This window comes from Thamnophis sirtalis, unplaced genomic scaffold, assembly GCF_051295495.1.
Source record: "Thamnophis sirtalis isolate CommonGarterSnake01/CBP01778 unplaced genomic scaffold, rThaSir2_p1.2 scaffold_6, whole genome shotgun sequence".
Classification (NCBI taxonomy): domain Eukaryota; kingdom Metazoa; phylum Chordata; class Lepidosauria; order Squamata; family Natricidae; genus Thamnophis; species Thamnophis sirtalis.
In genome coordinates, this window is record NW_028261386.1 from 52,026,525 (window position 1) to 52,170,703 (window position 144,179).

At 39.4% G+C, this 144,179-nt stretch overlaps 2 protein-coding genes across 2 annotated transcripts in view; both read left to right on the forward strand.

Moving 5' to 3' along the window:
- The first annotated feature begins 2,583 nt into the window (after nt 1-2,583).
- CAPN14 (calpain 14) lies at nt 2,584-61,098 on the forward strand. The gene is made up of 22 exons (XM_014053313.2): nt 2,584-2,709; nt 12,270-12,605; nt 14,702-14,771; nt 17,835-17,956; nt 18,659-18,795; nt 19,166-19,340; nt 20,593-20,658; nt 22,630-22,715; nt 24,342-24,416; nt 26,004-26,167; nt 32,912-33,075; nt 33,811-33,822; nt 43,420-43,622; nt 44,783-44,819; nt 46,223-46,279; nt 47,372-47,438; nt 52,032-52,096; nt 53,203-53,271; nt 54,905-54,983; nt 58,908-59,024; nt 60,131-60,186; nt 60,874-61,098. The coding sequence occupies exons 2-22, from the start codon at nt 12,357-12,359 to the stop codon at nt 60,898-60,900; spliced, it is 2,097 nt and encodes a 698-aa protein (XP_013908788.2). The 5' UTR covers nt 2,584-2,709; nt 12,270-12,356; the 3' UTR covers nt 60,901-61,098.
- Nucleotides 61,099-100,875: 39,777 nt separating this feature from the next.
- Nucleotides 100,876-144,179, forward strand: part of GALNT14 (polypeptide N-acetylgalactosaminyltransferase 14) — a 299,110-nt gene continuing 255,806 nt past the window's right edge. Inside the window, exon 1 of the mRNA XM_014053318.2 lies at nt 100,876-101,234. Coding sequence (XP_013908793.1) covers nt 101,106-101,234 — 129 coding nt within the window. The 5' untranslated portion in view covers nt 100,876-101,105. The remainder of the gene's footprint in view (nt 101,235-144,179) is intronic.

The following is a 144,179-nucleotide window of genomic DNA, read 5'->3' on the forward strand; positions in this document are numbered from 1 at the left end:
AAGCTGATCCAAGTAAACCTTTCTTTTGCAATTATTATGATGGTGAATTATTAAAGTGGCCTTTTATGCAATATTAGCCCCCAATATTAGATAAGATTGTTAACCCTAACCCTGCCAGATCAATTCAAGATCCATATTGCCAGAACTACTTATTGTTTTTTTTTAATCCAGAAACTCAGATATCTAGAAACAAATGCAGGCTTACATCGTCCTCTCTTCGCTTTTAAACAAACATCTCTGTTCATTCACACACATATGTGTATATTCTCAATTCATAGTCTAGCTGACCAGATTATATCTACAGTATGTATCCCAAAGTTTCAGGATGGATACCTACGTTTAATATTTGTTTTGTGTTAGGGTTTCCAAGGACTACAGATCCCATACATTTTCATACCTTCCAACAAAGCTTGGCCATCTCATCAAAGCTTGACCAATGCCAACCTTGGCATACTACTTGGTACTTTTCCTCTAGAATGTCATTCAACCATAGGGAGCAATTTGTTGCTTTGAGAACCATCTTTTGTTATGTCTTCTTCAGACTCTTCATTTTAGTACTTTTCCACATGAAGTCTTTTTAGCCTGCATTGAATGAGTTTTCCATATTCAGTTTTTCATTTATGTCCATTCAAATAAATATGTGGAATAAAGCCACCACTATTGTTTTTCCACAGCATTACATAAGGCTGACATTACATGACAATTGCAATGTGCTGGCATTAGTAACTAATACATGGCTCGTTAATTCAGGTGTTCATGCATAATACATTCTAATAGAGTGCTCATGTGCATATATTATACAATATTCAGTCTGGAGATATAGCTATTATGGATGGGGTGGGGGAGAAAGGTTTTAAGCCAGTATCTTTAGGACAATATGGTGTTGCTACGAGTGGAACTGGTGGCAGACTCAGAAAATGAGGAGATTGGGGAGGAACCTGGGCCAGTTCTGGAGACTGGGGAAGGCTCTCATGGATGCTCTATGTCAGACACAGAGATAGAGCCAGGGCCGTCTGAGATTTCCCAGCCACCAGAGAGGCAGCTGTCTTTGGAGTCTGATATGAATGAGGAAGAAGAACAGTGGGAATCTGTTCCAGATACACATAGGGACAAAGCAGTTAGGAGAGGTGAACAACAGAGGACAAGGAGCTGAATGCCCCCTCTCTGGCTGGGGAATAAAAAGAAGGAAAGGGGAGTGGTTGTCGTAGGAGACAACAGTTCGTATTTCTGAAGAAATAATATTTGCTATTGTGTTTTGTGCCCCAAAGACTACTTTCCAGAACTTAATTTGCAGCCTTTTGCTTGGGAGCTCACAGCCTTGCAATTATCACAAAGAACTGATAAGGTCTGTATATTGCAGTTAACTCCTTGGACTATTGCCTCGACTTTTTGGTGGGTGAATGCAATTAATTCACAAGAGGTAAATAAAAAGAGGGTTTTTGTGACAAGGAGTCTGTTTCTTGCTTCTGCTAAGGCTGGGTCAGAACATATGGGGACACAATAGTTGAGCAGTTAAAAGGGGATGAGTTTGTCAATTGGAAAGCTGACAGCCCAGATTCAAGACCCAAGCACTTCATGATGGGGTAAGTTCCTTTACTTGCCCCAGCTCCTGCCAACCTAACAGTTTGAAAGCATGCAACGGTGAGTAGATAAATAACTTTGGTGGGAAGGTAACAACATTTCATGCACTTTGGCATATAGTCATGCTAGCCATATTGCTACAAAAGTGTCTTCTTTGGACAATGCTTGTTAGCTAAGAAACAAAGAGGAGCCTCGGGTTGAATATGATTGGACATGGGAAACTTTTACCTTTACCTTTAGAGCATGGAGTAATTTTAGGGCACTCCACCTGTAGTTGTGAATAACAAAAAAAAATGGATAATCAATAAAAAATGCTTCAAAATTATTCTCTGGCATTTATATAATTAAGCAATAGTTGAGATGGACTTCATACAATTGGTAGATTGCAGTTGGCAGATTGCTCACAGACATTGTCCAATGACTCTACTTAGTACATTTTCTTCAGTTGGTTAATTTCTGGGCACTGAGATATCTCTGGGTGTTCATACTTGTATGTGCAATTGTGCTCATATTTGTATAGAATATTTTTTTTCCATTATGTTGGAAAGAAGTGACGAGAGTCTGCCTCCTTTCTCCCCTGCCCACACCCAAAAAAATCAACATTTATAGCATGTGCTGGATTTCTATTAAAAATACAGACACATTCCGGTGGCATGAGTGTGACCCACAGCGTCATCTGTTTATCCTTCATGATTTGGAAGGGAAAAACAAAACCATAAACAGAGGAGGAAGTAAAAAGAGGAGAATCATGATGTAATTATACCTGCTGTAAAGACTATCAAAAGCCACATTGTATCTTTATTTCCTTTATTATTATTTTTTCTTTTACTTCTTTGCCTTATTTGCATTTTAGCTTTCTTTTTTTCTCCTCTACTTAGTATTAGGTTGTGTTAGTTGTTTACCCTCCTTTTAAAAAGTTTTAATAGAAGTTTTATATATATATATCTATATAAAAACAGAGGAGGAAGTGCCTTTTTGTATGTGTGCAAAGCGTGTGTCATTTTTTGGATGATCTGACAGTTCCTTTCAGGTAAATCACGTGACCAGCAAAACGTCAAAAACCTCTACTATTACAACACCTCCTTCACTTAGAACCCAGCTTTTGAACAGGCATCTTCCCTGAACTTGGTGAGTAGTCTTAGGCTTACATACATAGAAGAATATGGTATATGCATATCATAATTGTTTAAATAAGGTATTGTTCTAGTATCACAAAATTGACCACAAAATTTACAAGGCTTCTCTTCCACGATTTAGTTTGGACAAGATAAGTTATTTGGACAAGGTAAGTCTTTTACGGTATAGACAAAAGTCACCCTGTTAAAATAATAGAGCTTCATTGGTTTTGCCAGCTAAGGTTTTACTATAAAAGGCATTGTGAATTAAATGAAGTGATTTTTAAACTTACAACCAATTTTACTTAATTTTAAAATTTAATTATACTACAGTTAAACTCTACTTTAACTATGAGAATTGAAGTCCCATATTGTGCTATGATGAAGTAGTAGAAATATATATATATTTCCTGTGGCAAGATTGGCTTCATTACTTGTCAAGCCTGGTGACTGCCTCCTTGTCTCACATTTTGTTTTTATAAAATGGTGGAGAATTTTGACTAGATCTTTTATCTCTTTACATTTGGCAAATAACCATGGTCGGCTTATGGATATGATCAGAGTTAGGCAATAGCACTGGAGAAGAAACAACATTTTCTTCCCCGTGAAAAACATTCCTACCAATTCGTGATTGTTTCAAAAAATATAGATTTACAGGTTGCATGAAACCACTTTTTCTAAAATAGGAAAATAGGTTTAGAAGGGAGAGTGACTTTTCAGTAAAAATATATCTGGAATTCTGAGATCTGGTAATGGATAATGTCTTTCATACATTGTTCATTAGGCCAATAAATTAGTACATTGCTAGGAATCCTGAATTTTGAAACACCAAGCACTAGTAAGGAAAATTATATTATTCGTCGTATTTCACTGGCCTCTTTTTAGCTGATTTTATTCTCAAAATAACTTCTAAGAATGTATGCCCATGTAACCTATTCCTTCCAAAATACTACATGCTCTTATGAATGTTCCTATTAAGAGAGTTTTGGTGTTTTTGTTACTGTTTATGTTTATTTTTGAAAGACATCTGATTATTTTTACAAGTGACATGATTTATTATTTATTTATTTTATTTATTTAAAACTTTTATATGCCGCCCAATCCCAAAGGACTCCAGGCGGCTTACAAATGAAATACAAAAAACATAAAAAACAATACAATTTAAAACAACAATCATCCATCAAATTAATTCTAGTCGGGGCCAGACCTCAATAGTGAGGTCAACAGCCCCAGGCCTGCAGGAACAGCCAGGTTTTTACGGCTTTTCTGAAGGCCATCAGAGTGGGTATGGTCCGGATTTCCGGGGGGAGCTGGTTCCAAAGAGTCGGAGCAGCCACCGAGAAGGCTCTCCTCCAAGGGCCTGCCAACTGACATTGTATGGCCGACAGCACCCGAAGGAGGCCCAATCTATGGGATCTTACTGGTCGCTGGGAGGTATGCGTCAGCAGGCGGTCTCGAAGGTATCCTGGCCCTAAGCCATGTAGGGCTTTAAAGGTGATAACCAACACCTTGAATTGAGTCCGGAGACCAATAGGCAGCCAGTGCAGCTCACGGAGAATAGGTGTAATGTGGGTGTACCTCGGTGCACCCACTATCACCCACGCGGCCGCATTCTGAACTAACTGCAGTCTCCGAACGCTTTTCAAGGGTAGCCCCATGTAGAGCGTGTTACAATAATCCAGCCTCGAGGTGACAAGGGCATGAGTGACCGTTAGAAGCGCATCCCGATCCAAATAGGGCCGCAATTGGTACACTAGGCGAACTTGGGCAAAAGCCCCCCTGGTCAGAGCCGACAGATGATGTTCCAATTTCAGCTGAGAATCCAGGAGAACTCCCAAATTGCGAGCCCTCTCTGATAGGCATAAATTTTCTCCCCCCCAGGGTTAAGGATGGACTGTCCAAACAGTCCTTCGGGGACAACATCGAAAGCCACTCAGTTTTATCGGGATTGAGCACAAGTTTGTTTGCCCCCACCCAGACCCTAACGGTCTCCAGACATCGGCACATCATGTCCACCGCTTCACTGAGCTGGCAAGGGGCAGAAAGATATAATTGAGTATCATCAGCATATTGATGATACTTTACCCCATGCTGTCGCATGATCTCACCCAGCGGCTTCATGTAGATGTTAAATAGGAGGGGGGACAGGACCAAACCCTGTGGCACACCACACTCAAGGGGCCTAGGGGTCGACCTCTGCCCCCTGACCAACACTGACTGTGACCTGTCAGAGAGGTAAGAGGAGAACCACGGTAATACGGTCTCTCTCACTCCCACCTCTCCCAGATGTCGCAGAAGGATACCATGGTCGATGGTATCGAAAGCCGCTGAGAGGTCAAGAAGCACCAGGATAGAGGAATGTCCTCTATCCCTAGCCCGCCAGAGATCATTGGTCAGGGTGACCAAAGCAGTTTCCGTGCTGTATCCAGGCCTGAAACCAGACTGACAGGAGTCTAGATAATCCATTTCTTTCAAGGTCTGTCTGAGTTGAAGCGCCACCACCTTCTCAACAACCTTCCCTAAAAAAGGAAGGTTGGAGACGGGACAATAGTTTTTCAAAACAGCTGGGTCCAGGGAAGGCTTCTTGAGGAGGGGTCTCACCACTGCTTCCTTTAATGGTTGCGGGAAAAACCCTTCCTGCAAAGATGCGTTGATAATCGTCTGGAGCCAGCCTCATGTCACCTCTCTGCTGGTTGAAATCAGCTAATCTAATAAACAGGTGGAGGCACTCATTGCTCCCATGGCCTTGTCCACTTCCTCTGTGGTGACAAATTCACTCATCCCAAAAAATCTGATTAAGACTAGCCCTCGGCATCTCGGCTGGCATTGCCCAAACGGAGTCCAGGTCTGTCCGAATCTGAGTGATTTTATCCAACAGAAACTGAACAAATTCCTCAGCTCTTCCCTGCAAGGGTTCCCCCACCTCCTCACCTTTCAGGAGGGAGCTGGTCACCCTAAACAGGATGGCTGGGCGAGATTCCGTGGACGCAATAAGAGCGGAAAAATGCGCACATTTTGCTGCCATATCACCACTAGATAAGTCCTAATAAAGAGTCTTAGTAGTGATCGGTCAGACTCAGAGTTACTAGCCCTCCAACATCACTCTAGGCGCCTCTTTTGGCGCTTCATCTCCCGGAGTTCCTCGGTAAACCAAGGTGCCCTCCTGGAGCCGCTGCCGCGGAGAGGCCTCAAAGGCGCAATCCAATCCAATGCTCCAGCCGCCGCGCTATTCCAGGCAGTGACCAAAGACTCGGCCGGATTGCGGACAAGGGAGTCAGGTATCTCTCCAAGCTTTCTCTGAAACCCCTCAGGGTCCATCAGGCACCTGGGGCGGAACCACTTAGTCGGCTCTGCCTCCCTGCAGTGTGGGGGAGGGGGGGTAGTGTCCTGAAGTCAAGCTTCAGCAAGGAGTGATCTGACCATGACAAGGGCAAGGTCTCTGTTCCCCTTAAATCAAGATCACATCTCCACTGCCCCGAGAGAAATACAAGGTCAAGCGTGTGTCCCACCCTATGAGTTGGACCCTGAACTACCTGGGTCAGGTCCATGGTTGTCATGGAAGCCATGAACTCCTGTGCCCCATCAGAGCATTCACAGAGAGACGGCAGATTAAAGTCCCCAATACCATAAGTCTGGGGAACTCCACCGCCAACCCGGCTACTGCCACTCGTAGCACAGGCAGGGCTGTCATGACGCAGCTGGGAGGCAGGTACATCAACAGCAAGCCCAATTGAACCCTTAGGTCCAACTTCAAGAGGAGAGACTCACACCCCACAATCTCTGGGGCAGGGATCCTGCAAGGAACTAATGACATTCGGATGATAACTGCTACTCCCCCACCCCTTTACTGGTGTCGTGGTTGGTGGAACACCTGAAACCCATCTGGGCACATTTCTGAGAGGGGAACACCTCCCTCTTGGCCCAGCCAGGTTTCGGTTATACATGCCAGGTCTGCCTCCTCGTCCAGATTAAATCTTGGATGAGGGGAGCTTTGTTCACAACTGACCTGGCATTTAGCAACAACAACCTGAGACCGGGGCCCTGAACTCCTTTGACACCAGATCCTTGAGTTGAGCCTGAAGGGCTGGAGCAAGCAATCGCTGTAATGTAGCGAGTCCTTGTTCCCCGATAATGGCTAGCCCAACAGCTCCCACCATATCTGCCCCTCCCAGTCATGACCGGGATGCTCCGACTTCCCCCTATCCCCGTAGACCCCTCCCCCTCTCTCATGGCCCCCTTTCTTCCCGGCAGGTCATATATTCCATTCACACCTGGCCGGAAGGTGGGTCTGGTCAGATTTTAACTACAAAATCTAATGTGCATAATTTTGTTGGTTTAAAACCAAAGCAACCATTTGATTTGTATGCTTTCCCTTCATTAATTCTGATTTAATTAATAATTCCTGACAATTAAGACATAATGCAATGTTCTTTTCTCCATTCTGTTCCATCATTTTTCTAATATGCCATTGTAGACAATGAGTTTTATAATTTATAAATTAAAGTGATGACTGTACCCAAAGCAAGTTTTCGACTACATGTTTAAGAGGATTTTTCACATTGCTTTGGATTTATAGCAAAAGGTCCAGGTCATCCTTTTCTCTTCTTGGGTGGCCAGTCAGTACTTGTTCAAGAGGAATTTTGTTAGTTCACTGCATTTTGTAGACAGTGATATCTTAATACAGTTAACAATAATCTTCCACTGACAAAGAAATATTTCCATATTAATATTATAATTTATGGATGATATTGGGTATCATTCTAATATCTATTTTGTTGTCATTTCTCTGGCAGAACCTAACATGCTCTCTTTTCTTTAAATGACACAGTAATTCGAGTGGCTTTAATGAAATATTCTATTGATTCAGTAGAGTTTGAAAGTTCTAGCTTACGCAGGGTGAAGCAGCAGTTTATTTTGATTAGTGGCTATATCCAGCAAATGCAAATATTCTCAGCTCATTCATCCATCTAGCTCTCTAGTAATGTAATTTATAGTTATCTTGTTTTTACAAATAAGGGATACAATTTCTTTTAAAAAACCATTTGGTTTTATTCATTAGACATATTGAAAACTTAATGCAAATCTATCCTACAGAATGTAACTGAGATTTATGTGAATACATATACTTGGAGCAGTCAACAAAGTGGGTCTAATTTTACGAGGCCTTCAGAAGTCCCCTGGGAGTAGATTTCTGTCAAGAAAGTGATGTGCCCTTCTGGCACTTCTATAAGCATGGAGGAAGAAGAAGAGAAAAAGAAAATCAGGTGTAATGCTTATAAGAGTTGAAAATACTTTGGAATAGATACTTCTAGGCTCAGTGTGAACTGAGCAAAACTTCAGCACTTGAGTGCAGGACAAGAAACAATGGAAGGAAACTAATCAAGGAGAGAAGCAAGATAGAATTAAGGATATATTTTCTTATAGTTAGAACAATTAACCAGTGGAACGACTAGCCTTCAGAGGATGTGGGTGCTCCAATACTGAAGATTTTAAAGAAGAGATTGGACGCCACTTGTCTGAAATGGCATAGGGTTTCCTGCTTGCGCAGGAGGTTGGATTAGAAGACCTCCAAAGTCCCTTCCAATTCTGCTATTCGGAATTAGAAGTTTCTGTTTGCTTCCAACACTGTTGGAACATTTTAAGATGAAAAATGAGAAATAAATCCATACAACTTTTCTTACTGCACATGTTTGTAACTATACCTAGAGAAAAAGAGAATTGTATCATGCCACACCACCAGCAACTTAGAATATTGGATACACAGGTGACTTAACTAATATGCATTACTGTCAGTGTTGTGACCTATTTCAGTCTTTGGCCAAATAGCTCAATTGTGGCACTTTGCACAGATTCATCTTGCATGCTGGTTACACCCTTTCCAGGAACAGGAGTAGTTGCTCATTGTCACTCATGTCCTGGACACTTCCTGGCTAGATTACTGCAACAGAGTATATATGAGCTGCACTTGAAGACCATCTAAACCTTACTATTAGTCCACAATGCAGCAGTACACCAGTATTTCTGGGCGCTCCATAGTCTGCTCCTATTATACTGTTGCTGAACGAGCTGTAATAGCTTTCGCTTTCTTTCCAGGTGCAATTCAAAATGCTGATTATTACCTTTAAAGCCCTGAATGGCCAGGTTATATGAGGGATGGGCTCTGCTTTTGGATATTTGCCCATGCCACAAGGTCAGATAGGATAGTCAAGCCTTAGGTATCTTCTCTGTTGCTTGCTCTGTGGAACACCTTTCCTCTTGCAAGCTGGCAATCTGGCAATCTGGCAGGCACCTTTTCATGGTCTGGAATGCCTTGAAGAGTTGGTTATGCACCCTCTAGCTTCACCCTCTCCAAACACTGGAAGGGGTGAGGCTAGAGCCCAGTCAATCGAATGGGGATGTATTGGAAGGGAGGGTTAGGATCAGGGACGTGCAGTCAGGGGAGGCAGGGCCTCACCGCTGTCATCACCTATCCTCCGCGAGCTGCGCTGGCTACCTGTTGATCTCCGGGTGCGCTTCAAGGTGCTACTTACCACCCATAAAGCCCTCCATGGTAGTGGATCTGAGTACTTGAGAGACCGCCTCCTGCCAATTACCTCCCTACGACCTATTAGATCACACAGATTAGGCCTCCTCCGAGTTCCATCCGCCAGTCAGTGTCGAATGGCAACTACGCGGAGGAGAGCCTTTTCAGTAGTAGCTCCGACCCTTTGGAACGACCCTCACCACCGTCCAGACCTTCCGCATAGCTCTCAAGGCCTGACTATCCCATCAGGCCTGGGGATAAAGATTCTAATCCGTCCCCACCCGAATGATGAATGAATGTTGTGTTCTATTTTTACTTATGTATTGTCTCATGTCTTGTCTTGTATTCCCCTCCCCACAAATTGTAAGCCGCCCTGAGTCCCCTCAGGGAAAAGGGCGGCCTATAAATAATAAACAAACAAAGAAACAAACATCATGAAAAGAAAAAAATGTAAAAGGAAAAAGGCTGAGGTAGTTGCTGCCAGAGTCACAGTGGATGACTCTGCTTAGTGCTTAACTATTTAAAAAAGCCTATAAAAAAATTACAGGAGGAGGCAGGAGAACCACGTGCCTCATTTAGTCTATCTTTATGATCACTCAAGCAGAGTTAAGCAAGGGTTAAAAGCCGAAAAATTCCTTATGTAGATGCGGCACGTGGTTCTCTCGCCTCTTCCTGTAGGGGGCACTTTTTTGAGGCTTTTTAAAATAGTTAAGCAGAGTCATCCATTGGAGACTCTGGCAGCAGCTAACCCAGCCTGACCTCAGCAGCTCTTGCCTTTTTCCTTTTACATTTTTACATTTTCATCATGGCAGACAAGAGCAGAGTTGAAATCCTCTGTGAAACAGCTGGAAAAGGTATGTGGGTCGGAGGGAGGAGGAAGAATTCAAAATTAAGGTAATTTGTAAGTAATTGTATTATTGTAAGTAATTTGTGTGTGTGTGTGTGTGTGTGTGTGTGTTTTACCTGCCTCTGCTGGCACGCAGGCTGGCACTTTTTAAAAATATTTCGGCAACCCAAAACTGTTAAAGCGAGGAGGCTGACCATTCAGCAGGCATGTTTATAATCATTTTCCGTTTCCTGTCTAAGGGGAACCACTTTAAGTGTGGGATGTCTTCATTAATATAATCTGCCCCTTTCTCCTTCTGATGCTGTTTTGTAGGAGAGGGGAGAAAGATGGGTTCTCCCTTGGTATGGTAGAGCCCTTCCAAAGCCCCGGCGCTGTGTCCGACATAGGGCGGCTTTTGCCTGCTTGCCTCACCAGCCATAAACCTCACTGCACGGCACTGGTTAGGATGCTTACTTTGGGGGAACTGGGAGATTTTGTAATATTTTTTATTTATTTTGCATGATGTTTTTATTCTTGTTTTGTGATCCTGCCCAGGATCATAACATATAAAGGAGAATATTTGCAGCTCAGGTTTGAAATGAGGGGTCCTTGCTGCCATCTGAGCTTGGTTATTTTCTTGCAGATGTTTCATTGCCCAAATCAGGTAACATCATCAACTGGTCTGAACCGTAGGAACCCACCTCTGCTCTGCACATTATGCCAAGCATGCAGTCAGCCAAGAACAGGATTGGCAAATGGTCAAGCAGAGAAATCTAACATCTTGGCATGCAATCTCACTCCTCCTTGTTCTTTGCACAAAGTAGGGACAATCATGCAAATTGCTGACGTAAAAATCTAGTGAATTACTGGATGAATTGAAATTGTACGTGTCCTTCCTTAGTCAGAAAGCAACAATTTTTCTCTTATTCTGCCAAGCTTAGGGAGGATATTATGCAATGATCACATCTACCTAATTCTTGATATATTTTTGTCACCTTTAAATCAATCTTAATACATTGACTGCCTGGACTTGTCCCTGAGGTTTTCTTGGCAAGACTTTCAGAAACCTTCTTCGTTGAAACAGAGAGAATGACTGGCCAAAAGTCACCCAGCTGGCTTCATCCCTAAGGCGGTGGTAGAACTCACCATCTTCTGGTTTCTAGCCTTGTGCCTTAACCACTTCACAAAACGGCTCTCAATTATATCTATACCTAAGCACAGTCTTGAGAGACTGGCCATTTTATCTAGCAATTTTCTAAGTGCTCTAAGTGCTCATTTAGTGAGGATATGGCTGTCAAACTCAGAATCACTTCCCACCCCCCACCCCCCCCGGTTACAAACACTCCAAATGAAATCTTCACATACAAAAAAAGTTTAATCTTGGAAGGAAGAGCTCACTGGGGATTTTCAAAGTAAGAATTAGGATATCTAATAAGAAGGATAAAGTGGAATTTTTGATTGACCATGTGAAAGTACATTTTATGATTCTGAAGAATGTTCTGAAGACTTTTCTTAAAACAATCAAATGACTCTTAAGCACACTATTATCTGTGCAAAATATTCTGTGAATACACTTTCTAGAGATGGGGAATGTTTGGTTTTAAAACTGCTAAGATTAGTATGGTCAGGAATCTAGCTGCAAAATACAAAGCTGTTAAAACTATTTTTTCCTTTCTGTTTTAAATAAGAATAAACTATATTTTTGTTTAATAAACTTGTAATTTCTGTGGCTTATTATATGCTCAACTTGTTTCCTTCCTTTTACTCAGTAAAAGTTGATTCTGAAATCTACATGACCTACATGAACATATGCCAGCTTAGATAATTTTTTACTGGTTTCAGAATAATTCTGGTGTGGTTTCAAAGAAGAGTTAATAATAATATGCACCATTTTTCAAAGCATGACATGATCTACACCAGTCAGGCATTCTTTAGAAATCCAGATTAAAATGACTGTTTCTGCAGTTTTTCATGTGCTTTGTATGCTATCTCTTTTCTCTTTGGAATTGTACTTTCCCTCCCAGAAACTTAGGGTGGGGTACGTGATTTGTCGCTTGCTTTTTAAAATGTGACATTGAAAAATTAACCCAGTTTTTTTCCTTAATATGACACATCCCACAATGTTTTAATAGCCTGGGAAGTGCCATAGAGCAAGTGAATGAGTGAACTTGCTTGCTTGTTTACTTATTTACTTGTTCACTTTTTATGGTATCTTTCCAAACAGGTCAAATTTGGATTGAAGAACATCTAGCTTTGGAAAAGGGAGTTAGAACCACTACGCAGATTCAGAACAACACTGTGTGACATAGTTATGCCTTTTCGGCAGCTACTTTGCATGCACCAACAGAAGAGGAAGCGACAGCAATGGCGACCCTTGAAGACAAAAAGCTTTGCAGAGCCCAATAAGCTTAGCCGACAGAACTATCACAGTTTGCTGGCAGAGTGCTTGAAGAAAGGGTGTTTATTTGAAGACCTGTCCTTCCCAGCAGATGTGAGATCCATAGGCACAGGACCATTGCTCCAGAAACTGCCCCAAAAGATACAGTGGAAGAGGCCACATGTAAGTGATGCAATTTGTATTACAGGAACATTTTATTAAAAGAAAGAAAAGAAAATGGTTTTCTGAAATCTTAGTATGGAGGACTTGTTTTACAAAGATCATTTTTGCTTAATGACCGGTCATTTAGTGACCATTTAAAGTTATGAAGGATTCTGAAAAAGACAATTATGACCTGGATTTGAAGTTCCAATACCCACCCATGGTCACATGATTGTATTTTGGGAGCTCACCAAGCAACCTGCATTTAAGGCTGTATGCAACATCTCATGTCTTGTGACTGTGAGTCACAATTTAAATTGTGGAAACCAATGTTTATTTTCAGTTTCCAGTAAAAACCACCCATTGTGAACAATAGGCTTGCTTAACAACCATGCCATTCACTTAATGATTGCCATAAAAAAAGTTGTAAAATTGTGTTGGTCATGTGATGACCTGCTTAAAGACTGGCACAATATACTTACTCTGCTCAATTATGATGATAAGTTGAAGACTACCTGTGGAAGTATAACACATGCTTTGCAATTCAAGGCCACATAATTTAGCTTTAAAAAAGACCAGATAATGAGAAAGTTATTAACTGCATACTTCAGAGAACCACAGTCAGGGTAGATCTGTACTTTCTACTCAACCCCTTGCTTGTACCAGAGGCTCAGTTTTCTGAATGCAGAAATGGAGGTTACATTGTGCCTGTTATTCCCGGCCCATTGCAAATATATCCTACTCTTGTGTTTTCTAGTGTCAATTCAAAAGTGCTATTTTTTAATGTGAAACTTCTTAAGTCCTTAAGAGAGGATGAACTCTGGCACTTTATTCTGTTCTTAAGCCTGCTCTAACTGAACTTCTCTTTTCCAGTGGCTGACTGTTGCAGACTAGCGGTGCCTTTGCCCTCATTTTTTCTTTTAATTTTTTTGCTGTTGATTCATTAATGGGTTGTTAACTAAACAAACTATCCTTATCTCTAGAAGTTCAGATTCCATTTAGCCATTACAACCTCCAGTGGCTATTCTTTTTTTCTTTTTTTTAAAGTTTCGGCTTAGGCTAGGTTAAAGTAGCTTGCCTTTGCTTGTTTGCCCTTTGTGAACAATGCAGCTTCCAGTCCCTTTATTATTGCTTTTCTTTCAATATTGTGAAGTTGCAATTAGTGATGTTTGATAATATTATCTTTGATAATGGTTCTCTCCTTGGTAGTTTGATTAAGACATTATTTTTCTTTGTTTTTCTGATGTTAATCCCTCCTTATCTGGTTGTAGGTGGTAGTGAGGATGTTTTTTTGCTCTTTGTATTTCCTTCTTAGCTTTTTTATCATCTCTTTTGAATGATGTATACATGTGGCTTATGTCTACAATCTATATCCATTGATGGTTGATTTGTCTGAATGTCAAGCTTCCATGAAATGCCTGATATTTTTGGTTTTATTTAACTTTGGATTTTGGCTTGATATTTCCTTGTTGGTAGATGTATTATTCTTGGGCATATAAATGCGGTTTTGAGTGATCATCATTTTTCCTCACAAGAATAATACTAGTTTCAGTAGTGCCAGGGAAACTAAGAATGCAATTATCTGATTATGAAAGCTCGGGGGATAAGCACTGTATCAACAAAAGATGAATTATGTTACAATATATCCACTTTATCTTTGAAAGAATGAACAGGCTGAAAATTTATGTTTATATGACAAACATGTTCTGTTAACATTGATTCCTAAGAATAGTTTGCTCATCACATTTCTAGGCCTTCTTTTGATTCTCATTTAAATATTCATCACTACCAAATGCCACTGTATTTATGTTTTGACTTATTCAATTCAGAAATGAAAACAGTCACTTGGTCAGAACTATTCTGATTTCTTGGGACTGGTCTTAAATCAGATATTATAATGTTGGCAGGAAACACTTATTTAATTTTAGGCTGATCCTTGGTTATATGCTAGATTACAAACTCTCCATGTTACACTTCTTTCTTGAGTTGCAACATGTTTCATACTACAGCAAAACAAAACCCCTTATAATATTATAAATGTATTTATACAATAAGGCATTGTATAAACATAGTCTTGTATGGGTTTAAAGTGGCTTATATATACCTATATATTGCAGGAGCTGCATAAGAATCCAATCTTTTATTCTACCAACAAAAAAAGGCTTGCACTATGTCAAGGACCGATAGGTAAGAAATATTTCAAGAGAGAATGTCTTTTGTGTGAATATTTAGAATGTGTCAAGTTTAGCTTAGTCTACCAGATCTATTTCAAGAATAGTAGCTCTGGGAAAAGCCCATTCTAACTTGGAATGGTCTGGCAGAAACAGTGACGTGAAGCCGGCTGGTGAGGCAAAAAGAAAAAAAGCGGCTTGACAGCGGGCAAAAAGAGATTTAAAGGAGGAGAAGCTACTGGGAGGGGAAGGGCTGGTGCGGGGAGAAGGACCAGTAGACGATGTGGCACTGGGCAGAGGGGAAAGTGGCGGCAGTGGAGGAAGCGGCAGCGGCGGCCGATGAAGTTCCCGTGAGGCAAAGTGCCCGAGTGGCAGCATCGGTGGCAGCGTGAATGTCGGCCTTGGCAGCGGCGGGGTGCTTTGCATCACGGGAGCCGCCAAGCGCCTTTGCTGCAGACCCGGGTATGGTGCTGGCCTGCAGCCAGCCCAGCACCATACCTGGGTCTGCAGCAAAGGCACTTGGCGGCTCCCGTGATGCAAAGTGCCCCGCCACAGCCGAGGCCACCGCCCGCCCGCTGCCCCGGCCTGCAGCCAGCCCAGCAGTTAAGTCTGTGGGCTTTACTTCTCAGTAGCCTCATATTCGCTTACCATGTTTGTTGGCCATAAACTCCCAAGTGGCTTCCATATGCAGATTGCTTTAATTTCCCATGTCGGGGATGATAATAACAATAATGTCTTAATGCACACTTAATCATTCTTAAGGGAGAGTTTTTGAAATAAGACACCTCTAAGTCTTCTGACTATAGATGGTTCTGCTCTTGGAGGCTCCCGTGATGCAAAGTGGAGAGTTGAACTTGCTCAGAGCATGAACTTTTCCAACCCAGGCGCATTTTACAAGCAAGGCTCCTGCTGCTAGATTGCGCAGTCGCTCAATTGCAAGGCATGATTCGCTGCTCCCAGATCAGGAGGCGGGAGAATCACGTGCCTCCTTTGCATACGAAATTTTTTGCTTTTTAATCCTTGCTTAACTCTTAAAAGGCGAAAAATTCCTTATGCAAAGGAGGCCCATAGTTCTCTAGCCTCCTCCTACAGTTGTGCTCAAGTCGGTGTTAGTGGGGGGGCAGAGATCGTCCCCTAGGCCCCTAACATATGGGGTGCCTCAGGGCTCGGTCTTATCCCCCCTACTATTCAACATCTACATGAAACCGCTGGGAGAGATCATCCGCAGGCACGGGATCAGATACCACCAATATGCGGACGATACTCAATTGTATCTGTCCGCCCCGTGCCAACTCAATGAAGCGGCAGACGTGATGAACCGAGGCCTGGAGGCTGTTATGGACTGGATGAGGGTTAACAAGCTTGTGCTCAACCCAGAAAAGACCGAGTGGCTGTTGTGTTTCCCTCCCAAAGATTCCACCAATATTCCATCTCTCAGGCTGGGGGGTCAAATTCTATACCCCTCAGAGAGGGTTCGCAACTTGGGAGTCCTCCTAGATCCACAGCTATCGTTTGACCATCACTTGACGGCTGTGGCTAGGGGGGCATTCGCCCAGGTTCGCCTGGTGCGCCAGTTGCGACCCTACCTGAATCGGGAGGCACTCACAACAGTCACTCGGGCCCTTGTGACCTCTAGGCTGGAATACTGCAATGTGCTCTACATGGGGCTGCCCTTGAAGAGCATCCGGCGTCTTCAGCTGGTACAGAACGCGGCCGCGCGAGCGATTGTGGGTGCACCGCGGTTCACCCACATTACACCTATCCTCCGCGAGCTGCGCTGGCTACCTGTCGATTTCCGGATGCGCTTCAAGGTGCTATTAGTCACCCATAAAGCCCTGCATGGTAGTGGATCTGGATACTTGAGAGACCGCCTTCTGCCAATTACCTCCCTGAGACCAATTAGATCACACAGATTGGGCCTCCTCCGTATTCCATCGGCCAGCCAGTGTCGGCTGGCAACCACAAGGAGGAGGGCCTTCTCAGTAGTAGCCCCGACCCTTTGGAACGAACTCCCCGTGGAGATTCGTACCCTCACCACCGTCCAGGCCTTCCGCACAGCCTTGAAGAACTGGCTAGCCCGTCAGGCCTGGGGATAAAGATAGTTGCCCCTCCCGAATGATGAATGCATGTTGCCTATTGTTTTTATTATATGTGTCTATGTTACTGTTTGTATTTCCCCTTCCCTTGATTTTATGTGAGCCGCCCTGAGTCCCCTCAGGGAAAAGGGCGGCCTACAAATTTCAATAAAATCAAATAAAAAAAATATCAAATCAAACACTAAGCAGACTCAAAGTCACTGTGACTTGGAGTCTGGAAGCAACTACTTTGGCCTTTTTAATTATTATTCTTTAAAAAAAATTCCTTTTCCTCATGACTGGTGAGGCCACGCCTCCCCTGCCTCTAGTGACTGCACGTCCCTGGGCAGAAAATAGGCTGCTCCAAATTGAGCTATGTAGCCTATATTTGGAATTATTAGAATTCTGCCTCTACTTATTTGGTATATGTGCAGTATAAGCTTAAATGGCTATACATTTTTTAGATGAAATTTTCGGAAAAGTTAGCCTATGAAAAATAATTAAATTTCATGGAAGGTTCTGACTTGAAATAAGGCAGATTAAAACCAATTGCTCCAATTTAAGTAAAGGACATTTTGCTGCCCATTTGGGATTTCTCCAGCAATAAAAAATATAAAAATAAAAATATAAAGTCAACCACACAACCATAAATATATGCAAATGGAACAAACATGCAATTTTAAAAGAAATTTTTTGTAAGTTAATTGTGTGAGCTGTCCAGATATGAAATGGGCAGTTATACAAATTGAATAACCAAATAAAATTTCACTAGAAGTATAAAAGGTCTGCTTTCTAACCTAAGCTTCAGTTACAAATTTACTACTGAAGATGAAATGCATTCTACAGAATATGGCACTAAGCTACATTTGGCCTCTATTAGTCAGTTCCTGGTTAATTATACAAGTAATAAATACCTAAATGTATACTGCCTTCTATTTAGTGCCTGAAATAAGGTGAACAAACAGTTTTTAGGTCACCGTCTGTTTTCCTTAATTTTGGCACAGAGAACTGCTGGTTTTTGGCTGCAGTGGAAGCATTAACATTTCATGAAGACATTTTATTTAATGTGGTACCACGAAACCAGAGCTTTGAGAGGAAGAAATATGCTGGAATATTTCATTTCAAGGTGAGCATAATTCTCGGTACAGCTATCTGATGAAACATCCTAACAGTAAAAATGTCAGATTTCTGTAAATGTAATCAATAATTCAGGCAGTTCTGTCAATATATGAATTAGCCTTCATCAACGTAGTTCTCTTTAGAGGTTTAGGATAGGAATTGCCATTGATATGGGCCTTTGCACAAGGGAATAATAAAATAGAGGGAAAATATGTGTCATGATGTCATTGTGTGAATGACACGACTTATGTACCATGCTATATTAGTCATGTGAAATAGTAGGTGCAGATTACATAATACATATCTCATTTGCACAATGATGCATGTGAGATTATTGTGATAAGGATTATTATTGCAAGGAGGAAAATGACCATATTATCCCATGAAACAAATCAAAAACATTATGTAGTCTGGATACTTAACTTTTTCAAGCAAGAAAAATCTTTTCATCTGAAGTGCTTTAATTCTATCAAATGCATGCTTCTCCTTATCACTTCAGATCCTGGAGATCCATCTGACTTTCATATAACCCGAACTCATCTCTTCAAACATTATTGTTTTGATCATTATCCTATTACTGTTGCAAAAAGTTCACTTATACTTTCCAGCAGTTATGGTTTGATCACCAATGAGCAGGATTAGATAATGCCCTTTCTCTGTCTTTGAAATAGGAGCATGATCATTGTGTTTTCCCTTCCCTTTTTTTCAGTTCTGGCATTTTGGAGAATGGATTGATGTTGTAGTAGATGATCGACTACCAGTAAATGAAGCTGGTCAGCTTGTTTTTCTTTCTTCTGCTAATAAGAACCTATTCTGGGGAGCTCTTCTGGAAAAAGCTTATGCCAAGTATGTGATTTCCCTAGCATTCTATTATGGATCTTATTCAGTCTATTTAAAATCTATTGTTATAATAGTCCAGGGGTTGGCAACTTGTGGCTCTGGAGCCACATATGGCTCTTTCATCCCTCTGCTGAGGCTCCCTGTCATTGGTCGGCTCCACAATTGATAGGGCTTTTGGTTTGGATAGATAGAAGAAAAAGGATGCCATGCTAGGAGGAGACTCTATGGTGGGAGAACTGGACTTCCAATCAGCTCCAGAATTGAACGGGGGGCTTCCGGTTGCGACCTTTGTGGCTCCTTGAGGGTTTAAGGTTGATGAGCCCTGTTATAGTCTAACATCCATTTTTTAAAATACCTGGCAAAATTCTCTTGGCAGGCTGTGTGGTTCTTATGAAGATCTACAGATTGGGCAAGTGTCGGAAGCGCTGGTAGATTTCACAGGGGGAGTTAATATGACAATAAAGTTGGCTGATGCATCACCTGATCTCTGGGACATCTTGATAAGAGCAACCTACAGCAGCTCGCTCATGGGGTGCCAGACTCATGCAGGGGTAAGAGCTTTCTTTCTTTTCTCTCACATTATTATTTTAAAAAAATTCTCCTGTAGTTCCCTATATGTCATTTATTGAAGTAAGTGAGACATTTCCTCTATTAGCTGCCCAGCAAAGAACATTATGTGATAAAAGAGATTATTCTAATAAAGGAGATGAAAAACAAGATTTTTGGTGCCTTCTTTTAAGAGCACAAATGTCCCCTAAAAAATAGTATTAAAAAAGAATAAGATGAATATGAATCACTTTATAAGAACTTTGGGAGAAAAAAAGCCTAAAACACTTGCATTAATGAAAGACATAAATTATTTCTCATTTAAGAGTATCTTTTCTATAGCCCCATCTGTCTTAGAAACATTTTGGAAGGAGTTATATAAATTGTATTGTATTCTATATCAGTGATGGCTCACCTTTTTTTCCTCGCGTGCTGAAAGCGTGCACGCTTGACAACATGCCCACACACGCCCACACCCATAATGCAATGTGTGTGCGACACCCCCTGCATGCCATGCCCCCCTGTGCATGCACCCGCAACACCCTCCCATGCTCTCCTTCCACATATGCACGTGTGACACTCCCTGTGCCCCATTCTGGGTCTAGAAGGCCTCCCTGAAGCCTCCTGTGATCAAAAATGGGACATGGGGGGCACCACACCCCCTGATCCCATGCATGCATGCAGGACCCCCCATCCCGTGCATGCATTTGTGTCTCCTGCATGTGCACATGACCCCTGCACCCTCTGTGCATGTCCATGTATCTCCCGCATGAGCAGCAAAGACTCAAAAATCAGCTGGCTGGCAGGAGGCACGCATGCATGCATGTGGAGTTGAGCTGGGCTACAGTTTGCATGCCCACAGAAAGGGCTCCACATGCCACCAGTGGCACACGTGCCATAGGTTTCCTATCACAGTTCTATACAAATACGTAATTTATTTAAAATCATATTTTGATGATTTCATATGTGGAGATAAAAGATATTGCTGCTATTTTCCTTTTACTGCACTATGCTGCAGCTCAGCAATTTTTAAATTTTTTTTCTAAGATGAACATTTTTTATCCAGCAACTGAATCATCCCCATAATTTCACAATAGTTTGCAGAAAGTTTAGTGGGGAGTTTAGCTCAAGCTACTTACAAATATTCAGAATGGACCAACTACCTGTTGTTTTCTCTTAAAACTGTATTGGTTCCACTAGGCAGGAAGAAAATAGTTCACAGCATGGTGAAATATGTTGATTTTGTTTTTCCTACAGCCAACAAGGGTCCTAGCGAATGGCTTAGTGGCTGGTCACGCCTATGCTGTGACTGGCATTCGAAAGGTAAGCGCACGCTTGCTTTGATAATTCCAAACATGGTTTCCTTAATGGGTTTATATTCTTACCTTCTGTCTTAACATGACAAGGAAGAAATTTAGAAATAAGCTGTGTATTTAGCATTTTTAAGCAGTGAATGAAGCCAACAGTTCATCATTTTGAAAATATGGCATATCTTTATTGACTCACACCTGACTATTTGATTTTCTGGCTTTCATTTTGTATTTCTGGTTATCTGTTGTTGTTTAGCTTGCTATACCTACAACCTTTTGGTGACTGAAGGCCAGATTTAATATTTTTTGTACGCCAAAGGACACTGTAGTAGGGGCACTAATGCAAGTGGGAAGGCAATGTTGAGATGGGTGGTATGAAAACTTTTCATACCATCCAGGTAGTATGAAAACTTAAGACTTTTCTTAAGCTTCAAGGAAGAGTTTAGTGGAGCTTTTTAAAAACAATAGTATGATGCCAGTTTAAGAACTTATACTTTGATGATCTTGGTGTACATTTTCTACCTCAAAATGAAGAACAATTCTGAAGCTGATGTTCAGCAGCAAAAGACAAAAAAGATTCTTAGAGAATATTCTTTAAGGAATATGTTTGGGCCTGCACCTGGAGCAGGGAAAGGACTAGAGCAAAGCAGAAAACACTAGACAAAAACCTGCATTTTTCTTAGACCAACCGCAACCGATTTATTTATAAGCTGAATCCCCCCTTCCTCTTACCTTAGCTAGACTTAGAATCACTAACTTCAATTTTAACTGACTGAAAATTCACAGTAATGAGGAAGGGGCTGGGGAAGCACAAAAACCTTTGTAGGGCTGTCACATAGAGACCAAAGCTATGAATGATATTTTGCAAAACCTGTGAAGGCACAGAGGCAGCTGCGGTGCTGCTTTACCATATTCCCTTTAATGGCATGAATAAAAGATAGAAGAGTAATAGCTAGCCTCTTGTGTACATCAAAAGCAGTAACTATTCATGAGCTCTGCTGACAGTAGCTAAGCTAAGCTGAGGAAATTTGATCTTGCTAAAATGAGGACAGTGGGAAATAGAGGGGGTCTAGTGTTTTCTTTTAAAAATCACATGGCCAAAATACTGAGCGCATGCACTATATCAGAGGTGGTATTCACCCAGTTCTGACAGGTTCTGGAGAACTGGTAGTGGAAATTTTGAGTAGTTCGGAGAACTGGCAAATAGGCTGGCCCCGCCCCTTTGCCTCCCAGCTGATCTCCTAAACAGGAGAACAGAGCTGGAAAGCATGTTAGTGTGGTGGGGAGGGAATGGGGATTTTGCAGTAACCTTCTCCTGCCATGCCCACAAAGCCACACACGCAAAGCCACACCACACCCACAAAGCCATGGCCACAGAACCGGTAGTAAACATGTTTTGAATCCCACCACTGCACTATATCTAGTTTCCACTTTGCATACTGAATGCAAGCCACCCAACCACATTTTAACCTAGCATGGCATGTGAAATCAGCCAGGTGGTTAGTATGCTGAATAATAGATACTACAAATATATCTCACTGTGGTAAAGAAGACTAGAATTAGATTATTTCTGTGTACAGTCTATAGTTCCAATGTTGAATATTGATGGGCAACTTCAGATTCCTCATAGCTCTCTCTATGGTTCTTTATCTTTGTATTTTAGACGGGGCACCCCTTCTAATGTAGATTATCCTCTTTAAAGTCAGAACCATAGCCTTCTTCCCAGTTCTCTAGTACGTCGCCTGTACATTTGGCTTCTTTTGGTAAATGGCAAACTATTTATTAATGGATCAAAACCTGGCAGAAGACAAAATTGGACTTATGGAACCTGAATGCCCTTGCAAATATTGAGGCAACAAGTTACTCAGTATTTACTAAACCCATACTGATATCTTGTATCTTACTTAGAACGTTATAGTTACCCAAAGCAATGAAAAGTTGAAGAATAATTCTTACTGTACCAATCTCTTATTGTTTCCCAAAGGTGACATGCAAACATGGACCTGAAAATTTAGTAAGGCTAAGAAATCCCTGGGGAAAAGTTGAGTGGAAAGGGGATTGGAGTGACAGGTGAGTCCTTACAGCAAAATGAAGTGACACTTCAGATGGATGCAACCTCAATGCCACCCGCAGGCAGAGATTAACACAGACAAGGTCATCAGTTAGAACACAACACTGAGCTGTTTTGAAAGATCAGACAGCACTAGTGGAACTGAACTTGGGTGAACCTTAAACACATTACACCAAAGACCAGAAAATAAAACATGGTGGTGCAGCTGTATGAAAAAGAAACTTTATAACTTTCCTTGGTTTCACCCAAGATAGATTAAAATCTCAGGACTGCCATTTATTTAGGAGGAACTTCAATAGCCCAAATTAATTGGAGACTTTTAAATATGTCTTGATCAAAAGTGAGAATACCAGCAACTTCTATAAGCAGTTATGATGGGGGCTGAGAAAATCCATAGGAAGTGAATCTTTTTCGGATAAAGTTTTCCTTGATAGCACTGATTTTTAGTTGTGATAGTAGTATTTATTTGTTGATTTAAAGATATAGAATTAATAATAGCAAAGCAATAAATTTATCTGTACTTTAACAGAATGTTAATGCACTAACTATGTAAAAATGATCCTGTATATTAACAATAATATATGTGAGAAATCCATAGAAAGTAAATTTACATAGTAAATCAGCTGACTTCTCTTTAAAACATTATTTAAGGTTTCTTCTTTATATGCAAAAACATTTTGAGGATTAACTAAGATAAAAGAAGAGGGAAAACATTGAATTTTATAAGTTATGTATTTTTTCACGTTTAAATTTAAATTGCATTTTTACATTTAAATTTAAATTGTACTGTTTAACATCCACTCATTCAGCAACTGTATGAAGTACTGAATGAGTCATCATAGTTGTGGATGTCCTTGAGGTCAAATGATTGAGATTCAGGTGGTCAGTGATTGGCTCACAATTATGACATCAGAGTGTCCCAGGGTCACATAAGTGGTGGGTTGCTAATATTTTTACTATTGGTTCGGGCGCTCTCCCGCGCAACACTTCTGTGCATGCACAGAAATGTCTGAGGGGGTAGGCGGAGCCTCCCACCGCCGCTACTACTGGTTCGCCCGATCTGGGCTGCACCGGGAACAACCCAGCTCTTGGTCACATGATCACTATTTGTGACTTTCAGTGCTGACTTCTAACAAGCAAAGTCAATAGGGAAGTTGGCGGGAGATCGCAAATGGCAATCACATGTATTTGCCTAAGAAGAGCAACTGGGGCTGATAAAATTGCTGTTGTAAATTGGCATGGTTGCCTGACCTCATGCCTTATAACCACAATATTTAGTAATAGAGTAGCTGGTCCCAAGTACCATAGGTAAATGGGGATTCCCAGTAAAAAATCAGCCAAATTTCAGGTATTATCTGAAAATTCAATATCCTCTGAATTTTGTAATGCAATTTTCCACCTAAACATTATATATCAGGCAAATAAACATGCCCCATTAATTTAGGGCTGGAGAAATGAGAATAGGTAAATTTTGGGTGTCCAGAGAAAGCTGTAATTCAGCAGAAGCTCTTTCTGAACTGAATGTGTTTCCTGAGAGTTCAGACCTTCACTGAACCTATAATTCTTAATGCATCAAAACTGAGTGAGCTCTGTTTTACGAACATCTTTTTTTCATTTTACTTTAGCTCTGGAAAATGGGAGCTGCTCAGCCCCAAAGAGAAGATTTTGCTACGAAGAAATTCCGATGATGGAGAATTCTGGTACTTTCATGAAATAATAAATGGCTATGTCTTTCAATCTATTCTTTTCCCAGATGCTTTTGCTCAGTACCGGTATTATTTTGAACAATCTTCTTCATTTAAGTTTGTGCCTCTGAATAGAAGTGGTGGGGCTGAAACAGGGAAAGATGAAAAAGGGAAAATGGGTATCAGACTGCAGGTCTGTTGCCCCATCCCTCATGGGGTGAATATCACAAACTTTCTCCAGTGACGTGCTTCATTTGAATCACTTTCCAGTTGAACTGCTTCATCTAACCTTTTCACAGCCACAATAGGTTTACTCAATCCAGGATACCCTAAGTTCTAGCAATCAGAAATCAGGGGTGGTATTCAGCTGGTTTGCACCAGTTTGGGCAAACTGGTAGGGGAAATTTGGCCTAATTTGCTGAACTGGTAATGACCTCTGGTTGGCCCTGCTCCCCTGCCCAGTTGCCTGGTTGTCACTCGCTCGCCGTGCTCTCTCGACTCACCTGCCCGCTCACCCTGCCAGCCTCACCTGCCTCCTCGCTGCTTGCTTGCCCCACCTGCCTGCCCACTCACTGCCTGATCACCACTTGCTCGCCCTGCATGCCTCCCCGCCTGCTACATCTGTCTCCAAGAGCTTCTCTATTTTTCTTTTAGGGAAATACAATATTATGCCTTTTAATATTTCCTAAAATATTTAATTCTTCTGGGAGGGTGTGGCTTCCCACATGTGTTCGCAAAATAAAGCATTAAGATAGCAATAGAACTTATTCTTATATACCACTTCAAAAAGCTTTATTGCAGCTATCTTGAAACTGCCAAAGAGTTATGCAAAAGATGAAGCTAACTTGTTTTCCATTACTCCAGAATGGAGGCTTAAAATTAATGGTAAGAAACTGCAGAGATACAGATTCCTCATTAAATATTAGAAGCACTTCCCAACTATAAGAGTTGGTGTAGTCTCAGAAAGTGGTGGACTAGTTACTGTTATTGCTGCATTTCCTATATGGAGTTTGGATGAGATAAGATGAGATTTGAATCTAAAATCTTTTATAAAATCAGACACATCTTATTCCAACCTATATCAATGAAATTTTTGCAAGTAGTTTATGTTTGGTTTAAAAAGGGCCATTTATGAAAGCACAAAGCTTGTCACAAGTTTCCATATACATTCATACTTGTCACCACATATGTAATCACATGCATACATTTCACACAAGCATTTAATATGCACAATGGTTTTATGCATATGCACAAATGTTCACACATGCTCCATAACTATAGTGTCAGAAAGCTATTTGTTCCATGGTTTCATGCTATAAGATTTTACCACTAGGTGGCAATATCAACATAGATTTTAATGCTATGCTTTTTAACAAATAACATTCCCCAGGTAAATTTTGTGGCTCTTGCCTTTTCACTCTTGCACTCATATTCATGCTTCAGCACTAATGATATGTCAGGCATTTTACTCAAATCTGCATTACCTATCCGCTTTGTCAATGCTAATTAGACAAGGTGACAGGTGATTAAAAAAAGAGTAAGTTCCTGATTTACCTATCTGGTCATAAAACAAGGTGGGGCCTTTTATTTCTTTAATCATAGGATGTCACTGGAAGATTTGAAAATTCATTTTGTGGATCTGATGATCTGTAAATTGACTCCTGATCTCATGAGTCCGGAAGATGGGAAGAAGTGGATGTGCTCCATGCAGTTTGGCAAATGGATCAAAGGAAGCACAGCAGGTGGCAAATGGAAGAACTTCAGAGGTGAGACTTTCTGGGGAGATGAGGTTTGAAAAATAATCCCTTGGTTTAAGGAGCTGTGCCTATGTTCCCTTATAATAATGTCATCTGAGCAACTTGAAGACAATTATATAATATTGAATGACAGGATATCAAAATGCTCAGTTAACTCTAGCTGAAGAATTCTTCTTAAGCTATTTCTGTTGAATAATGATGTGCTTCAGAATGCACATCAGCTTAACATAAGACTGATCCCCAAAAAGTGATTCCCCCCCCTTTGCAGAGTTGGTGGGCAGTTTTCCCACAAGCAGGAACTGATAGGAATATGAACTGCCTTCAACAGACAAATTGCAGGTAGTCCATGCTTAACAATGGTAATAGGGACCCGAATGCCCATTGCTAAGGGATGTGATCATAAAGTATGATGTTATGTGACTGCATTTGCTTAGCAACAACAATCCTGTTGTGAATGTTAAGTGAGGAGTACAGGACCTCACTAAGCAAGTGACTAGGACTCTTGACTTCCTGCCCATCTCCTTATTTACTTTGCTTGTGGGAAACAGGCAGAGAAGTTCACATGTGGCGAGCACATAATCTCAGGGACACTGCAACAATGGCAACTTTGTTGAGGATGAAATGTAAGTCATCTTTATTCAGTGCCTTCAATTGTAGCTTCAAAGGAATGGTTACTAAATGAGGACTATATCATTTGTTTAGAGCAGTGGTTCAGTCTATAGCTGTCTTGGTGCTACAAACTGATCCTCGGTGCCCCCCACCCAGTGGTGGAATTCAAATTTTTTACTGCCAGTTCTGTGGGCATGGCTTGGAGGGCGTGGCTGGGAAGGTCATGTGACTGGGCGGTTTGCACGACGGAAGGAAGATAGTAACAGTAAAATTCAACAGTAACAATTAATTGCACATTTATTCAAAATCCAATTTAAAAACCTTTTTAGTTAATGTTAATTCAACAAAATTTTTGAACATGATCCAGTGATACCAGGTTTTCAAAGTCTGATAGTCATTTTTCAAGAACCTTAGTAACTAGTAACTTAGTAAACTCAGTAAAATTTAGTAACTACTTGACTGTTCAGTAAATTCTGTGTAATATAGTACATGCCTAATCATTCACACACACACTGCTGCCTTCTGTTTTTTCTTCTTCAAAATAACAGGGTGGGGTGGGGGTAGAGAAGGAAAAGACTTTGTTCTGTGGTATCTGCCATTTCAGAAATGCTCATTAGACTGCCCCACGTGATCAGTCTTTCCGTATTCCTCAATACATTGGTGCCCAGCAGCTGGTCAAAATCCTAGTAGTATTTATGGAGCTGTAGATGATACTATGGCAAAATACAAGCCTTGCAGCTCATGTATACTCACACAACTTAAGAGTGATGCCATTATCCAGGTTTATCTGTGACAAAGGTCTCACTGTGATAAATATCAAGATAGGAAGGACACTTTATTAAAACAAACTGTGCAGTGTTTTGACTCCATTTGGTTATAAAACATATTGTTTGGCATATTAGGAATATTTGGACAGCATTTTCTTCTAATATGGGACGTTGTTCTATCAGAATTTTGTTTTGCTTTGTTTTTTCCTGTATGTGACAATATCCAACTTTGGACAGTAACTAGACCACTTTTTATTTACTTTTTTAAAAACAGTATATGTTGGAAATGCTTATCCCTTTTCCACAATCTCCCCTATGTTTCAGCCTTCAATGACATTACTTTGCAACTCAAAGTTTGTGAAACCACCCCAAGTGCCCTTCCTCCAACTCCTCCTCGCTTTTTAAGGCCACCTCTACGAATGGAGCAAGGAGGCAGAGGGGGGCTAGCCTCTCTTCCCTCCCACCACATGTTTACTTGTGTTGCATTTCTAAGGTGGGAGGGGTAGAGGCAGTTGAGAGCGTCCGTGTGGAGCAGGTGCAAGAGGGATTGGGGGGGGTGGCTCCGTTGTGAGCTGCAGTGCAATCCTTGTGGAGGCGGCTCGTAGCATAGTCCCAGAAAGGGAGTCAGAAGTAAAGCCATTTCTAAAAGCGCAAAAGAGGCAGGCAGGCGAGTGCAGTGACATTGGACTCGCTGTCTAATGCAGCACCAATTCCCAATCCCTAAAATGCAGGCCAAAGGACAGCCCCGTTCAGTCCCGCACCTCTTCTCCACACACAGCACACACAGAGTAGGATCAGAGGAGAAATGCAGGGAAAAGGCTCTTCTCTTCTTTCTCTGCTCCCCTTTGCCCCCCCCCCCGGCCAGACATGCTTGTATGTCTCCTGAGCGAACGAGCAAGCGAGTGGGCGAAAAACCCTTCCAGTCTTTGGGATGTTAGACTGAATTTCACCCCTTCTGGAAGTGCTCAGATGACTGGCGGCCAACAGAGCCCCAGGCAGAATTGCACCCTGCGAGGGGGCCATCTCCAACACTCCTCTGCCACCTCCTTTGCCTCTTAGCACCCCCCCTGCCACCCTCTTGCCTCTTAGCGCCCCCCTAAGTCATCCCATTGCCCCCCAGGGGGTGGTACCGCCCACTTTGGGAACCACTGGTTTAGAGGCTCTTAAAGGAGAAGGTCAAGGGATGCGGTGGCTCAGTGGCTAAGACTTTCTGAACTTGTCGCTCAGAAAGGTTGGCAGTTCGGTGGTTCGAATCTCTAGCATCGCGTAACGGAGTGAGCTCCCATTACCTGTCCCAGCTTCTGCCAACCTAGCAGTTCAAAAGAATGTAAAAATGGAGGTAGAAAAATAGGGACCACTTTGGTGGGAAGGTAACAGTGTTCTGGGAGCCTTCGGCATTTAGTCATGCCAGCCACATGACCACAGAGACATCTTTGGACAGCACTAGAGAGGAACACCTCCCCCTAGAGCCGGGAACGACTAGCACATATATACGAGGGGAACCTTTACCTTTACCTAAAGGGGAAGGTGGCTTGAAAATGCCACAGGTTCTCTTTTACCGCAGTTACTCAACCATCCCAGTGTAGCCCCAAATAACTTTGCTCTGTTTTGAGTTCTGCAGATTGTTCTAAGTTTATATAGTTACCCTCCACAATAACCCAGACAAAGGAACTGAGTGATGCTGACAAGAGTTTTCATTATTTCCTCCTCCACTTAAACACAAAGTGCCAGGCTTTTTATTGGGCTTTTAGTGTGGGATGGCAAAGCAGCTACTTTATGCTTTTTTTGTTCCAAAACCAGGACTCCAAATCCAACTCGCCTTATCTTGATGGGTATTGTTATTGTTGTTATTATTCAGTTTGATGCCATTTGATTCCAAGCAGCTTTGGGCAAACCAAAAAATACCATACAATATAAAAAAATAATAAAAAACAATAAATAATCTAACAGAGGGGGCTCTAGCCATTGAAACCCCCCCCCCCCAGTCTTGGAGAACAACCAGGTGTTTATGGTCCCCAGAATGTCAACAGGATTGGAGCCTTCTGACCCTCAATGGGAACCTCATTGCAGAGAACAGCCACTCTGGCAGAGAAGGAGAGCTTCTTGGGTACTGATAGATGACATGGTTTAATTGAAAGACCCCCAAATTTGCCAGCACGGAAACTGCTTTGGTCGCGGTGATCAATGATCTCTGGCGAGCCAGGGATAGGGGTCACTTCTCTATCCTAGTGCTTCTTGACCTCTCAGCAGCCTTCGATACCATCGACCATGGTATCCTTCTGCGACAGTTGCGGGAGATGGGAGTGGAGGCACCGTTCATTGGTGGTTCTCCTCCTACCTCTCGGACAGGTCACAGTCGGTGTTGGTCGGAGGGCAGAGATCAACCCCTAGGCCCCTTCAATTATGGGGTGCCGCAGGGTTCGGTCCTGTCCCCCCTCCTATTTAACATCTACATGAAGCCTCTGGGTGAGATCATACGCCGGCACGGGATTAAATATCATCAATATGCGGACGATACACAATTGTATCTGTCCGCCCCATGCCAACTCAGTGAAGCGGTAGAAGTGATGTGCCAGTGCCTGGAGGTTGTCAGGGTCTGAATGGGAACGAACAAGCTTGCACTCAATCCCGATAAGACTGAGTGGCTATTGATGCTCCCTCCCAAGGATGGGCCAGCTATTCCATCTCTTAGCCTGGGGGGTGAAATTATACACCCCTCAGAGAGGGCTCACAATTTGGGAGTCCTCCTGGATCCGCAGCTGACACTAGAACATCACCTGTCAGCTGTGATCAGGGGGGCCTTTGCCCAGGTTCACCTGGTGCACCAATTGCGACCCTATCTGGACTGGGAGGCCCTTCAGATAGTCACTCATGCCCTTGTCACCTCAAGACTGGATTACTGTAACACACTCTACATGGGACTGCCCCTGAAGAGTGTTCGAAGACTTCAGCTAGTCCAGAATGCAGCTGCGTGAGCGATTGTGGGTGCACCTAGGTACACCCACGTTACACCTATCCTCTGCGAGCTGCACTGGCTTCCTATCGGTCTCCGGACACACTTCAAGGTGCTAGTCATTACTTTTAAAGCCCTACATGGTATCGGACCTGGCTACCTGAGAGACCGCCTCCTGCCAGTTACCTCCCAGAGACCTATTAGATCGTACACACTAGGTCTCCTCCGGATTCCATCTGCCAGTCAATGTCGGCTGGCGATCCTCCGGGGGAGGGCCTTCTCTGTAGCTGCTCCGGCCCTATGGAATGATCTCCCCGTTGAGATCCGGACCCTTACTACCCTTCCGGCCTTCCGCAAAGCGACCAAGACCTGGCTGTTCCGGCAGTCCTGGGGCTGTTGATTTATCCAGCCCCATCCTAAGTTATGAATGCTGTGGAATTTTTAATTGTTTTTTTTTAGTTTTTATATCCCCTTTCCCTTTTATTTGTAAGCCACCCTGAGTCTTCCGAGAGTGAGCAGCATACAAACTAATTAATTAATTAATTAATTAATTAATTAATTAAATAAAATAACCTAAATCTTAAATTAGCTGGGCAGATGCCACCTCGAATAGAATAGAATTAGAATAGAATAACAGAGTTGGAAGGAACCTTGGAGGTCTTCTAGTCCAACCCCCTGCTCAGGCAGGAAACCCTATATTATTTCAGATAAATGGCTGTCCAACATTTTCTTAAAAACTTCCAGTGTTGGGTCATTCACAACTTCTGGAGGCAAGTTGTCCACTGATTAATTGTTCTGTCAGGAAATTTCTTCTCGGTTCTAAGTTGCTTCTCTGCTTGTTTAGTTTCTACCCATTACTTCTTGTTCTACCCTCTGGTGCTTTGGAGAATAGTTTGACTCCCTCTTCTTTGTGGCAACCCCTGAGATGTTGGAACACTAAATAACTAAGGTTTATGCTATATAGGGCTTTATACATCATAACCAGTACATTGAATCACACCCAATGCAGGTTTGCAGAGAAAAGATGTCATATATGCCATGCCATTGAATTCTGAACCAGTTGAAATTTCTGAGTGGTATTCAGTAGCAGTCTCCTATAGACCACAATGTAATATTCAAGCTGTGAAGTATTTAGGGCATGAATGTCTGTCTGAATACCTTCCTATCTGAGGAAAGGGTGCAACTTGCACATCACAGATGCCACGTGTCCATCAAGCAGGAGCTGTGAATCCATGAAAGCTCCAAGTTGAGCACTACTTTTGAATGGGGACATGCAATTCTCCCCCAACGCTAAAAATACAATGCCTCCCTAAACTAAGTTTCCCCAATAACTGTATCTACCCAGTCTTGCTGGAACTTAATCAAAAACGTCCACCACATTTAGATCCACTCAGCTTTGAGGAACTGGGCCAGGATTGTCTTACTTGATTGGACTGGGGCTGAATGATCTAATTGGGTACCATCTGTTTATGGATGATACTAAATCCCAAACTGGTGGATAAGCTCATGCAGCAATTTCACATACAGTACATGTTGAATAAAAGTTGAAGAAAATCAAACCTTTGTGGCACCCCGCAAAGGAGTAGTTGGGAACAGGAGTAACTTTTCCATCTAACACCTACTAAAACCAGCCCTGAAGGAACAAAGAGAAGCACCATAAAATGTCCCCTCCCTCATTCCCAATCCTTTGAGCCCATCCAGAAAATCAAAATTATTATACACTACTTTAAAAAAAAGGATTTGTAGGAATGGTAACAATTATTTAATTTCTTTTGTTTTATATCAGCTGTGTGCTTGACATGTTGCTGTAGGACTTATAGTAGATGGTGGAGGGCATTGAATGGGTAAAAGGTTTTGCATTCTCCTATTAGTAAGAGAAAGATTTCATAGTATTCACTATTTGCTGTGTGTTCCAATTTTTGTAACGCTGAAGATGATCAAAGATAAAGTTTCAAAAAGGATGTAGAGCAATTGGAAAGTATAAATGAAGCCATATGGAAATGGCCACCATCTTCCTCAAAGTGTTTTGATCCTTCCAAGTATTTTAGCCTGCAGCTTTTTTTATTCATGATTTGGCTGTGTTCGTTAAGGCAAATGGGAGTTGCAGTCCAAAATATTTTGTGAACACCAGATGGGTAACATTATCTATTATTGAATCTCATAACTGCTAAGGAAGACATTTAGTTCTTTTAATGTATACAGTCTTACCTTGGAAAATATTTTTCTTGCTTGCTTATTTTAAACCAGACCAGCTAGATCAATAAAATAGTTTATGGTCTATGTGACATTTTTCTTAATGTTAACTCTATTCCATTTTTGTGGATTTTTGTTGTGGTTAGCAGTCTCTTCACATAAATGTTACAACCAGGCACAGGATGACATTCTGGGGACTGAGGTCTGCATTTTTGCCCTTTCCTCCCTCAGGTTCTTTTTGGATGAATCCCCAATACTTGTTGAAAGTTTTGCCAGGCAACGGAAGCAAAAGATCTTTATACTTCTGCAACGTGTTGGTGTCTCTGATCCAAAAACATAGTGGCAAACATCGGAATCGGGTCCCTCATTTGCACATAGGATTATCACTTTATAAGGTAAAGAGAATTATGCTTAAATGGGAGTTAGAATTGCTCAAGATGAAGAGAAGGAAGCTCGTTGGCTTTGCCAAGTAAATACTATAAACATCAACTTCTTTTCCAATACGGGTCTATGATCTTAACCAACAGAGATGTCCCAGTTCCATAAAATAGGCACTGGATATTTAGTATTTTTTTTCTTTGCTTGAATCTTTTACTCTTTTTCTTTCTAGTTTGTATTTAATTTTTCTTGTTCGAACTTATAATAACATATCAAAACTATTTAGCCTTATAAAGATTGTTATTAAATTAAGATAAAGAGATTATAAACTACAAGCAGAAAAAAGAAGAAGGGTCAGGATTACAAGAATATCATGTAAATAAAATATAGATAAGATTCTACACCCAAGTTTTGCATAGCAATCAAAACCTTTCCTGATTTTATTATTATTATTATTTAATAAATGTATATGCCGCCCAATCCCATAGGACTCCGGGATAATTCTCTAGTAAACACACCAACATTTTCTACTATATTTAGCACAATTTCTTGTACACTTTAAAAAAGGTGAAAAGGGTTTTAAAGACAATGTAGGCCTAAACAACTCTGCAAAAGACTAATCAACAAGGGTAGAGGGTCTAGTTGATGAGTTTAGTGCTTTCATGTTCTGATTAGGTCTATTACTTAACAATTCTCACTTTTAAAAGACTTGGTGTTTACTTGTTGACACATGTCCTTTCTCTTCTTTCTAGGTCGACCAGGAGGTATGTAGAACATTTGTGTGTGGGGGGGGGGCACAGTTTGGTACAATAGATCTTATACATTACTTTGCTTTTTTACCGAATTAAGGTTAAGCAGAAAATGTGCAACTAACCTAAATGAGTGCAACAAAACTGACTTTCTGTTGTATTAATTTCTGCTGTAAATATGATTTTCATTTATTCAGGGTCTGAATGTTGGAGACATGATGTTGAAGGTAGACAATCTGAAGTGCAATAGACTTAAATTAGTAATGAAGAACATGTCTCAGTGATTGCAATGGATTTATTTTAAGTATCATACATCATAAAATACACAGGTCTTTATGTGAAAATGTTGAAATATATTGCTTTCATAGGGTGAAATATTCAGACTGAAATCTTAATATTTTTTGTTGGAAGTTATTATTGAAATTGTTCACAATTTCAGGTTTGTTTGTTTTTTGCTTTTCCAGATCTGAACACTGTCCAATGTGAGTGTTTAGATATGGCATTCAAGTGTTCCTTGTTCTTATTTTAGATAAGCTTCTTAAGGAAATTAGAAAAAAAAAAGACTGTTAATGCCAAAGTGATTGAATACATTTCAAGATAATGCACTTTTATGGCTTAATTAAGGATTAATGGCACTGTTCCTGGGATATGCCCAGAAGTAGTAGACAAGGTTGAGTGAGAAATGGTTTTATTACATTTTCCCCCCTTTTCCCCTTTCTTTTCTGGCTCTAATAATTATCAATTCCTGGGAGATGTTCAACTACCATTTTGGCTGATTTGTGGAAATTACTTGTAGATGCCACTAAATCGATATAAACATTTTTCTCCACTGCATATAGCTAGCCTTAAATAATAGTTCTGAGCTACTTCAACTCAAATATGTTGACTTTTTCAAATTTAATAATTTAAGCTGCATTCAGGAGATTAGATACCATTGTTCAGTAGAACAGCTTTTCCAAACATGAACATTCTCTAACATTTGGTTTCTATCACTCTGAATTCTTAGTTAAGTCCCTGTAGTTTGGGAACTTTTGGGAGAGCAGAAGCCTAATATTCTAATTGTTTTTCATGTTTTCATTTTTATTCAGGAATTGTAATTTTTCTTTATTCGTTTTTTCCTTTTCTTTTAGCTCCAGTTTTCCTCAGTATCATTTTTATATATGTACTATCAAAAAACTGATCTGACCACATTCAGATTACAGCCAATTTATAGTGTCTGTATTTTTGTCAAACACTTTGTTTTACAAATTGATGTGTTAATGTAAATGTATAGACATTTTCATTGATAATTCAAGTCAGAGGTGGTATTCAGCAGGTTCTGACCAGTTCTGGAGAACCGGTAGTGGAAATTTTGAGTAGTTCAGAGAACTGGTAAATACCATCTCTGACTGGACTCTCTCCCATCTATTCTCTGCCTCCCAAGTCCCCAGTAACCTTCCCCTGGAGTGGGGAAGGAATGGAGATTTTACAGTATCCTTCCCCTGACACGCCCACCATGCCATGCCCATCAAGCCACACTCACAGAACTGGTAGTAAATATTTTTGAATCCCACCACTGATTCAAGTGCACTTTCATGTGGCTACATGTGCTTTGACAATGATTTGGAAAAGTATCATCTTATCACAAGAATATGTGAGAATGTGAGCACAGTACCTCTGTTTAGCAGCCCAAGACCCTTGGAGAGGCAAAGCTGGCCAAGACCTGTGGAGACCTAGTGGGGCAGGAAGATGGGGGGAGATAGCTAGGAGTGGGCACTACAGCATCCCAGCAGTTGATCATATGGGCAAATGACTGCAGGGGCACTGCAGTGGCCCTAATTTCAAAACTGAATCATAAGTAGCCTTTGGTGTGTGTGTGTGTGTGTCATAACATTGAACAGTCACTAAGTGACTGGTCATAAGTTGAGGACTGCCATGTTTCCATAAGAAAGGGTCTTTTTTTCTTTTGACCACCGAAATAAGCACTTGGCATTATTTTCAGGGTCTTATTATTTTTGAGGTGCAGGAGGCGGGGAGCGTGGTCACCTCATGGCTGCTGCTGTGTTGCAATATTTTCGGGGAGGGTTTATTTTGGGGGGAGGGTTTATTTGGACACATGTGCTCCAAAGCCCAATTGGACTTATTATCCAGGGAGATCTTATTTTCAGGGAACCAGGGTACTTGTATGGCTCCAGGCTAATGATGCATGAATGAATAATATGCTCTGGACAATTTTGCTTTAATGGACAAGATTTTTTCCCCCAAAAGTTTTGTTTTCTGAAGAACTTTTGGTAATTAAGATAGACTCCTTCAAATGGAATGCAAATATAATTTCAGCATGACTGAATCACACAGGAATCTTGAGAAATATGACATTAACTTTTAATGACTACAATATATTTAATTGCATTACGTTTCTGATGTACTGCATGAGGTCAAGAAGGCTAAGTGTTTTGCTGCTGATTTTTGTTTGTACTCAGTGTCTGATGTATCTTGCTGCTATGTGAACAACTGTTATGCAGCCCTGACTCCAGTTGCCGTGATACTGTTTTTCCATTGTGGCAATATGCTGGTGAAAACTTTCACCATGTCTGTCTAGACTAGAAATGAATCTTTGGTGACAAATTGCACTTCATGGTCTTGTGTGCTGTAAGAAGTTTGTCAATCAGCTGATTAGTTTGGTGCTCTGTAGCTGCCAAGAAAAAGCTCAACATTTTTTAATGCTTTCCAGGTGATTTTCTCTAGCCCTACTAACAGATCTTCAAACCAGGAGTGAAATCCTCCTAGTTTGGCTGAACCGGTAGGAACAATTGTCCCTGGTTCTGCGAACCGGTAGTAAAAAAAAGCTTCCAAGAATTGTGCAGCTCAGCTGTGAACCACACAATTGTCAGAAACTTCCACCCGCTTTTTAAAGCATTTTTTCCTGCCTATTCACCCAAACCAGCAGGAAAATAATGCTTTAAAAAGTGTGGGGCGGAAAGCTTCCGATGATCTTGTGGCTCACAGCTGAGCTGCGAGATTGTTAGAAGCCCCCCCCCTCTTTTAAACCTTTTTTTCCTGCCGGTTCGGGTGAATAGGTAGGAAAAAAATGCTTTAAAAAGTGAAAAAAAATTGGCCATGCCCATCCAGTCACATGACCCTCCCTTCCACCAAGCCACGCCCACAGAACTGGTAGGTAAAAATTTTAGATTTCACACCGCTTCAAACCACTTGTCATTGATAATGTATCTGGTCTGTGGACTAACAAATTTGCCTTTCTTAATCTTGGCATCAGTTATTCTCTGAAACATCTGTCTCAAATAATGAAAACCTTCACTTTCCGTGTCCATTGAATTTTTCATTAGTTCAGATTTTATGTGAAGTGGAGGCAAAAATATCTTTATTGGGCAACAAGTGGTTCATGCACCTTTTTTTTTTTTTTGGCCTGGAACCAAAATTCTTTCAAAGTGACACTTTGCTTTTAATACAATGCAACTCTCTTGCACAGTGTCCCATTCACGTATGTAACAACAGTACTTAGTGTACTCAGACTGCATTCCAAGCAGTGAAGTCACTACTTTTAGATATCCACAAATATTCCAGCTGTATCTGGTGTACTGAATGTGCTTCAACATCAGTTCCATGTTTTTGTTCTTTCATGTATGCAGCATAACTAACAGATACTGAAAGGTGTCCATTGCCATTGTGTAAGAAGACTATAAAACAGCATGTAATAGGTTACATCACAGGTTATTTGTGTGATTAGCAGCCCAAAATCTATAAAATAAGCCCAAGAGTGTTGAGGAAGCAAAATCTTTGTTGTCCAATCTAATAACATCAAACTTTATTTAGAACAATACCAATAGGATAACATAATCAATATAAAGTCAACAGTCACCATCAAATCAGAACCATAAATGGCATAAAACTGTTACTAACGTAGCCTGAGAATAGTCTGTAAACATAAAAAAAGAGAGTGCATTAGTGCCAAGATAAAATCCATATCACAAATCTATATGCCATTGAAACTCTCCTTGTGCATTTGTAACCTTCAGTTGAATGAAATGGTGAATCAACATATCAACATATTTCAGATAGGCTAGCTTAAAGAATGTACCCCAAATATGGAAACCATGGGACTGAGATTTGGCAGAATTGTGGTAGTTTCAGCACCACCATGCTATAGTACTTCTGCATTGTCAAGGTCAGCTGGGGACATATAATAATTTCTAACATTCTTTGCCAGCTTCCTGGCAGAAAGAAAGGTCAATGAGGAAGTCAGCAGGAAGTCAAAGATCACTCCCACTCCTAATGCTTTTTTGCCTGACTGTGGTCATTCTGTTTGTCTAGTTTGGCAAAGAACTATCTCTCAAATGGTGAGCCAATGGGTTATGAACCGTCTAATAAGTAACTAAAGATCCTGGATATATTATATTTCCATTTGGCAATGAAAAACTACAATTAGGTGTCATATGACGTTCTCTAATGAATGTGTTCCATTGGAATAAGAACTACTAAGATTGATGTCAGCCTAACAAGATAAATCAGAGTAAAAACTGTTGCCATATAGATAAGGGCTACTTTTATGTTGAGCTAAAGTAATCACAAAATCTTGCAATCTGCCCTCTGCCTCACTTTATCTTAGTGTGTGCTAGGGAGGGTCTGTTTGAGATGTTTACTCAAACTAATTGTTAGGCCCAGGCTCATGCTTCTCTTATCTCACCGCTGACTTAGTTGTGGCTCTTTCTACTGTCCTTCAAAGTCATTACCTATTCCTCTACATTTTTGCCTGATTTATTTATTTATTTATTTATTTATTTATTTATTTATTTATTTATTTATTTATTTATTTATTTATTTATTATATGACTCTGTGTGTGTGTGTGCGTGCGTGCGTGCGTGCGTGCGTACGTACGTACATACATACATACATACATACATACATACATACATACATACATACATATATATATATATATATATATATATATATATATATATATATATATAGTCATACATACATACATCATTCTAGATAATGTATGTGAGATGATGTAGGATTGACTATCAACAGTTAGGGAATCAGTAATCATGAAATATGATGTAAATCAGCACTTAGTAGGACAACAATGAAGACATGGAAAAGATAAAATGACAAGTCACTAACTATAAAGAACGAAATTGTCCAGACAATAGTTTTCCCTGGGGTACTCTGTGGAATTAGGGAAAATTGGATTTTGAAGATGCAAATGGAAGGAGCAATGACACTTTTGAAGTTTTGTGATAGAGGAGACTCTTGGGAATACTATGGGTAACAATAAAAATCAATGAATGGATCATAGAGCAAGACAATCAGAGTCCTTACTGAAGACATTAATGACAAGGCTCAAACTATCATATTTGGCATACATTGTGTCCAGGTTTTCAGCTTCTTGAAGGCCATAACAGTAGGAAAATGGAAAGGTATAGAACAACTTGCAGCAAGTTGGATAGACTTTTTAAATTAAATTCAGTTTACTGCATACAGCGTCCCTTAAATGAGCTTGCATGTAATGACTGACGCAACTCAAATCCCAAAGAGAGTGTGCAACTTGTCAAAAGCACTCAGGTTTTATTAAGGTTGGAGAGTAGTACACAAATTCAAATTGTGACAACCCTCCAAATGTTCTGAATTTTTACTTCAGATTTAATGAGAATATTCTGTTCCTGAGTGAACCCACCAGGCTTTTGTGCTTTAAAAGCTAAACTCTACATGTTGCTTTGCTGTAAAACCTGTCAGGTTGTCATTGCTTTCCATAGGGAGCTCTTAAGGCTATAGGGGATGGCTAGCTATATTATCCGGCTAGAGCAGGGAAACTAAATCTATTTGTCTTTCATGTGGCACTTTGGACCAATTGGGAGACAACACTTTGCCATTTAAGCTTATTGAAGCTTGGAACTGGAGACTGCTAAGAGGTAATTTCAGACATGTATTGAGCATCAAGATTAATATAGTGAAGTACAAAACCAAGAGCAGTTTTAAAATTGGAAATACAATGAATCACAGCATTGACCAAAGCATAAATGCTTTGCATTTAATATATGATGCATTCTAAGGGGCAACTCCACCCTCTTAGCAGATGATAAATTGCTCCATTAGCAAGAAAGAAATACAACGAGAGTGAGGGAGAGGGCAAAAGTTGTTCTGCAAATGCTCTTGTGGTAACAAAGTCCATTGGAGAGTAAAATGTCAGAGTCATTGTGAGGTATGGCTGGCTCCAGGAGGCTCCGTTTTTCTTAGCCAATGTAATTATTGATAGCCTTTCTATGCGGAGTATTCTCTGTGATAGAAATACCTAGTCAAAGGGCATGTTTTTCTTCATGATCATATGCAGTGCTCAAACTGCATATCTACAGTTGTAATTCTAAACATGCTTACACAGAAGTAAGACTGGTTAAGCTTAATGCAGCTTTTATGGAACAAACAAGAACAGGAACACTGTGAAGAACATAGACTTGGTATTCTCGGGTTACATACAAAAATGGAGCTAAATACAATTTGAAAACATTTGGATCACCCTATTATTGCACTTTTTTTAGTTCTTGTGTTCACTTGTGTCTTATTCTCAGAGTGCCTGGACAAGTCCTTGCAGTTTTGTTGGCAGGTTTTTACAAAAGTCATTTGCTATTGCCTCCTTCCTAGGGCTGAGAGAGAGTAACTGGCCCAAGGCCGGTCTCCTGGCTTTGTGCCTATAGTGGGAGTAGAACTCACAGTCTCTGTTTCTAGTTTGATGCCTTAATCACTATACCAAACTGTCTCTTGCGTGCTCTTGACATAGTATTGAATCATCGACAGGTTTCTTTATGGTGCTCCAATTGCAGTCAGGCATGGTGCATGATGTGCAATCAAGAATAATATGCAAACTAAATGTGATACAAAATGCAGCAGCTTCAGCAATGATGCATATATCCTGATACAGTTAGGTGAACTTACTTTGTGAATAACTTACTCAACTTTGTGAACTGCATTGGCTGCCATTTGGCTTCTAGATGCAATTCAATATGCCAGTTGACCCAGAGGTGGGTTGGTCCCGGTTTGGCCCAGTTTGGGCAAACCGGTAGTGGCGGTGGCAGGAGGTTCCACCCACCTGCCTGGATGCTTCTGTGCATGTGCAGAAGTGTTGTGCGCGTGAGCGAACACAAGCAAACTGGTAGCCCCGGATTTGCAAACCACCTCTGAGTTATCTCCTTCAAAGACCTACACAACTCCAGACCAGATCTGATAGATCACCTTCTCTTATATTTATCTGCCAGTACAGCCAGTTCAAATAGATTCAACCTTCTCCAAGTTCTGCCCCCATTAGGTCTTGGAGAATCTCTTAGAAACTGTTCTGAGCTGATTATTCAGAGGGCTTAAAACTGTACCCAAAGAAAGCATAGGGAAAAAGGGAAGGAAGTGAAACTGAGGAAAGACTAACATGGGGAGATGAGTGAAATGTCTCAAATATTTGTTGGGTTCAGCCGTAAAGTTTAATTTCTATTAAAACATACCATATGCATTTTAGAATATTATTGGTGTGGAGGCTGGGTTGACTAATATTCTAGTCATAGGGAGTAAAAACTGTCAGGAGAAGACAGAAACACTGACCATTCCCAGTGAAAATCTGCCACATCTGCACTTAATATTAATATGTTTAAACATTCCAGAATGGTTTTTAGTGTTGCATTTCATCTAGAAATATATAGAAATGATCTCCAGCATCTGTTTTTAATACAGGAACAGGATGGTATGCAGGGGTGGGATTCAAAAATTTTAGGAGCTGGTTCTCTGCCTGGTTGTTGGGTGGGCGTAACCATGGGGGGCATGGCCTACTCAAGCTCCTGCACCATGAAGGGGGGGCTTATCACCCTCCCCAGGCTCCAGAGGCTTTGTGTGAGCTTCCAGGAGAGTGAAAGCAGCCTCCCCATGCTCCAGAGATTCAGATTCAGATTCAGATTTAGTTTATTTGTATGCCGCCCTTCTCCGGGAGGGACTCAAGGGGACTCCGAAGGGGAAAAGGGGACACAGACACAATACACATAATTAAAATACACAAAAGTCATACAGCCATACAAGTCGAGAGGGGAGGGGAACTCATCAACCCCAGGCCTGCCGGCACAGCCAGGTTTTGACAGCTTTCCGAAAGGCCTGGAGAGAGGTGAGGGTCCGAATCTCCGCGGGGAGCTCATTCCAAAGGGCCGGAGCTGCTACAGAGAAGGCCCTCTCTCAGGTAGCCAGATGGCATTGGCTGGTGGACAGAGCCCGGAGGAGGCCGACCCTGTGCGATCTAACGGGTCTATGGGAGGTAATTGGCAGCAGGCGGTCTCTCAAGTACCCAGGTCCAATACCATGAAGGGCTTTATAAGTTACGACTAGCACTTTGAAGCATATCCGGAGACCGATCGGTAGCCAGTGCAGCTCGCGGAGGACAGGTGTAACATGGGTGTACCGAGGTACACCCACAATCGCTCGCGCGGCTGCATTCTGGATGAGTTGAAGTCTCCGAATACTCTTCAAAGGCTGCCCCATGTAGAGCGCATTGCAGTAGTCCAGTCTTGAGGTCACGAGGGCGTGAGTGACTGTTGCGAGTGCCTCCCGGTTCAGGTAGGGGTGCAACTGGTGCACCAGGCGAGCCTGGGCAAATGCCCCCCTGGTCACAGCCGACTGGTGATGTTCTAAGGTCAGCTGTGGGTCCAGGAGGACTCCCAAGTTGTGCGCCCTGTCTGAGGGGCATAAATTTTCACCCCCCAGCCTGAGCGATGGAATACTGGCCAAATTCTTGGGAGGGAAACACAACAGCCACTCGGTCTTGTCTGGATTGAGTACAAGCTTGTTAACTCCCATGCAGACCCTGACAGCCTCCAGGCACTGGCACATTGTGTCAACCACTTCACTGAGTTGCCACGGGGCAGACAGATACAACTGAGTGTCGTCCGCATACTGATGGTATTTTATCCCGTGCCGTCGAATGATCTCACCCAGTGGCTTCATGTAGATATTGAACAGAAGGGGGGACAGGACTGAACCCTGAGGAACCCCATATTTCAGGGGCCTAGGGGTCGACCTCTTTCCCCCAACTAACACTGACTGCGACCTGTCCGAGAGGTAGGAGGAGAACCACCGAAGGACGGTGCCGCCCACTCCCACCTCTCGTAACCGTCGCAGAAGGATACCATGGTCGATGGTATCGAAGGCCGCTGAGAGGCCAAGGAGCACTAGGATGAAGGAATGACCTCCATCCCTGGCTCTCCAGAGATCATCAGTCAGTGCGACCAAAGGCCCTCTGGAGGCTGGAAATGGGCCCGTTTCCAGACTTCTGGAACTTCCGGGAGGCCCATTTTTCTCCCTCCCAGAGCACCCGCCAAAATAGGCTTCATGAAGACTCCTGGGAGGGGTGGGGTGGGCAGGGCCAGCCTGTCCTTGCAACTACCAGTTAGGCGAACAAGATGTAACTGAACCAATCCGAACTGGCTGAATTCCACCCCTGATGATATGTATATTTGTTCCCAGGGCCTGAGCCAACATTGTGAACAGCATGAACATGTAAACATTCATTTCCCTTCCATTATTTTTTTTTTAAATTCTCAGTCACCATGGTAAATGCCCTTGATTTATTTTCCTGTTTTATTTTTTAGTCCTGCGATAATAATAAAAAGCTGCCTCATTCTTTCTTCATCTGGAACAAACCTTTGGGTCAGTCGCTCTTTGTGAATGATAGGGAAGTGACTCAGGATTTCCGCCTCCCTCCTGGGACTTACGTGGTGGTTCCCTCTACTTTTGAACCTCATCAGGAGTCAGAGTTCATCTTGAGAATCTTCTCCAGAAAGCACAGCCTGCAGTAAGAAATTCTTTTTTAGTTTGCAAAGAACATCCCTACACCCAGACTTCTTGTTTTCAATTCCTCCTGTGTGTTTCCAGCAAAACGTCTGTGCTCCTCAGTTCTGCTTTCTTTTATCTCCTTTTTCACCACATTCATAGTTTCATTTCTTCAAACATCATAGCATGCTGTGAAGTGCCACTGAGCTTGGTATTTGGGTAACCAGTAGATCCATGGGTGGGCTTCAAAAATTTCAGCAACAGGTTCTCTGCCCAGTTGCTGGGTGGGCATGGCCATGGTTGGCATGGCCTAGTCAGCCTCCTGCATCATGGTGGTGGAGGGCATTTTCACCTTCCCCAGGCTCTGGAGGCTTTCTTCAAACCTCTGGGAGGTTAAAAACTGCTTCCTCCAGGCTCCAGAGGGCCCTCTGGAGGGTGGAAACAGGCCTGTTTCCAGATTTCCAGAACTTCTGGGAGACCTGTTTTTCCCCCTCCCTAACCTTCGTGTAGGCTCTGCACTTACCTCTCATCCAAAAGGGACCATGTGGAGACTCCTGGGAGGGGTGGTGTGGGTGGGCAGGGCCAGCCAGGGGTAGGGATTTGGAGGTTCTCCAAACTGGCTATAATTTTAGCTATGGTTCTCCCGAACCCAGGCAAACCTCTAGCAGCCCACCCTTGAGTAGATCTTTCTGTGCAGATTTCAGGCCTGTATGAAGTACTCTGCATTTTATAGAACCCAGAGATTTGCCATTTGGATGTGGATGCCAAAGAAGTAAAAGAGTTCCGAGATGAGAAATTGGTTTAAAATAATAATGGAACTCACAATCCTTCGAGACACAATCCACTGTGCTTCTCTAAAGCTTTCTTAACTTTACTAGGACAATTTGGAGGAGGGTGTCAAAAAGATTTGCTGATATACCACAATCAGGCTTCCGTTACTGCTCATCTGAATCAGCTGCATGAGCAACCTAAACGTTTTTAAAGTTTTTAAAATAATAATTAAATTAAATTACTATTAAATTAAATTTTTATTCAAGTTCAAAAATCTAAAATATACTTTGAAGCAAGATAAAATATCAGATCTCAAGATCAAGATAAAACAACAGATCTCAGTCTAGATAAATCATGATACCCACTTCATCATTCTAATATTCATGGTGGTTTCTTTCTTCTTTTTTAAAGTGAATTGGGTGGAGACTTGAACTGTGTCCTTTCAAAGGTGAGATATGATCAGGAATCATGCCGTATAGCTGCTACTTTGTTTTTGTCTTTTGTTCTTTTCTGCTTAACTGCTCTCAGAGGCATAACCTGAATGGGGATGAGGCCATCAGTGAGCTAAATTTACAAATGGATTCTGATTGTCAGTCGTGACACCTGAATGTCAGAATAAAAATTAAAGAAAAAGTAGGAGTGATTGAGCCATCCTTGCGGTGTGCTTTTAAAGGGTAGCAGAAAGTAAAGGAAACATAACTCATAGTACTTCATAATGTAGAAATGGCAACATAAGATCTCTCCTTCATCACTCATGTGCAGTGAATATTTCTTTTGACTTAAAGCATAATAGCTGATCAAGAAAGAAAATCTTGAGAACTCACTAGCTAAATGCCACAGGGACCCAAAACACATGCACTGTCTCTTACTAAGCTGTGACTAAGATAGAATAGATAAATAGATTGCTATTGAGAATAGTATCATTTAATCTCAGTTTTAAAAGAACAGTGAGGGGCTGCTAGCATGCTTTCTGTCCAAATTTGAAGGGGCAGTGAGGCTGTTTAAATCTCCTAGTGATGTTGACCTTGAGGTTTAAGTCAATGTCTCTAGCTCTGTTCATCTGTTTCAATATTAAAATTTTGTATACATTTTTGGGAGCCAAATGACACATGCTTTTATACCAAGGGGGCGGGGAGGGGGAACCTTTTGAAGCTAAGAGCCTCACCTAAAAAAGAAAATCATCTGCATTTGTTGCCAAAGTTCAAGAAAGGGGATTTTCAAGAGGCTCAAGATATTGTATGGATCAATAAGGCAATTGCTAGCCATGAATTGCAGAATATGGCAAATAAAATGATTCAGGAGATGCTAACATTTTTGATGACCTCTGTGCAACACACAATTTAACAGTTTAGCCGGGAGGCACATAAATGTGCCAATGTTGAAGACTTAGATGGATATCTCATGAGCCTAAACACATTTATAGAGAATCAATAATGTATCTAGGGCAGGATAGTTTTTGATTCTTCCAGATTTTGAGGCTTTACATTGTATACATACATAATTAGAACTGGGAAGTCAGGGTCATATAGTGATTGAACTAGGACCACGGAGACTCAAGTTGAAATCCATCTTTAGTCAGGGAAACTGACTGGTTAACCTGGGACCAACTACCAGCCCAGATTCACACTGTAGTTGTAGGGAAAAATGGAAGAGGGAGTACTATATGTACTGTCTTGAAATCCCAAGGAAAGATTGGCTATACATCTAATAAATAAATATGCTGAGTTACAAGTTGCTGACAGTAACTTGTAGGAAAGGTCCATTCTTAAACAAAGGTGAATAGGAAAAATCCTGAAAAATTGGATAGATTTCCCCCTTTCATCTTTTGCGTTTTTGTTTTATTCTTTGTAGGAAATAGTTGATAAACATGAAGATTGTGAAGAATTCTTCTCTACGTATTTTGAGCAAGTGAGTATCCCTTTCTGGTACATCTAAGGACTTTTTTTTTAACATGCTTGACCAAAAACAGTTTCTCAGAAAAATTATGGGTTTTCCAATTGGCATTTCTCTGTTGGTGTGTAGCTATTGATTAAAGAAATATACTCTAATTGGACTCACATAGCAAGATCATAAAATTGTTTGTGTGGAATTTTACTTCTGTGTAAACCCAGCCCTTATGTTTTAAAAACCATGGATTTGTGGATTTGTTTTGTATGAAACCAGGCAATTTTGGTGAATGTAACCATGATTAATAAACCACGGCTTAGCCTGAAGTATAAACCTCCTCTTTGATGATAATTACATCTTGAAGATTCAATCTTCAATGTCTGATAAGAAAAAAAAATGTCCTTCTCAACATCAAATGTCAGTATCCCTTAGTTGCATGATGCAATCACTGGACCCAAAATGTCATAAATGGACCATCCTGTCTAGTAGCACACAGTGGGAGTTGAAGATGTCTGGTTCAAACTTCAAGTTGGGTATTGTGTGGTGGACCTGAAATCCAGAGAGGCATAGCTAGTTCTTGCTGAAAGTACAGCAACAGTTAGATCAATGGTCTTGCTTGATATACACTATATTGTTGCAAGTATTCGCTCACCCATCCAAATAATCAGAATCAGTTGTGAGCGAATACTTTTGGCAATATAGTGTAAATGAACTAAAAATCTATATGACCAATAGAGGACAGTAACAGTACAGAAATCAGAAGGTTTGGTTTTTATAAGGATCCACTGGGATTTCTGCAGCCCAGACATAGTATGTCCAATATAAGACAGATTGTATATGCTTGAACAGAATAATATTTTTAATATATCATTGTCTAATAGATGGAGAAAAGATGGGATAAAATTAAATTTAATTAAATTGAGAATCATAAACCTTTCTCTTTTATTGCTTTGACATAATTCAAAAATGGATTTTTTTAAAAAAAAACTCAGGTTTCCATATTAAAAAAAAAAGATAACAGGACTATGCCCTATCTTTCCTTCCCCGTTAGTAATTTTAGATGTAAAGATGTTATTCACTGGATTTTCTATAATTTTGTCTTCCTTGCTTTAGTATCCTGAAGTAAACGCAGTGCAGCTGCAAAGGATCCTAAACAGGATGACATGGAGAAGTATATCTGGTATGGGATTCTAAAACTCAGTATGTATTTTATACACATTTTCACACATACCTACATGAAATCTATGAGTGATGCAAACAGTGAACTTTCTATTCATCCATATTTTAGTATTTTAACTACTTTAAGTGCTTTTCAAGTAGGAAAGTAGGCAAAATATTTTAAATCAATAAATATATAGGCTAGTCTCACGGGCTTTTAAAAGAGAATGGGATTTAATTTACCCTTCATCCTTTATAGCACAGGATCTCGTGTTACAGATGCAGATGTCTAAACTGCAACATTTACATGTTCTTAATAAGACTATTGTTTTCAATGCAAATGAACTCATATTCATGTAGTGCAAGTTTAGTGATTATGCTTCTTCATAGGAGAAGGGCTGAAGATTAATGATAGTCCCTGTATGTAAGTGAAAATGCATTCATAGTGTCAGGAAAATCTACTTGTATCTTATCATGTAAATTACAGATGTTCATATAGGGCAGGGGTGTCAAACTCACGGCCTGTGGGCTCTATGCATCATGCGCTGGCCACACCCACACCTGGTTTAGCAAAGGGGGAAAAGTTGTGATACATCATGTGATGCCACCATGATGCCACAAGTTTGACACCCCTGATATAGGGGCTGCCACAAAGAAGAAGGAGTCAAGCTATTCTCCCAAATACCTGAAGGCAGGACAAGAAACAATGTGTGGAAACTAATCAAACAATCTAGAACTAAGAAGAAATTTCCTGACAGTTAGCATAATTAAACAATGGAACAACTTGCTTCCAGAAGTTGTAAATGCTCCAACACTGGAAGTTTTAAAGAAGATGTTGGATAATTATTTGTCTGAAATGGTATGGGGTTTATTGCCTGAACAGGGAGTTGGAGTAGAAGTCCTCCAAGATCCCTTCCAATTCTGTTAGTCTATCCTATATAGGTAGTCCTTGACTTACAACCACAATTGGAACCAGAATTTTCATAAGGAAGCAATGTGGTCATTAATTGTGCCAATTTTGCAACCTTTCCCCCCCTTTTGGTAGTTAAGCAAATCACATGATTGTTAAGTGAATCTGACTTTGTTGGAAGCCAATGGACTCAAATGCATTTTGTGTGCATGGTAATTTATTTATTTAAATTTATATCTCATTCTTCTTCAAGGAGTACAGCGCAGCGTGCCAAATATTTCCTTCTATTTTTTCCTCTAGCATCAAATCTGTGAAGTAAATTGGGCAGAATCAGAAAGACAAGCCAGTAAAACTATTATTTCTGTTGGGACTGGAGGTAGACTTGAGATTTCAGGCCCTAGTTTAAGATCTTAATTATTATCTGTCTGTCTCTTCTCTTTTCTTACCCTGTTACATGCCTTACATTCTTTTTAAATTTATGGCAGCAAAATCCTTATATTAGTTTTCCCAACGTTCATAACTTCTCAATGTGTGGTCTTCAGTACTCAGGATTCCCTACCCAAGCATGGCCATTGTTGAGAATTCTAAGAGTTGAAGTCTACATATTTGAAAGTTGGCAAGGGTGCAAAAATCCAAAGACATTTGGGTTTCTGCTGTAATTTTTAATATGATTGCTTCTCTTCATTATATTGCAAATGTTTGTGCATTTCATATGCTAGTATTTTATGTTTATTATATATAAAAAGCCTCCCTCAAGTCAGACCTGCTTCTATAAACTATAACAAAAATATATCCAACAGTATATTTGATTAAACAAAAGAAAACGTGATGTATAAAAAATAAGTCTCTTCAGCATATCAATGAAAACTCATCTTATTTTCTTTTTGTCGACAACAATAAAAAATAATCTATAAAGCAACTGCCAATGAATAATCTATTCTTTCTGCATCTAACACAAACAGCATCCTAATATACTGTTTATAAATTTAGTGTTCATGCCACCAAACAGGCAACAATTGATAAGATAGTATTCCATACCCTCAATTTGAATGTGTAGATATTTTGGCCAAATCTACTTTCCAGAAAACTTTAGAATAGTCCCATTATCCATTATAAGGGAAAATGAATGTTTTGGAAGATTGTCCAAATGTAGTACTTTATTATGAACCTCTTTAAAACAGGACAGGAGTCAAGAATGCAGCACTTATGGGCATCAGGGTATCTTTTAGTAAGATGCTAAAACTTGCAAGATCTCAAAAGCCTACAAGATTTTGGTAGTGTGGCATGAAGCTGCATAATTTCACATATGATTATGAAATATTTGTGAAATTCCACTTGAGAATCCCCAAAACTTTCAGCCATATAATTTTTCCCCTCTGGTCCTCTCCAAGATCACATGATGACACCCAGAGCCAAACCTTAAAATAAAGAAACATTTTGCAATTTTTGAAGTTTGACTAATTTTAATAGTTTAGAAGGAATTCTAAGAAATTAACTCCTGAAGGATGTTTTGCTCATATATTACAATTTATTTGATTCCTTCATGACACAAATCTTTAAAAGCCTCTGATAAATTGAGCCTGTTTATTCACTGGTCGAATACAATTAAATAGATTCTCTTCTCACATCATTTTGTTGAACTTTAATAAGCAACAATAAATCATTGCAGTAATAGAAGGGTAGTACATAACAGAACTGTTGGGAGTCCTAAGGAAAAACAAACATTGATTTAAAAAATAATTCAGAATTTTTCTATATCTAGTACAAAACTCTTTAAAGATTCCAGAGGACCATCTTTTCTGCAGGAACTAAATCAATTGCTAGTTTTCTATTAACCAGTTTATATTTTAAGTTCTAATTGCATTTGGAAAACCTGTAGGTAATCTAGCTAGTAGTAGCAGTAGGCTGCAAGTTGGCTAAAATCTTCTTTTTCTCTCTCTCTCCTGTTTTATTTTTTACTGGAACATGAAGTTTACACAACATTTGGTGAATATAACAGATAAATAGGATGGAAAAATTTTGATTGGATAAGAACGGAAACCATTGAGGAAGTTAATGAGATAAAAGCTTTTGTAGCATCAGTTCAGAGCCAAAGTAAGGATGGAGAAGCAAAACCTTCATCTCCTCAGGACATGCCAGTCTTTCTAGCTTCCCCAAGAGTGAGAGTAGACAGCTATTTGATCGCTCTTAAACATCTTTCCAAAGTAACCCATCAGGCATGGGGAAATCTATAACAAAACTAACCAGGCTGTGCAGCTCATCTTTTATTCTTCATAGACAATCAATTTTAAAGCTTTCATTTCCAAACTTTACAGTGCATGATTCATATTTAATAAACAGGGCAATAATGAGATTAAAACATCATTGGTTTCAGTAGAGAAGGGATCAGTGAGTTATGAGCCTGGCGCCTGCTCGGTAAAAGTCTGCAGGCAATCTATAATCATGATTTGCAACAAGATTAGATGCTCTTTCTGTTTCATTTCTTGTCATTCGTGTATCACTAGGACTGCTTGGGTCTAGCTTTTAACTTGCCTATTTATTCTGTCTGAGCGAGGCAGAGAGAAAGAGGGCAGGAGGGAGGAAGAACGCAAAACTGTCAGTATTTATCCATGTTCCTGTTCTATTTCAGCTGGTGTAGTTAGACAAGGGACAAATCAAGCAGAAAAAAAGGAGACCAGTGACTTCTCCCAAGGTCATTCAGACATTCTGCAAAGCAGACTTCCTTAGAACTAGAAATGAACAGCAGCAACATTTTACCAAGATGCCCAAATAAAAAAGCCTAAGATGCATTATCATTATTATTATTTTGGCAATTGATCTAATATCATCTCCAAGATGGAACCCTTAGGATAAATTGAATGAATTAGAGAGAATTAGACATACCAATGAAGGCTTGTTCACTCAGTAGGTAATTATATTTAAGATAACTTTGGGTTACAATAGGTAGCCTTCTGTTGACAAGTAACTGCTGCAGGAGCAAGAGCACCACAAAGTTATTGCTTCTTTGGTGTAAAGATTTGGTATGACCCACAGTGGAGGAATGATGGTGATGATGGAACTTAGCTGGCTATATTGACTTCTTTGATTAGACAAAAGACAAGATGTACATTTTTTGCTGACTGGAAATCCCTTAAGGACTTTTTTGCATGGAACAGAAAAAATAAGCTTATGATTTGTGGTTTTGATTATTAGGCAGGAGAGATTATAGAAAGAAGAGAGTTATGTGAAAGCATAAAGTAAACAGTAAATCTGTACATGTACTTACAACTGATATAAAGATCAGAAGCTACTTTTGTGTTTTTTTCTTTCTCTTTCCCCCTTTTCTTGGATTTTATGCTTTGATTTTTTTTCTTTTTGTTTTCTTTGCCTTGTTTTTCTTACTTTATGTTAGTTTTTCTTAAATTACTTAAAAATACATTTGTATATGTGTGTGAGTCTATGTGTCTCTTTCTTTATTCGAGAGACCTCTCAGAAGTAACTGATGGACTAGTGTGAAGAACAGGATAGTTTGTCATTTTGTGTGAACTTGGGAAATGATGATTTATTCACAAATCAGGGTTAAATGACCTGGGTTAGCATTTTGTGGCAGCTCATTCATTTTTTATGTTCACATTGAAGATACATTGGCTCAGGTCCCTACTCCTCTATGGAGAATATGGTTGCATTATGATTATACCTTTTCATTTCTTTCTTTTCCCCCTCTAGATCATCAAAATTATGGGATGAGATTTAGCCTGGATGCCTGCCGTAGTATCTTGGCCCTCCTAGATGTATCCTACTTTTGGTTCTTAGTTGTGTCATCTATTTTGCTAGCTTGACTGATTGAAGAATGCAATTCTTGCGTTATTCTGTAATAATTACTTAATATCTACTGACATGTTTATAGTTCTTCTGAACAAAAGGAAAAAGGATAACAAAAGGAGAGTGGAACATATGTGAGTATCAGAAGTGGGTTGCTATGGGTACCGCCATACTGGTAGTGGCCGGGAGCAGCTGAGGGAGTACCGGTATGGTGGCTTGTTTGGCCCACCCACCCGCCTGTGCTCTATAGCTGGTTTTATGGCAAACGGAAAAGTACGCATGCACAGCGTGCAGTGCCTGCGCAAACCCCAACAAGTAGCTGATTGTCACAGCGGTGGTGGATTGCGCACATGTGTGCAGTGCAAGTCAGGCACATGCATAAACAGAACGCATCAGTGCATGATCAGCATGCCAGTAGCGACAATAAAAGCAACCCACCACAAGCGTAAATGGTTTCCTACATGTTGCTCCTGACTCTCATCACTGTTTTGTGCTACTCTCACTTATCTCTGTTTCATATTCACATTTCCTTCCCTTAAGTATTACCCTAAAGATTGAGATTCTCACAAGCAGGTCAAGTCCAACAACCTTGCCATGAGGGCTGCATAATAATATCACGACAGTGAGAAAGAATGAAAGGAAGAAGCATCTTCCAGTGGGTATGAATCTCTTTGCATGTAAAACAGGCCAGAGTACTTGGCTTAAGCCTTAGGAAGGACTGCAGGATTTAGATGCATCTGTATCAACAGTCCAGCCTTATAAATTATTCATCTGAGCTAACAGGGGGTTATTTTTCCTCTTATGTCTACTCAGCCTGACGTCTGGCTTTGCAATCTTGGAAATTAATGGTGAAGAGATTCTTTTAGGAATTGGTACAATGTTCTCTAGGGCATAATTCAAAGACTTTCAAAATCAAGACCTAGTTTTGACTTGGAGTATGTTAGACAGAAGGCAGGCTTTGCTGAAATAAATTCCTAGCCTCCTTTTTGCCAAGCTAACTTGGTTTCCAGTTTTGCTATCTCTTCCCAGCCCCAACCTTGTCTGTCATATTGTATGCCTTAACATCATATTTCAGCTTAATAGTACTGGAACCTTGAGCATTCAAGAATTCAGATTGCTCTGGAAAAAGCTGCTCCTTTACCAGGTAAGCAACAATGTGGTATGTATGTGTGAGAGAGAGGGGGGAGGGAGGGGGAGAGAGGGGAAAGAGAGAACAATAAATCACCAATAGGAGTGGGAGAAGAGCCCTTATAGTTTTCCTATTTTTGCTCCCATTTTTGATTTAGATAGTATCCACAATGGAGCTGATAGCGAATCATTATGCACAATTGCTTCTATACTCTGTCAGCTCCAATGTAGATAGTAAGGAGAAAAACAGCTTTATACCGGGGCAGGTACTAATATCATTCCAAGGTTGCTAAACTTCAATAGCTAGAGCATTTAGGATTATATGCCACCTCATAGCATTTTACATCACTTTCTGGGCAGTTTACAATGAATTTACATATTGCCCCCAACAATCTGGGTGCTCATTTTACTAACCATGAAAGGATGGAAGGCTGAGTCAACTTTGAGATCTATCAGGATTGAACTCTAGGCTGTGGGCAGAGTTTGCATGCAATACTGCACTTTAACCACTGTGCCATCAGGATTCCTGTGGCAATCTCATAGTTTGACTGATATAATGGCATTTAATTGAGAGTGACAAAAACCATGAGCAATATATGTTCCATTCTTCTTATAAGTATTTCAAGACTTCCTGACCTCACATTGAACTTTATGATTAATTGGGGTCTCTCTGCTATAAATATGTGTGCTCGTGGGAAAGTATTTCCAAGAATCTGTGTAGAATCTGGGATTCAACTATTGCTGATATGTATATTTTGTTTTGTTTTGTTTTTGGAGTTCATATATGACTTATTTTTCTAATAAAATAATGTAACATGCATCTGTTGGGTTTCTGCTACCAATGTCCCAGCAAACTTTTAAAGAAGTGATAACAGCTGTTTGAGAAAGGAACAGCTGCTTCCAAGATAAAACATTGAAAATATTTTTTTGAAACAGAAAGAAAAGGGAGTTGTTGGTAGCCACCAAGATCAAGGTTAGGTTTTCCTAAAATATTTTCTAAATTAGTTTCACCCACCATATGCCAAAATACCATGCAACATCGTTAATTTGCAAGAAATGGAGACAAAAACTGGCAATTTCCCCTACAGTTAAGGCAATTCAAATTCTCTGGCAAGAAAAGCTACCATATGTAACCACTACAAATTGTACATGCAGATGTGCATTATGTTGTGCCTATCTTCGCCAATGATTGCCCATCTGCTTAATTTAAGGAAAATGGGGAAAATATAGGTTAAAATATCTTTCTTAATTATTGCCAGTTGTAGAGATTTAGCACACTTATGTTCCAATCTCTACTCCCTTGTGAATTGTGCCTTTTTAAGGAACGTCTGAAAGCTTCCCTGCATTATGGAAGAAAAAGTGCAGCAAACCTAACCATGTTTTGCATAAATTTGGGTGTTTTAGAAAGCTCAGACATCTTTAGCTGAAGGAGCATTTCAGTTTTTCTTAAAATTTTCCATTGAATGAAACATTCCTGTCCTCTCCAAGAGTTCTGCTATTTCTCAGCCTCTCTTTAGCTAAAGCTGGATCTCTTGGGTCACTGAAGAAAAGGAAGACATTAATGGAAGGCTTCACCAGCAGTGAAACTGGCTGCTTAGCATGATTTCATGTTATTAATTTCTCTCTTTCTCTTGAATCTCTCATGGCAGGAAGTTTTCCAGAGAAAAGATACCCATCAATTAGGAGCCTTGGATCAGTTAGAATTTTGTCTTGCTATGCAAGAAACAGGTAAACAAAAATTGAAGTAGCAATAAGATAGTTTTGTATCTAGATGTCATGATTTGTTCTTGACCTCCTAGTCAAGTATAAAATAGCAAACTCCTTTAGCTTTTCCACAAAAATATCCTACAGCTACCAAACCTTATAAATGAGTGAACAGTATAAATGGTAGTGGAAGCAAAAATCCTAGTTTCAGTCTTGGAATTAGCATTTAAAAAGCTTTCAGGTGACAGAGCTGAGGGACCTCAGAAAGAACTTTGCCCCTTACATCCACCCCATCTCTGAAAAGTGAAACAAATATCCATTCCTCATCCTCCAGAAAAATTGGAAGCAATATTTTTTTGCTTTAGGTGTCTATGAAGCTTAAAGTACTGTTTTCTATTTGATCAGCTCAACCATCCCTTTCCCAGAATGCCTTTGTGTGTTTTGGGATGCATGTCTTTCTTTGATGCTCCTTGTATCATACCTGGCACTTAGAATTAACCTCTCATCAGCCGATGATTGGACCAGCCTCCATTTAAAGCAGTTTTGTTCTTGAGAGACCAATTGAATATAATCATCACCAACTCTGCTAATCTACTTTGGTTGACTTACAACACACACACACACACACACACACACACTCCAATATATACACAACACTTTATTTCTCTTTTTAATCTATTCTCAGACTCTTTTATGTGAACAACGTTAACTCAGTTTTTTTTCTTTTTGGTCTAAGGCCAAATAAATAGATAAAATTCCTAAAAAGCAGACTGAAACTTTTCTGGTATTATCATGTAATCAACCATATCCCCTCCAAGGTTGGAAGGCCAAAGTAATAAATTAATTCAGTATGACTCCTGGTTCTTAAAAAATTACCTGCCGTGGCACCCTATGTATGACTGTAATGACATTGCATTCACTTACATACTTACATCTTAGCCCTTATCAAGAATGTTGTGTGTGATGCAATATTTATGAACATTGAAGTAGAACTGAAACATCCTACATTGGAGTTTCTATCCAGCCATGAATTTCAGTGGATAATTTTTGGTCAATCACTGTCTTTCATCCCAATTTGACAGTTTAGGCAGTTTTAAGGATTATCTGTGGAGAAATCCTGAACCATCTCAAGATTCTGACTTTGACTGTCTCAGACTGAAATCAGTCAACTTCATCTGTCTCTGGACAAGTGCAACACATATCCAGAATTCTCTTTTAATATCTGGGTCTCACTTGGAAGGAAAGACAGAGGGTTGCTTCTAAGGAGCACTCAGATCATAGTAATATCAAAATGAAACCCTTCTATATATGCCATCTTGGGTTTTTACATTGTGTTGTTGTTAGTCATGAAGTCCGACCCATTGCGACCCCATGGACAATGTTCATCCAGGCCTTTCTGTCCTCTACCATCCCACAGAGTCCATTTAAGCTCATACCGACTGCTTCAGTGACTCCATCCAGCCACTTCATTTTCTGTCGTCCCCTTTTTCTTTTGCCATCAATTGTTCCCAGCATTAGGCTTTTCTCGAGTGAGTCAGAGAGTTTTTACATAAGAAGCGTCAAATACATGAAACAAAATCATTCTTGCCTGGCCACATAGATGCATTTTTATACATTTTACATAAAACCAGATCAAGTAGTAGTAATGTCTTCACAATAGCCACAATAATAGACAATAGCCATTTAAAAACTTCATTAATCTCCATTATATAGAGTTGAATTATCCTGCTGACTTTTATTGTTGCACTGAAATGAACCAAAATTAATTTTACCTTGTAAAATGTTTTTTAAATGATTTTGATTAAAATAGTTGCAAGGTAAATGATTGTAAGGTGACAATATGGAATACTGTTAAATGAGATTAGTACAGTATTTAATGAATCTGAAATTTTAGCTTAATTATCTTTATTTAGTTTGACATTAACAAATGTAAAGTATGGAAGTTACAGTTAAGATTATGTACAAACCAAAATAAAATTAAAGTTCATCACATTTCACTTGCATTCACATATGGTAGCAATGAACCAATCCTAAATGAAAACATAATGCAATTAAAATACCAGATACGGCATATCGAATTAATGCACTTTGACTGATTAAATTAAACAACTCATTATTAATGGGCAGCAGATTCCAATGCTTCTCCTGTAAAAAGATGTTTACATTTTTGGGACTCTCAGCCCTGTGTTTTCATAGTTTCATAAATGGCAGAAGAAATGATGGCTATAATTTCATAATTGATGAGATACATAGTTCTGTGTGATATTAAAGGAGGTTAAAGATTATTTCCATATTATGGAATTGGGATTAATCATTCTAATTGCTGTTGCCACTCATGATAAGGCCAGTGTGATGTAGCAGGAAAGTTACAATTCCAGCTTTCTACAATCGGAGAACTATCGCTGTACTAAAATCAATGCAGTTCATAAACATATCAATACTTCTCAGCTTGCCTAAACTGGAATAGATAATCAGCTGAGCTACAGGATGCCCCCAAATAGTCATCCTCAGATCAGTACCTTTCAATTTTTTTCAGGCAAGGTTGGTTGGGAAATTGGGCTTTGTATGGCTTTATACTGTTTTTATCTTTGTACCTGGATATTCTGTGATTTCTTTATTTGTGTAAACTGCTGAGTGTCTTTTTGATTGGGAAGCATGGAAATTATTTAATGAATAAATAAGTAATAAACAAATACATTTGAAAAATACTAGGTTGGACAAAGCCTTTACTTCACTCAATGTGAGTTACCTACTCACTAAGGATCAGTCTCTTCGCTCCAACAACTACTTACTTTGTTATCTGGAGGGAAGTCACCAGTGAATTGAGATGGAAACTATCCACTCACCAGATACCAACCATGCAGTTTTGGATTTTGGCTATTGCCATGGGAACATAAGTTGAAACCATTGGAATTTGGAAGATGATTCTTGCATTCCAAAAGGAACTCCTTTTGGTCACAGTCATCTAGTTCTCTTTCTCAGAGAGGCATTATTATGTGATATGAGTGGGGCGGGGGGGGGGGGAAGAGATAAATGCTACAAAATACTTGCAAATAGAATAGAATAGAATGGAATTCTTTATTGACCAAGTGTGATTGGACACACAAGGAATTTGTCTTTGGTACATATTCTGTCAGTGTACATAAAGAAAAACATTCATCAAGAATCATAAGATACAACACTTAGTGATAGTCATAGGTTACTAATAAGCAATCAAATTATACTAAGAAACAAATAAAACAATATAATTTTAAAGATGCAAGCAACATGGTTATGGTAATAAGTGGGAAGAGATAGGTACTAGGAAGGAAGAGACGAATAATAGTAATACAGTCTTAGTAGATAATGCGACAGTGTTGTGGGAATTAGTTGTTTAGCAGAGTGATGGCATTCAGGAAAAGACTGTCCTTGTATCTAGCTGTTCTGGTGTGCAGTGCCCTATAGCGTTGTTTTGAGGGTAGGAATTGAAATAATTTATGTCCAGGATGTGAGGGGTCTTTAGTTATTTTCACAGCCCTCTTTTTGACTTGTGCAGTATACACATAAGTGATGAATTTATAAAATCTCTTGCATATAATAAAGGATATCTTTTCTTTGTCTTATATATGTTAACCACTATAATCCATTATATTCTAAATCCAATGATGTATAATGGATTAAGTATTGAATTTGACCAGGGGCTCTGGGTTCAAATCCCTTGCTCAATACTTAAATCCATTATGATTTACTGTCAGTTATTAATCTCATGGCATGATAAAATATACATCTCCAACAAACTAATCCCTAGTGGAGATGCTACTGAATTTAAAAAATGGTACCTGAATACATAAATCTATAAAGACCTGAGTTAAACTAAATTCTACTTTCCTAAATGGGATTTATTTTTTAAAAATAAATATGATTGATTGCAGTCTAAGCATCTTTGTGAGTACTGTTATGTTTCCAAAGGAATCTCACTTAGCAATGAACTTTGTAAGCTGTTGACAGTCCGGTATGGAAATCCTGATCTAAAAATCACATTTGAGAACTTTGCCTGCTTCATGCTACGTGTGGAACTCATGACGGGTAAGTAGACCTTTCACTAAATTTCTTTCATGGGAATTTATTTCACAGATCATCCTACGCAGAACACAAATGAATGTTTCAATGAGGTCTCTTTAGATCCCTGCAAGAAACATGCAGGGATTTTTAAAAAAGATTTGCAGATATCATTACAAGATAATGAATTGACAGTTTTTTTAAAAAAATAATTCTATATCCCTTTTAAAAAAAACCTCAAAAACTTATTTTTGGACAACTATAATCAGGCAGCTTACAATGAAGCAAAAGGAAAACTCATTAGAGGGAACAAGTTTAAAAAGTATTTAAACTGACTGTACGTAATACAAGCAAATAACCAAACAGCTACAAGCAAAACAACTGAAATGTGATAGAAAAGCAAATGAATTGGGAGACAATGTCTCAGAAAGGAGATAGCTTGTTTTAGTGATTTATTTTATCATCTACTTCATGTCACAACAACCCATGATACATGGCGAAAAATAAAAGTACCCTTCTTCCCCAGGCTTAACCTCCCAGGTTTTAGGGCTTGGTGCTACAGAACCTGTGATGTGTCTTCTACAGTATGTACTTTCTGCTATACTTCAACCAAGGGAGAAGTAAAGGTTTCCCTCCAGTGATTAAAGGATATAAATTGGTTCAGATACCCTATTAAGGATGTGGGAATGGGGATAGGTTGATGATAAGATGCTCAAAAGCAAATATTTCCTGAAGGAGCAACTCTTCCAAATGTGACTCGTGCTTTCATCACCTCACATTTAGATAATATTTGCTTTACAAATGGTTATTATAGAATTACTTGGCAATTTGGAAATACAACAATCTGATTTGTGTACATTTCATAGGGCCATACTTTTGTTGCATTGTTTAATAATAGGCTTCCAGGAACAACTGAAGGTTCCAGTTTTCACCCTTGAAGTCCTACTTGGCTTGATAGATTACAGTTTGTGAGGCATTTAAAAAGGTGATGCTGCCTCTGTCAATTGCTTACACTGAGAGGACATTTTCTTCATCTGATCTGGTTTTTGAGGTGCAAAGATATGAAATAACCTGGGTTGCCTTTTTTCTTTCTGAATATCCCAAAATTTCTCCTCATTTCCTTTCTTTTACAGAAGCCTTTAATAATATGAGTAAAGATGGAAAAGGTATCTACCTTCTAGAGTCTGAGGTAAGGATGAGATTTCTACTATCTTTGGAGTGGGGAGGACCAATATATGTACTATGGTTCTCAAGGATAAGGAAGGTTCTTCAAAGAATGCAATGGCTAATGTCAGCACCCCCTATACTATTCCATGTACCCTATGTAAGTTCCTCTTGTGCTATTCCCAATAAACAGTGGGGAGGGGATATTATCTCAGAACTGCTGTTTGAGGCAACTGCACTGCAGCTGGATCAAGAATTCTGCCACAGGAACGTCAGGTTCTGAGTTATAAATCATAAATGTATTCCAGTAATTCTGAAAGCATTCAAATATTATTAGTATAGCTGGTATCTAGTACATCTGGCTGTGGGTCTACTGATAATCTCCCTGATTTTGCCTTGGCAAGGGAAGAAAGTGAAAGACCTCTCTTGCCACCTCATCTGAAAGCATTTATAGAGCCTGGTACATATAATCATGCTTGCATACACATATATACATATATTCTTTTCTTTAGATAACTGTATTGATAGCTGCAGAATTTTTAAAAATAGCCTCCTCACGTTATTGACAGAAAGAGCTGCTTTAGCCTTGATTTAAGACAAACAACAATCCAAGATTTGTTCTCTCATTGGGACCAGTAACAATGGTTAGATAAAGTATTGCCAGTGAATATGAAATAAATGATTCAGTTTATCTCTCTATATTGTTTTGCAGTGGATGATGATGACACTGTATTCATGAAACAGTAAAAGAGAAGAACTCAGCCGAGCTACATTGGCCCTTCAGACCAGGAAGCCAAAATCATGAATGCTAATGCGACTTTTATTATAAGATTACACTAACAGAATCTTGCAAGTCTGAATGTGCAAGTCAAGTATGAGATGCTTACTCAAATTACATTCCTGTTTGGACTCAGATTTTATTGATCAGACCGTTGTCGAGGCTCAGACCGTTGTCGAGGCGTTGTCGAGCTCTTCCTCCTGTCTCTCAAACTTCTTCTCACAGCACATTTCAAGAGTGAAGGCAACTTCTTATTGAGCGTTTGTGTATGGTGCTTGACATTTTGAGTCAGGCTTATCTTTCTTGTGAAATTCAAAAGTGTTTCATGCATCACGAGTAATTCCACTCGTCTGTTAAGGATTGCTTGTGGGTTTAAAATAGTTTGAAAGTATTACATGACTTTGTTCATGGGGGTTTATGTTTAAAAGTAAATCTGAGTTACACAGCAACTACTTGGGCAGCAGCCTGGATTGACTGTCAGGTTAAGCCATAAATCATTTAAAAACTTTTCTGCAAATCTGCAGTTCGGTCACAATGGCTACACTTATATCTTCATAGTAGCAAGGGGCAAACTAACACAAAGTAACCTAAATAGCCTCAAAGCAATTTTTCTCAAGAACCACCATTATCCAATTTGTTTGACACTTAAGACTTATTTTGATGGGTGTTTCCCCTCTTCTTCCAATTGTACTGCTGGTTTATAGCAAAATTGTAAAATTATCTGCTCTTCAACCCATCGTAGCTTTCCTTAATTTAAGTATTAAGTATTATTTTCATTTTAAATTTACTTTTATATATAATTGTATTTATAATTTCATCATATTTATATTTTGATAATATTTAATACTTTTGTATTTTGTATTTGTTATTTTTAATAGAAAAACATGAAATAATAATAATAATGAGATATTTGACTGTGATTATTAGTATGGTCTGCAAAGTTTGGATAGCTGAATCACTGTGAAATCTTACAGAATGCCATATCTTGCCCTTGCTTTCAGTTGTAGCTTTGAGTGTTAAGGCTCCATTTTGAGGCTAGAATTAAGTAGCTGGACTACTTAAGTATTATACAATTGTTTTATTAATGGCTTTTATAAATTTACAGTTAATTTATGGTTACCTATCAAACGTTTATGAGTCTCTGTGTGATATATAACAGAAATGTAAAAGAATCTATGCAATTTTCAAATTGATGGCAGAGCAGAAAATATGCAGCATTGTTATCCTAAAAAAAAAAGCTCTGTAAATCCATAAATGTCTGATGAAATCAGGGATGGATTGTCATTTGGTTGTAACTGACTGTACTTGTTGCATTTCTCACAGGATCAATTTTAACCTTTTCAGCCTATGTAGTTGTATGCAACTAGATAATGAGAAACCCTTTATAATGATTAAAAAAAAAACTTAAGTGACAGAAATGTTAGCAATTTTGTTATGTTAAACCTTTATACTGCAAGGCAAAATTTTAAGCATATTGTTTACGTTGTAAACATAAACCCATTTGAAAATGGCTGCTACAAATGTAATACAGAATATTGTTCCTGGATTCTTTTATGTGTCAGTTTTTATATGTGTTATATAAATTTAAATCTATCCTTTTATACACGAAGTCTCTTTAACCTATTGTAATTGTGACAATATAATAAAACAATTGATTATGAGATTGCTACATATAATGTATTTTCTCCGTATGTCAATAAGGTTTTTAGCAACATTTAAAACAGCCCTGAGCTGTTGAAACTGTTATATCAGATGTGTAGATAAAACAGTCTGTTTTGTGTGGAACACAATAAAAGTTTTTAGCAAGGTTATACGCTGTTATATAACTGATATACTTATTGTATAACTTTCATGGATAACAAAAGAAGCATTTCTGAAATTCGGACAAGACTCATTTTCAGTGTGTAGTTAAAATAATATAAAATATTTCTGAGAGTTGCATCTACAACATTCTTACAAAGTCATTTCTCTTTTACTGGGGGCCATTGCAACAACAAGCAAGCAAAACAAACTACACAATATTAACCATGGAGCTTATAAAGTCATGGGAAGCATTTGAAATAAAAAGGATATTGATGTGGACAAGCCTTCTTCCAATTTTCCCAGGGTAACATTGCTTTCCCCTAAAATTAATTTATGAAGCAGAAAATGGTTAATATGGAAGTAGGCGAATGACGAATGATTCAGCTACCAGCAACAACATAGAAGAAGATTCTGTATTTCACTAACAGTCCTGGGGTATTCATCGGGTTCAATGCATTTCAGTTTCCTTTACATTCCATCTAATTTTAAATCAGTATCAGTTGACTGTGCACCTCAAGGGCATTATTGTATGTGTTTCTGCTGTAATTTTAGTTCTAGGTTATTTATTGGAAGAACTGCTAAGAACTATATTGAGCAACATAACATAGAGGTGATGAGGATGAGATTTATCCAGTCTTGGATACTGAACAAAGTATGGAACAGTTAGAGGGAGTGGATGTTTTATCAGGGAGGTGAAGAGACAGTGGGAAAATAGTATAAGATAATTGTTTCCAAATATATGAAGGGCTCCATACAGAACTTGGGGCAGAATTGTTTACAGGTTGCTAGAAGATAGTCAAAGAACAAAAATTGCAAGGAAATAGATTTCAGCTGGACCTCATAAAATATCCTAAGAAAAATATCCAATCATGGAAGCTTAGGAAGAAGTGCTGCTGAAAATGGGTGGCCATAACTTTGTGATGTTGGACTAGCCGGTTGACTACTGTACCCATCAATAGTCACCACAATTTATATGCAGTGAGAGCAATCATGGTTTTTAATCTTTCACTTAGGAAAGTGAGTTATTATGGTCCTTGTTATCTGATCAAGATTCTGCAACTCTTAATAAAATTTTGGGAACTTCTTAAATTGCTTGCCCTGACTGAACACAGCCATGATGGAATTTTTCTAGGTTTGGTGAGTTAAAAAAATTGGAAAATGTCTAATTTGATTCTGCTGGCATGGCATCTCTCCCTAACAAAAGAGAAACATTTTTTTACATACTTATTTATCTTTAAAAGGCAGTACAATCATTTGTGGTGCTATGTATTATATAAAGAAACATCAAATAATTACAAAAATGAAATATGAGTAAAGCAAGCTCATTTTTGGAGGGTTCAGAGGCTGTGTCAGAGCATACACTATTCTTTTGTGGCCTCTGAAAATCACATGAGACAAGCTGTCTGGTTTTGGTGAATGCCAGCCAAAATGTCATAGTGTGTCATCTTTGACATAAGCATCATGGGTTTGTCATCATTGGAGTTGAGGAACAGTCCTGTCTGTTGCCATTTGGGTGGCAGAGAAGAGAGAAGGAATTTTCTCAGGATGTTTCTCCAACGTGAGCATAAGTTTCCATCTGTACAAAAATGGCATGTGTATTTTTTCTGAAAGTGAGTGGGAAAGAAAGCTGTCAGCATTCCAAATATCATGCAGAATTAAATCAGAGTCCAAGGCAGAGCTATCCTTAAAGTTCCAATTTAATAAGACAGACATGTTGGCACAACTGTGAAAAATTCCAAATCTAAAGCTTCCTGGGATTTCAGCCAGTTGAAAGTTCATGAACTTATCCCCACACCCATAAATTCATCACATGGTCCAATCTTCTTCAGCCACGCTGGCATTTCCCCCCATCTAGTTCTGGTCAGATGCAGAGGTTTGGAGACAAAAGATGACCTTGGCTTCTAGAAAAGAATGGCAACAACACATTCCACAATTCTACTCCTTTCTATTCCCTCCTCCCAGTTACTACACTAATGAAACAGCATAGTGAAATAATAGAGAGTGTGGCAGGCCAAAGATCCTAAAAAAGGAATATGACTGCAGGTCTGACAAAAACAGGACTAGAAACACTTTTGCAGAACCCTAGTTTTCAAATCAATTATAGTAGTTATTCTGGACCAGATGAAAAAAAATATGAAAATCAATTAAAACTCTAAAGCTATAGCCTCAAGCCAATCTGCAAAAAAGGGAATGGTGGGGTAAATTTTAGAATTTTCCAAAATTTAATGTCACTTCACTAAGTATTATTTTAATTCTTTAAGCAACCAAATTGTGCCCGCCCTACCCATTCATAATATGGGGACAGATGGTGAGACCCTGAGTTTCCAATAACTATGTAATGAACCAATGTCATTTTTTGGATGTGGTTTTTTTAAAGTCAGTTCTTGTTGACGAGATTCATAAAATGACAAGCTGGTGTACCTAGCATTCACCATGTGTTTCTTTAGTTTTCCCCCCAGAAATATTTTTAACATATGGCATACTGCTGATTTCCCTATTGAATAGGTTTTTGCAAAATGAAATACTGAGGTGCAAAAAAAAAAAAAAAAGATGGCTCCCTTCGTTTTGCCTTTCTGCTATGTCTCACAGTGGATTGCACCTGAAAAGGAGCCTTGCAAAGCTTGAAGTTCAATTTATCAGCACAGTCAAGATTGATTTGTTACACCATCTATGCTGGGGAAATGAATATCTCCATTCTGTTCCCATCCAGTCCCAGAAGATCTTTGTTTTCCTCAGGTCACCTGTGTAATGTAAGGAGCTGACATTTCTGAGGAAAGAAAGAACGAAAAAAAAGAGGGGAGGAGTAGACATAGTCTGTGGAATATAAATTAACTATCAATATCTAACAAAGAAACTGCCAAGAATTAACAAGTGTTGGACTATAAAGCAAAGTCTTGGTGTTAAGAGGGTTAGGTAGAAATTGCTGTGAACGATAATAGCTGAAGAAAACCCATGTAAATATTTAATTTAGGAATTTTTACACTGATGGGGTTTTAAGCGTACCATGTGACTTATACCCATTACAAATGTGTAGTTTGTTCATCAGCGGAGTTTATGTTTTCTTTTGTGTTTCCTTAATGTGTTAATGTTGACAGCTGCTTTGTCATCTGTTTGGTGGAAAAGTGTGATACCCGTTCAATAAAGAAAACTATAAACAATAAATGAATATTTCACAAGTCAAATTATAAACTTTATAAATTATAAAGTGATGATATCTGTAGGATAATTTTCAGTGTATCTGTGCATTGCCAAGCAACACAGTTTTCTAGCAAAACTGTCATTCTCATCATCAAAGCAAAACTAAAAAGAATAAAAACAACAGCATTCTGACAGTTCTTTCACATAAGAGTCTATTTTGCTTTACCTCACAATATAAATTCGAGAACAAGAAAGCAGCTAAACCATTAAAGGCTGCAAATTTAGAAGGGAGCCAATAAGAAAAGATGGAGTTGTGATCATGTTTAGATGCCTGGATTTTTAAATGATAGAAACTCATTTTATAATTTAACTACCAACCTTGTTCATGGATTTCTTGGAGTAGAGGTAGCCCAGGTTTATTTCATACTTAGTACTTGGATTTTTTTTTGTAAACAAGTACTTCAGCATTAATCACCTAAAGGCTGGAGATCCCAGTTTATTAGTATGAAGCTTATTCATTTATTTTTAAAGATTTAAAAGAGAAGATTTTCTCAAAGATGAAACATTAGGTTTAAAAAATAATAGAACAAAACACGGACAGCAACTAGGCTAAATATTAGAATCTCCACATGATATAATTGCAGTCCCAATCTGCTAACTGTAATGTAAATATTCTACCTGGAACAGTTTCATAGAGTATGCTAACAGAATAAGAGAATTGGAAGGGACCTTGGAGGTTTTCTAGTCCAACCTCCTGCTCAGGCAGATAACCCTATATCATTTCAGACAAATGGTAGTCCAGTCTCTTCTTAAAAACTTGCAATTTTGGAGCATTCATAACTTCTGGAAGCAAGTTGTTCCACTGATTAATTATTCTAAGTGTCAGGAAATTTCTCCCTAGTTCTAGGTTGTTATTCTGATAGAGGCTATAGTGTAGTCTTCTTTGATTCTTGTTAATTGATACATTGTAGATATGTTGAAACTTTAACTTCCACAATCCCCAGCCCTTCTCTTGTGGCTATTCTGAGTAGGAATTGGGGCATGTCCCATGACCTTCAGATACACCAAAAGAAGATATGTTGCTAATTTCCTGCACTGGCACACATTTAATTATTTAATGTTTATACTGCCATATAAATGATGTTCAAATGATGCACATTGTAATACCCTACTGTCATAAATAATAGTGCCTCTAATAGAACGCTCCTATGACAACTACAGAACAATCAACTATTTAATAAATAACAATAAGGCATATTATTTCCCAAAGGAGTGGCTATACATCCCTCTGGAATAATTTGGGTTTTACTGCTTTCTGATGGAGCTAATCTAGTGTCCAAGGCAGGTTGTTATCACAGTGTTGATGCTACAATGTAAAAAAATAATTTCCTACACTGAGTTCTGTTTATCTCATAAAAATGTTGGATTACTGAATTCTTATCAAAAGAAGTAAGTACTGCATGCATAATTCTGGTTAGAGAAGATACCTTGGGTCAGACCATATAGAGCTGTGTAGGAAAATTGTGTTTGGAAACACATCAGTAACTGTATGTATGCATTCCTAATTTTAGTACCTATTACCTATTACAACCAGGTTACCACATTCTCAGATGTAATTTCTTTTTTTGTCTTCAAAGATAACTCAGTGTAGAGACTTACATAGTAATCTACAGATATGGTTATATGAACATGTTTTCTTAAAGTTAGAAATGAGGTCTAGATTACCATGCTTAAAGGCTAATATCACCTTTAGTTAAAAAGCTAATAACAAAGTCTAAATTCCAGGTTACATTTAATTTATAGCTCTTTTTACTTTCAGCATGTAGATTTGAAATTGAATGTATAAGTTTGGCTACATAGCAGGTGGCAATATCTAAGCAACTTTGGTGGATTTGAAAAAAACTAATGATAGTACCTAGATGGTAAATGACAAAAAGTGGTAGCTGTTAGGCTAGAACAGTGATGGCTAACCTTTTTCTAAAAGTGTGCTAGAATTGTGTGTGTGCACGCTATTGTTTGCGGTATTGCGTGCATGCTTGTGCCCACCTGCGGATGCATGAGCAACCTCTCACCTGTGCACACACGAGTGACCTCTCACCATGCATGCACGGATGAGCCCTGTACAGGGGGGAATTTTTGCCCTCCCCAGATTACAGAGGCTTTCCTGAAGCCTGGGGAGATGAATAAGGCCTCCCCCAGCCCTCCAGAATGTTGGGGAAGGCCATTTTCACCCTCCCTAGACTTCAGGAAAGCCTACGGAGCCTGGAGAGGGTGAAAAACAAGCCCAAAGGCCCAACCAGAAGTTCAGAAATGAATTTCCAGTTGACCCATTATGCCTGTTTTTCACTCTGTAGGCTCCAGAGTAAGGTGACCAGATGTCCCACTTTTGGCGGGACAGTCCCGAGTTTTCACAATTTGTCCCATGTCCCGTGGCGTTTCCTGATTTTTGGAAATAATGCACGACAAGTAGTATCTCAGTTTCACTCCAATGATTTTGAGAAATCCACCGGTGACTTCTTACTATGCTAGCTGAGAGTTAGAGGCCGCCTGAGCTGCTCCCTCCCATTGGCTGGTTGCTCAGGGTCCCTCCCCTCCCCTTTTGCATCCTTATTGGCTGGCGGGCCTCTCCGGCTCTTTTCTCTCCCACCCCCACCCCCACAAAGCGTCCTCACCATTCGCTTAATTGCTGCCGTATGATCCTGGAAGGGGTGTGGTGAATTCTCCTAAGTCGAATTGGGTTCCCGCGCTTCCAAATGGAATTCATTCTCACCGTTCCCTCTTCAGAGAGTTAACAAAGGGTGAGAGTCCCCTGGATGTGTGGACGGGAGAAATTCTAAGTGCTTGCCATGGGTGAGTGGACGAAAGGGCCTGCTGTGCGAGGGCAAGGGAAGAACAGGGTGGGGTCTGCGGGAAGTTGGAGGGAGGGGGCTCAGAGGGAGGGGGGAACCAAGATGGTGGTGGCTGAAGAAGAGGAGGTCTTGCGGCCGCTGCTGCCACCAACGCCGCCAAGGAATTGCAGGATGTGGCTGTGTGCCAGGAGGGCAGACTGCGGGGCTGGAGGCTACGCGGCGGCTGTGCACTGCCGAGCACTAGCAGGAGTCATGGGGTGGGTTGGCCAAGTGGCCTCGCATGCAGCTCACCTCGCCGCCTGATGGAGGCTGCCCGGCTGCTGGCGCTGCTGCTGCTGGCACTTCTGCACCTCTGCTCTGCAGCCGAAGATGCCACCGCCACCCCCTTGCCAGCTCTTCCGCCTGGATGCCCGCCGCTCAGGAGCCGCCTGAAGCTTTCCTGCCCACCACCGGCTGCACTGTGGCCGACTCGCCCCGGGCGGGCTGGAAGGCTTCGGATGGCACCTGGGCAGCAGGCGTCTGGGTGGGAAAAGCCGGCGAGGGGGTGGTGGTGGTATCTTCAGTGGCAGAGCAGAGATGCAGCAGCGCCAGCGGCAGGGCAGTCTCCATCGGGCAGCGAGGTGAGCTGCGTGCAAGGTCGCTTGGCCAGCCCACCCCGCGACTCCTGCTAGTGCTTGGGCTGGAAGGCTTCGGGCGGCCAGAGGGTGAAGATGAGGCCAGGTGAGAAGAAGGACCTGGGCACGCTGGGCTACCTGTTGGGCACTCCTTCGATTCCCCCCCGTCAATGGTGTCCCGCTTTACCAATTTTAAAATCTGGTCACTTTACTCCAGAGGCTTTCCTAACGCCTGGGGAGGGTGAAAACAGCCTCCCCTGGCCCTCCAGATGGCTGAAAATTAGTTGCGCATGTTGGAGCTGAGAGCTGCCGAGGTCTGCCGTGCTGGCAAGCATGGCTCCGCATGCCATCTGTTGCACACGTGCCATAGGTTCGCCATCATGGGGCTAGAAGGAAATCATGGAAGAAGGCTGTTACAAATTACTTCCTTATTTCTCCTACTATTCCACACAGTCCATTTGTATTTTGGGATGGATGCCATTTCTGAGTTTATGAATTCACAATCTCCAAAACTTACAAAGCTATTGGAGATGCAAGGGAGAAGAGCACATTTCCAAGACCAATTCTATTTAGATGTCCTGAGAAATAAATTCCATTGAGTTTAATATGTCCCAAACAATCTGAGCACAAAAAGGATTGCTGCATTATTCAATAATAAGCACCTGAAAATCATATTAAAATTATATTCTTATCTTAGACCAGCCAACAATTACCTAAAACCATTGAGTTGCTATAAAAAATGTTGTCAGTGCTGATAAAATAACAAAATGTATTTTTTTCAATGCAATACTCAGAATTAATCGTGATTAATGACTTAAGGTGCAATGAAATCAATTCAGTTATTGGAATCAATATTTTCAGCTGGTTTTAAAAAAATATTTTTATTATGCACTTTGTCACATCATTTAAACAAATACGATGGTATGGAAATTAATTACAAATTGCTTCATTTCAGACACAGCTCTTGAAAAATCAAGCTTAAAATATTGTAAAATATACAAATAAAACATGGTGCAAAATATCAAACAAATTAAAACATCTACAGAATGAAACTACAGCAGAACCAAATGCCAAGGACAGCATCAGCACATTTTTAAAACTGAAAGCCAAAAAAACAATAACAGGGGAACATTTAGAGTAGCCCAAGCAGGGGCATCAGTTTCTCTCTCTCTCTCTCTCTCTCTCTCTCTCTCTCTCTCTCTCTCTCTCTCTCTCTCTCTCTCTCTCTCTCTCTCTCTCTCTCTCTCTCTCTCTCCCTCCCTCCCTCCCTCCCTCCCTCCCTCCCTCCCTCCCTCCCTCATTTCCTCCCCCCTCTCTCTGTGTAGATGTCAGCAGGAATTGTGTAATCAATCCCTGCCTTTTATGCAAGTTGGGTGGCCATATACACATTCTAAAGAAATAATTTTTAGATTAACCAATGTTTCTATAGATAAACATACATAGTATTTTAGCCTGACATTATAGTCCTTGCCACCGATTCACTGAAAATCTCTGACAAGATTACCCTAGTCCAGATACAGATACAGATTAACAGAGTTGGAAGGGACCTTGTAGGTCATCTAGTCCTGATATTTTCCTAGAAGGTGAAAATAAGTAGTGGGGGAATACTTTTAGATCTCATTCATCTAGCAACTAAGAGATGATTTTTTAAAACCACTTTTGTCTGGCAACGTCATATATATTGATTTATAAGAAAAAAAAATGTCTTAAAACAGAGCATTGAATTGTGGTCCATATGTTGGACAACATGTGACAGGACTACTCATCTTGATTACTGCACTAGACCTGACTATTTTACAAAGCTATCAGAAAGGTTATGTGAAAGCAGTTTTCCGGAGTAACCCCAAGAGATTCTAATTTTTAAGAGTGATGAAATACATGGGTTTTTTTGTTTCTAGGAAAATTATAAAATCTAGGTCATTAGTTTTAAATGCCACAATGGCTTGGAGCTATATCATCTCAGAGAGCACAATCTTATGTGCGAGAAATACCACTAGCTAAAATCTAACTGCATTTGTCACTCAGCAATCAGGCAGCAACTGACAATAAACCTCTACCTACTATGGATATATCTGACCTTTGGAATAAACTTTCCAATAGATAGACTAAATTTGGTGGACTTAAAAATAATAAAATCCTAAAAAAATATCTGTGACTAGATTTTTTTAGTATACGTTACTTTTTCTTGCTATTTTGGTTGGTTCAATTTTTGTTTTAAAGTATTTAACAATTCAATTGTCTGTTTAACATGTTTGATTTTCTTTGTAAATCACCTAGTGGGATAAAGACTAGGAGTTCAAACACAACAAATATATAAATATTGATTAAAATTAAATTAACAAATAAAGGGGGGTGATTGAAGTGTTAATACTCCATCAATTACTGTATTTCATAAAAATAGAACAGCTGTCACTATAAGAGCATGATTTGAGATAACTTTTGGAGGCTTTTCTTTTAGAAAGTGACCTTAAATTTTGTTTCTGAAACAAATGAATGAACCCCATTGTAAATTAGAAATAATAATCTGTGGGACTTTTTTTGTCTCTGGGGCTTTGTTAGATTAGAAAGAGAACGCCAAGTACATTTATATTAACTCTAGAGATTATCACAAATGTCTTCCATAAAATAAGAGTTTTCTTTCTTGAAATACATCCATACACTCTATTTTATAAAACTGGGATCCAAAGATTGAGGAAATGTGGATTAAAAAAAAAACCTCTTCTTACAAGATGCTGGGGCAGAATTATTTCTTTAATCAAGTAGCAGGTGATAAAGGGCTCTCTGTGCTTGTACTAGTGATCAGAGCAGATTATTCTTTGGTGACCTGAAGATGGAATCCTAAGAAGTAAGGTTGAAGAAACTAGATATAATTAGGTGGAAAAAGGCAAGAAAAATATTGGTCCAAATTGCTGTTTTCATTGGTGTATATATCTTTTTTTTTGTCTGCTGCCTAGAGTTTCTTGGATAAATCAATGACTTTATAAATTGGATCAACTGGAATTACAGTCTTTGGAATATTCCTTTGTCTTGTGAAAAAGCAGATTTCTTTCTTGCCATTTTTTGCAGGAAGAAAAAAAATTGAGCAACATGATTTTTGCATTGTCACCTGGTCATTCCCAACAACAGTAAAAAAATGGCGTACAACGCACAAGCTACCCAAATGTTGAGTTGTCTCTTTCTCCTCTACTCCTACTCCTAGAATACCCACTCCTAGTAGTGAGCATGCTTCTTGAGTCTTGCTGTTGAGTCTTGCTTTGTAGCCGCTGGGCTACAAAGAGCAGCAGTCTAATCTAGAATGAGATGGGATCACACTAACTTACTGCAACTTGGTAACTTTAAGATGTGTGGACTTCAACTCCTAGAATTCCCAAGCCTGCATGTTGCTTCTAGAATTCTGGGAGTTGAAGTCCATATATATCTTAAAGATGTTGAAGTTGAAAAACACTATGCTAGTAGGCAGTGATAAAGGTCCAAACAAGTGCACAAATGCAATGTGAGTGAAAAGAAAGAGTAAAGGCCAATGTAACAATAAATAATTCTGGAAATCCAAATTAGGAGAATAAAAAATACTACCAGAGCAGAAATACACATAGGTGTATGCTTATTTATATGAAAAAAGTTTTTATGCAAGTTTAAAAAAGAGAAGAATTTATCCACATTTTATCAAATGACTAGGTATCCACTGTAGTTATTTTTAAAAAAATGTATAGAGTAAAAATAATATAGTACAGTATAGTACATTACAGTACAATACAATACAAGATAGATAGATAGATAGATAGGTAGGTAGGTAGGTAGGTAGGTAGGTAGGTAGGTAGGTAGATAGATAGATAGATAGATAGATAGATAGATAGATAGATAGATAGATAGATAGATAGATAGATAGATAGATAGATATAGATATATGTATAGATATAGATATAGATATAGATATAGAGATAGAGATAGAGATAGAGATAGAGATAGAGATATAGAGATATAGAGATATAGAGATATAGAGATATAGAGATATAGATATAGATACAGATACAGATATAGATATAGATATGTGTGTGTGTGTATGTATATATGTGTGTGTGTATATTTGTGTGTTTAAAAGCATTAAAAAAGAAGGCACAGTATATAATAATACAGAGAGTTTGCTTTTAGTTTGGAATTGAATTAAGACTTATTAAAAAAATACAAGAGAGTTAAAGAGTTAAACTAAAGCAACATATTTTTTAAAGATAAGACAAAAATGATAATGAGATTGGAGAACTGTATCTAACCCAGGAAAGACAGTGATTTCAAATTTTCCAAATCAGCAAGATGCAAATTGGAGAGACAATATGGCTCTTTCTCTTTTTAGCTTAATTAGAGGAAGAAATGCAGAGCACGCGGAAGATATGAGGCGCTGCGTTTTTCTTTTTTCTTTTTTTTACATATGGTGGAGTTCTAGGTCCTTAGACAATCTGTTTTTATAAACAAATAACACATCCATTTACATAACTACTCCGCATCTCTAATGCAAATCATCTGCCTTAGTGTTGCTCTGTAGAGAATAATATTCCATATTAATTACCACGCATATTTACTAAATAAATTCACTCACTGTAGCTAGCAGTCCACAAAAAATGCTTTGCTAAATGGGCCAACTAACAGACTCAAGCTGTGGTTTCTGTGATTGGAGCAGTTTCTCTCAGCTATGTCATCTACCCAGCCAAAAGTCATATGTCAAAAGTGACATACCATACTGCAATCTTTCCCTCTACTCCTTTTTGGGATGCATAACAATAACAGGGTATTTTTGCTCTTTTTAAACATGAAAACTAATTGATATGGAAAGTAATATATAAATTCTTTAAATAAACAAACATATAAATAAAGGAGACTCGGGAGACATTCTGTTGTAGTACGTGACTTCCACAGAAAATTTGTGCTGATAGATTGTTGTGGCCCGGGAGGAGCCGTTGGAGCTGCCACCAGACTCCGACAGCGAGGGGCCCTATGAGTCGGCCCTGGACAATGTGGAGGACCCTGGACAGCATTCCGACTCTGAGCAGGGCGCAGAAAGACTGGTTGGCCACCAGGTGGCGCCTGAGCCTTGGATCAGTGGGGAGGAGACAAGAGAGAGTGATCCAGAAACCGACAGTGAGTTGTTCCAGGATGCACGCCGTTGAAGGGCTACTTGGCATCAAGAACAACTATGTAATTACAGGAGGTAATTACACTCAGTTGATGGTCATTAAGCTCCTCTCTAGACTATAAAAGAGATTGCTTGTGCCATGACCTTCTTGCAGAAGTCAACGATTGGACTAAAGAGAAACTTGGAGGCTGGATTGCTGCCAGAGTTAGTCTGAATTGCTGCCAAGGTTTGTCGGACTTTCTGCCAAGGTCCTTATCTGTTTGTTTATTTGGCTTTCAGCCACCGAGAGTCTGGTCTTGTTATTAAAGGACATTCCATTTTACGCTTGTCTCGGCTTTCGTTACTGGACGGAGGAAGGGGTCAGAACATAGATTTATTCCAGTTTATTCATGTTTCTGGTAGTATTTCCATACAGTAATCCATTTCTATAGGCATCTTTTCCCCATTCCAAACAAAGCCATCATTTAGGAGCTGTGATGCTTTGAATGGAATCACTGGGCATTGGAAAGTTGGCAAATGATAAAAATTTGGGATCGTCATCCAGATTATGTCCTTCAAAATAGCACAGTCTTGTAGACAAATGTGGTATTACAAAATGGTTTCCTCAGAGTTAATGTTGTGCATATTGAAATTGATTAATCCATGATATTACAACTACTTTAAAAAGGAAAAAAATGGCATAAGAACATATTCATCATAGAATTGACAGATATCTCAAAGTCCATCTACTTGATCCCTGATAATGCAGAGGTCTTCTGCAATACATTCATGCTGAATAGGTCTCAGGTTCCATCTGTAATTTCATGAAATTCTTCCCAGTCATCTGTTAAAATTTGAATATGCTCATCCAACTTTTGTCATTTGGAGAAACTAAACACAAAGTGTCAGACATGAAAAAGGTACAACATGTAGTTTGCCAGCATCTCTTCTATGGCCCTCAAAACCATTTCTAACTGTTGTTAACAATTTTAGGTGTTTTTAAAAACATTATGGAAACTGTTAAGGGCCAAATTAATTATTTTAAGGCACTTTTATCAATTCCTGAAAATGGCCCTTCGCCCCTTTTAAAGTATACCTTTCAACATATCATGTAAAATCTGTTACATTTATCAAACAGATGGAAATTCTCTACTCCTACACAAAGCATCATTAGCCTTTAAAAAAAATGAAGATGGCTATAATTTCATAATTAATTCTATTCCAGTTGAAGTTACATCCCAAGATTTTTTTTAATGACATATGATTTTATCTTTAGTTCAGGCTGCTAAGACCTGTAGTCTAATGAAATTAAAAAAAAAACCTTCCTGCATAAACACACAAGATTGATATCAACATCTTGTAACATATGTCTCCTACAATCAGGATTACCAATTTACTGTGAATTAAGGATTGGGTTTGCAGGCATACTTATTTCAATATATATACACACTTCTCGCAAAGCAATGTTTCTGTTATAAAATGCCTTTTGTATGCATTTTCTTAATATATTCATTTTAACTTTTTTTCCAGTTACAAGCTGTGCTGCAAAATTCTAAGAAGTGCTGGTGTCAGCATGCATTTACATATTTGGTTCCATTTATATTCAAGAAGTCTAAAATTGGTGCATTTACATTGTTTGGACAGTACAAATACATTCTCCATTTTATGCTCACTTTGGCTATATGTGTGTCTTACTCTTTTTGGTGACTGATATATACACAGAGAAAGAATATACCCTCAATTGTTCATATGCCTAAAAGTATGCTGAAATCTGCCTTTTACTCCTATGTTATTATTGAATTCCCTTTAGAATCTCTTTCTATATTGTTTTCTTCTTGGTGGTGGCGGAAAATACAGTTGCTGTTGTTTTCTTTGCACGTTTTTTTGTTATTCTATCTATAACCTTCCTTGCAGTTACATTTCCAATGTGAAAAAACCCTCCCAAGATTATTGCTTCGAGATATCTTTCTTTGGCATTCAGTGGGGCCACAGATTTCTAAATAGTGATTGTGCATTAAAAAACAGGATGCTTACACCATCCCTTAACCCAGTGGTGACATTCAATTTTTTTTTACTACCAGTTCTGTGGGCGTGGCTTGGTGGGCATGGCAGGAGAAGGATACTGCAAAATCTCCATTCCAGCCCCACTCCTGGGGGAAGAATATTGCAAAATCTCCATTCCCACCCCACTCTGGGGCCAGCCAGACGTGGTATTTGCCAGTTCTCTGAACTACTCAAATTTTTCGCTACCGGTTCTCCAGAACCTGTCAGAACCTTCTGAATTTCACCCCATTTCACCCTTTGACCAATATACAGCTACCGCAACCCATGATAATCCAAGTAGCATTTTTCCTTTGAATTCTTTTCTGCTAAATAGAATGAGGATGCTTTAAAAGATGCAAAAAAGCAAAAGCAAAACAAAACAAAAAACAATCATCTTCTGATTTGTCATTCTACAAATCAGGTTGGTCTGCCTATTACTAGGAGGCAGAGAGAGAATTAAAAGAGAGATGTTTGTTTGTTATTTGTTTGTTTATTCAACTTGTATGCTGCCCTATTCTCGAGAGACTCAGGGCGGCTGACAAACCAAAGGGAAGGGGAATACAAACAGAAACAAGACAAGCAAATTAAAAAAAGAGATGGGCAACTGGTGTTCCAAAAGTTGCACATTTGTCCCCATGCCTCTTTTTATGACCTTTGGGACTTTCTCTGACCATTATTACTCCAAACTGGAATTCCTCATGGAAATAGAAGAGAAATGGAAAGCCCTAAAATGACCTTAGTCTAGTTCAGGGGTGTCAAACCCGTGGCCTTCAGGCTCGATGTGTCACACGTTGGCCACCTCCACCCCTTCATTTAGTGAAGGGGGAAAAGTCATGATATGTCATGTGACGACAAGGTGACACTGTGAGTTTGACAACCCTGGTCTAGTTTTTTTTTAAAAAAATAAAATAAAATGTATTTTCTCAAACCCAAGGGAAACTGTTCAAAAGACGTCACTACCCCAACCCATTTACACAAAACATTTGCTTCATTAGCCCCAATGTTTACTCAGTGCTAAACTACCTTTATTTAAAGATATTCCTGTATTAGCTTTATGTTGAAGGGCAATGCCAATTTTTTTTCTTTTTCTTTGCACAACTTGTATATCTGTGCTTTTCTTGTTGTAAATAACAGCCCCTTCGTTTAAAAAAGGGTAGTTAAACCATTTGTAATTTGAAAATTGTTATGGGAGGTAGAGATCCTCCTAAGATTTTAAGCATTTCTAATTATGCTTTCATGCATATGCATTGCCCACCTGAATGCTCAATCATTGCAGAGAGAGAGAGAGAAAGAAAGCAGAAGGCAGCTCTATAAAGTAGCTTAAAATCTTGTGCTATCTTATAGGGAAAACATCCAGGTGAAATTCACCACCTCCTTCCTCTTATACGGGATAATCTTCTTGAGCTAGAATGAATTTTGCAGCTTTCTCCCAATGCAATTAAGACAAATTCACCTGCTTTCAGCTTCTATCCTGTCTGGTTTATTCCTTATCAAAGGATTATTGCTTATTCAGTGGAAATTATTGCAGCTTCCTAATGTGTGCTGTTAAGAATTCTGATTGCCACCTTTTACCTGTTTTGCATCTGCAGATTATTCCAGTCTAATGGCATCAACTGTAGCCAATATACACTATTCTGTACGTATGACTTGAGGTTCAAAGGAGAGTGCGCTTACTATATTTTAATGCATGCTAACAGTGGTGAAACTAAATTTTTTTACTACCAGTTTTGTGGGCATGGCTTGGTGGGCATGACAGGGGAAGGATACTGCAAAATCCCCATTCCCACCCCACTCCCAGGGAAGAATACTGCAAAATCCCCATTCCCACCCCACTCTGGGGCCAGTCAGAGGTAATATTTGCCGGTTCTCCAAACTACTCAAATTCTCCGCTACCGGTTCTCCAGAACCTGCCAGAAGCTGCTGAATTTCACCTCTGCATGCTACTTTTCTCTCTCTTTGCAATTATGCAATGAACATATAGAAAAAATGCCTGCTATGGGAGATTGGCTTCCTCACAAAATGGGCATTTCTCAGAAGGCAACTTGGTCACCCGAGTTATCCTTTACAATCCAAGTGGGACTTTTATAAAAGCCCCAAATAAATGCAATGATAATGGCTGGTGTTTTGCTTTGCAGTACCCCAGCAACTCCCCTCCCCATGTTTTTTTTTAAATAGTGCCTACTTTAAAAAGTCAGATACAATAAAAGGTCTGGTGGACTTCAAAGGTGTCTAAGGTATGTGCATCATGTCAGCTCTTTTATAGTAACGTCTTCCTAAAACTGGTAAACATAGAGGTAGTTCTTGATTAATGACTGACCTGTTTAGTAACTATTCAAACTTACAACATGGGTGCTAAAAGTAAATTTATGACCAGTTCTTAAGCTTAAAATGGTTGCATTGCCTCCATGTCATGAGATTGTGATTCAGCCCCATTGGACCAAGCACACATTTACAATGCTCACAGCGCTCCACGGTTATGTCATTATCATTTGAGACCTTCACAGCCAGATTCCAACAAGCAAAGTCAGTGGGGAAGTTGATTTTGAATGTTGTGCTCTTTGTGAGGGCATTAAGATGGGTTTGCTGTCTGCATTTGGGAAAAGCAACTGCAGCCAGACAGAAATACTTCCCACCTCCACTTCTCCAAGGATAGGCTCAACACATCCTTTCCCCTAAAGAGCTGTAAATATTTACAACCCCAGAAACTTCAGAGGAGATGGATCCCTCCATCCATCCCTCCATCCCCCGCTTGTACAGTATACTCACAAAAATCCATGCTAGTGCTCCAGGTGTGTGGCTAATTGAGCCAAACACTGATTTTTAGGAACATTCCAACATCCCTAGGCAGCCTAACCCCAACTCAATCCCACAAGAGTGAAAAGGAGAAAAGGATAAGAAGACAGCAAGAAGACAAGGAAGCAATGTCTGGAATGGTATAAGTCTTCTACACAGTCAAAAGGGTTCTCAGTCAACTGTCAGCATCATGAAATAGGCTAAATAGCCTATTGTGGTGTGATTCCAGCCTGGAGCTTAGCTTTTTCCTTGGCCTAAACTTGGAAGGAGCCAAAAAAAGGGGGCAAACACACTGAGACAGGCTTAATTTCAACAACTGCAAGAACTTCTGGAGGGATTCCAAGTTGTATGCCATTTTACAAACTTTAAGACTTTCTTTTGTTGTAAATATTAACCTTCAAAGACCTAATTATGTGGCTACATCAACTTGCAAGGCCTAGGAGGGTGGTGTGAACCTAGGCAACACCTATAGTTAGGATGGGTATGTGGTGCAATAAAGTATTTTATACATTTATTTTCTATACTCTGGTGTGTCCAGTCCTTGGGAAGCAAACAACCTTCACAGGAAACCATCAGTAAGTTTCAAGTCATGGTCATGTGATGTCACACTTAATGACAGCAGGTGTTTTGATTAACAACTGCAGTTGAACTGACACTGTAAATCAGTCACAGTCGCATGATGTTTCACTCAATAACTGCACCACTTAGCAATGAAATTCCAGTCCCAATTGCAGTGAGGAGTATCTATATTACAGATACAATTCTCAGAGCTTCCGGCCATTTGTAGTTCTAGTATACCTGCAGGACATTTGGTTAAGAAAAGTTACAACCACTTAAAGTCTCGATTCTTACTGATTTAGCCTTGAGGCTGCAATTTTGATAAAATGGTGCTAAATGTTGATTTCTAAAAAACAGCAACAAATGTATTGTCTAGCAAATTGTGGTCTTTTCTTAGACATGAGGGGAAAATGGTTGAGAATTATTCCTCTAAATATTACATATGTTTATGGCTAGCATATAAATATGGTACATATCCTAGCAATGGCCTTTTGAGCATCCTGAAGTGAACAAAATGTATTACATTTTGTTACTTATTACATTATTATATTTATACTCTATTTATACTCTATTTATACCCTATTTATACTCCATTTACACTCTATTTATACTCTATTTATACCCTATTTATACTCTATTTATGCTCTATACTCTATTTATATCCTATTTATACTCTATTTACACTCTATATTCTATTTACACTCTTGCATGGGTGTCAAACTCTCGATGACATGTTGTCATCATGTGACATATTGCAACTTTCCCCCCTTCTCTAAACCAGGTGTGGTCATGGGTAGTGTGCCCCACGGACCACAGGTTTGACACACCTGCTCTATTGCTTCATGCAGAGGCAAAAGAAGAAGGACAAGAGTGGGCAATGGATGCAACAAATGTTGTGCTGGTATAATTTACTGCTAACTCAGTGACAGCATATTTGATGGATACAAAAAAAGGAATGCTCAAAAACAAGCTCTCTCTCTCTTGAGGAGAGCAAGTGCATTATGTAGAAAGAGAAAGGGACAGATAAGGCTACCCTCAGACTAGCTTTCATATCTCGTGAAACGCCTGCAGATGTCATTGGAAGTAGCTTCTGTAACATTATTTGAATTATTCTTCATGCTCTTTTGGAATCTTCAGTGAACTGGAAGAGTAAAATCTCCACATCAGCAAAGGCAAAGGCTGGAATACCAGATGGCATCTGTGTTGTATTCAGATGAATTAATACATATAACTCAGTCTCCTGAATGCCCTTTCTTTTATTTGACCAAGAAAAGAGTGGAAAATGTGTTGCTTCTTTTAAATTCCATCATCCTAGCCATAATACTGTAGTGATTGATTTTGGACTAGGAGAAAACCTTATGGCACGCATGCCACAGGTGGCACATAAAACCTTCTCAGCTCAGCTCCACCATGCTTCCGGATGCACCAGCTGGTTTTTAGGTCTCTGCCGCACATGCATGAGGGGAGGGGTGCATGCAGGAGATGTGTGCACATGTGCAGAAAGGGATGGGGTGCATGTGTGGGGTCACACGTGCATTCACGGGAGGGAGGGGAGCATGGTGGGGTCATGTGTGCATGCAGGGGCGCCGCACATTTATTACATTATGGGAGTGAGTGGATGTGCTAGGGATGGGTTGCTGCCAGCATTACTGCCGGTTTGGTGCACATGCGCAGTTGCCTGTAAATAGGTCTCCATATGCACAGAACATTTAAAAATGCCAAAAAAAAAAAAAAAACCCACACCTTGGCATGGCGACCAGGGAACCAGTTCAGGAAAGCCTGCCATTTCTACCAGTTCATCGACCTAGTCACAATTTCCACTACCAGTTTGCCCGAACTGGTGCGAACCGGTGGCAACTCACCTCTGGTGCGCACATTGAATTATGGGTGCGCACGTTCCCATATTTTTGGCATGCGATGGCTAACAAAAAGGTTAGCCATCACTCCTTATAGGATTGAGGAAAGCTACTACTCATGTTTGATATATCACCTCTGGTCAGATTCAGCAAACTTCTAAATACCATATCCTGGGAAATGACATAAGAAGAAATGTATTGACCTGCTCAAATGCCTTCTAAGAAGAGGAAGCAATTGCCCATTGTAAGAAATAAGATGCTAGACATTGGTCTGATATGGCAATACTTGACTTACAGCCTTAACTCTATATTTAATATTCATACCATAACCTTAAGAATGAACAAGTGGTCTATTACATCCTACCTGGCCTATGAACCTCCTGGCAGCATATAGGAAACACAGTGAAATATGAGGTGGACTTATGGTTGGATTTCAGGGCTGTTCTTATATAGTTTACAGATGTTTCAAGACTTCTGGGCTTGTCTTGAGAGTGAGATGACTTGAGGTTGCTCTGTTGCAAAATGTCAGTCATAAGTCACTGCTAACAAGAACCTGTATCAGATACCACTAAAGTTCAATAGAAGAAAATCCTTTTTTACACAAAGGTAACACAAAATAAAGGCAGAAATGTACTCTTAAATTATCATATTTTCTTTGTTTGTTTATTTAGGAACAATATTTTTATAAAGCAGATTTTTTAAAATTATTTTTTCCCTTCTACAACACCTCTCTCTCTCTCTCTCTCTCTCTCTCTCTCTCTCTCTCTCTCTCTCTCTCTCTCTCTCTCTCTCTCTCTCTCTCTCTCTCTCTCTCTCTATATATATATATATATATATATATATATATATATACACACACACACATATATATATGTGTGTGTGTGTGTATATATGTGTGTGTGTGTGTGTGTGTATATAGCTTTTCAGCTTAATTAATTTTATTTATTTATTATTTATTAATTTTATTCTTGTTCCAAATTAACTGATATTCCGATTCTTTTTTATCTTTTAATTTCAGTGTTAATTTGTCTATCTCTGCACAATCCAAAGTTTTTTTTAATCACTAATTTGTCCAAGGTGGTATTATTTTGTTTCCAGCATTGGGCAAATACTATTCTAGCTGTAGTTAGTAGATGTGTTAATATGTACTTAATTTTCTTTGTATATTTCCCTTTGATTATTCCCAGCAGAAAGATTTTGGGTTTGTATTTTATCTGTTCTCCTGTAATTTCTTGCACCCATTTCCAAATTTTTTACAGTTCCAGCAGGTCGGCTTCATGTTTGGGTACATTTTAGCCAATCTTGTTGGTGGTAAATGCCAACAATAAAACATTTTGTACATATTTTCTTTAAGTGCTGCTGATCATGTTAGTTTATAATTTGTGTTCCAAATTCTTTCCCAATCCACTAGATCTATGTTGTAACCAAAGTTTTTCGCCCACGCTATCATGCAAACTTTAACTTTTTCTTCTTCTAATGTTACTTCTAATAAATATTTGTAAATTTTCGTTATGAATTTATTTTCCGGGAACAATATTTTTAACCCACCCTAATTCCAGAAGACTTTGGGTGGCATGCACTAGAAACGAAAAATAGAAAATGAGCATAATAAAAATCCTCTAATCTACATGCCTATGATAGATGCCCTTAGTGGAAATTAGCTGGGACTAACACACAGTTGAAATAAGTCTATTAAAGGCATGAGGTTAAGTGAACTGGGTGAATGGGTGTCTTCACTGTGGTTATATGGATTGCTTTGGATGCAATGTTTTAATTGCTCTTTTTTGTTCTTTTGTAAAAAAAATTGTTAGTTGTTAACTAACCGGATTTTTCATGGTGGGTGAGTGACTGTATAAATTGGTTGCTTGACTGACTAATGAACGAACAGCTCTTTAAGTTGTTTGGAAAAAAATCTTCTTGTGCCTCATGGTATCCCTCCCGGATTCAGTAATTCCTGATAGAGGGTGGCCTATTCATTGTAGTGGTCCAAGATTTCTCTGGTCTGAAGTTTCACAAGGTAGTGCTAGGATCATGGCAACAGTCGGCTGTTAATGCTGTCCTGGGTTTTGGTGAGTTGGGTGGTCATGTATAAACTAATAAATAAACAAATACAGATCTGTCTTCAGATCTTTGGATTTTACGAAGCAGGGTAGAAAACGTATTGATGCTTTTGAAATTTGGCTCAATATTTCTCATCTGAGAATATCTTAGATAATGAAGAAAAAAAACAATCATTAAACAAATTGACCCAGAGTTTCTATTTCACCTGAGATATAAATGACGAGGCTCAAATTTATTAATTTAATTATTTATTAGAATTTTTTTACCCCATCTAGTTTTATAAATAACTCTAGGTGTGAATTTACATAATACTCTTCCCTCTTCCCATTTTCCCCACAACAAGAAACTGATAAAGTGGGTTGAGCTGAGAGAAAGTGGGTGACTCAAGGTCACCCAGCCAGAGTTCCATGCAGAGGTTTTTTCACAGTCTTTTACTTGCTAGGCCAGCATCTTAACCACCACATTGAACTGGCTCTCATTATTTAATTATCTCATTATCATACTTCAGGCATATTATGTGATGTTTTAGCTCTCTGGAGAAAGCTGTAATGCTAGAAAAAAGGAAAGAGGAGAAGAAGATAACCAGCAGCAAGATAGTTGGACTCAATTACAGAGTAATCAGCGCACAACTGGAAAACTTGAAGGATCAAGTTTGGGAAAGATTTGATGGCACATAATCAGCATCTTCAGATCACACTGTATCTATTCCAGACTAAAGGCTACTTTTAACAATTATCATTGAATGCTATGATCAATTCTGGTAAGTTTGCCATGGCAATCATGAACTCATGAGCTGCAGGATATGATGGTTGAAATGAAGAAAGATCAAAAGCTATAGGAATTTCAACCTCAGCCTCAAGGATAGGATTGCCTTTAATGTTACTTAAGTCTTAAACCAAGAGCATAATTAAATCATAGTGTTGTAGAAATTCTCCAGACAAACATTTATCTGACAGGTCATTGGGATCACCTACAGATTATTAGGGTCTTTATCATTAAATATTTGGGCAATATGTAGGCCTATTAAATAACATATCCTCTTTTTCATTTTTTTAAATGAATTACATTTCCTCAGAATTTAAGTTGTTAATTAACTAGAGATGTCAACAAGGAAAAGTTTGCTGAATTAAAAAGTAGGACAATATTTTAATTATGAGACAAAAACAATGACAAGCAAACTATAATGAGAAACCTTTCCCAATAGCTATGGTGAAAATAAGAAAATATATGAATGTTCAGGAAATACCTATTCACTTTAAATGGATTTAGAAACATCATTACAGAAAAAACTGGCTAATTATGGAACCTAATCTTTTGTATTATCACTGAGAACTCCTGGAGAAAATTTCATGAGTAGATGACTGGAGAAAGCCATATGTAATTTTTATATTCATAAAAGGAAACATAAAAGAAAAAAAAATCAGAGAATTAAAGAGAAGTTATTTTGCCAATGATACCTTGGAGGATTCTAGAGAGAAGATAAAGATTTTGATATAGAAGTATCTCAAAAATAATATAACGATTGTTAAAGTCAGCACAGAGTTATGAAGCTAAGCTAACCTTTTCGTATTTATTGATTTTCTCCTTTCTTAGTAAATTGTCGGAATGTCATAGTTTGGTTTCAGCATAGTTAGCTTGAAGAGCAGCTATTTGTAGCTCCTCATTCATTGGATGGAGCCCTTTATCCTTCAATTTCTATTGAAGACTTAGATGAAAAGGACAGAGTGAATGCTTATCAGCTATGCAAATGATACAAAATGGATGGGATCCCAAAAGCAATAGCACTTAGATTTATATACCCCTTCATAGTGCTTTACAGTCGTCTCTAAGCAGTTTACAGAGTCAGCATATTGCTCCCAAAAATTCCTCATTTTACTGACCTCAGAAGGATTGAAGGCTGAGTCAGCTTTGAGCTGAACTAAGAATCGAACTGCTGGCAGTTGGCAGAATTAGCCTATAGTACAGTAGTCTAACCACTGTGCCACCACGGTTCTTCAATAGTCTTGAAAACAAAAATAAAGTTGAAGATTAACTTGAAAATGTAAAGAAAAAATTATGCATTAAGGAGATAGAAATCAGATGCATGGGTATAGAAAGGGATATCTGACTTGTAATAGTACTTGTAAAAAATTAATTACAAACTGAACAAGTCAGTGGTGCGATGTGTTTATAAAAAAGACAAATGTAATTTTAGCTGCATCAACAGAAGCACAGTTTCTACAGAAACCATAATTCCGCTTTATTCTTAGTCAAACTCTGTCTGGCATATTGTATGCAGTTTTGGATACCACACTTTATGAAGGATTCAGATAAAACAGAATGAATTCAGGAAAGAGTAACAACAACGATTAGAGCAATATAAAATAAATACAATGAGAATTTTGAAGAGTTGTAATGTTTATTCTTGAAAAAAAGTACAGAGAGAGTATATAAAAGATATTCTGATAAGTACCTGAAAAAAATGTTACATGGCAGAAAACAGCCCAACATGTCTCTACTATCTTAGAAGGAATATGGGTATTTAAGTTCCATTTGAATGTTAGCACAATGCTCCATTTCAACACTTGAGCTACTTATTCAGGATACTGGTTGGCTTGCTTTCACAGAATTTGTTTTGAGAGGTGGACAGAAATCTGTTATGCTTGCTTTAAAACTGAATTCTATGCAAGCAAGAGAATTAAACTTGTTGGCTTAAATGGTCTCTTCCAACTGTATGATTTCCTGAATTTTTCCATTTTCTGTTTGATGATTTCTAATGCTAATGCCAGATAAGATCACAACAGCTCAAGCAGAAATTAAAGTCTTCCAAATGCATTACATTTAAATCACTGATGTTGTTTGCTGTTTGGTGCTTTAGATATAAAGCAAGCAAGCTAGTTAGCCTTACCAAAGAAGAAAAGACAGGAGATTTCTATTAAAATACATTTTATAATGATCTGTTTTAGTAGGTACGATGCCCATTTAGAAAAGCCTTAAAAATATATAGGATATTTTGAGAAAAGAAGTAGAATATGCCCTCTCAGATCAGAAAAAGTTTGCATTCTATTACACCAACTGCAGGAAAATTGACTCAGAAATAAACTGTATTATCACAGCATACCTGTTCTTCAGCTCCCACCAGAAAATATAAGGAAATAATCAAAAGAAAGATGACATGTCTCTTGCTTGTCACCTTTGCTCTACCGTTCAGCAGATAATTTTAAGAAAAGAGAAGCTCACATCCAACAACACCAGTAGAGCCTGACTGCAGGTTTGATTCACTAGTCTTCAGATTTACCTTTTGATAAGCCTCCAATCAAGACATTCCACAATTAATATATCAGCTAATTATGGAAACTGTGACTATGTGCCCATTCTTTTCATAAATGAACATTCCATTGCTCTAATAGGGAGTTAATCCAGTGCTTTAAGTTCCTTCACTAGCTCCAAGACAGGAGCTCATTGGACCAGCTCATGGATACCTCATGAACAGATTTCCTAAATCAAAGACCAAAAAAATAGAAAAAGATGAAATTATAGTTTCATTCAATGGCACAGTACTTTTTACACACATAAAGCCAGAACTAGCAAAAGAACCCAGAAATGCAGCACTACACAAGTCACCAAACCAGAGGTGGTATTCACCAAGTTCTGACCAGTTCTGGAGAACCAGTAGCGGAAATTTTGAGTAGTTCAGAGAACCGGTAAATACCACCTGTGACTGGTCCCGCCCCCATCTATTCTCTGCCTCCCAAGTCCCAGCTGATCAGGAGGAAATGGAGATTTTACAGTATCCTTCCCCTGCCACGCCCACCAAGCCATGCTCACCAAGCCATGCCATGTCCACCAAGCCATGCCCACAGAACCGGTAGTAAACAAAATTGAATTTCACCACTGTTAGAAACACTCTCTCACACACAACCAAAACTATGTACCCAAAATATAAATTATTTTGTTGTAATAAAAAAGCAAGAATTAGAGAAGACACAATAACATTTTCAAAGGAATAAAATTAATAAGGGAAGAAGAAAACCTTAAACATACTCTGAGGTTATTTTTCAGTTATCAGTTTTATTTCAAATACATTCATTCAGAGGCTATTTCAGTTACCGGTACCGTTGCTATCAATATCAAAAGCATTATTGTTGTCATGAGGTGATAGCAACCAAGGCAAGATTAAATTTATGACCATGTATTCCAACCGTCTGCAATTATTATGGTTCAATCATCACCACGAATTCTAAATACAAGTTGATGACTTTATTGAAGTAATGAGGTATTATACTTTTTAAAGATTGGCAAAATCTTTAAACCAAATAAAGAAGCAAGGCAGATGAGGTATAGAAAGCCTTTAGCATTTATGGGACTCAAATTTGTTTCTCATTTTTATAGGAGATGGACTTTTAAAATAAATAACCTGAGTGCAGAAATTTAGGTGAGGGACTGATAAAAAGGACTTACAATATTTTAAAGGGAAAACACTGAATTATTTAATATCTTTGAAACCTTTGCAATTTATAAGAAAAAGTTGGCATTTGCCAAAGGGTTTCTCCAGGGACTCATGTAGTTTCTTGATTCTATTTCTTCCAAATATAGCACAACAACGTAGTCAAAATAAACATCTCTGGAAAATCCATGTTTGAGCAAGTGAAGAAAATCACAATGCTTAATAGAAGGTATGAATTTGTTCAGCTGACTTATGGAAATTTCAGATTTCATTTTGTTTAATAATGCACATAAGTATGGAATTACTTACCACCATGCATGATATCATGCGTATGGAAGAAGACTGGAAGGCAAAAGAAATACTGATGAAATTTCACAAAGCCTTACTGTACATATCCATGGAAGGTTTTTTTGCTAGCAACTGGTATGTCACAAATCATGATCATGTCATTGCAGGATGCCATGATGGTCATAAGGGTGACTGGTTGCCAAGCACCCAACATGGGATCATGTTACCATAAGGGGTAGGGGGGACACAGAGCAGTGCAATAATTTACAGTGGGTGGGGAGGGTGCTTTATGCACCATACCATAGATGCAATGGAATGTGCATCTTCAAGCAGAATAGGGAGATGATTTTGCCAACTAAGAACTTTACCAGAAGAAAGCTTGGATCAAGAGACTGCATAGTTCTGAACTGAAGGGAGGAGAGAGGAAAGAGATTCAAGGCAACCACTGGAATCTCTCGAGAGAAATCTAGTAACTTAGAAAGTTATAGCTTTAATTTGGCAAGATGCTGTCTATTAGGTGTCAGTAAATAAAGAACTGGACTCAATTGGATCTCACTGTCTCATCCCCAGGCTATCTCTTGCATAGTTTTTGTAAATATGATGTCATTAAGTGACTGGTGATAAGGCAAAGACTACCTGTATTGGAAAGACTCCTGGCAATTTACAATGTAAAAAAATAAAATCAGTGGAACAAAAGTATGCTCATTCATAAAACTCTTAAACCATCAAGATTCTCTTGATAACTACACTGAAAATAAACACAAATCTTCTCATAAGGATTATTGTAGGCAGTAAAGCCTTCACGAGGAAATTCCAATGACTGCCAAATATCAATTTGGTATCTATAGTAGAATTAAGCTTTAACTTATTACACGTTTTTGTTCCTACATGTGCCATTTAAAAGTCTTGAAACCACTCTCTTTTGGACAAAAGGGATGTTTCCTACCTATTGCTTGTTTCACTAACAAACTAGTCTGTTTTCAGGCTGCTTGTGGCATTTGTCTTTCACATGGGAGAGCTGTCTTTCATCAGCTTTCCCAATACATATTATTGTCTTTCATCAGCTCTCCCAATACATATTATTAAAATAAACAAACAAAAATTTATTTAGTAACCAAATTTATATAGCCACCTATCTCACATGAATTAACTCTGGGCAGCGTACAAAAAACATTAACATACATTATTAAATTCACTGCCAAAAACTTGTCAAAACTGCACTCTTGAGCACCAAAGAAAGAGTTCCACCTAAATCTCCGCATATGCCATACAGATGTAGCTGCAATAAAGAAATATTGTTTTCTGTTGCCACCCATCTCCATGAAATGCCTTTACTGGGAATGGGAACCCTTTAATACTCTCATTTGAACTGAGTGAATCAGACAGATTGGTCTGTTTAGGAGATACCTGGAAGCCAAATCGTAAAGCATTTATTGGTTAAAACCAGCTCTAGGAATTGCACACAGTAGTATGTTCAGAGCCAATGCAGTGCCTCCAAAATCAGTGTTATTTAGCTATAGCAGCTGTCATACATCAGCAAGCAGGATGCTGTAGTTTGCATGAATTGGAGCTTCTGGATAGTCTTCAAAAGCAAAGCCATGTAAAGTATACTGCGGTGGTCTTTCTTAGAGGTATGGAGATATTTGTTACAGTTGTCAAGCTTTCTTGCTCAAAACAGGATTGCAATGGGCCCACTAGCCAAATTTTAGCTAAGACTTCCCTACTTACAGCGTCCATCCTACAAATCTAGAGAAGCTTTAAATCAACTAATGCATACACACTATATCCTATCTTTTTTCTGGAACTTCATTAGTGCTTGATCGTGAGATATCCTTTTATTTGTTTTTACTTATAAGGCTAAACTTTAAAGTTTAATATCCACAAAATTCTTATCCAGCAATCTAGACCGAACAGAGAATAATAAATTGAGCATAGTAACAGATCAGTTCCTAGTACAATCCAATATTGGAATAGGAATAATTTGAAGGTAAAATTGTACTTTGGGGAGTTATTTGAAATGAGTTCAGAATTGGCAGTCAGCTACAAAGAAGAAGGTATCTGTGTCTAGATCATCCCTCCATGAATCCTTTTATTAATAGACATAGAGTTCTTTCAAGGTAGAATTGAAAACAATTGTCCCAAGGGGAAAAGGAAAACAGCATGATGAAATATGTTTCCTAAACCTGAGTCCAAACAGATATATTTTTTCCTCATGATTCTTCTAGAGCTGAATTGCTAAGCATAAGAGATAGGGTTTCTGTTAGCCTGAACAACAAATGAGGCAATCACATGCCGATTTTGTCTAAGCCCAACCCATGGAATCAATTTGTAGTTCAGTGGGTCACTGTAAACCCATAACGTTTAGGTTAGTTTAATTATTCCTAGTTATCCTTGGGTAAGAGTAGCTTATGCATCCAACCAGTACTTCAGGTGACTGATGATGGTAAGCGATGTTGAAAACTGCTGGAGGTAATTTCTTGTTTTAGTTTCACATCCAGCACATTCTCCATTAATCCATTCCTGCATGCAAATCAGAGTAAGCAGATGCACCGCTCTGTTCAGCTAGCAAAAATAGCTTGATGTTTATTATTAAAGATTAGCAAAACATAAAAATAAAAACTAGAGGGAAAATAGGACACACACAGACAGATGAACTGCAACGGAAGAAATGGATGGCAAAAGAAATTAAACTCGGACCTTTTACAGCCCACTGGAAATACTGTAATTTTGTAATTAGCATGCTCGTTTCCCAAAGGGAGGACTTTAACCCTTTCATGTACATAATGGTAACAGACTCAACAGAACCTTATTTATTCTACATTTGGTGGGTGAGAATGATGTGTCCAACAAGTGGCAGGAAAACAATTGGAAAAGTGCTGCAGACCTCATGCGAACGTGATACCTGTTTGCAATTTATTAAAGCTGTCTAAAAAAGCTGTTACTGCTTCAAGGGCTGCATTAATTTCAAGGAGAAGAGTGCTTAAATCAGCAATATATACATATATATTTCCAGATTTGTGCATAAACCTGAACAAAAGTCAGGCTTGCTTTAACAAAGAGCAGAAAGCCCCTTTCTTGCTTGAGTTCTTAAGCACTCTGGAATCATTTTTCAAACAGCCATCCTAAATAACTTGGAGCTTTTATGATGTATAAATCTGTTGAATTTGAGCTACCTGCTTCTCCCCTGTTAAACGGTGTCCTGAACTTTTGCTCCAAATTCCTGCTCAGGTGGTGTCTGTGATTATGACTGCAGGTTTCTTTTGCCTGGAATTTGGAACCCTTTCAAGCTGCCTGCATAGCAAAGCTTTTAAAAATGGCAAGCACTGCTGCCATTAGCAACTGGAATCATTTTATCCTTTAATAATGGACATAGGTCAAGTCATTGTTCAAACTGCTTGAAAAGTCTCTATGAAAAAGGTTAGTTTCCCCTGCCTAAATCAGTGCCATGGACAATTCCTTCCACTGAAATCTCCCTTGAGCCACAAAATGAAACAGAAGTTCTACCAAGAGATACAATTTTGTTTTAATAAATCCAGAATAGAATGAAAAATAAAACGATTACTTTTTACCCGTTTCATGGGAATAGCAACATTAGAAAACAAAGAAACCCCAATTATTTGCTCACTGAAATATTCTGTCTTAAAAGAATGAACAAATCCAATTTCAAGAACTTTTCAGGGAGCTACAGTAAATTGGAGATTGAGGTCTGCTGGCCAAAGCAACAGATAAAATCATATTTCAGACGTATGGGTGCATCAATAACTAATGTGATCTTTCAGATGATGGATATGTACAGTAAGGCTTTGTGAAATTTCATCAGTATTTCTTTTGCCTTCCATTCTTCTTCCACACCCCTAGATATTGTTATAAGTTTTGTCTGAGGAAGCATCCTCACATTTTCTTTAAACTGAGCTATATGCAATGCATTTTTGTATCTGATCCATTTCAAGGATCTACAAGAACAATGGTACTTTAAACTTTAAAGTAATTGGGATGACATTTCTTTTCATTTTGCACCCCAAAGACTAACTGCTCTCCCCTTTTTTCTGAAGTTCAGTAGATGCTGCCTTTCCTAACAACAGATCAGAATTCAGCACAGGTAAGAGCAATTGCCTTTTTCATTCATTTTATGTAGATTTAAATGGCCTTCTACAAACTAGGAAAGAATGGATAACCTCATTCTGATGATGAGAAATAAATCACTGCAAATTTATTAGAATTGCTAGGACCTTGTCAATATCTCTTTTTTCACAGCAGAGGGAGATGTTTCTCAAAGTAGCAAGGCAGCATCTTTTGATTGCATTTTTGTCAGAAAAGCTATATTTATTATCTTACTTGTAATTTAATTTGTATTGTATTTACCTTACTGTTTTGTTCCTTGGCTCTGAATTTTTTAATTTTCAATAAAGATTTAAAAGAGGCAAAGTTTTAATCTCATCTTGGGTTGTAATATGCTACAAGTCTCTTTATTGTTATTTGTATATTAAAAATACACAAATTTAATCTTAGACTAAAGTTTAAACTTACTTAAAAAAAACTTTTGCCTATATTTTTACTCCTGTAGAGCATGCATAATATTAAAACTTAATTTAACTCTGTTTGACTTAACTTTCAAATAGAGATATTCAGGACCAGGCACTTAATATAATCTTCTCTGCAAAGTTTCAACTAGAATAATTTGTGAATACAATATCACTGCAACACATATGCTGGATATTAAACAAAGCGTGCTGGATATTAATGAATGCAGTAAATTTTTACTATGTACACATTTGCTGGTTGTAACATTACTGGACACTTTATATACACTACCCATATATTTTTCATGGTCTGAAATGAATTTTGACTTTAATGCCTTGTAATTAGTTCAGTCTATTAGCAAAATAAAAAAAAAAAAACAAGGAGCTGTAGAAGTTCCAATATTATGGTACTGCCAACTTCTGTCTTCCCTGCATAACACTAACATTGTTCATGTTAGATAGGATTGACGGGTTGCAAAGTTCCAGAATGCCTAGCAATGTTTATCTCCCAAATAAAATACTGTCTAATTCAAATGTGGATATATTATATCATGTCAGCAATGTATGAATGCTGTACAGTCAAGTCAATGGTTGCACATGTAAGGTAGGTATTGTGGCCCAACAGGAGCCATTGGAGCTGCCAATGGACTCCAATAGCGAGGAACCCAATGAGTCTGCTATGGAAGATGTGGAGGACCCTAGGCAGGGTTCAGACTCCGAGTAGGGACCAGAGAGGCTGGTTGGCCACCAGGAGGAGCCTGAGGCATGGAGTTTGTCCCTGATGCCAGGCAACGAAGGATAGAGAAACGGAGGCAGCAGTTACGGAAACAAACTCATAATCAAGCCCAGGGGGGTTGTGGCTTGGCCCCTCCCGAGAGAGTATATAAGAAGAGACTTTGGGAGGAGTCCTTTTGCAGGACACAACCATTTGCAGTAATCTGGAGAACTCTTTGTCTGGTCTGCCTTGTGTTCCCATGTCTGTTGGAGTCTGGGTTGCTGCCAATGTCTTGCCAGTGAGTCGTGTCTGGGCTTTCAGCCAACAGGATTATAATTGCTGTGAATAAAGAGTGGCAAATAGCTAAGCCTATGTCTGCGTTCTTTACCGGACCAGGGGAGGCAGCAGAACAGGTAGGTATGGCTGAGTTGCACAAAATATGATGAGGATTGATCTCTTTCTTCAAATAGGTTTACTTTAAAACCAGTAAGTATGCAAAAGAGCAGCAAGAGTTACCATGTTTTCTTCACAACAAGCCACCTATACCATTAATAGGTGTGTGTCAAGAAACTGAAGATAACACTGTAGTTCTGAGCCATACTAGCTAGATTTCTATCTGGTAGGTTTCAGAAGACTATCTAGAGCAGAGGTGTCAAACTCACAATGGCATGTTGTCATATGACGGATCACAACTTTCTTCATTTGCTAAACTGGGTGTGGGCATGACCAGCACATGATGCATGCATCCCATGGGCTGTGGATTTGAAACCCCTGATCTAGAGGGTAAGAAATCTGCTAGTTGTCTATCTCTGCGATATAAGAAATTATTTAATGAAATTTGTTAACCATAGTGTTGAAGTAAGCATTCTTGGAAGGATTCTTAAACTATAAACCATAGATAATAAAGCACAATGGCTGGTTAATGCAACATGCTAGCTAAAGCCAAACAAAGAACACATTACTTAATCAATAAAGGAGCATATGTGTAGCTCAGGATTGAAATGAGGGGTTCTTGGTGCTCTCTGATTTGGGTTGTTTTTTGCAGATATTTCATTTTCAAACTAGGTAACGCCACCAGTGCTAGTTATTAACACACTAACACTGATGTTATCTAATTTGGATAATGAAATATCTCAAAGAAAACAACCAAGCTCAGAGAGCACCAAGCACCCTTCATATTGCTTAATATGTATCCAGTTAGGATGATACAGTGTTAAATTTTTCCTTTGGCTTTGCATTTCTCTAAGTGAATTTGGATCAGTCATTATTTTTAATCTAAGTCATTTCACAGGCCTGTCATATGAATAATATTGGAGAGAAAGAAAGAAGCATTTTATATTCTCAAGCTCCTTTTAGGAAAGGTGAAATAAAAATATAATTGATATAGATAAGCATCTGTCAAAAGCTGTTATGATGTCAATAATATGAATGATTATTATTGTGTGCAATTATGAACTGTGTAATTATTTATATGATGACCTTGTAACCCCATGGCATTTGCTTACCCTGACCAATGCTCATATAATACATTTCCTAAGGTATGTACTAGTCTAACTCAGTATACAGGAGAGCTTCCTGATCCCCATTTACATTTGTTTATCTCTAATAATGTAAATTTTAATGGCCTGTTCTAAACATAAAATAGATTTTTATGGATTGCATTCTTGGAAGTATTATAACCATCAGCCCAAATCAATCCATTGTATGACAAAGGCCCTTCAGACTCTATTTTTGTCATGCCAGGGCCATGGTGCTATCTCTCTCACCTTTCATAGGTAGGTAGGGAGGGATGTACCAATCTATTTAAAGAGGCACAAAATAAAGCCAGGGATTTCTGGAAAAAGCAACGCGGTTATGTTGGTCTGCTCCTTTGCATGCAGAAATATTTCATGCAAGTTTCAGCCAGCCTCTTTCGGGGGTGGCTGTGCTTATGCCAAATTTTTGAATTCAGCAGGACTAAATCCTCTGCCAAAGCAATTGCCAGAAAATTTTGTGAATCATGCAGATCATTTGGCTTTAGCAAACTGGCAATGCTTCATACCTACACAAGCAGTTCAACCACATCTTACTGTGTTTCATACTGTAGCTCAAGGACCTGCACACAACCTTTTTCCAACTGGTGTTGCTGCAGTGTTTCTTAATAGTTTTGAAGAAGAGCAAAGGAATTGATGAGATGTAATTGGGTCTCATCCACATGCTTAGCTTGTGTGAGTCTGCTCTACTGCCTCCTGCAGTGAAGTGTCATCTGTCATTTTTTTCTTTTCATTTTTCTTTTCTTGTTGATATGGTATGCTAACTGAATCTAGTCTCCCTCCACGCTAAACCACGGAAAAAGAGCAGAGCTGGCATATCTCCTTTTGCGATAGCTAATGAACTTTTTAGGCCTTTACTCTAAGCACTTGCCATGTATAATCTGGAAACCCAGTTTATGCTAGAAAAACAAAGAATGGGATTGTGGGGAATGAAAATAGTCAATAAACAAGAAGCAAATGAGGCAAAGTAGTGGTAGAAAGGATGTATAGAATGTTTGCAATGGACATCATGGCTTCATCATAGTTCTGTCTCTGCCTTCATTGGTTTATGAACCATTTGAGCTTTTTGTGGGCTTTCATTCTCTAGTCCATGGATGTCAAACTTGCAGCATCTGTTGCTGTCACATGATGTTTTGTGATGTTTTTCCTATTTGTTGAGCTCGGGGTGGGTGTGGCCCGTGCATGACGCATCTGGCCTGCAGGCCGCCAGTTTGACACCCCTGCTCTAGTCAACCTGCTAGTATAAAAAGCTCACATCTGCTTCAGTTTCTAATTTATTCACTGACACAATTTCCTATGAGAAAAGTTTTGTTCTCATGATACTTGCAATACTGTAGGTGTAAAAAGGATATTTTGAAATACGACCATATTACAGTTATTTGATTTTTTAAAACTTGAAAATGTGACACTTTATCAGACAGAGGTTTAAAGTCAACAACTGCTCCCTAAATGAACATCAAATTTCTGTTAATTTAGTGAACTTGAATTCCAGACAGGGCCATTTGATTTTAATCAAAGGTAAAATAAAAACTCAAGATAGTTTATTCAAATAACACATAATAATGTCTGCCTTTGCTACAACATTCTGCAACTGTTAGAAATCAAACTCAACAGTCAAACTTGGAACTATTAGGAGACACAGAGAGAAATACAATAAAGTATATTTTGAATATAAAATGCGTTGTGTCTCTCAGTAGAAATTAATACTTGGCTATAACTTTTATTGTGAAAAAGTTCTGAATGACAATTACAAGTGCAGTCAAACCTATTGTAGGATCATCACACATTTTGTTGTAATGTTTAATTGTACTGAAATTAACACCAGGTTGTAAATAATTGCAAGCTTGTTTATATGAGTTTAATGATAAAAATCAGTCCAGAACAAAATAGCAATGCTTATGGAAAAAATATAATGTTGCCTCTTTGCATTCTTTCAGAATTCCATTTCTGTTTGGAATTAAGTTTCTAGAGTAGCCATAGACATGGCCTCATGCAGTATTATGCCTGAAAGGTACCAAATGATGATGCCACAATTGTCACAAGTTATGACAAACAAAACTAATTAAAGGTGTTCCTAGCTATTGTTTAATCTAGAAAACCAGAGACTTTGATGTAGAAGTGCCTCCAAACTGCATATGTGCTCCTTCTGGGAGAACATAGTCCAAATCTGGATTATGTTAGAAATCTACCAATTTCACAACAAATACCTCCATGTTACCTGGATATACATATATATATATATATATATATATATATATATATATATATATATATATATATATATATATATATATATATATATATATATATATATATATATATATATATATATATATATATATATATATAATTTTATTATCCCTTTATTATTTAGCACAGGCAAGGTTTCAGGGATTATCTAAAGATGTTATAGAGGGAAAACATGTGTCTATCATTTCCATTTTGGAGAATATCATTGTGAGATCTGGAGTTGGACGCAAACCTAAAATACAGAATGCAGCACAATGTGTAGCAAAGCAAAATGTAAGAATGTGAGCTAACCACTTAGCGTCCTTTCTCCAAGTAGTAAAAACCCATGTTGAAACATTCCTTATTTTCGGATGATTGTCCAGCCAGTCAGGATTCTTTTTGTCCCATTGTTTTTGTGTACCTCCATAAACCACCTTCCTCATTTTCTCTAGCACTCTCAAGAGCAAAATAATATATTTTCAGGTTTCAGAAAAGTGTAGATTTGTTTTTGTCACTTGATAGAGAACCCAACAACTTCTAAAGTAGATTGACTTGGCTGTATCCAATGTACATTTCTAAAATCAAATGAACATGGTCTGGAAACATGGTCTGTTTCCCCATCCAAGGTTACTAACACAGACACTTAGCTATTAGGTGTCCCACCTATTACTATTTTTTAGGTTTTCTGGAAATAGATTTGTTCCCTGTTGAAGATTTTATTTTTAAGTGTTTGTGACAGTTCTAAAAGCTTACATCCTCCTTTCCAAATCCAGTAATTAAATTCCACCTACCTGAATTCCCCCCTGCTGTTTCAATTGAACAAATTAATCTTCATACTATATTTTAACTGTAATCGGAAATGTTAAACAGCTGTTTTTGTTAAAATAAGAGATGAAATATAAAAGCGACTGTATCTTGGGTGTGGAAAGCATGTAATTTTCTCAACAAAATATTTGGATGTTCTTTCTTTGCTTAATTTGTTTAATTTATGCATTAACAAAATCAGAAATCACCCTGTATCGTTTTTGCACAAATTTTCACAACAGCAAATAGTATTGCAGAATAGATCTACACGGAAGTAAGTAAAATAAAGTTGTGCCATGTTGCTTGGGAAAAAATGATTTTTAAGGCTTTCCCACCAATTATTTTTTTCTCAGCAATTTATTCTTTTCTAAAGCATGGAATGATAGTTCGATACCCAATATCAATTGTCTCTGCACAAACTATTATATGTGATTTCACTGTGTTTTCATTTGGTAATATTGATGAAATGTAACTTTTTTAAAAAAAATAGAGAAAAACAAAAATATCTATTGTGCTGGAATAAAGTGAGTCTTTTAACTATTCACTTTTAGGCTTGTAAAGGAAGAATTGTCTCCAGGCAAAAAAGTAAGGAAGTACCTTTAAGTTGGAAAGCATAGTTGAATTGTCCTTATAGTAGTGGATGTATCAAATGCCTTGCAGAAGTATTACAAAAATGATTAAACACAAAAGACTTCTGTGCACTGGAAATTCTAGGTATCTTCATCACAAACCAAAAAGTTATCAATTGTTGCTAGTTATTGCAGAAACATCATGAAATGTTGTTAGAAGAGACAGAAGGTAGATCCAGATTTACTAGTGCATCCCTAGATAATTTACTCTTGATGGGCTATTAGTAACTAGCTGTAGGAGCATCCTAGACCCATCTTCCTCAGCCTGCATGTTATGTGGCAACTAACTGTGCAAACTTTAGTCTAAAAGAACCAGAAGTTTTGTTGATCTTGCTGTATACACTAACCAGGATTTAAGATTTCCAATTATTTAACAATAAGAGCAACAAAGCAACCGCTCCCCCCAAATACTGTTGCTGAAATAGCAACACTAGTAATAAAATGGGTAGCTAGGATATGAAGCCCTGTTTGATTTTGGTGGTTCAAATAAAATTTCAGGCTTAAATGTCTTTAATGCTGAATAAGTGACTTTTGAGTAAAGACAAGATGCCAGGAGCTTGGAAACTGCCCGCCCCTACCTAAAAGAATTATTTCTCAAGTTGTGCCTCTTCAAGAAGTCTCTTCTTATGGTTCTTCCTTTTTCTTCAGGGACCACCAGGAGAAGATTATGCAAAGGAAGTAGTCCAGATGCAGGCAGCAACTTGCAATACTGGGCACCGCATATGCTTGGCACACCTTCCTCTTCTGTCCACACCCTCCCACCAAAGGGAAGGGAGAATCCCCCCCCCCCAACCCGCCAACCTCTCATGAAGGGAGGCATGTGAGTATTACTGCCTGACACGGAGTAAAGCCGGGAAAGTATTTTTCATACTGACTGTCCTGCCTACCCATTGGTGTAATAACGGGCAAAGGATAGACGAGGGCGGGATGAAGAAGCGGGAAAATTGCGCAACTGGAGGCTCTTCTTTCCCTCGCGCGCTTCGCCTTGAAATAACTTCAGCTGACTCGCAGCCAGGATGGGCGCCCGAGGGTTTAGACGGAATCTGACACCAACGCGCAGGGCATCCCGCTATTTGCACCCAGCTGTTCTTCGCCCCGATCCTCTGAAGCGGGGCCCGTAAATGCCAAGGAAACACCAAGTGTGCGAACGCGGTCAGCAGCCTTAGGATCGCGAGTTGTTGTGGCGCCATCAGCCAAACCGCATCTTTTCCTCATAGACGGCTCTCCTTCCCCCTCCTGTCCGAACCGGGTCGGGGGTTTTCTCCCCAAACTCGTTCCAAAGTTGCCGCCTTTTGGCCCCCAGCCCCATCCCAACTCAGGCAGCCGAGTCCGCGCCGGCCCGGAGCGAAGCCGGCCTCTCGAGCTCTCTCACCCCTCACGCTCGCTGCCAATCCAAGCCGGAGCCTCCCCCGGGGCTCAGGCGATCTCAATCCTCGCGGGGAGCCAGCAGCACGGCGGCGGCGGTGGCGACAGCTGCGGCAGCGAAGCGGAGGGCAGGAGGCGCGACAGCCCTTCCCGGCGGGCGAGCTTGACCTGGGTAAGGGATAAATAGGCAAAGCGAAGCGCGCCACCCCGCCTTGCCTGTCAATTCGGCCCGGGAGTGCGCGGTCGGCGGGGGAAGACTACTATTCCCAGGGCAGGAGGAAGAGCGGCGGACCGATCCGCGGGCGGGATTTCATCCGAAATCGGTGCCAGGAGAGGCGGGGGTAGAGACTCTCCCGCTTTATGCCAGTGGCTTGAGCCACGGAGGGATCCCTTCCCTTGGCGCCCGGGAACCCGGCAGCAGGCAGAGCCGCCGGGGGGAACTGCTCGTCTCCGATCCGCGGCTCGAAGACCCATCCGCTCCGTTTCCCCACCCCTGGCGCCTCCCCCTCCGGTTCCCTCCTCCCCTGCCCGCCAACCCCACGCGGGGAGGACGGCCCGGGACTGCCTGCCAGCGCCGTTCCCGCTCCTCTCCCTCCTCTCCTGGGCTGCTCCGGAGGGGTGGGGGAGTGGGGGGGTTACTTCGCCATGCCCCTCGCGGGGCTCGCCTGAACTCATCCCGCCGGCAGCGCTCTTGCCCGCTTCAGAGGGGCGGGAAGCGTGCCAGTCAGCTCCACAACCCCGCCCCGCCTCGCCGCTTTTCGAAAGCCAGGAGACTTTTTTTTTTCTCTTCCCCCCCTTTCCCACCTCCGCCGCTTCCCTCGCTTTTCTCCAAACTAAAGATGAGGCGGATGAGTCGAAGGCTGGCGTTGTCTGTCCTGGGGATCTTGTGGATCGCCGCTCTCCTTCTCTTTCTCGGGGCCAGGAGGAAGTTGGAAGCGGCGGGACCCGAAGGGCGGCAGACGCCAAAGGTACGTGAAGGACCCTCCTCGTCTCCTCGATGGGATGTTGGCGGGGAATAGAAGGGGCCAAACGGGACTGGGCGATACCGGCGCGAGGACAAACGGGGCTTTAACGCTGGCCGGGAACGCGCGACAGACTTCGGATCCGAGCGGCCAAGTTGGTTCGGGTACAACAAATCAGCATCTCCAAACCCACGTGGTGACCAGACACCTGCTCGTCTCTTGCTCGGGCGGAGCTTGGGTTCCCCCTTGGCGGGCTGCGGTTGCTCGGCGGAGTAGAGCCGCCTAGCTCAGATTCCCGTTAAAAAGGACGCGGGTTTCCCCGCCAAGTTTCCTTTCCTTTCCTTCTTTTTAAACCCGCGGACCAAAGTGAGAGAAAGGAGAGCGCGCTAGCCCGTTGAAAAATGGTCCCGGGTGACTTGATCGGGGGTGCCTTTGAAAGGCCGTCAGCAGCCTTTATTTACGGGGTGTGCTTTGCCTAGGTGAACCGAGCCATAATTCACGCAGTCAACACAAGTTTCTGGTTCCACTAGTAAATCATTTGGACGGGATGGTGGCTGAGTTTATGCAGCGCCCCAGGCTAAAGCGGTCTTGGCTCGAATGTGAAGAGAGGTCTGGGGAAAGTGATACTGATTTGTCTGTTGCATGTATGGGTGTATGAGTGTGGTGTTATAAATACACACACACACACACACACACACACCCCAAGGCCTTGTATGTAGAGGATCTTCTGATTCCTCTACACCCCTCCCCCACTTAACTGTCAATAGTTTGGCCCAAAGCCAATGCATAAGTGTCCTATAACACCAGATCCTAAAATGATGCTTCTGGCACCCTCAAAAGAAGGTTGTGGAATACTTGGAAGCCAAAGCATCATTCGGGAATTATATGTTTGGTCCCTTAAGTATAGTACTTGCTTGAAATAGATAGGGATGGAGATTCCATTATTTTTTCTTCCCTCCGGCTTTAGGGTATTTTCACAAGAAAATGCTAAAAGCTTTTAAATCTGAAATGAGTTCACTTCTTAACTGTGCTGCAGTTGGAAAGAAAGTGAGAGACAGTTTTAATCCAAATGGGCATTTACGGTAATTAAGAGGGATTCTATATTCAAGTTGCAGAAATGAGGTCTGTGGAAAACAAATTTCAGTGTCGTTTGTGAAAATGGCCTTAATGCCTTTAAAATGTTCTTGTTTAATAGGATAGTCAGCTTTTGTGAATGGTTACAAGAGTCTTTAAACTAGAATGGTTTAGTGTTGTTCTTGGGGACAAAGTGCACTTACTAGGTCTATAATTTGAAGATTAAATCCAGCAAAATATATGTATTTGGTTATGCTGTACAATGTTACACACACACACACACACACACACACACACACACACCATAGTGTATCTTAAGTAAAAGTTTAACTTCTGATTTACTTTCCAAATAGCAATATTCACTCAAAAACCACAATATTCTTATGGCTTTACCGCATGGCAGGACTTAACATTATTTTAAGAGTGTTTTGCAGCATAATCTTGAGTATGCTTACTTGAAGATAGATTCCACTTTGTATATTCCCTGTTCATGCTTTTTCTGAAACTAAGCCACACTAAACTTACTTCTTTCCAAGTAAGGTTTCACTGTCTCATCACACTTGTTACAAATTCTTTAAAGAATTGTATTTCTTCCAGTGGGTCTCTTCCAGGTCTTTTGCTACCTTGACGTAAACCTGTTTAATGAAGTTAAATAGATACTGGTCCAAATTGGATTTGGCAGACTTTGTACTAAAGACATTCTTAAATTTTGTGGTATTTGGCATAATTTAGTATATTTCTAGTGAAGTAACACAGAAACCCATTCCATATTTCTGTAAATAGCAGTGTTCACCACGATTGTTCCAACTTGTTATCTGTAGGTAAAGAATCATTTCTCCAACAACTGAGTAAATAGGTAGTTGTCGACTTATGGCCACAACTACTGAACTAGAATTTTCATTGTTAAGTAAGGTGGTTGTTAAGTGGCTCATGTCCAATTTTATGTTCCTTTTTGCCATGGTTGTTAAACGAATCACTGCAGTTGCTAAGTGAACAATGCAGTCATTAAGTAAATTTCCCATTGAGTTTGCATGTCACAAGACAGCTGGCAAGGTTGCAAAAGGTGATCGCATGACCCTGAGATATTGCAACCTTTGTAAATATATGCAAGTTGCCAAGCTCCCAAATTTTGATCACTTGATGTGGTATTGCTGCAACAGTTGCAAGTGCAAAGAATGTTGTAAGTCACTTTTTCCAGTGCTAGTGTAGTTTTAAATGGTTGCAAATGGTAACTCAGGACAAGTACACCATCTGCATATAGAAGAGAGTAGATAGCTTGTCTCCACAATGTATGGTTTGAAAATAAAGGACTTTGTTATCACTCATCCAATACCATTTGTAGATACTGTATATTCTTGGAAATGTGTGCATACTGTGGGTGTGAGTCACTTCTGTGTACATTGTGTAATATTTTTTTGTTTGAGACTTGAGACTTACATTTTATAAAATTATTTGTTTTAATCATGATTTGTTGAATAAGCCCAAGATGCCAGAATAGCTTATTTGCTGCTAAATTGTAAACAAATCACATTATGCCTCAGAGCAATGCATGAGCCCATTTGTTATTGTTGATCGGGACTGGCAGAATGTGTGAGCAAATAGCATTATGGTTGGAAGATTGGCTGAAAAGAACAGCTTTATATACAATATAATCTACAGTTATACGGGGCCCATTCATACAGTATATGAAGGCAGATGCCATATAATAAAAATGCATTTATCATCTGAACTGAAATTTTTAACTTTATCAGTTCAAAAGACTTTCATTTTTCCTTTGGGTGTATGGTGTCTGCTAGAGGTTACATTAGTTCTACAGATTGGTTTGGTTCCAAGCTTAATGATTGTTCAGATGTAATGATTTTGGAGAACACTGCAACCTTATATTAACTCAGAGTCCAATTTATTTTTAATAGGTGATATGACTAACCGTGTTTCTGTGCAGGTTTAAAAATGCAATAATTAAACCAGTGGGCAGTGTCTCAATCACGTTTTCCACTCATGTCACTGGCTGGGAATGTCCTGGGCAAGAAAAAGAAGCAGTTTCTTTCTTCCTTTTTTTTTTAACTGCAGCCTTCCCAGCTGTAGATGTGCTGGATTGAGGAATAAGTAAGCTTTTTTTTCTAAAAAAATTATATTTTAATACAGTATAACCTTACTGAAATTTGCATTTTTAAACAAATAGGGCAAAAAGAAGTTGATTTCAGAATCTTGAAATGTAAAAGAAATGCAGTCCCGTTTCCCGCCCCCCGCCCCCGATCTAGGCCTACAGAGCTCTGAATCCTGGTCATGAATCTCAGTTATAGTTGCAAAGATCAAGTTGACATCTTTTTTTTCTTTTTTAACAGTCTGCTCATCTCTAAGATGTATAAACAAGGAGGAAAACTCTTTTTTTCAATGTTTTGCCTACTGACTTAGGCTGGTATCGTTGAATGAGAATTTGTTTGCTTTTTAAAAATACCTGAACAGAGGTCACAAACATCTCCATAATAGTACAGAAAGAACCTGGATTTCAAAAACCTTTGACTATGGAACAATCCGAAATTTTCCCTATTGTTGGCGATAAGCACCATTCATTTCCACCATCGTGGCTGAGAATGATTGGAATTGCAGTACACTACATCTAGAGCCATGTCTCCCAACCTTTAAGATGTGTGGACCTCAACTCCCAGAATTTCCCTGCCAGCATGGTAAAATAGCTACAGAATTCTGGGAGTTCAAGCGCATCTTAAAATTGCCAAGGCTGAGAAACACTGATCTATAGCAGGGGTGTTAAACTTGATTTCATTGAGGGCCACATCAGGGTTTTGTTTGACCTCAGGGGGCTGAGTAGTCATGGCTGGGGTGGCATGGCTGGGGTGGCATGGCTGGGGTGGCATGGCCGGAATGGGCAGCTCAACAGCCTGCATCTCGCATGTGGCCCTCCTGGGCTCAGTTTTCAGCTGCAACAGCCTCCTGTAGCCCTCTGCCACTGAAAACCCTTCTGAGCTCTGTTTGTTTCTGGCAGAGGGCTGCAGGAAGTTGTCACAACTGAAAACAGAGCTCAGGAGGGCTGCACATAGCCTTTTTTGCTGGTGGAGGCACTGCGGGCCGATCCTTCGCTGTTTCTAGGGCAGCCCTGTGGGCCAGATCTAAGCACCCCACAGGGCGGATCTGGTCCCATATGAGTTTGACACCCTTGATCTAAAGTGTTCTTTCTAGAGTGTTCTAATATGGCCATGTTTTGCTTCTGATCCCCCAAAGAGCTTTCTACCATAAGATCCTTTTCTTCTCTTCTCCAGCTACAATCTTCCAAGCTGTTTAAATTCAACTTAAAAAAAAAATCATGATAGCCACAACTGTGAAAAATAAAACCCTTCAGATTTATAATTCGAGAGCTGCTTCTTCCTCTTCCTTCTCCTCTTTCGTGGAGTACGCTGAGTAGCAGACGTTTACAAGAACTCATGATGTGATGCTTTCCCCCACGGGAACAGAATCAGCACTTCAGTCTGGAGACTAACAGCAACTTAGCAGGCAATCACCCCATCAGCTGTGGGGTTGAGTTAGGCAATATCAGCTTCTCTATGGTCAGAAAAGTGCAAAGCTTTACAGAGGAAAGAACTTGCTGATAAAGCTTCAAAGTGTTTCTCAGTTTGAAACGTAAAGGCTTTTTTTAAAGCAACTGCTTGAAAGAGGCTTGATATTTGTCTTTTGTAAAACAACATGCTTGGGAGAGAAAGCATTGTAGGCACTGGAGCCTACAATGCAGTGCTCCTACCTAAGCACATTTTTGAATTTCTCCCATGTATATAAATGTTTTGCCCATCTCTTTTGGCAGGAAACAAAGGTGCAGATCTCTGGAAATTTTATCATGAAAACTAAATATGGTGATAATGGAGAGTCAGATTGAATCCACGTTTAAGAAACCTTATGTAATCTGTAAGTCACATAAAGTTGATTGGCATTTCAGGACTCCTCAGTTTGATTTGTATTCTGTTTTCCATTTTATTCAAGTACTGGTTAGAACACCCTTTTATGACTTTGATTCCTCCTATGCAAAAATGTCCATTCATTTTTGTGTCTGTTTTTAAATATTTGCATCTTTGTACTTTCTCTGATGTATACATTTTTTTTTCCTATGCTTTACAATGTTAACTTTTGTTCAGTGAGTTCTTAATGCATTCATTTTTTTTATGAACAGTTGCACATGTGAGCATTCAACAGTTTGCCTGAAAATTTGGGAAGTACCCATACTGTGAATTTTTAAAAATGGCCAAGAAGAGTTTTTTGAATCTATTTCTAGGGAAATCTTGACATTCCCATCTCTCATAAAGATTAGCATCCTGGCAGTTACTTTTCAACAGCATGGAGGTAGTCATAGGCACTACTAGCTTGCTTTGAAGCTGACCATCTTTGTATGGCTCTTTTAATGGATGAATTGCATGAAATACTTATGTAAGTTTTGTTCAAAATTGTGTCTCTTGAAACGTCTCCTTTCAGGAAGTATTACATTAAAATTATTTCAAATTATATTAGATGCACATAGATTTATTCACTTATTTATAGCCTGCTTTTATTTTTTTTATAAATAACTCAAGGTGATGATCATACCTAATATTACTTTCCTCCTATTTTCTCCACAACAGAACAGCTGTCAGGGTTCCAAGTAACACCCCCAACAAAATCAAAACTCCAAGGCAAGAATCTTCTTCAAAGCAGTAATTTATTAGAGATGTCATATTGGCACATCTGGGGAAAACCCGAATCTGAGGTCCCTGTGTTTTCCCCACCCAAAACCAAAGTCAAAGGTCCATCCGCTTCCATTCCCATCTGCATCACATGGTCCAATCAGGTCTCAAGTTCAGCCAACTTCCAGTCACCCTCCCCCAGGGGCTGGTGTGATGTCCTTGAGTCCCAAGGGAAAGAATGTTGTTTATGATTACACACCCCACACCAATCTCCAATCCCCATTCCATTCCCGCAGGCTGCTCAACCTTTGCTGTGGCAGCCCTGAAGGCTTTCATCAAATATGACTCAAATTCTGTGGGGTGGGTTGGATGCAGAGAAAGAAGTACAAGATGGATCTATGGAAAGAGCAATTCAGTAGAGTTTATAGCATTCAACTTCCATATCATTCTCCACTTGAATAGATTAAGATGCCTTAGATCATCCTTATCCAATTTAATATCATCCAGATACTTCAAATCCCATGATGCTATTTTAGCTGCAGAATCGTGGGAGATGAAGTTAAACAAGTCTAGAAGACACCAACATTGTCTATACCGACCGGCAGCTTCTTTCCAGGTTTTATGACATTAATATTTAGTATCCAAATCCACCTGCTCTCTCATCCTTTTATTCAGAAATGCAAAACACACAAAGAGAACTATTTCTCTCCAGCTTTGCAGCTGTGTATGTTTGGTGGAGATGACAGGAATGTCGCCAAATGAAAAGAATGTGGGACTCTCATGCCTGCTCATTATTTGAGAAGCAACTGAAATTTTAGGTACCACAGCTTTTTATACATCACAGTAAGGAATGTCTTTTTATGTGGTTGTAAGTCAACAAACTTCATTTAGTACTTCACCTTTTTTGTCTCAACTGTGAGATTCTGAGCAAGTCACAACATAGAAAAGACAACAAACAGAAGCTTTAATGTAATACTTCCCATTGAAAAGAAACCTTGCATTGCACTGGGGCTAAAAGCCCATTGAAATAAAATAGTATTCAGATCCCTCCTAAATAAGAAAGCAGTCAAATTTCACTGTACTGTCTAGGGAAGCAGAGTTAAAAGTTGGAAGTTATTATGGAGAGAGCCATATACCTGACTCAGAGTCTTTGTACCTATCCTTATATGGAGATGGGATTCTCAAAAAGGAACCATCTGTATAACCAGATTGGACAGGCAGAATCAAATGTGGTAGGTGTTCTGACCTAGGCTTCTCAAGAGCATGAAGCAAACCAACCAAAACTCCTTTTATTAATTTATTGTGAATTCTAATCATTCACATCCAGCAAAGTCTTTCAAGGGAGGATTTACAGTCACAGTCACAGTCACAGACCTTATCTGGCTTGGAGAGCTGGCAGATCGACATCTGCAAAACTAGGCAAGGAGTCTCAGAGAGTCACGAACCAATTAAGCAAACTAATTGTCTTCTGCAAACTCCACTCCCCTTTTGCTCCTTCTTTATTTCCTCTGGGAGGGGCCGTTCATCATCCACCTGTGGCCTTACTCCCAAGTCGATCCCTGCTCTTTGTTGTCCCCTTCGTCTGGCAACTCGGTGCATGCACACACTGGGAACAGGCTCTAGCTGTTCGTCTGCATCACTGATGTCTGACTCTGAAGGCAGCTGATAACTGGCATACCGCTCTGCCCCCCTCTCAGAGCCCTCATCAGAGTCCTCATCAGAATCTTCTCCAGACTCCAGAACTGGCCCATGTTCCTCTACAAGCTTCTCACTGTCCAAATCTACTGCCACCTCTGTAGGTCACTGGCGGCCACAACAGTAGGGTAGCCCCTGATAAATCCTGGTGCCTTGCAACACAGAGCATTATAAGTAATTCCAGATTTTTTGAATTACCAGGAATCAGTGCAGCAACCCCAGGTTAGGGATGGTTCTATAATAATATATCTTCAGAATTGTCTTTGAAGGCAGCTTAAGGTAGAAAATATTGCAATGATCTGGTGATACTTTGACCTCTGTTGCCCTCTAGATATGTACATAGGCAGAAGGGACTACCATAATAAATGGTTGAAAACAGAACCTGTGAAATAATTTTGAATGGTGTCTTGGTGGCAGGGAGAAGTGAAAAAGGGATCTTTTTAAAAGATGAAGAAATATTTTTGCATCTCCTTTTATGTACCTTTGTGTTATGCTGTATGCATTTGTTTGGTCATTTTGGTGGAAAAAAACCTTGATATATTTCCTTGGGGGAAGGCTAAAAAGCCACCAAAACAACTTTTTCTTGCAAAACCTCCTAAAACAGTTGGAGTGAGGCCAAATTGCTTGCAGTTGGGAAATAAAATGTCCCCAAGCTCTGAAGACACACAACATGTTAAAAAACAGTGTAGTAGAATAATATAGAATAACAGGGTTGGAAGGGACCTTGGAGCTCCAACCTCTTCTTGAAAGCCTCCAGTGAAGGAGTACCCACAACTTCTGGAGGAAAGCCATTCCACTAATTAATTTTCTCACTGTCAGTAAATGTCTCTTTTAGTCTAGGTTGGTACTCCTTTTTTCATAATTTTGCACCCATTACTTCTTGTCCTCAGGTGCTTTGGAAAAAATGTTGACCCCCCTCTTCTCTGTGACAGCCACTCAAGTGTTGGAAGAGTGATATAATGCCATCCTCAATCTTTATTAGACTAGACGTACCTAATTTCTGCAACTGTTCATACACCTTAGCCTCCAGATCCCATATCATCTTTGTTGCTCTTTTCTACACTCTTCCTAGGGTCTAGCATCATTTTTGTATCATGGTGCCAGAACTGAACACAGTATGTGATCTTGCCATTGCAGTATAAAGTAGTACTATCACTTCACGTGATCTTGATACTATCCCTCTGTTGATGCAGCCTAGAATTGCATTGGCTTTTTTGGCAGCCGCAGCACACTGTTGGCACATACTTAACTGATTGTCCACTAAGACTACTAGATTCAACTCACAATTGCTGATCCTGGTGCCACCTATTATATATCTGTGCATTTGGTTTTTCCTTCTCCTATCTCATCTAAATCATTTATGAAAATGTTGAAGAGTATTGGATCTAAGATAGAACCTTGAGTACCCTGCTGCATCCTTCCATCCATTTAGATGTAGTTCAATTGAGAATTGCATATTAGTACAGTTGGTCATCCAGTTGTGAATCCATCTGGTGCTGATGGTAGTACTTTTCATGTAATTTCAAATATGCCTAGTCAAGCCAGATACAATTTGTTGGTCCCTATAGGGCAGTTGAAAATTCCTCTGTTCCTTGAGAATGTAGAAGTTTGATGTATACCTATCCATAAGTACAGTATAAGTAAAGTGATATAGAATATAACTATATAACAATAGCAGCAGAATAACAATATAATAATCAATTTAAAACATCTTTTAATAGCATCAGTAATGCCTACGAAAAGAAATATTCTTCTATCTTTATAAAAGTCTTGGGAGTGGAAAAGCACATTAAGAGCTTTTTTTAAAGCTCGGGAGATATATGAACTGGTGATTGGACTAGAAGACCTCCAAGGTACCTTCCAATCTGTTATTCTGTTGTTCTGAACTCCAAATAAAGTTTAGAGGAAAGTCCATTTAAAAAAATAGGAGCTAGACATAATTGCTGCATATAATGACATGTTCTTCCTAAACAAATAAACCATATTTTGGCATAGTCTCATTCACACAGCAGGCTGTCCATTTCATTCCTGGTTCCATATAACATGTTGAAGCAGAAACAACCAATGGAGTCCTTGGTGTTTCCTCATGCACTGGTGATGTTATCTAGTAGAGTAATGAAACATTCACAAGAAAACAACCAAGCTTGAAGTACATCAAGGACTTGACAGTTTAACTCCCAGCTACAAATATTTTCCTCTGTTGGAGAAAAAACCTAATTTAATTTTAGTGTAGCTGGCATGTTGTGTGGACTTGTAACATGTGTTTCTGAAGTTATTGAAAGCAAGAGTTTTATTGTAACATTTCCTTCCATGCTTAACAATCACTCAGTGTAAATAAGCATGTACTAGAAATGCACTCTAAAATTGCAGAATAAAATCCATTGGAGGGAGCATGGCAGACTGCATTCTTTTTCAGAAGAACCTTCCCTTTCCTTTAGCACTTGCTGTAGATTTGATTCTTTTTGAAATCCATTGAGCAGTCAGAGATTTTGTTTTCCCTCTTTTCCTCCGTCCCACTGAACTCATTACAGACCTTGGATCAGCACTCAGTCAAATCAACAATCTCTTCTTCCAAGAGATAGATCAAGCACTACACATCTAGAGACATAAGCTATGTTACTGTCAACTCCATCAACCTGCTTGCTTAAAATAGCTTTTCTTTCATTTACCCTGAATTTTCCATCAAAAGAAATTCACTAACTCTGAAAATCTGTTATGTTCCACATGTTCCTGCATACTAAGTTCCCATTTATTTTAGCAAAACATCGGAGCTTGCAGCTCTTGGAAGCTGCAGCTCAAGAACATCTGGAAGGGAACAGGTTCTACTTCATTTCGTTAATCTATAGTTAACTGAATTTGGAAGTAGTGGAAGAGAAACATAAACCTGAGATTCATTCATGCCACATATAAGTTTGTATTTTGAAGTCGTACCATTTCAGTTCAATCTTGTTCTAGAATTGCAGTCTGATTTTATTAGATATGTTAAAAATGGTTTGGGACTGTAGTTGATGAATTGATGACATTGGTATCTCTCCTTTCTAAACTACTGGACAATCTCCTAGAGGGAAGTAAGAACCAGTTTTTTTTTTTTACTTTTATTAAACATTTATAGGCCGCCCTTTTCCCTGAGGGGACTCAGGGCGGCTTACAATAATAGGGGAGGGAAGTGCAGGACAAAACACAAAAAGAAAATGTGAGTAAAAATAATTAGCGGTAAAACACAACATTCACTCAACATTCGGGAGGGGCGAGAGTAAAGTCTTATCCCCAGGCCTGACGGGATAGCCAGATCTTGAGGGCTGTGCGGAAGGCCTGGACGGTGGTGAGGGTGCGGATCTCCACGGGGAGATTGTTCCATAGCGTCGGAGCTGCAACTGAGAAGGCTCTCCTCCGCGTAGTCGTTAGTTATTGTTAGTTATATAGTTTAGGCTTAATATATTGTGTGAACCTGGTTTGTGCCACAAATTATTATTGAACAAACTGTGGCTTATTATGATATAGGAACGTTTCAATGGATTCTTTTTAACTCAAACACCATTTATAAATCTTTTGCAGGAACACTATATTAGCTTGGAAGCTTCACAGGATTTAAGCATTGGTATGCAATCTCTGCACATTAATAAGCTGCTTCTTGCTCTCACAGTACAGAGAAAGATAAACACAGAGAAAACAGCACAAGTTCATGCCATTAATAAACACAACTTTAGAATCAGCTTTGCTGCCTTCTTTGTAATGGTCATAATTTTGGATATATGATTTTAATCCAGCACAGCAGCTGAGCCAATTTTTATATTAAAAAATATTCTAGTATAAAACAACCCTTGCTCCCTGCTCCTACTCCTGAAGATACCAAATGAACAAAAAGATCTGGCCATCACAAAGATTTACTGATGAAACTACATCATGCTGATCAATGACTTCCCAGTAGTGTCTTATAGATGTTAAAAGGTAGTGGAGAGAGAACAGAGCCCAAGGAAGCAGGCTCAATCTCTCTTCCTCTTCCAGCATTAACTGAAATTGGTCTCAAAGAAAAGAGGAGAACCACCATAACAAATTCTTCCCACTTCCAATCCCTGACCTTGACCAGAAGAATGCCATGTTTAGTAGTAGCATCAATAGCACTCGGCTATTGAAAGATCAAGGAGCAACAGGAAAGGTAGATATATTACCCCCATCCCAAATCTGCCAGAGGTCATCCACCATCGTGATCAATGCCATTTCAGTACTATAATTGAACAAAATATAGCCAAGAACGTATATACAGTATTAGATATATTTTCTAGTTGGTTGGTTGTGAAGGAAAAAACCCCTTGATTTACCTGATTTAAGACTGCAGACTTTTATAAAAAAAAATCAGATCAGTGAATATTTGTTTTCCTAACATGACTTTCCATTTGCGTACTTCCTCTAAGTAGTGGATAATAGTTATATGAAACCCCTTTTTTAAAATCTAAGCCTTAATTCTTAGTGGTTTTCCTATTAATTAACATCTCTGTTTCTGATTTTTATATTAGAAATATCTAGTCTAATCACTTTGTGATCCATATACCAGAATTCTGTTTTAATGGTGGAAAAACAATTTTCAAAGCTCTCTGTGTGAAAGGCTATGTTGATTTAGGAGACTTTGGAGTAAGACCATCAGCAATAGCTGATGTAGATCTAGATGGTGTTGATCATTCATTATCATTGATGAAGATCTCGGTACTGTTAATCATGTTAAAACTAAATGTGCTGTATCTGAAGATGACTGGTTAGGCCAATTTGGATACAGAATGTCCTGATATATGTTGAGCAGACAGGTAGACACTGGAGTTGTTGCACTGATGGCTCTAGACTTATGCAACTCACATTTAATCTGTGCTTCTGCAGTCTGGTTTACTTCGCAAAGTTGACAGCCCTGATGAACGAGGCCATGCCAGGGAGAGCAATTTTGAGCCAGCATTTCCTGGGTGGCCATGTCTATATCAAGTGACTTCGGGGAGGCTTTTAATGTGTTTTTGTAATGTTTCTTCTGCCCTTCATGCAAATATTTTCCAGCAAAAGGGAGCTGCTCGGATATGCACCCGTGCATATAAATGATGTGGCCTGCCCACTGGATCTGTGCTTTCATTAGCAGTGTGTGGATTGATGATAGACTTGCTCTAGAAAGAATGTCAGTATCTGGTACTTTATCTCACTATCTGATACCTAATATTCTGTGAAGACAAGTCATGTGGAAATAGTTAAGCTGTCTTGCATGCCTTGGATACACATTTCACATTTCACAGGCCTAAAGAAGGATAGTCAGTACCCATGGCTCAATTTTATTGCTGCACTAGTTCTTCTATGTTCTCACATACTGCAGCATAATCTACCAAAAGCAGAACTTGCCTTTGCTAATCTTCAACTGATTTCTGTATCAATGGGTCACTAGTCGGAAGGGTGGGCTGTCAAGGTAATTGAACCGGTCCACTGCCAATAGTTTATGACTTATGATTGTGATTTGGGGTTCTGTGAATGGTCCATGCGGTGCAGGATGGTGCATCTCTAGCGTTTTAATATTGATGGTAAGTTGAAAGTTGTCACAATTTGTGGAGAATTTATCCATACTAGCATGCATCTCTGACTTTTAAGTCAGTTTCATGTCACAATTAGTAAAGAGGAAATCTCTCAGGTCAGTTTCCTTCACTTTGGTAATAGTTTCAAGTCTCCTCAAGTTGAATAGCTTCCCATCCACTCTGCAGCTGAGGGGATTCCAGCACCATTGTCCTGAAAGGCATCATTCAGCAAGTCAGTAAACAACATACCCCTCAGGGTGAGTGCAAGCACACAGGCCCAGTTAACACCATTGGTGTCTGGGAGTACCTTAGAGGATTTTCTGCCACACAGCACTCTGGCCTTCAGGCCATCATGGAAGTGGTGAATCATCTGAATGAATTTGGCAGAGCAGCCAAACTTTGATGTGATTCACTACAGGCCTTGTTGATTGACAGTATCAAATGCTTTTGTGAGATCAACAAAAGTTGTATGGCATTCACAGTTCTGCTCCCGACAAATCTCATGAAATTATTGTGTGTCAAAAATCATGTCAATGCTTAAAATCCATCAGCTACCCTCATCCGGTTCAGCTGGCTTTTTGAAGCTGTAGGCCGAGGTCTGGCCACGATCACAAGCAAACTTCTATGGGGAGCCCCAGATGAAAGCTGGGTGCCAGGTGGGACCCAAAAGTGTCCAAATTGCCCAGAAAGGACATGACATGTTTCCCCTCCATGACACTCCGGTCTAGATGGTAACAGATCTGTAAAATATCTCATCATGGACCAGACCTTCCTAACCAGTTTTGCCTATTTTGTAGTTACCTAATGAATAAGTGAAGTTTGCTCCATTTTACGAACTTTCTTGCCGCAGTTGTTAAATGAATCATTGAAGATGTGAAATTGAAGATGTGAAATTGTTAAGTGAATCTGCTTTCCCCATTCACTTTGCTTGTCAGGAGGTCACAAAAAGGTATTCACATGACCCCGGGACACTGCAATGGTCATAAACATGAGTCAGTCGCCAAGTGTCTGAATTTTGATCACATGACCATGGGATGCTGCAATGGTTGTAAGTGAGAAAAATGGCCATAAGTAATTTTTATCAGTGCCATTGTAACTTTGAACAGTTGTAACTCAATGACTCTCTGTATGCGGTTTCAGTGTCATTCACCTATTTCACTGCACCTGTTTGCTTTCCCATTTATCCGGCCTCTCAGCCTTAAACTCTGGCTTATTGATTGAAAAGGTTTGTTATCATACATAGGTTTGGTTGGTGTAGCTCTGCAAAGTCTCTCCCAGGAGCATTAGATGTCTTGCTGGGAGTTTTTATAAGCAATAATCACCCACAGGTTTGTTGGAGCAAGGGGTGTGTCTTTGTGTGTATCCCTCTTGGGGATTGCAGTCAAATCCTCTTGGGTACAGAACAGGTGAGGCGGTTAGCTGACAAGAGTTTATCCTGAAATCAAATTAATCTTTTCTGCTGGGAGACTTTATGAGGAATAAGAACTAGTGGTTTTTATGAGCAAGATCAGATGAGCTATTTTTTCACAGCATTCTGTTTTGGGTTTCATCTGCTGGGTTCAAAGTACTGTGTAAACATTACAGATTTCCCAACATTTCTCATAATCTCCCCATTCCCACTCTTTTATGGGCACAAACAAACTGGAGGCTCCCTGAGGCTAAGGGAGGCTAGTATTTTTCTAAATGCCTGCACGTCTCCTGTACTCTATGAGCTAAAATTTCTTGACACTTCCAACAAGCAATCGGGGACTTGCGAGCCTAAGAGCTTGTTCTGCAATGTGCACATAATAGCGGGAGGGGAAAACACATCCCCCTGCCCCCACATCATGTTTGTGTCAATTTTTTAAATTCATTTTTTGAAGTGCAATTTGCATGCCCAGGCAAATGGGAGCAGAACTAATGAAAAGACATATGCCTACAAAGATGCAGCATCAACAGCTACATGATGCACAGATGATACCATGTACTGTGACATCTCATTAGGGTCAGTTTTTGCAAAAGAATCTGGGAACCTAACATTATGTCAGTTGTCCTAACTGCTGGATGAATGACACACTTAAAGGCATTAATATTCAAGGGCAGCATTACTGTTGTCCTGATTTAAAAAAGAGGGGGGAAAACTTCCCTGCAAAATTATAACTTAATTATCTTGAGCAAATGGCAATATGCTGGATTAATTAGTAGTAAATTCCCAGATTAATTTGTAAGGAAGGCTTGTGGTTGGCTCTACAGCACAGTTTAGCTGACAAATCCCATTCTCCAAGCCTAGGCTGAGACTGTAACTGGTGGCTGTATACTGTATATACAGAAAAAAGACAATAAGCAGAAGGCAGAGACCACATACAGGACTGACCCATGACAGAGATGGTGTTTTTTAAATATATGACTTTAGGTTAGACTTCATATAGGACTGTAGGAATTCTGGGAGTTGAAGTCCACAAATCTTAAAGTTATGGAGTTTGAGAAACATTGCTTTAGATCAGGGGTCACCAATCTTTCAGACCTCAGGGACCACTAAATTCATAATTTTAAATCTCACGGACCACTAATATGATTTAAAAAAAAGATAAATAGTATTTAGTGCAATATAAAAAATGCAAATAATTTTTCTGTGGACCACCAAAATTTTCTCGTGGGCCACTAGTGGTCCACAGACCACCAGTTGGTGACCACTGCTTTGGATGATAGTTGTAGCCTCAGTTCATTGCTAAATAAGATTAAATTAAGAGCTGTATGTTCTGATCACCTATTTGGGTCTCTTGATTCCTGGACCAGGAAAGGGCTTGGTAGGTTTGCTGATGTATTATAAATGAAAAAAACTAATATAAAATCCACTTCTTGATAGTTTAATAGTTCATAAGCTGAGGAATAAATTGAAGAATGCATATATAAAAGTATATCTTTTTCAACTGAAAAAAGCACAATTGGCTGGATTCATGCATCCCACTAATTAATAAATCCTTCCTTACAAGATATAGTTACTGGGCTTTTATGTAGTTCAATTTTTTATCCTGGTAAGCTGCCTGGAGTCACCATTAGTAAAATGGGTGGCCATATAAATGTTCTTAATAAATACAATGAATACAATTAAGCCTTTTATTCCTAGGTAGCTTCTTGGGCAGTGATCTTGTGGAAACCAGCATAAACATTACACATCCTACTCGCCAGTGCTAGAACTAGATGTCTGCCTTCACTGATTATATCTCCATGCCCTTCATACTACAGCATTTTTCTTTTCACATTTGTAAAAGTTGAGGCAATGTCATTACCTTTCCATATTATTTGCTCTGGTCATATTAGGTTGTAGAGTCCAAGATGCAAGTTTTTATTTATTTTATTTGTTTATTAAATTTGTTTGTCATCCATACATCTCACTGCAAAATGATGACCATCATACTTTTACGCTAGTTGTGTGGTGCAACATATTTCCCTGTTTTGTTCTAAATTCAGGACTATGTATATGAAAAGAGTTCTAATCCTTAATTTTCTTTTTTTAAAGAAGTGTGTTGTAGGGGGATAAAGTGAAATCTATATTATTTTTTGGACTTCTGAAAAACTTTAAACACTTCTTTATTTCTTTCCAGTTATCTTCTGGTATCAAAACCTGATTGGCGGCAGATACCTGCTTATAATAAGTGAAAATGTTGGGTTTTTTATTTTTAATATAAAAGACATGTCCTTCATTCCTGTTGGATAGAAGCACAGATAACTACATATTTACTTTTGTCCTTAGCTACTACATTAGAGCAGATCTAGACACTGATCTCATTACAGTAAGAAAATTGAAGAGAAAATTAGGTTGCAGAGAGATGTTTAATATGGGAATAGACATTTTCTTTGATTAGACTGGCAAATTCTAGTTGCAATCTGATCTGTCCTGCATTTAACAGCCTCTCTTGGGCTCCTAGAGCCACACTGATTGCTCTCATAGCTGTGCCAGGTCACACTAGCCAACCTTCACAGGATCTCTCTTGACATCCTCAGCTTTAGAGCTGACAAGCTGAAAGGCCTCAGTCAGAACAGCTGCTCTTTTAAAGTTGTGCACAAATCCTGCATCTCTGCTGAGATTCCATCTGAGATGTTTGAAACTAACCAGCAGGAACCATAAAGCTGAAATGCTGCAAGTCTCCTATTATAGATTATTTGTCCTATAGTCAATTTATTCAAGGTCCATCCTCTGACTTCTGAATCTGCCAGAGAATTAGGGGGAAAAAATCCCTTTCGTTCCATACCGAAGCATTTTTCCAACTTGCCTAGCATGCTTTGTTTTCAGTGGCTTCTTTTGCTGCAAGACAAAATTGTTTGATGTTCCCAGCACTGTACTAGCCGGAGACAGGTTTCAGCTAGGAGGTTTTAAAATGTTTAAAATCGAGTTGTTTGATATGTCTAGATGGTGTTAGGCTAGAAAAGGTATTAAACATCCTGTATTATCTCTTTTGTGTAACACGTTCCTGCACTAAAGTGTGAAAAATCTCTTTCTCCTTTATCATATTAAGATTTTTTAGGATAATTGCTATTCTGGTACATTGCAAAATGTAAATGTATGTCAATCCACTTTAGCTAAGTAAGGCTAAGTTTGCTTCTAATGTTAAGAAGGACACACTGAACCCTTTAGTACATGGTACCTGCCTTGGCAAAGGGACACGGTGACTCAGTGGCTAAGATGCTGAGCTTGTCGATCAGAAAGATCGGCAGTTCGGCAGTTCGAATCCCTAGTGCTACGTAATAGAGTGAGTTACCGTTACTTGTCCCAGCTTCTGCCAACCTAGCAGTTCAAAAGCACGTAAAAATGCAAGTAGACCACTATGGACCACTTTGGTGGGAATGTAACAGTGTTCCCTGCACCTTCAGTGTTTAGTCATGCTGGACACAAGACCACGGAGATGTCTTCGGACAGCACTGGCTCTTCGGCTTTGAAACTGAGATAAGTACTGCCCCTTAGAGATGGGAATGACTAGCACATAAAGGCGAGGGGAACCTTTACCTTTATCTGCCCTGGTACTGACCTAGCACAACTTCCTCTATGTAAATTAGATTTATTTTTGGATTGGGTAGCAGCTCTTTAGGACACTGTGACTGTTGTTCTCTGCAGCTTTAGGAGAGATTTTTCAACTAAGTAGAAAATAATATATCTTGTAAGATATTTTCCTTTAGTCAGTTTGTCCATCCATCCACCTACCCACCCATTGCATTACTGATCTGAGGCTCTGCTTTCTATATAACATTACTGTTCTCTCTGCTTCTAATTTCCCAGTGTATATGAATATCATGTATACATCCTTATTCTTTTTTCATTTATTCAGAGTTCATTTTTACTTCTATCTGAACCCAATTCCTCCATTTCAAGTTTTGCGGGACTGCATCTCACAGTTTTGTGCAAAGACTTCTCCAGCCTCCTGACAAACTGGATAGCAAAAGTTTTCATATTTTAATCTGAGCTTGTGTGATAAATCACATTATTTATTTCAATTTCTCTAGTTTTTATAGCAGCCAGTCTTGCAAAGACATTGAATAAATTAAGTGAAAGGTATGGGTTCTGAACATTAATTCTTCAGGAAATTAATTAATTGAGCAGCCTATTCCAATATCAACATGGCTAATGTGTGTTCTGTGCTCATTAAAGTCAGTTGCTGCAATGTTTCTAATTTTGTGAAGATGCTTCTTTCTTTCCCAATTGAAACATTTCCCCATAATGCCTGCAGGAATACTAGTTCTATCAAAGGCTAAGAATATTAATGCTGTACATGAGCATTTCCAAGATCAAACCCTTCTGTTTGAAGGATGCTTTCAATACTGATTGCCTTTTTTTGGAAGTCTAAACAGTGGTTTAAGTCAGGATACAAAGTGTGGCTTGAGGACATCTGTGGCCTTCAGAACCTCCCAAATGGCTCAGGCAAGGGCATTGTCCTTTCCCCCCTGCATACACAGAATGTGAGTTTTTAAAGGATAAAATGGATGGGTGGGTGGGAGGAAAGATCTCTTAGAAATTTTGATTTAGATTGCATACCTTAAAGCTCCCAAATCCTCCCACTTTGAGCTTGATGCAACATTTGAGCATACAGAGATTTCAGATTTATGTTATAAATAAGGGGCAAGTAGTCAGAGAAATTGTGATTTTGATTCAAGCCAAAATAGTACTTCATGAAGTTGATTTGTTTTTATTACTCATAGTTAAAATCACTGTGACTACTACTTTATACCCTGACTTTTTGTTGTGGTGAATATGCACATTTACATAATGTTATGTAAAAATACATAACATTAAAACCAGTCCTAAACCATTGAGCAACTTGATGAAACTTGATGAAAGAGGCACATTATTATAGATTGTAGTTTGTCTAATTGCTGAAGGGTAACTAAAAGCAAACCCTGGACCCTTTCCAGACAAGATTCAAACTTGGTTAATGAGATAGGATTGTTTGCACTTGTGGGTGACCTCTGGCGAGCTTGATATGCGGGCAGTGCATCCATCCTGGTCTTCTTTGATCTCTCTTGGTCTTCCATAGGAACATAGGACCATTTGTTCCATTGTATGAACAGAAGGCAAGACAAATAATAATGGATGGAAACTAATCAGAAATTTACGTTCTGATGGGTGCGGCATCACTTGGGTTTTTAAAGAAAACTGTGCAATCACTTGTCTGAAATGATATAAGGTCTCCTGCTTGAGCAGAGGGCTGGACTAGAAGACCTCAAAGGTACCTTCTGGCTTTATTCTGATTGATTGATTTTTAGTTTCAAAATTTTAGGAATATTGAAATGTCACCCTTCTTGTCCATGTTTTCTACAACATATTCTGTATTGTATAAGTTCAGTGATGTTTGTTTTTGAGATAGTGAACATTTCTTAGTTACTCATTTCACTGCATTCTATATTTATCAAGCTTAAACTGTAATTTATCAATTTTTCAAGCTATTAGGTCTTCATTCTGTCTGAAATGTTATAGGGTCTTTTGCTTGAGCATGAAGTTGGACTAGAAGACCTCCAAGGTTACTATGCTAATTAATCAAGTGAGTGATCATGGTATGTTTCTGGCCTGGCTTAGGGGCTTGAGAGTGAGAGCACCATGTTACGGAGCTTCTCATCTGTTCTCCAGAGCCAGTTGCAGGTCATGTTAGTAGAAAATCCTTTTTGTCAACTGCCTTGGAACTCTACTCTCTAACTATTCCTATTGAACATCCATGTGATGCCACTGGGTGTCATAATCTGTTGGCAAAAATTCAGTACCATTAATATGCTGATGATTCCCAGTTGTACATACATCTCCTTTCTGAGATGATGAATTAATGCTACCAAGATCCTTTCCCAGTACCTGGAGATGAGGGTATAGATGGAGGAGAACAGGTTTTGGCTTAACCCTGGCAAGATAGAATTGATGTGGGTTTTGAGATCTCCCATCTGGAAGAATTTGCAGCTTGAAGTTGCAAACACAGAAGTTGCAGCTAGCCTAGAATGCAGTGGCATGGGTACTCTTTTTTGGGGGGGGATTTCTTGTTATCCCTATGTAATATTGCTGCTCTGTAAACTGCACTGGCTCCTGGTAGGCTTCTGGGTGCAATTCAATGTGCTGATCAGTCTTTTATGGCATAGGCTATTTGTGGAACTGTGTTTCTGCTGTCAGAGCTGTTAAAATGGGCCATGGTTCAGATCTTTTCTATTGAATAATGTCAACTTGTTGAACACCAGAATCATGCCTTCTCAGCAGTTGCACTTGTTGTGTGGAATATCATTCTCCCCATCCCAATACCTCCCTATCCCCAGAGATTTGGATGGCCCTAATTGTTTTAGTCTTTTGCATTAAAGATCTGGCATGAATTTGGGTCAGGTTTGAGAGGAACTCTGCTTAATAGTTAGCATTTGTCCTTGGGTACCAGGGGAGTTATATTTGGGGGGGATTGTTTGTTTTTAATTTTGTCCAGAGTTACTTGCATGTGGTCAGTGGCTGTATAAATAATAAGCACATAAGCAAAGTATATGCAATCATCTGAGACTTCCTCCTGTGGCTTGAAAAATGGCCTTAAATAACAGGAGCATCTTCAAAAGAGCTTCTCTTGCAGATTTTAATGGCTGAACAGATTTGTAACAGGAAAACTGGTCACTTAGATACTAAACTGTTCAGGGCTTCTTAAAAGTCAATACCAAAATTATAAATTGTGCCTGGTAAGCACTTAGCAACCAGCGCAGATAAAGTATTGGCAGCACCAGCTCTGTGTACCTTGCACTGGCTTGCAGATTAGCAAATGTATTTTTTATTAGCTGCCACTTTCAAACACTATTCAGGTTATAGCCTCACATAGAGCACCTTATGCCAGTCAAGAAGACCTGAGCAAGTCATAGATATCTGTAATCAGATTTGGCTGGCAGCTGGCAGTACTTTAAACATAACTATGCAAACATCCTTCTCATTGCAACCACTGCCCGTTAATTCCGTGACAGCTTAAAGCCAAGGGTCATTCCTAAAATGGAAATTTGAAAAATTCTTGAAGACCACGAGTGTGGGAGTTGTCCATTTTCAGGTCCCTCCAATTTCACCTCAATTTAAAAATACCCAAGATGTGGTTTCTCCATGGCAATGGATTCACTTGAGACTTCTCCACATTTAGATCATGATCAAGACATCCAGAGACTGGGAAAACAGAGGGGGCAGGAGAGAAAGTATGCATTGTGATATTACAGTGCAAATCTGATTCTCTACATTCCTCTGTGATGTGGTATGGATTGTTTTGGCATTATTGTGATGCCTATGGTTCTTTCCGAACAAAGAACCAGTTCCAACATGCGTGCTGAGGTGTGCACGAAGCCTGATAGTAGTTAGGACAAGTCAAGATGAAGAATATGAAATCTATAACCACTACTAATTCTGCAGTCTCAATTTAGACATTTAAATCCTCCAGAACTAGGTATATCCAAGAAGGGTAATCCAACAGTGCAGAGTGTTGGACTAACTATAAAATACGAGAGGGAACTTTACTTCTTTTCATAGTAAAGATGAGAGGAAATGGGAACACATCTCACAGGATTGTTGTGTGGGAAAAGAAGGATTAAAGGAGTTTTATGTATATTTGCCACCTTGAGTTACTTATAAAGTAATAAATATGGGATAAAAATCAAATACATAAATAAAAATATAACTCCATTGTAGCTTATGAAACTAAACTACAGATAAGAAACCTAGTGTCTCCAGATATTCTGAATGACAATCCACCCATTTCCAGACTATTGCCTCATGTTGGTTTGTTTCTTTATGATTTGGAGTTGCAAACATCTGGAGAGGACCAGTTTCCATCCTTGTATTCATTGGGGCCTGAGTGAAACCAATTAGAATGAGGACTTCATATCCTGATTAGATTAGGTAAATGGATCTGTAGAGTTGTGTGCTGTAAACTCAGCCTCTGCCCACAAGATAACTAAAACTAGCAATTGCTTTCCTTCTCAAACTCCAATGCCTACTGAAGTCCCTCACTGCCTAACTGCTTGGCTTTCACAAGCTGGGACCTAACGTTACATTAATATGCAGCAATCCAATTTGGGCAAGCATTCTTTGAGCCTGCTTGGGATAATGAAACGATTGAGACGAATCATGTATAGCCTGTATTACTCGGATTGTTTAATTAATCTATTGACCATGCATCAGCTATCTCTTCGCAATATCTAGAAAACAATAGACGGTAAATGAAAACTCTGTTAATTTTTCATTTGTAATTACAAGGCATGAATTTTACCCCCATTATGCTTCATTATGGTTCCATGTTGCAGCAGTGAGTGATAGGGACATAAATATTGATTGAACAAGGCCTGTTTGCATTTAGAAAATGATGAGCATGGAGTCATTTGAGGACCAAGCATGCTTTTTGCACTAGGAAAAAAAGGGAATGGCAGGGAAAGAGTGGAAAGAACAGAGAGGGGAACTCAGATGAGACCCTATAAATCTTAGCGGTCACTAGAACTGCCCATTCATTTGACATCTTCCAGTGAAGGAGTAGAAAGCAGAGTTGGTTGGCTGCTTCATACTGGAAGATAAAAAAAAAGTCTGTAAAGCTCTTTACAGTAATTCGCCCAGCTGCTGTGACTGGATAAAAGCATATATTCAAAATTATGACCATAACAAAGAAGGTAGCAAAGCTGGTTCTAAAATTGTGATTATCAATGGTATGAACTTGTGCTGCTTTCTCTGTGTTTATCTTTCTCTGTACTGTGAGAACAAGAAGCAGCTTATTAACGTGCAGAGATTGCATACCAATGCTTAAATCCTGCTGAAGCTTCCAAGCTAGTACGATGTTTCTGCAAAAGATTTCTAAAATAATTTCTGGGCTAAAAATCCATTGAAACAGCTGTGATGGATATCATGCTAGGCCTTGGTTTGTTAAATCATAATGGGTGGCGTAAACCAGGTTCACACAATATGTTAAGCCCTAAACTGTGGCTTACATGTAATTCAAGTGGTTGGTTGCCAGATCACGCAGATCTTCAATCAATTGCAGCAGAGAGCAATGTCTGAACTCCACCATGAGCTTCCACTCTTTCATTATACAGTGGTATTTTGGTATTCATTGTTAATTGAGGTGTGATGAGTACCAAAAATGAAGAGTACCAAATAAATTTTTCCCTTAAGGAATAATGTAGTGAGTCACAAGGCAGCTGACACAGACAAGTTCTAGCTTGTGTGTTGAGTACCAAACAAACGATGAGTTCCGGGATAAAATGTTCATGTCAAAATGCATTGAGTACCAAATTCAATTATGTTTCAAAGCAGTTGAGTACCAAGGAACCCCTGTACTTGATTCATTACTTTCTGAAATCCTTTCTTTGAATTAGGAGTAAGGAGGAGAGAAACATTCAACTCTTCTTATATATGCAGATTTGAAATAATGGCAGTGGTTTTAGGGGTTTCATTCAGCATCATGTACATAAATTTATTTTTACACAATGGCACTTTTTCCTCCTTTCCCCCTCATGTCCTCCAACGTCCTCCATTAGTCTTAGTGCTATTAAAGAACAGGAAGGTTCAGTAATGGAGAAGTGAAGTCTCTTTCACCAGTGGTGTCTCTCCCTCGGGTCAAGAACTTACGTTGAACTTTAAAAAATATTCTATTGATTTTGAAATAATAAGATAAAAACCAAAGTACATAATTATAAAAAACACATAATGAGTGCTAAAAGTAAACAAATATAAAAATATAGAGCAAAATATGTTGTTATATAAACAGCTACAATTCTATATACAACTATCTATTGCAATATTTCTAATACACTTATGTGACTATCATGTTATTAACCTACTTTACATAAATGAGTCTCATATTTCATTATATTTATCCATTTAAAATCTGTGTTTATAGGCCATCCATTCATAGTTGGCAAGTATAATCAGGTCTTCAGTCTATTGAGTAAATGGGCCCATGCATTTATCTTTCCAACATTGAAGTGTCAGTCTCTTAGCTTTAATAAGGGCACTGAGAATCCATTTATATTGTCAAGTTCAACTTCCATGTATTAGGTATATAATTCAGGATAGTATTATTCCCTGAAAATTGTAGCTTTTGTTGCACAGTCAAATTTATATAATCCAGTATGTTCTCTCAAAAATTAGTAGGTATGGGACATGGTAAACTATTATAGTTAATGGTAATTTTTTTTAGATATTTGTTATCAATCAGTTTGATATGCTGATGTTAAGAGATGAATGGAATAAAGAAATAAAGTTTTTATATTGGCTACACAACGGGAGAGTATCTTAACTTCTATACCTAGAGTATCAGTGAATTTAGACCATTTTGGTCTAGTGGTTAAGGCACCAGGCTAGAAAGCAAGAGACCATGAGTTCTAGTCCCATGTTATCCATGAAAGCCAACTGGGTAACTTTGGGTCAGCCACACACTCTCAGCCCACCTCATAAAGTTGGTGTTGTGGGGAAATTAGTAGCAGCGGCTGTGGGAGGCTCCACCCCACCCTGATGTAATGTGCACACTCTCACATTTGTGAACCGGTAGGGAAGGTAAGTGAATCCCACCGCTGAATAAAATAAATCAATCTTATGCTACAATTTATACAACAAATACTGTTTAGAATTTATTGAACTCCTTTGCATTTGTATAGAATGGGATTGTCTGGGATAGCATTTTTTGGGGGGGAGATTTAATAAGGACAATGCTTGTTTAAAACACACATTTCTATAATGTATTTAACACACATTTATGCAAAATACACATTTCTGTAATGTATTTACCCAAATCTTGGGAGAAAGTAGAGGAGAATATAAATGTGACAATAATACAAGTACTTGTATAGTTGTCTTAGTACGTAGATGGGCACTGTGGATTCTGCAGTGCTTCCTCTGGCTGGTGTGAGTCTTCATAGTCAGGTGGCAACAGTCATTTTTTTAAATGTATGACAGAAACCTTATATGGCTTTTTGACCTCTAAAAAGCTGTAACATTGTTGTTTTCCTTTTCTTTTTCTCTAGACATTCGGGCAAGGTAGTTAGGTGAACTGTTAATGTTAGTGCTTTTTTAAAAAAACACAAGTCGGCTGTATTATTTTGTGGAAGAATTATCCACATTCAGTTGATTACAGAAAGTACAGAATCTAAGAACTCTGCAACCTCAGAATTTATGCTTTTTTATAGCCATTCCATAAGCAATTAGAAGTTGCACTATCATTCAACATTGGGGAAAAATCCATACATCCAGCATGATTCAAAACAGAACCCCCAGAGGCTTATATTCAAATCAGCTCTGAGATGGGCATGTGAGTTGCTGAAATTGGAGGCTTGCATTTGACTTGACTTGGTGCTTGATGCTCTCCCCAAAACCCTTGAGGTTGCCTGTTCTGCCATCCATGTGGCTTTTCTTTGTTCGTTTTGCTTTCTTTGTCAGTGAAGGAGGAAAGAACTGTTAGTAATAATAAAAAAGTGCTGAAGCAGAGAACTGAAGCTGTGAGATTATTTGTGTATGTTTAAAAGAAAGTTATTATCCTCAAACCCTTTTGCAGCAGGGCAGCATAGCATTTGGTGCAATAAAAACCACAATGGGGCTGCAGTTTCAGAGAAGGAAGTGCAATGGGAAAAGGAATACCATGTACACACACTTGATTCGTGCAAGGTGAGTCAGAAATGACACAATGCTGTGAGCACCATCAGACTATGCACAACATATCACCAATGCATTATTTACTTCCTACTTTGAAAGGTTGTTGATACCAAGGTGTGATAATAGAATAACAGTAGAAAAGGATCTTGGAGGTCTTCTAGTTGAACCCCACTGCTCAATTAGGAAACCCTATACCATTTTGGACAAATGGTTGTCCAATCTTTTCTTTAAAACTTCCAATGTTGGGGCACCCACAACTTCTGGAGACAAGTTGTTCCACTGGATTAATTATTCTAACTGTCCTTAGTTCTAAATTGGTTCTTCCGTCCTTGATTAGTTTCCATCCATTGCTTCTAGTTCTCCTTCAGGTGCTTTGGAGAATAGATTGACCTCCTATTCTTTGTGTCAATTCCTGAGATATTAGAATTCTCCTATCGTGTCACCCATAATCCTTCTTTTCACTATAACCTTTTTTACTGCCACTTTATTGATCTTTCCTTCTCTTTCCCAACCACTCTATTTTTTAGATTGCAAATCTGCTGCAGGACTTGATGTATCCAGAAGATCAGTAAGCAAATGAAATGCCAAACTCATAAAACAAAGATAATAGTGCTTGTTGGAAAGCTTTCATGTGGAGAAATGATGGCCACAGTGTAGGACTCAAGATACATGTACTGTAACTATATTGTGGCACACTGCGTAGGGAGTCAGAAGAAGATGTACAAACTCTCCTATTAATATCATACCTCAGAGTTGTTATATGATTCTATTTGGGCTGACATCAATAGGAGGCATTCTTGAGCAGCTGCCAGAGGCCACTGCTGCTCCCATAATTCAAGGGTCATGTCAGGGAAATAGAGCAAGAAAAAAATTGTGGACAATTTCTTCTGAAACAAATTGTAGATTGTTCAAATTGTGCCAAGTATAGTCTAATCCTTCTAAGAACTTCTTGACTGATCTTGCTGACAACTTTCACTTTTAGAGGATGAAGAAAGGCCAGGAGGATCAGTTATCCTTGTCTTGATGTTAACCAGTAAGCATTTAGTTGAAAAAATGGCAGGAATGTTGGGGAAAATTGATAACACAAAACTGAAGTCCTTGGTTGTAAGAGAAACTGAAACTGTGCATAGTCAATCTTTTATATTGGATGTCAAACAAATTGATTTTAATACAAAGATTATCCCATGGCAAGAAGCTACTGTAATGGGGATGTATGGGTGTTCCTAAAGAAGGGGATAGCCAAAGCACAAATTAAGTATAATTCCAATAATGAAAAAAAGAGGAGGAGAAGCCAAAGAAGGTACAAGAAATCAGAGAAGACCCAAAAGAAAACAGAAACAAAATATAAATGAAATGGAAAGAGGGCTGTGTCACAGAGGACATGCATAGACACCCTGGGACTACCGATAGGGTTGAGAAAGCAAATAAGTTGTTTTCCCAGCAAGCTAAGAATAACAAAAGGGCTTGTAGTTTGTTTGTTTGTTTGTTTAGTGTATTTTTTGTGGGGGTGTCATTTATATGTCTTCCTAGATCTGGGCATTCAGTGACAGATTTGGCTTTCCAGTAGGAATCAATTTTAAATTTGTTTGGCAGATATTGTGCAACTGCCAGTGGGGGTTTCCTGGATTTGAGTCTTCTGGCTGATAAATGAGGAAGGTCAGCATACACCAGCAGGAGTGAGTTGTTCATACTGTTTCTGTATTCTGTCATAGTGCATTTTGTCTTTATAAAGCTGGTGGTGGTAAGTGGCTCAAAACAGGAAGCCAGCAAATCAGAGTGCTTTTAATACCACTGCTTATAATCCTCATGGTTTATAAGGGCTTGTAAAATACATTTAAAAGAATGGTGAACTTCTTTTATAGTCCTTTATTCTTTATATTCTTATATAAGAATATAAAGAACCAAGAGCCAAGGTGGCGCAGTGGTTAAATGCAGCACTGCAGGCTACTTCAGCTGACTGCAGTTCTGCAGTTCGGCTGTTCAAATCTCACCGGCTCAGGGTTGACTCAGCCTTCCATCCTTCCGAGGTGAGTAAAATGAGGACCCGGATTGTTGGGGGCAATATGTTGACGCTGTAAACCGCTTAGAGAGAGCTGAAAGCTCTATGAAGCGGTATATAAGTCTAATTGCTATATTATATTCTTTCCTCTCTGAGTTGATTGCTTGTAATCTGTGGAGGACATGTCTTTGCAATGAAGCATCCATCTTGGGAGAAGGCTGCCACTAAGGTTAACAGATTAACAGAGTTGGAAGTTAGCTTGTAGGTCATCTCTGGCCTTTGGGTGCTTAGGAGCTGAGGTGGTGCAGTGGTTAGGGTGCAGTACTGCAGGCAACTTCAGCTGACTATTATCTGCAGTTCAGCGGTTCAAATCTCACTGGCTCAAGGTTGACTCAGCCTTCCATCCTTCCGAGGTGGGTGAAATGAGGACCCAGACTGTGGGGGAAATATGCTGACTCTGTAAACTGCTTAGAGAGGGCTGAAAGCCCTATGAAGTGGTATATAAGTCTAACTGCTATTGCTATTGCTATCATCTAGTCCAACCCTCAACCCAAGCAGGAGACCCTATACCATATCTGACATATGGCAGTCCAGTCTCTTCTTGAAAGTTTCCAGTGATGAAGCTCCCACAACGTCTGAAGGCAAGCTGTTCCATTGGTTGACTGCTCTCTGTCAGAAAATTTCTCCTTATTTCCAGGTTGAATTTTTCCTTGACCAGCTTCCATGCATTATTCCTTGTCTGGCCTTTGTGTGCTTTGGAAAATAGCTTGATCAACTCCTCTCCAATCAGCAAATATCTTGCTGGTCACCAAAAGGGCAGTAAAAGTGAGGATTGTTGAGTCATTTCTCTTCCTCCCAAAGCAAAGGTAACAGGTTGGATCAGAGAGATCCATTAGGAAAGCAGTGTTTTAAAGCAGAAAATGGAAGAAGTCTTCCTTTATGAGAACAGTCTTTATCACATGGAGGAGGAGCTTTCTTTCATGTAGTTATGGTCTTTGTTCCTCCAAGACCATTTAGCTTTTGATTTCCAAGACAACAGATCTTTGCCCAACAGTCAACCCTTTCCCCTTTTCTGCTTTTGACCTTGGTAGAAGTAAGTATATTCCCATGGAATATACACCACAAGGTCAAAATGTCTACATATAACTCTGCGATCATCGCACATCCATGCATACAAACAACTAGGAAAGAGCAACATATGTGGAAAATGTACAAAGGAGAATCAAGGACTGACAGTCAGTCAGGAGTTAATTGCTGCAGTGAGGCTATATCAGGCAAAGGATCTAAGAGGAAGGGACAACTGAGATTCTCTATAGAGTTGTGAGAAAAAAGAGAAAAAGATAGTGTCAGCCTCTGCTTTGCTGCTGCTTCGACTGCCATTGAAATGGGGAGGGGGGGCATGGTATTTGGGATGGATTTACTACTTGTGCTGGAGGAAGATTCTGGAGTTATGCTGCCTGTCTCACTGCGCATGCGGAGGAGGTTTCCCGCCAAGGCCAACGACACCGACATTCCATCTTCGTGATGCCTTTCGAAGTTATCTCACACCTGACATTTGGGAGAATTATGATTGGACTGTAACTGGGATGCCAAGGGGTGGGGAATGGGTTATTCTATATATCATTCGCTTTCACGCCTAAATAATCAGTCTTCACTTTGCTACGCTTCTGATCATTTATAATTAGTAAAAGTACACTTGATTTCTAGAAATGGAGTCTCATGGTTTTCTTTCCTAATTATTCAATGGAGGAGTGCTGACAGTTAGAATTGGCTTGTGCTCTATGTACCAGCTTGCTTCTTGATAATCTGCAGGCCTTCTTGGTTTTGTTGTTACTACTTCTGGAGTGCTTCTCATTGGTGAAAACTCTGGCCCTTCAAAAGATTCAGCTTCTACCTTTTGCTCACAATCCAGTGCCCATTATTTTTCATCTTGCCCTTGCAGAAGTAGGACTTAGCCTGTTTCTTCCCTTGCATGAGAATGCATGTGGACTGAGTTCTTCTGACTCACCAAGTGGCTTTCTTAATAGGCAGCTGTAGATTCCAAATGTGCTGGAGAGGAGGAGGAGAGAAAGAGAATGGGGGCTTGCACCAAATGTTAAGCTGATTAATCTTCTTGTATGGCGCAGCACATTGGGGCAGCTTTTTTCCAAGGAGCATGCTCTCCTCCTCTCTTGAAAAGGAGGGAATACACTGCTGGGATGTGTGGAAGAGGCCATAGACTGGGAAAAATCTATAGCTAAAGAGCAATACATGAATGCACAGCCAACTTAACAAAGATATTAGGTCAAATCCAAATGGATGGTGTCAGGTTAGGCAAAGCTCTATGACTTGAGGCTCATAAAAGTAAGTCTGATGTTGATTATTTCACAGCCTTGGCGGTGGCAATCAGAAATGTGAAAGAAGAGAAACATTACTTATAACAGTATAGTAATGTCCTCTCTTTTTGAATCTGGTAAGCACATTTTGGTTGTTTTAAGAACAAATTGAGGGCCTTCTCACAAAATGGCTACTGTGGTAGGGCTTTGCCAGTTTACAAATAGCTGCCATCTACAGTATAGTATGTCACAAGTTACACATTTAATAACAGCTAAACTAGTGAAAGGGGCTCCTATCATCTCATCTCAATGTCTCAGCATGTATTGATATAACTTTTTCTTTTTTATGTGGGGATAAATACACTTATATACAAACCACTAGCTAATAAAAGCCTGATGTTTTTATTGTCTAAAAGTGCTTATGCAAGCACATGTGAAGCCCAAAGCCTTATTGGAAATACAGATATAGCTGGAAGTTGATGCGTTGCTTTCCAGCAACTCAGCATTTGATGTCTGTTTTGTTTTTTAAATTACTATGTTTTAAAACTCAGGTAGGGCAGGACGTTTGAGACCAAGGGAGGCTAGAAGCACGCTGGTGACCCCAATTTGGGTATATGGAAGGGAAAATAAACGAGGTAGATGAATTTGCCATTTTAATCAACAGCTGTGCATTTATTTATTCATTAAGTTTGTATTCAGTCTTTATACTAAATGGTGCCTAAGGGGATAAAGGACAATAATATAAATCTGGTGACTTTTTGAATGGCACTTGATCTCTGATATTTTTAATTAAATGGAATTTAGACAGAATGCCCTGATAAAATATCAACCATCAAATAGTGATTTTAATTTGCCTGTTTATGAAAACATTTATATGCCAGTCAATGACTGTGATGCATATTGTGCTAAAGCTTATTGGTGTATTATGTTCCATTTGTTAGCTTATTCATTGGCCTTTCTTTACTGTTTAATATATTTTACACCAACACATACAGAGTCCATTGTGTATATGTTTGGAGACTATTTCCATTTCCTGAAGAAGAACATGCAATCATCTTCACCCATAGGTCATGGGTGATTGTAGATCACCGGATATCTAGACATATTACTATTAGTTTATTGTGTTTGCCTTAAAGTTGTCAAAAGTTAGCTGGATTCACAGCTAACTTTTGACCACCATCTCTCAGCTGTGACCAGGGGGGCATTTGCCCAGGTTCGCCTGGTGCGCCAGTTGCGGCCCTACCTGAATCGGGAGGCCCTCACAACAGTCACTTGAGCCCTTGTGATCTCTAGGCTGGAATACTGTAATGTGCTCTACATGGGGCTGCCCTTGAAGAGCATCCGAAGACTTCAGCTAGTCCAGAATGCGGCCGCGCGAGTGATCGTGGGCACACCACGGTTCGCCCACACAACACCGATCCTCCGTGAGCTGCACTGGCTACCTGTTGATCTCCGGGTGCACTTCAAGGTCCTACTCACCACCTATAAAGCGCTCCATGGTAGTGGATCTGGCTATTTGAGAGACCGCCTTCTGCCAATTACCTCCCTGCGTCCCATCAGATCGCATAGAGTTGGCCTCCTCCGTATTCCATCTGCCAGTCAGTGCCGACTGGCGACTACTCGGAGGAGAGCCTTCTCTGTTGCGGCTCCGACACTATGGAACAATCTCCCCGTGGAGATTCGTACCCTCACCACCGTCCAGGCCTTCCGCACAGCCCTCAAGAACTGGCTAGCCCGTCAGGCCTGGGGATAATCTTATTTTCGCCCCTCCCGAATGCTGAGTGAATGTTGAGTTTTATTGTCTAATTTACTTTGTGCACATTTCTTTTTGGTATTGTCCTACACTCCCCTTCCTTTTTTGATTGTAAGCCGCCCTGAGTCCCCTCAGGGAAAAGGGCGGCCTATAAATAAATAAATCTACAATCTACAAATCTACATCTACAAAGTTCCTAGTGGACAGATATCTCTTTCCATACATGCACATGCACCAGTTTAATCCTGACCAATCAGTTTAAATCCAATGCAACTACACTAGCAGTCATTATAATTCTAGAAGCTTGTTGTTCCATAAACCCCGTCTGCCCTCTTTTTGGCCATTGTTGGCCCCCTTAGAGCTCCGACATCGCAGTGCTGTAGTGATAGTACAAGTTGCAGCCAGCAAAATAACCCTCTGGGGATCAAGATTCAGAACTTCTCCATCTGTTCGCTACTTTTCAGTAGTGTACAGCTTTTTATGTCCCTGTGCTGTGGACGTTTTGCCTCCATCCTTTCTCCTGAGGAGGTGTAAATGTTTCAAATCAAATTGTTTTGAATTCAAACCACCCCTCGTTGAGTGTCCAAGCCAATCTTAAGGGTGAAATGCCCCTCTTTGAACCCGAAGTTGATGGTTTGTGTGCAAAGCAGGACCTTTTGAGCCTTTGAAGTGTTTTGCATTTGCCGTAGTGCTTCATAGTTGAAACAGAGCTGTTTTGAGCTTGAAACACTTCCAGAAGGCTTGAAATAGCCCATTTTGCATCGACGCAGCTGTTTTGCACTCCAAAAGGAGATGTTTTGAATTCAAAATGGTCTGAGTCAAAACATTTTGAACACCAATAATATATTTCCAGATCCTCTTAGCGTCTTTTTCCTCCAGTTCAGTACCATCTCCTATCTGTGGTGGCGCAGTGGTTAAGTGCAGCACTGCAGGCTACTGCTAGATCAGCAGGTCAGCGGTTCAAATCTCACCGGCTCAGGGTTGACTCAGCCTTCCATCCTTCCGAGGTGGGTAAAATGAGGACCCAGATTGTTGGGGGCAATATGCTGACTCTCTGTAAACCGCTTAGAGAGGCCTGAAAGGCCTATGAAGCGGTATATAAGTCTACTGCTATTGTTGCTTTCTTAAGTGCTTGTTTTGCAGATTTTTGACTATTTTAATCCTGGTTTTTTCCCCCACCCTGAGTTTCTCCTAGCACTCCTCTTTTACTGCCGTGTATGAACTATATTGCCTATCCTCGTGTTAACCACTGTGACATTTCCTATTAGCCTTTTTTTTATCTCTATTGCTGATCTTTTCTCTCTTTCCCTCGGGCTTCGTCTTCTATTTTCCATCTCATCAGGTTTCTTGTTCTGAGGGTTTTGCTACATGTGACATTCATGTGATTGCTAATCACACATCATTCTGGTTTTTTAAAATTAAAGATCAGGCATCAAAAGGCAGAAAGTAAGATTTAAACCTTTGCTCCCAACAGCAATCTTAATAAATATTTTTTTTTGCTACAATTAACAGTAAGAAAAAAGTCCAGTGGGAAAAAGTCTTGCAATGGGCTGTAGTAGGAGATTTTTCACCCAAAAGCAATGTATTAATTTACTGAGTAAAATATTTATAATCCACATATATATATATATATATATATATTAGGGCAGGAATATGATGATTTTAAAAAGGTTCCAATAAAAGTTGAAAGTTTAATAGAAGTTTAAATGGTTCGCAGTCCACATAAATGTATCTTTCCTTTCCCAAATTCAGCTACTCACCAGAATTTTATGCTTCCTTCCACACCCCAGTTCTTAGGGGAAAATATATACACTTCCATTTCAATCAAACATTATAAAATTTGAAAGCCTTATAAAAATCACAAAGCTATTAAGTTTCAGTGCTTATTTTTTTATTTCATGAGTACAGGTAGTCCTCAACTTATGACCACAATTGAGCCCAAATTTCTGTTGCTAAGTGAGACATTTGTTAAGTGAATCACTGCAGTTCTTAAATTAGTAACACGGTTTCCCCATTGACTTTGCTTGTCAGAAGGTCACAAAGTGAGATCACATGACCCTGGAACACTGCAACCGTCATAAATGTGAGTCAACTGTCAATCATCCAAATGTAAATCATATGACCATGGGGATGCCACAAAGGTCATAAGTGTGAAAAATGGTCATAAGTCACTTTTTCAGTGCCATTGTAACTTTGAATGGTCACTAAATGAACTATTGTAAGGACTACCTGTAATACAATGTAAGAAAATGTTGAGAATGAACAACAATAAAAAACCTGAATAGAAAAAAAAATGGTTTCATTGATTGCTAGTCTACTTCCTGGTCCAATTCAAGGTGTTGGTTATCACCTTTAAAGCCCTTCATGGATGGGATCAGATCATCTGAGGGACTAGCTCTCCTAGCCTGCCCCATTTAACCTGCCAGAAAAGCATGGTACCTGTTTCAATGTATCATTTACCCCCCCAAAAATAGGTTAGCTCCATCCCAGAAGTTCCTCAAGACCTGGTTGGTCACTGGGCCTGGTGCTCCCAATAAACCAGATACATGTTTAGGTGTCTCCACTGTGGAAGTGAAAATACTTATTCTCTCTTTCCCTGGGGTTTATACATATTGTAATTAATTTCTAAATTTTAATGCTGATTTTTAAAATTTGTAAATGTTTTTATTTTTATCTATGTACTGAGCATGGTGGTGCAGTGGTTAGAGTGTAGGCTACTTCTGCTGACAGCATTTTGGCAGGTTGAATCTCACCAGACTTAAGGTCGACTCAACCGTCCATCCTTCCGAGGTGGGTAAAATGAGGACCCAAATTGTTGGGGACAATAGGCTGACTCTGTAAACTACTTAGAGAGGGCTGTAAAACACTGTGAAGTGGTATGTAAGTCTAAGTGCTATTACTATTAATTATTTGACTATTGTAGGCTATAATAATTCCTTGTGAGATAGGTGGCTGTTCTGACTCTCCTCCTCCGTCCAGGAATGAACGCCACAAACAAACGTAAATAAGAATACTTTTAATCAGTGCAGACTCTCATTGGCTGCAAGCCCAAAATAAACAAAGAGATAAGCACTCTGGCAGCAAGCAAATAAGCTCTCACAGCAAACCACTTCTCCAAGTTGGTTTCTCTGAATCGTGAACATTGACTTCTGCAAAAGGGTGTGACACAAGCAGTCTCTTTTATAATCAGGAGAGGATCTTAATAAGCATCAGCTAAACGTAATCATCTCCTACAATTACTCAGTTGTTCTTGCCGCTGAGTAGCCCTTCAATGGCATGAATCCCGAAACAACTCACAAGTGTTTTCCGGAACACTCCCTCTGATCCAAGGCTCTGCCGCCACCTGGTGTGGCCAACCAGTCTCTCCTCGCCCTGCTCGGAGTTGGCACCCTGTCCAGGGTCCTCCACCTCCTCCAGGGCCGACTCATAAGGCCCTTCGCTGTCGGAGTCTGGTGGCAGCTCCAATGGCTCCTGCCGGGCCAGGTGGCTATATAAATTTGATTAGTAAATAAATAAATACAATTCCTGCCAGAGGGTTTGAATCCTTGTCAAGAGAAAGTCAATCTTTCTACAGACACTATCAGCTGAAGTACAAAGGCAATTTTACTTTAGGGAGAGTTTTGGTGTCAAGTTGAGACTCTGGAGTGAGTGGGAGTGTAATTTATATCTGTCTCCATTTTTCTCCTTTTCCTTCTCCTCTCCAAGGGAGAGGAAGGGAGGCCCAGGCCAGTATGATTTTCAGCCCTCTTACTCAACAGTAACTGTAACTAGATTCTGTGGACCTTATAAATTTGCTTAGGACTACAGCTTTATAGTTGTGTTCTAAATATATTTGGACCATTTTCTGGATTCTATTCGATAGCAATTGCCTTTTTTACCTCAGGGGATCTGTAAATACAATACTTGCAGGAATTGTTTATGAGAATGGAAATTGTGCCAAGATAGATCAAGGATGGACTGTGAGTTCTATAGCCATGTCCTCAGAGGAGGGATGTGTGTGAAATGAGAAATATTTCCTGTTTCAACCCCCGAGTGAACCAGCACCTTATGGAAGTTATGGGACCCATTTTAGATTAGTCACAGTTTAGCAAAACTTAAAACTTGGATCGTTAACTTATCTCAGGATGTGACTGAACAAATTCCAGATGGCGAGTAAAGCTGTAGACATTGCTTCTTCTCCTGCACTGGCTCCCAGCATTGTGTTTTCCATAGGTTTGCCCCAGTGGTGGGATTGAAATAATTTAACAACTGGTTCTCTGACCTGAACTGCTCAGAAAGTTAACAACCGGTTCTCCCGAAGTGGTGCGAATTGGATGAATCCCACCACTGGTTTGCCCAATCTTTCTTCTAGCGCCTCTCTCCCTCCCTTTTCTCAGCTACTGATATCCTTATCTTTTTCTCTGCTTCCCTCCTTCTCAACTAGGTTTGCTTGGATCAGCACAGCCCTGTGTCATTCTGCACAAAGACAAAACATTTAATATTTGCTTCATTTAGGGCGCAGACCATTTGAAAAAGTCTGTTGTGTGTGTGGAATTATTCGTGTATGGAATATTTTGCAGCCTTACAGATTATGCAACTTAATCCTCATTTCCATTTACTGGGTTTTTGAAGGACAAACAAAACTTAGAATACTTTTAATATTTTCAGCTAAAATTGAATGGCCTTTGGTTATATAATCTCCCTCTCTAAAAGTGGAGAGATTTTGTAAAAATACACAGTTGAATATGGCACACACCATTTTTGCTCAATTATCAGTACATCTGTTTTCATGGCTTAGATAAAGGTAGATAAACATTGCATTTTGCTAAAAGTGAAAAAAACTACATCTTCAGTGAACTATGGAACCATGCCAGTTAGAAATCACTATGTTTCATAATTAACACATTAAACTTCTCTGTGGAGCTCAGTAAACACCAAGGACTCCACAGTTCAACCTGGAGCTACATATATTCTCTTCTATTCACTTTTCTATTTGAACAGAAACAATATATATCCACAATAGACTGAAAAAGAACCACATTATTAGTAAAGCTGCACTTTTATGAACTTGTTACCTGGCTATCAAATTGTGCCTTGGATATTATAAGTTACCTTGAGAAGATTGCAGTCTTGAAAGGTCACTAATAAATGCTCTGACATATAATGAAATTTATGCTGCATTGTTGTGCTCACTTAAAGCTTGAAGGCAAGCTTCACTGATATATATACAGGATTTATCAATGAAGGCCTGTTCAGGCAAATGAGTGAGCAGACAAAATGATAAGGCTATGCAGCCTGACTTCAGATTCACCCTGCAATCATGTCTCTTTTTGTTCCTTTTAAATGCAATCTGTTCAAATGGGACCTGTAATTTTAATGGAGATTTTACTCGGTGCAGTGCAACTAAATGAGAAGGTTCCCCCTTAGGGAGGATTTGTATGTGTAGTTGCAGTGGTTCAATTTCAGGAACATAGACCTTTTCCAGAGTTGAGAGCAACACTTGGCTTCTGATTGATGTGCTAGGGCCAAAATGATATGGGTAAGATCAGGACAAGAACTAGATTTAATATAATTAAAATTACGTATCGTTCATGCATCATGTATTTAATCATTTTCTCTTCTGCTACCAATTTTAATTTGGTAACAACTTTTGAAGATCTCTTGGGGCCATACCCAAGACTTTGGAGATGTATTTTGTTCATCTGTGTTCTACCTGATTTCAATATGTCACATGCTTGGATATAACAGTGATTAAATGAACAGTCTTTCTCAATATAAGAGCTTCATCTTATTTATGCCATTGCAGTGATAATGAATGTACTATAATTGAGAACAATGTACACTTCCATATTTGTGTTTATGAACTATTTCATCTGTAACTATTCTCCTATATGAACTTATTTGTTTCCAGAAAATGGTCAGAAACAAGATAGTTTTCAAGGAGTGGACTTTAAACAGATCAGGTCAGTATCATACAATCAAAGCCCCATTCAGAATAACAGAGTTGGAAGGGACCTTGGAGGTCTTCTAGTCCAACCCCTGCTCAGGCAGAAACCCTATGCCATTTCAGACAAATGGTTGTCCAATCTCTTCTTAAAGTGGTGGGACTCCTCTCTGGAGGTGGGTGGGTGGAGATGAGCCTGCCTATTGAGATGAGTTGGAACGGTTGCTTTCGTGGTGTGGAGACAATAATTTGGTCCTTAACACCAATAAGACCAAGGAGCTTATAGTGGGCTACAGAAAGAATAGGTCAGACACCCAGCTTTTGGTTATCAATGGAGACCAAGTAGAGCAAGTGGCCAGTTTTAAGTTTTTGGATGTTGTCCTAAAGGCAGACACCCCCCTCCAGTATCTCAAGCAACAGCCCATATAAAACAAAGTCTACAGAGTAGGAGCAAACTTACAGGGCAAGGACCAGGATTTGAAGTCTTGTCCACCCAGCCAATCTGTAGTCCCACAAGGCAAAGGCAAAGCACAAGACAAAAAGCAGTCCTGGGGCAAAGACAAGGTACAATACAAAAAGCAATTTTCAAGGCAAGGCAAAGCAAAAGGCAAAAAGCAGTCCTCATGGTAAGGGCAGGGTACAAGACAAAAGGCAGAAGGCAGTTCTCAAGGCTAGGCAAAGCAAAAGGCGAAAAGCATGAGTCAAAGCCGGGGAGTGTAAGCCAAAATAAACAATTGTTCTTGGAAAATTCATCAAAGCTTCTGCTTAAGTCAATCTACTCTAGGTGTTTCCCATGAGGAGAGATGAGGTGACCTTCTCCTGAGTAGCCTTCCAGCCCTTCTCTGACCTTCCTACACTCCACTCTCTGTGCTCTTGGATCAAGTGGGGGAGAAAGCTGTTTCTCATCAGAGGAGATCTGCTGCCTATCAGCACCACAGTCTGTCAGCAGTCAATCCTCCCTTTTGTCTATGAGGGTAGACAGCTGTCCATCTGTTCAACCATTTTCTCCAATGCTGAGGGCCCTGAGACAGCATCATCCTCAGCCCCTGGACTCTTCAAACATGCCAAGGGAGGCATGCCATTCCCATCAGATGGTCTTGGTTCCAATTTCTCCTCCTCCTCCGAACCGGGCTTTGATGGGGTTATGACAGAAATAGAAAGCAAAACTCACTTTCTTGAAGCATTAAAGATGTTACGTAGCTGGGTAATGAAACATCTGCAAGAAAACAAGCATCCTGCACTTGTGGCCTACATTCCATTACAGATCATAATCAAGTGATGGCAATGTTGGGAATGGCCCCTAGTGACAGCTGATGAAAAGTATTTTTAATAGCACTTCTTATTTTAGGGGACAGGGTATTGCTAGCCTTTGCTGCATTGCATCCAAAAGGAATTGTCAGCAACACCCAAATTCTCTTGTGGACTGCTTAAATTGTGTTCCAATTCATGACCAATTAAAATCTGTTGCTTCATTATCACAGGCACTTCAATATGCTCTTAGACAAACAGCAATAGAGGACAATCGTTCAATTATCTTGTCCTTGTTAAAAACAAGGGATTTTGATTTGAATTTTCTAGCCATTGTAACACCTGTAAAGAATCTGGGCTGTTACCCTTTTTTTCTGAAGATTGATTCAGAATTTCATAGCTATGAACAAAGCCATATATCCTATTTTTTCCCTGTTGCCAATCCTAGTATGATCCTATCTGAAATTCTGCCAGATGGAACCTTTTTTCATTCTGGTGGACTGGTGCTCAGCTTCCTTCTTTACATCTGTACCCCTGGATTTTCCATTTTTAGTTGTCTTTACCTGGAGATTAGTATGCATTTACCTGTATTCCCCAAGGATATTATGAAAGTAGTGCGCAGAATACTGTGCTATGTGGTTTGGGGTTGAAATAGTAAGGTTTTATATTTGGTTGTTTTCCTGCAAACCTTTCATTGCTAGGTTAGGTGACACAATCAGTGCATGAGAGGTTTGCATTTGCTGAATCTTTTCTCCTTCCTCTTCTCCCTCTCTCTCCCTCCTTCCATTTACCAATGCATATTAATTGCCTGCCTGCCTGCCTATTCATTCATCCATCCATCCATCCATCCATCCATCCATCCATCCATCCATCCATCCATCCATCCATCCATCCATCCATCCATCCATCCATCTATCTATCTATCTATCTATCTATCTATCTATCTATCTATCTGCATACATTCTCTCACCCACATTATAGTAGCTTGCTCTGCCAGTCTTATGATTTATTCCTTAATAGTTTCTTATTTCTTTTCTATTTCTGATTTCAAGATCAGAGAATATCAAGAACAATCAACACCTTATTTCTGAATTTGTACAACAGGAGCCTAAAGATACATCATGGGTGTTAAACTTGCCATGTCATGTTGATGTCACATGACACATTACAATGGTTTTTTTGCCCTTGCTGAGGATGTGGCAAGCGCATGACACATCTGGCCTCAGGGTTGCCAGTTTGACACCTGCTTTACTGGATCTTCAAAACCTAGAAAAATGGCTTATGGATTACCCTAACATAAGATCTGTCTTGGTAATAATTGGAGTAAAGTGCTTGACCAACATCCACAGTCTGAAATCCTTACTATTTTGCATATTATTTTTTGAGAAGATGAGATAGTCTTGTAGTTTAAATTAGGATAACCAACTGATCAGTAAAGGTACTTCACTATCCTGATTTCAGAACTGCCCAAAATGCTTATTTATTATCAGGACTGTGTGATAAAGTTGATTTCTAACTAAATAGTTTCATCTAAATAGACTCTTTGTTGATTCGAAGAAATAAATGTCCTGACTAGATGGCTTGTTTTAGCAAAGTGCTTTTGAATCCGTGGAGATTGACTGAGATTGAAACAGATATGATATGTGAATGATGTTCTTCAGAAACAGACAGGCAGAATGCTTGTTATGTACCAATTCCCTGAAATCCATACAAAATGTTCACATAAAATTATAATTGATGCCTTTTTCATTGATTGCAGTAGGAGTTTTAAAAAAACCAAATTATCTCTGGGTCAACCTGTGCTGGATAGTTACCATCGTGCTCTGACTGAGCCCTTGGTAGATTAAAGGAACTCCCAGCAGGAAGACAAAAAATGATAGAAGACAGATCTGGCCCTGAAAGCAGGCTCTTTTAAGTTTGTATCAAATCACAGGAAAGGTGAAATGAATGATGCCATCATATCATTGTGGCTGTGAACTTTTCCCTCTTTCACGTTTACTTTTCTGTTTTGACATTGGAGAGTCCAACAATAAAGCTGAATGAAAAGCTGTTTGAAAAGAAGGTGGCAATGATGGTAAGGAACACATTGTGCTTTGCAGGAATAGATGAGCTTTGAAATCACCTTCTATTCTCTAAGTACTGCTTCAGAGCCAAGGAAATTGAGATGGATTATTCTTAATCTTTCCTCTTTAAATCACCAAACTCCAAAAGATCTAATTTGATCCCAGCGAGAGCAGCTGCATTGTCCTGACTCTAAATAGCTTTGCCTGCACTTAGACACACACCATTTCCTTTTCAAGGACCAGTGTTCACATCAGGCAATTACAAATACACCTCATAACACATTATTGAGACACATAGCCTGCAAATACAACTTTAAAAAGAATCATGGTGCATAGCACTCGCCACGGCCCACACACAATGATTATAGGGAAGTTGCTAGCCTCTGACTTTTGCCTTTCTTTGGGCAATGTGTCAATGTTATGGGGGAACTTGACAGACTTGTTGTGAGGTTTATTGACAGTAAGTGCATATATTAATACCTCAAATAGGTAAAAAGAAGTCTCTAAATCTTAAAAGATATACAGTCCTATTCAAGTGCACCCGAAAGTATATAATCCCAAAGATTTAAATAGGATTTACACTCTGGTAAATGTACATAAAATTGAAGTTTAAGTCATGCTTCAAATAAATGGGTTGAAGTAACCTAATGTAAATCACACTGAAAAAAAAATCAATTGAACTCTTTGGGGAATTAGCACTGCAATGTTTTATTTGCTAGACATAGATGCATATAAAACCACATGCTATTGTTTTTTTTAAACATTTATTTAAATGATTAACCCAGTTTCTATCTCATAGCAGTAATTCTCCCACCTGTCTCATCCATGGGGATACCTGTTGGAGAAAAGGATGGATGTCCCTTAAATTGATAAAGATGGTTTAAAAAGTCTTGGGAGATTGGGGGAAAAACCCAGAGTGATTGAGTCTAGGTCTAGAATAATTAGCCATGGTCAGTTCAGTATGTCCATCTCACCATCACCGTCATTTCAGGACAATTCCACATGGCCAACTCGCCATAGGGATAATGCGCAGTGGGTGGCTGGAGGGAGAGTTGGGCAGGCAGTCAAGGCAGCAGGTGGGCAGAGTGCAGCAGTGGCCAGGGACATCCCATTTTCACACACACCGCTATTGCCGCCACTGCTGCCATGCTAAGCTCTGGACCGAAGAAGCCGGGGATGGCAGCATGGTATTAATGAAAATGGGATGCAAACAAACATGTTTGTTTTGAAATCTGATTCTAAGTTAGTCTCTGTGTATGAACAAACTATTTTAATGTATCTTTTTTATACTGATTGCTCATTTTCATATTCAATTTACATTAAATCAATTTACCATTGTTTTTTCATACATTCTTCTTGGTGTAGGTACAAACTAGTTTTATGTCTTCTTTTATGTTTTCTTTTTATATTATGTTTACAATTTTTTTGCTTTGCTCTTTCACAAAATGCTTACTTAATATTTCCAAAGGAGCCAGTATGAGGGATACTGTATGTATGAACATACAACTGCTTCATATTAGCAGTATGCAATGCTGTACGATAAACCCTTGATTTTTATGTACCATACAGGGTGAAGCTGCATATACTACTCCT

What these genes read in the sequence shown, in the direction of transcription:
- CAPN14 (XM_014053313.2), top strand. Translation starts at nt 12,357, where the DNA reads ATGCCTTTTCGGCAGCTACTTTGCATGCACCAACAGAAGAGGAAGCGA. An exon ending in AAAGGGGATTGGAGTGACAG is followed by an intron (nt 22,716 to 24,341) that starts GTGAGTCCTTAC and finishes ATTTTACTTTAG; the next exon opens with CTCTGGAAAATGGGAGCTGC. An exon ending in TGAACTGTGTCCTTTCAAAG is followed by an intron (nt 44,820 to 46,222) that starts GTGAGATATGAT and finishes TATTCTTTGTAG; the next exon opens with GAAATAGTTGATAAACATGA.